General features: G+C 46.8%; 5 protein-coding genes across 17 annotated transcripts in view; 2 read left to right on the top strand and 3 right to left on the bottom strand.

Annotated features, from left to right (window-relative positions):
* Positions 1–32,810: 32,810 nt before the first annotated feature.
* On the bottom strand, positions 32,811–41,863 carry grb14 (growth factor receptor-bound protein 14). Of its 3 annotated transcripts, XM_060039182.1 has the most exons (13): positions 41,293–41,862; positions 39,517–39,673; positions 38,645–38,766; positions 38,452–38,526; positions 38,208–38,345; positions 37,540–37,650; positions 37,292–37,387; positions 37,065–37,127; positions 36,339–36,455; positions 35,960–36,029; positions 35,237–35,324; positions 33,190–33,283; positions 32,811–33,015 (listed from the first exon to the last, which is right to left on the bottom strand). In XM_060039182.1, exons 1-13 carry the CDS (start codon positions 41,353–41,355, stop codon positions 32,869–32,871), a joined length of 1,341 nt encoding a protein of 446 aa, XP_059895165.1. In that variant the 5' UTR covers positions 41,356–41,862; the 3' UTR covers positions 32,811–32,868. The 3 variants fall into 3 exon arrangements, with proteins under 3 accessions (XP_059895165.1, XP_059895166.1, XP_059895167.1); XM_060039183.1 differs by lacking the exon at positions 37,065–37,127 and having other exon boundaries at positions 41,293–41,863; XM_060039184.1 differs by lacking the exon at positions 33,190–33,283 and having other exon boundaries at positions 32,823–33,015; positions 41,293–41,863.
* Positions 41,864–42,509: 646 nt separating this feature from the next.
* cobll1b (cordon-bleu WH2 repeat protein-like 1b) lies at positions 42,510–64,518 on the bottom strand. Of its 6 annotated transcripts, none has more exons than XM_060039167.1 (14): positions 64,437–64,518; positions 63,647–63,737; positions 52,750–52,899; positions 50,408–50,615; positions 49,249–49,474; positions 49,096–49,140; positions 48,771–48,862; positions 48,371–48,601; positions 47,049–47,217; positions 46,427–46,504; positions 45,440–45,638; positions 45,110–45,339; positions 43,475–44,991; positions 42,510–43,077 (listed from the first exon to the last, which is right to left on the bottom strand). In XM_060039167.1, the coding sequence occupies exons 2-14, from the start codon at positions 63,709–63,711 to the stop codon at positions 43,054–43,056; spliced, it is 3,234 nt and encodes a 1,077-aa protein (XP_059895150.1). In that variant the 5' UTR covers positions 63,712–63,737; positions 64,437–64,518; the 3' UTR covers positions 42,510–43,053. The 6 variants fall into 6 exon arrangements, with proteins under 6 accessions (XP_059895150.1, XP_059895152.1, XP_059895151.1 ...); XM_060039169.1 differs by lacking the exon at positions 64,437–64,518 and adding an exon at positions 64,396–64,419; XM_060039168.1 differs by lacking the exon at positions 64,437–64,518 and adding an exon at positions 64,355–64,377.
* slc38a11 (solute carrier family 38 member 11) lies at positions 64,434–86,077 on the bottom strand. The gene is made up of 13 exons (XM_060039195.1): positions 85,936–86,077; positions 85,724–85,838; positions 84,423–84,497; positions 84,113–84,247; positions 83,644–83,709; positions 82,985–83,091; positions 79,756–79,835; positions 76,196–76,266; positions 73,256–73,417; positions 72,092–72,204; positions 70,728–70,859; positions 68,286–69,003; positions 64,434–64,509 (listed from the first exon to the last, which is right to left on the bottom strand). Exons 1-12 carry the CDS (start codon positions 85,945–85,947, stop codon positions 68,773–68,775), a joined length of 1,299 nt encoding a protein of 432 aa, XP_059895178.1. The 5' UTR covers positions 85,948–86,077; the 3' UTR covers positions 64,434–64,509; positions 68,286–68,772.
* A 651-nt stretch (positions 86,078–86,728) lies between these two features.
* On the top strand, positions 86,729–112,711 carry scn1laa (sodium channel, voltage-gated, type I-like, alpha). Of its 5 annotated transcripts, none has more exons than XM_060039162.1 (27): positions 86,729–87,120; positions 91,977–92,279; positions 92,998–93,118; positions 93,405–93,492; positions 93,574–93,702; positions 94,176–94,267; positions 94,634–94,840; positions 95,423–95,486; positions 95,651–95,792; positions 96,549–96,755; positions 97,187–97,447; positions 98,667–99,008; positions 99,235–99,367; positions 99,457–99,683; positions 99,775–99,948; positions 100,068–100,424; positions 100,597–101,025; positions 103,951–104,077; positions 104,585–104,739; positions 105,590–105,763; positions 106,540–106,662; positions 106,907–107,176; positions 108,541–108,594; positions 108,825–108,962; positions 109,068–109,172; positions 109,333–109,603; positions 109,683–112,711. In XM_060039162.1, the coding sequence occupies exons 2-27, from the start codon at positions 92,016–92,018 to the stop codon at positions 110,879–110,881; spliced, it is 5,853 nt and encodes a 1,950-aa protein (XP_059895145.1). In that variant the 5' UTR covers positions 86,729–87,120; positions 91,977–92,015; the 3' UTR covers positions 110,882–112,711. The 5 variants fall into 5 exon arrangements, with proteins under 5 accessions (XP_059895145.1, XP_059895142.1, XP_059895143.1 ...); XM_060039159.1 differs by having other exon boundaries at positions 86,730–87,194; XM_060039160.1 differs by lacking the exon at positions 94,176–94,267 and adding an exon at positions 93,887–93,978 and having other exon boundaries at positions 86,730–87,194.
* Positions 112,712–117,971: 5,260 nt separating this feature from the next.
* Positions 117,972–144,179, top strand: part of ttc21b (tetratricopeptide repeat domain 21B) — a 26,691-nt gene continuing 483 nt past the window's right edge. Inside the window, exons 1-28 of one of the 2 annotated variants that reach the window (XM_060039370.1) lie at positions 117,972–118,230; positions 118,519–118,639; positions 119,275–119,385; positions 119,502–119,668; positions 120,374–120,496; positions 120,811–120,968; positions 121,225–121,309; positions 121,380–121,478; positions 121,562–121,754; positions 125,014–125,111; positions 125,998–126,198; positions 126,392–126,521; positions 127,616–127,773; positions 128,956–129,174; positions 130,243–130,481; positions 131,427–131,499; positions 135,400–135,510; positions 135,879–136,017; positions 136,122–136,228; positions 137,579–137,767; positions 138,487–138,597; positions 139,330–139,411; positions 140,102–140,252; positions 140,411–140,572; positions 140,697–140,892; positions 142,346–142,567; positions 142,881–143,001; positions 143,878–143,945. In XM_060039370.1, the coding sequence (XP_059895353.1) occupies positions 118,207–118,230; positions 118,519–118,639; positions 119,275–119,385; positions 119,502–119,668; positions 120,374–120,496; positions 120,811–120,968; positions 121,225–121,309; positions 121,380–121,478; positions 121,562–121,754; positions 125,014–125,111; positions 125,998–126,198; positions 126,392–126,521; positions 127,616–127,773; positions 128,956–129,174; positions 130,243–130,481; positions 131,427–131,499; positions 135,400–135,510; positions 135,879–136,017; positions 136,122–136,228; positions 137,579–137,767; positions 138,487–138,597; positions 139,330–139,411; positions 140,102–140,252; positions 140,411–140,572; positions 140,697–140,892; positions 142,346–142,567; positions 142,881–143,001; positions 143,878–143,945 (3,858 nt within the window). In that variant the 5' untranslated portion in view covers positions 117,972–118,206. Of the gene's footprint in view, positions 118,231–118,518; positions 118,640–119,274; positions 119,386–119,501; positions 119,669–120,373; positions 120,497–120,810; positions 120,969–121,224; positions 121,310–121,379; positions 121,479–121,561; positions 121,755–125,013; positions 125,112–125,997; positions 126,199–126,391; positions 126,522–127,615; positions 127,774–128,955; positions 129,175–130,242; positions 130,482–131,426; positions 131,500–135,399; positions 135,511–135,878; positions 136,018–136,121; positions 136,229–137,578; positions 137,768–138,486; positions 138,598–139,329; positions 139,412–140,101; positions 140,253–140,410; positions 140,573–140,696; positions 140,893–142,342; positions 142,568–142,880; positions 143,002–143,877; positions 143,946–144,179 lie in introns of both variants that reach the window. The other variant, XM_060039369.1, reaches the window with a different exon arrangement.

Raw genomic sequence — 144,179 nt, 5'->3', positions numbered from 1 at the left:
ACCGTTCAAATGTTATCCCCCAAACCTGTTTTAGAGACCGCTAACTAAAATCCTTCCTGCGGTAGTTTTTTTGTAATAAATAGTTGTGTTTTTTGTCTCATGCCATAATAATATGACTATACAACAGATGAATTAGTACTTAAACCTGTGTTAAAGTGTGCGATGTCAGAGTTTTGAAGTTTAGAGGTAAAAAAGGTTTAAGTGTCAGTAGTCGCTGTCGGGACGATTGAAACACTTGTTTCAAACGCAACAGGAGTCATGTTATCCGGTTGACGTGGTAGTTTTTGTTTAAATAAATAAAAGGATGTTCAACTGTGTATCCTTAAACATGACTTAGGACAGGGTAATAAGTAAATTGAATGCAAATTTAGTCGTCCAAAAGAAGAAAGGTGAGTTTTAATCGAAATGTGCATCTTGACAATTACGCACGGGCCAAAAATATATTTTAACCTATTTATATTATGCGGAATTATGTGAAATTTTAGCAATGACGAATACACTACTATGTTGTCCGGTATATTGCATAAAAACAAGAGTAAGTTCAATAGTTTCTTTTTAAAATATGCTGTTTCATTCGTCCCGCATGTGTGTTTCAAACGTCCCGACTAGGCGGGGCGTTTGAAACAGATGTCAACTTACTTTCAAAGTTAAAAAACAGCTCGATCATCCAACATATGTATTAAATTACACTTGAAACTAAGATAACACACATGTGAGTTGTTGATCACATGTTGAAATTATTTGTATACGTAACGTCATCTTTGAAAAAGACGTTCAACTGAAAAGTGTTTCAATCGACCCGGCTCTCCCCTACTTAAAATTTTTAGTCAGTTAATCATTTACATATTTATGTTACACAATTATTACATATTTACATGTTTACATGTTTAACACAGTCAGGATATTCTGCTGAATCTGCCTCTCTGATTCCCTCATGTTTACCTCAGTCTAAATTCTAGCTTCTGATTGCTTAGTTCAGTCACGTGATGGGTCCGAACAAGGAAGTGTTTGAAAATAGATTAACGGCGATATTTTTTTTATCGCGCGATAAAAGTTTCGCGTTAACGCAGCCGTTAATGCCGATAACGGCCCACCACTTATATATATATATATATATTGTGCTTAAATCGTATGAATAAAAAAGATCATACCATGCAACAATGATACAGCTAGCGCCTGTTCCACAAGCACGGTGTGGAGCTTTAATGCTGCTGTTAGCATTGCGCCGTGCTAAAGGAACCAGACTAGAGCTTTAATACTGCTGTTAGCATAGCGCCGTGCTAAAGGAACAAGACTAGAGCTCTAATACTGCTGTTAGCATTGCGCCGTGCTAAAGGATCCAGACTAGAGCTTTAATACTGCTGTTAGAATAGCGCCGTGCTAAAGGAACCAGACTAGAGCTTTAATACTGCTGTTAGCATAGCGCTGTGCTAAAGGAACCAGACTAGAGCTTTAATTCTGCTGTTAGCTTAGCGCCGTGCTAAAGGAACCAGACTAGAGCTTTAATACTGCTGTTAGCATAGCGCCATCCTAAAGGAACCAGGCTAGAGCTTTAATACTGCTGTTAGCATAGCGACGTGCTAAAGGAACCAGACTAGAGCTTTTATACTGCTGTTAGCATAGCGCCATCCTAAAGGAACCAGGCTAGAGCTTTAATACTGCTGTTAGCATAGCGACGTGCTAAAGGAACCAGGCTAGAGCTTTAATACTGCTGTTAGCAGAGCTAAAGGAACCAGGGACAGCTTTAATACTGCTGTTAGCATAGCGCTGTGCTTAAAAAAACAGGCATGGTGTGCTCTCTGAAAGATCATGTTGAAGGTGAAATCTACCAAAACCGTCTTGCGTGGCAGAGTCCTGTGGACCGGAGTGCTGTGGACCGGAGGGCTGTGGACCGGGGTCCTGTGGACCGGAGTGCTGTGGACCGGAGTGCTGTGGACCGGAGTGCTGTGGACCGGGGTCCTGTGCATCAGGGTCCTGTGGACCGGAGTCCTGTTGACCGGAGTTCTGTGTATCAGAGTCCTGTGGACCGGAGTGCTGTGGACCGGGGTCCTGTGGACCGGAGTGCTGTGGACCGGAGTGCTGTGGACCGGAGTCCTGTGGACCGGAGTCCCCTGTGGACTCCCGGGTGGACCACTGAGCCCACTGAGCCGTTACATAGCCTCACGCATGCCCTAGAGACCGTGTTACTGCTTATTCACGCCATTACTGAAGTTCTCATGAGGACAAATACACAACTATCGTATTGTCCAAATACTGCATGTTTGTGGTGTCTGATTGAGTTTTCCATCGTGAGGCTGTAATGACTGTAGAAGGACTTCTCTCTTCTAAACACAGAGAAACATAATATTTATTTGGTGACACAAGAGGGCAAAAAGGCAATTTATACCGGGAGCTCCATATCGATTCCATTTACCAACAGATCCATTTTAATTAAATATTCAGAAGTGTGTGGAGGTGACAGCAGGCGCACACTGGTACTTTCTCCTCATTGTTTTTCCAAAACGCTACAATTCCCACAGCAATGCTTTTATAATGCTCCCATGTACTCTAGTATTTAACGTATTGAGGCAGCACCGGGTAATAATTTAAATCGTTTTGTAGTCAAAGGGTATTTTATATTTTTTCCTGGGTACGAACATTCGTGTATGAATTTTAATGGAGACACTTAAATGGTAATTATTCCACTCAGCCACAAACGTAACAACTGGAATTCAATCAGTGTCCCTGTATAATGATGGTCATTAGGAGACAGAAAATAATAATGACATCCTATCTGCATTAAACCTGCAGACACTCACACAATGATGGGGGGGCCATTATTGATCGCCATGGCGATGAGCAATTGTCACTTTTCAGCGCTGGCCATGAGTTTTAAATACAACAGTGTTTTCCCTCCAAACTATTTCAGCCTCTCACTGAAGTGTTCATTCAGTTGGCGGAGCGTCTCATTGTCTGAGATTCTAATCTGGATCCTTTGTTGTTCCTCAGCCGGTGGACGACGGACGGCAGAGCCGAAGGATAACGGTGAGGATCTACACCGCATATGCAATGCTGTAGTGGGAAGGTCTCCCAAACACACGTCCTCTACCTCACTGCTGCACTGAGGTGCTCACTAAGCACAGGAAACACCACTCAGAAGAACACTGTTAGTCGCTCTGGATCACAGCGTCGGCTCACTGAGTAAATAAGCAATCGATGCCCAAGGAGGAGATGTTTCTGAATTCTGCTGTCATACACAGACAGGGTTGCATCAGTATAATGCACACAGGTATACTGCTCTTTGCTATTTGGTTTAGTGTGTGTGTGTGTGTGTGTGTGTGTGTGTGTGTGTGTGTGTGTGTGTGTGTGTGTGTGTGTGTGTGTGTGTGTGTGTGTGTGTGTCTGTGTGTGCGTATGTGTGTCTGTGTGTGTGAATGTGTGTGTCTATGTGTGTGTATGTGTGTGTGTGTGTGTGTGTGTGTGTGTGTGTGTGTGTGTGTGTGTGTGTGTGTGTGTGTGTGTGTGTGTGTGTGTGTGTGTGTGTGTGAAATCCGACTTCGGTCAGTGAGTATTTTCTTATTTCTGACTCCAGCTGGGGACAGAATTGATGCCACTATGGGGGGAGTGTGTGTGTGTGTGTGTGTGTGTGTGTGTGTGTGTGTGTGTGTGTGTGTGTGTGTGTGTGTGTGTGTGTGTGTGTGTGTTTGTGTGTGTGTGTGTGTGTGTGCGGGTGTGTGGGGGGTGGTGTTAAGTTTATACAAGACTGAAGTATATATAACTTGGCAGACTAAATATCACACGGTTTTAAGAAGATTATACTGATATTTATTCTGCATATAATAAATATCTCAATGAACATGTCCTTTCTAGTGTCCCTCTGGAGCCTAAAGGACTCTTTGCATTTGGAGGTAGGTTTAGTTTGTGTCTTACGGCAGGAGCAGATATCTGGTGAATGGGGGAACGTCCACATATTGTACGACAGGCACAGCCCCTTGGGTGGGTTCCAAGATGGCTGCTTGGTAGAATAATTGAATAAGAAGTCCTATCAAATGAGGCATGATTTACAGGCCTTCTGCTGCCCACCAGCTCCATCTGTTTGATTCTCAGAGCTCTGACACGCTGACTTTTGAGAGGGAAACAGCAGTAATGTAATTGTGGAGCGAGTGATACAGCAGATGATCCAAGGACTGTTTGACCGCCTGGCTGAGGAAGAGTTGGGAGTGGCTGGGTCACACTCTCTCCAACAAAGTGGGACGACTACGTTTGCTCTGCAGTGTCCACAGTATAACCACCACCAACTACATCGTAGAAGAAGAAGAAGAAGAAGAAGAAGAAGAAGAAGAAGAAGAAGAAGAAGAAGAAGAAGAACAAGAAGAAATAGAAGAAGAAGAAGAAGAAGAAGAACAAGAATTTTTGCTTAGATTGAATGATTATAATAATATTAATAATAATAGTTATTATTTTTCTAAGAATAAGATAAGTAATAAGATTCATCATTATCTGAAACATCATTGAACATGATTTGCACATAAGCAGACCATCAGTCAACACAGAACGAGGAGCACAGTCTAATCATTCACAACAAGTGATTTCAATCAAGCAGCATGCGATCAGCGAACCTGGCGTTGGTGTCCCCCAGCGTGAGGAGGGGATGAAGAGCAGCCCCTCGGCCAGGGAGCCCCCAGACCCTCTGTTTACTCTCTCTGTTGACTCTCTCACACCAGATGAGCTCCACTCGCCCGCCGCTGAAATGGAATTTGTGGCAGACGACTCTGTTTCTATTCCCAAATAGAGTTCAGTCCTCCCAGAGAACGGGCGTGGATTGAGCTGAGAACTCGCTGTCTGTGATCCCCCCGGGAGCTGGGGCCTCAGCGCACCTCAGAGGGTCTGTTGACCACTCACACACACACGCACACACACACACACAAACGCACACACACACACGCACACACACACACACTCACACACACACACACACACGCACGCACGCACACACACACACATGCACACGCACACACGTACGCACGCACAGCCCTGGTTTCATTCCCTGTACTGGTGTTCTTGTTTTGGAGGCTGGGCTGAGGCTGGGCTGAGGCTGGGCTGAGGCTGGGCTGAGGCTGGGCTGAGGCTGAGGCTGGAGGCTGGAGGCTGGGCTGGAGGAGCCTCCTGCCTCATGCAGCTCGGAGTGTGAATAGTGTTTCAGATCATTGCTGGAAAGTAAAGATAAACGGACAAACTTGATATTCTATTTGGGCCCACATCGCATCCCGAAACAACGTGACGCACATTAGCGTGTTGTTGGGGACGACTGACACTTATTGCTGTGAACCATAGTGATGATAAATGATCGTTTTAGAGACTGGTTTACGGTAGAGCCATTATCAGGATATTGTAGAGGAGGCAAACAGCCATTAATATTCATTATAATTCAGACCACTGAACTGAATGCTGATATGCTCCTAATGTCTGTTTGATGTTTTAACGCATCAACAGAAAGATAATGTTGGTTGAAGTTTCATCTTAATGTCAAATTTAGTTTATTTTTGTTTAAATGTAATTTCTAGTATGGTGGATAGTAGGAAAACAGATTGATTCACTGGGAATGTAGAAAGAGGAATTCCTTATTTTAACTTCCTTGATCATAATATGCTCTCTGAGCTCTCTATGCTACAGCTAATGCTATAACTGCTATAAGCTACAGCTAAAGCTATAACTGCTATAAGCTACATCTAAAGCTAGAACTGCTATAGGCTACAGCTAAATCTAGAACTGCTATAAGCTACAGCTAAAGTTAGAACGGCTATAGGCTACAGCTAAATCTAGAACTGCTATAAGCTACATCTAAAGCTAGAACTGCTATAAGCTACAGCTAAAGCAATAACAGCTATAAGCTACAGCTAAAACTGCAACAGCCACATGCCAAAGCTAAGCTATAACAGCCATATGCTAAAGCTAAGCAGCTGTAAGAGCCATATGCTAAACCTGAGCTATAACAGCTATATGCTAAAGTTAACCTATAACAGCAACATACTAAAGCTAAGCTATAAAACCTATATGCTAAAGCTATGCTATAAAAGATACATGTTCAAGCTAAGCTATAACAGCTACATACCAAAACTGAGCTATAACAGCTATATGCTAAAGCTAAGCTATAACAGCTACATGCTCAAGCTAAGCTATAACAGCTACATGCTCAAGCTAAGCTATAACAGCTATATGCTAAAGCTAAGCTATAACAGCTACATGCTCAAGCTAAGCTATAACAGCTACATGCTCAAGCTAAGCTATAACAGCTACATGCTCAAGCTAAGCTATAACAGCTATATGCTAAAGCTATGCTATAACAGCCATATACTAAAGCTAAGCTTTAACAGCTATATGCTAAAGCTAAGCTATAACAGCCATATACTGAAGCTAAGCTAAGCGTGGTTCCTCCGGTCCACTGCTGCAGGGGCTCGTCTTCGGCTCCATCTCTGTTTGTGTCCGGTAATTGGAGGAATGCTGGAGTGAGACATTCCCCGGTCTGTGTGTGAATGAGGCGAGCTGAAGGAAAGGTCAGCGCCCCGACCGGCCCCCCTCCCTAAGGGCCTCCAGCAGAGGGCCCCGCAGAACACCACAAACAATTAAACAGGGAGCCTGTGAGGTGAGGAGCCGAAGAGCCGCTGGGAGCCGCTAAGAGCCGCCAGGCCGCGGCAGCCGCTGGGCCGCGGTGGCCGCTGGGCCGTGGCTGCTGCTGGTCGCTGTTCAGCAATGATCTGCTGAGCGATCGATGGACGCATCAGCTGCCATTACTGCCCCCTCCCTGGGGAGAGGAGCGCCCACACTCACACACACACACTCACACACACACACATACACACACACACACACACACACACACACACACACACACACACACACACACACACACACACACGCACACACACACACACACACCTGCAAAACACACACACATATACACGCGCACACACCTGCAAAACACAAAACACAAACACAGGCACACAAACACCTGCAACACACACGTACATACCAACATACACGTACATACCAACACACACGTACACACACACACAAACACCCACACACACACACACACATCACCCTCAACACACACACACACCCACACACACACCTGCAACACACACACACACACCTGCCAAACACACACACATATACACACGCACGCACCTGCAAAACACAAACACAAATACACACACACCTGCAACACACACGCACAAACACACAAGCACAGACAGCTGCAACACAAACACAGACACACAAACACCTGCAACACACACGTACATACCAACACACACGTACACACAAACACCCACACACACACACATCACCCTCAACACACACACACACACACACCTGCAACAAACACAGGCACACAAACACCTGCAACACACACGTACATACCAACATACACGTACATACCAACACACACGTACACACACACACAAACACCCACACACACACACACACATCACCCTCAACACACACACACACACCCACACACACACCTGCAACACACACACACACCTGCCAAACACACACACATATACACACGCACGCACCTGCAAAACACAAATACACACACACCTGCAACACACACGCACAAACACACAAGCACAAACAGCTGCAACACAAACACAGACACACAAACACCTGCAACACACACGTACATACCAACACACACGTACACACAAACACCCACACACACACACGCAGACATACACACATCACCCTCAACACACACACACACACACCTGCAACAAACACACACACACACACCTGCAACACACGCACACACACTCAATGTGTGTGTGTGTGTGTGTGTGTGTGTGCGTGTGTGTGTGTGTGTATGCTCAAACACGTCTTGTCACACTTCATTAGCCAGAACTCATCGACATGGACGAATAAAGCTTTCACGATTCAAACACTCACAAACTTACTCAAGTCCCAGATTCAGCTCCAACCACTTGCGGACGACACAGCTGTTGTGGGCCTCATCCAGGGTGACAATGAGCTGGCCTACAGGGACAAGGTGAAACATCTGGTGGACTGGGCAAAGTCAAACACCTGAACCTCAATGTAGAAAAGACAAAGGAGATCATTGTAGGCTTCTCCGCCTAGTCATACACCCCTCCACATCAATGACACTGCGTTGGCAGTCGTCAGCAGCACTAAGTTCCTGGGGGTGCAAATGAGCGACAAGCTAACCTGGTCCCTCAACACCACCTCCCTGGCGAAGAAGGCACAGCAACACCTGCACTTCCTGCACCGGATGAGGAGAGTCTCCCTCCCCCCTCCCATCCTGATCACCTTCTACAGAGGCGTTATCGAGAGTCTGCTGACCAACTGCATCGCCGTCTGGTTTGGGGCCTGCAAGGCCTCGGACCGGAAGTCTCTTTAGAGAGGGGTGAGGACAGCGGAGAGAATCATGGGGTCCCCGCTCCCCTCCATCCGGGACATTGGGCAGAAGCGCTGCCTGACCAGAGCCCATCTCCTCTGACTCCGCCCACCCTCACCACTGACTGCTTTCCATGCTGAACTCTGGCAGGAGGTTCCGCAGCATCCATAGTAGGACATCTAGGTTCAGTGACAGTTTATTCCCCCTGGCCATTAGACTGTTGAACACCCACGCCCCCGCCCCCCACACACACACCCACCCTCTTAGTATTTTAACCTTTTTTACTTCAAGCCATCTTTTTATATTCTCTGTCCAATCCACCGTGAGCCAAGGTAACGACATTTCGTTTAATATGTGCACTGGGGCACTTATTGTGTAGTATTATGGAACAATAGTGTAAGGAATGCCTTTATTTTGTAGTAACCGGATGGACGTTGGTACCGGGGGCGGGTTAGCTGGAGTCCCGTGGATGCACACTAGCCTACGACTGCTGTACAGAGTTGATAATAAAGACAGACTCCGATTGCGTCGTTGTACCAACCCTCATTATAATAATAACTCGACAATTGAATAACAATAAAGTAAGTCTAAGTCTTTGTCTGTATTTGTGTTTGTTTATACATATATATATATATATTTATATGCATGTATATATATATATATATATATATATATATGTACACACATGCATATTAAAAGATATACGTGACGGTTGAGGGGCGTTCAGCTGGGTGGTGCTGAAAACATCTGCAGGCTCTGTGAAGACACAGCAGAGGGTTGAGGGACTGACAGACATACAGCAGACAGACTGAAGACACAGCAGCAGACAGACTGACAGACATACAGCAGACAGACTGAAGACAGAGCAGACTGACAGACTGACAGCCTGAAGACACAGCAGCAGACAGACTGAAGACAGAGCAGACTGACGACACAGCAGCAAACTGACAGACTGAAGACACAGCAGACAGACTGAAGACACAGCAGACAGACTGACAGACTGAAGACACACAGCAGACAGACTGACAGACTGAAGACACACAGGAGACAGACTGAAGACACAGCAGACAGACTGAAGACACACAGCAGACAGACTGACAGACTGAAGACACACAGGAGACAGACTGAAGACACACAGGAGACAGACTGAAGACACAGCAGACAGACTGACAGACTGAAGACACACAGCAGACAGACTGACAGACTGAAGCTCTGTTGGCTGCTCTCCAGAACTGAGCCTGCGGAGTTCTGGACACACAGACCCTCGCTCAACACTTCCTAGAGGATAATCACAATGTTTGCACTCTGAGGATCATGTTTTACTGCTATTTTTTTTCTTGACGTTGAGGAAAAATAAATTAATTGGTTCCCTGGCCTATTGTGTCTAAACACTCTGAGCGCTTAGTGTTGTACTGCTCACTGTGCTCGAGCAGAGAGATTCCTTCCAGGTTTTATACTGTATGTACACACACACACACACACACACACACACACACACACACACACACACACACACACACACACACACATACACACACACACACACACACACACACACACACACGCACACACACACACACGCACACACACACACACACACACACACACACACACACACACACACACACACACACACACACACACACTTTATATATCCGTAATAATAGGCAAGATTAGATTCCCATCAGCCTATCGATTCCTACTGCAGCGTCAGTAGAGCGCTGCTCAGGGCCGCTGGCTGAGGAATGAAGGATGGAGAGGAGACCGGTCCTCATCCTCTCTTAGGATGGAGAGGAGAGAGGAGACCGTCCTCCGCCTCTCTGAGGATGGAGAGGAGAGAGACCGTCCTCCGCCTCTCTGAGGATGGAGAGGAGAGAGACCGTCCTCCGCCTCTCTGAGGATGGAGAGGAGAGAGACCGTCCTCCGCCTCTCTGAGGATGGAGAGGAGGGAGGAGACGTCCTCCGCCTCTCTGAGGATGGAGAGGAGAGAGGAGACCGTCCTCCGCCTCTCTGAGGATGGAGAGGAGAGAGACCGTCCTCAGCCTCTCTGAGGATGGAGAGGAGAGAGGAGACCGTCCTCGGCCTCTCTGAGGATGGAGAGGAGAGAGGAGACCGTCCTCCGCCTCTCTGAGGATGGAGAGGAGAGAGACCGTCCTCCGCCTCTCTGAGGATGGAGAGGAGAGAGACCGTCCTCGGCCTCTCTGAGGATGGAGAGAAGAGAGGAGACCGTCCTCGGCCTCTCTGAGGATGGAGAGGAGAGAGAGGTCCTCTCCAGTGAATAATATTTATTTACATATACTTATGTATAAACGGGTGTTTTCATTGGAAAACGAGACTTGACCTGTCCACATACTTTGACAATTAGCTGATGAGCTCGCTGTGAGTTAATAAGGTACGTTGTTAATCAGCAACACAGGAAGTCAGAGAAGAGGTGCTAGTCCGACGCTGAAGCATCCTTGCTCTGAGGATCTGATGAGTTACAAAACATGATGGCTTCGAGGGAGGGAAAACAGAGAGGAGAGAGAGATAGAGGGAGATGGAGAGGAGAGAGAGGGACAGAGAGGAGAGAGAGAGAGAGAGAGAGAGAGAGAGAGAGAGAGAGAGAGAGAGAGAGAGAGAGAGAGAGAGAGAGAGAGAGAGAGAGAGGGGGACAGAGAGGAGAGAGAGTAGAGAGAGAGAGAGAGAGAGAGAGAGAGAGGGGAGAGAGAGAGAGAGAGAGAGAGAGAGAGAGAGAGAGAGAGAGAGAGGGAGAGGAGAGAGGGGGACAGAGAGGAGAGAGAGAGAGAGAGAGAGAGAGAGAGAGAGGAGAGAGAGAGAGGAAGAGAGAGACAGAGAGACAGAGAGGAGAGAGGGACAGAGAGGAGAGAGAGGAGAGAGGGACAGAGAGGAGAGAGAGGAGAGAGGGACAGAGAGGGACAGAGAGGAGAGAGAGGAGAGAGGAGAGAGGGACAGAGAGGAGAGAGGAGAGAGAGGGACAGAGAGGAGAGAGAGGAGAGAGGAACAGAGGGGGACAGAGGGACAGAGAGGGACAGAGAGGAGAGAGAGGGACTCTACTGACAGCTGATAGAGACCTGCTCACAAAGTTACATTCAGCAATAACCCTCTGTAACACATGTTGAATCACATCACCACATATTTTCTCTAAAATAGTTTCCAAGGCAAGTGGAAGGACTTTCTTCACAGACAGATTGACCAATTTCTATGGAACGTCTAAAGCAGAGCCTTGAGAGCCTTTGTGTTCCTGAAGAATTAACTCATTCATCCTGGAGCCCTAGGCGGAGAGAGAGAGAGAGAGAGAGAGAGAGAGAGAGAGAGAGAGAGAGAGAGAGAGAGAGAGAGAGAGAGAGAGAGAGAGAGAGAGAGAGAGAGAGAGAGAATGTGACTGGCCTGTAACCAGCTCCCAGGTTATTCCAATAACAAGAGATCAGGTGTAGAGCGATGCTATTTAAAGAGACAGAACAGCTTTCTCATCAGAAGGTGTAGCTCTCCGTGGACAGAGAGGTGGAGGTGTTCTCTGTTGTCAGCCGTCACCGGCCCGGTCCTAATTGAGGTGGAGCCTCTTCTGCAGCTGTTGGTTGCTGGTGAGGTCATCAGGGCTCGTCGCCATGGAAACATGTCAGTCTGTTAATAGTGTGTTGTAGTGTAAAGTGTGCTGGTGTGTAGATGTGTACTTGTGTGATATTGTCTAGCAGTGTGTTGTTGTTGTTGTGTAGCAGTGTGTGGTTGTGTAACAGCGTGTAGATGTGTTGTTGTGTGTTATTGTCTAGCAGTGTGTTGTTGTTGTGTAGCAGTGTGTGGTTGTGTAGCAGTGTGTGGTTGTGTATCAGTGTGTGGTTGTGTCACAGTGTGTAGTTGTGTAGCAGTGTGTGGTTGTGTATCAGTGTGTGGTTGTGTCACAGTGTGTAGTTGTGTATCAGTGTGTGGTTGTGTAACAGTGTGTAGTTGTGTAGCAGTGTGTTCAGTGTGTAAAGAGACCGCGCCCCCCCCCCACCAGGGTTGTGAAATTCCTCTAAAGGTATTTAAGGTAATTAAGGGCAGATTAGCCGTTCCCGCTGTGGGCAGCTGGGGGGGAGGGGTTCATCCTGGCCGCCCGCCAGGTCTGAAGGTGACAGAATCCTCTGGGGGGGGTGAACGTGGGCCCCAACCGCCCCCACCCAGACCCCCAGTCTAACAGGTGGAGATACAGTCTGGTCTAACAGGTGGAGATACAGTCTAGTCTAACAGGTGGAGATACAGTCTAGTCTAACAGGTGGAGATACAGTCTAGTGTAACAGGTGGAGATACAGGACTAGTCTTACAGGTGGAGATACAGTCTAGTCTAACAGGTGGAGATACAGTCTGGTCTAACAGGTGGAGATACAGTCTAGTCCAACAGGTGGAGATACAGTCTAGTCTAACAGGTGGAGATACAGTCTGGTCTAACAGGTGGAGATACAGTCTAGTCTAACAGGTGGAGATACAGTCTAGGGTAACAGGTGGAGATACAGGACTAGTCTTACAGGTGGAGATACAGTCTAGTCTAACAGGTGGAGATACAGGACTAGTCTTACAGGTGGAGATACAGTCTAGTCTTACAGGTGGAGATACAGTCTAGTCTAACAGGTGGAGATACAGTCTAGTCTAACAGGTAGAGATACAGTCTAGTCTAACAGGTGGAGATACAGTCTAGTCTTACAGGTGGAGATACAGTCTAGTCTAACAGGTGGAGATACAGTCTAGTCTAACAGGAGCTGTCTGTCCATCCCTCTCCTGCTTATTTGTGGCAGCAGCGCGGGCAGCAGATGCTATCGTGTTAGCCCTGAGCAGCGCGGGCAGCAGATGCTATCGTGTTATCCCTGAGAAGCGCGGGCAGCAGATGCTATCGTGTTAGCCCTGAGCAGCGCGGGCAGCAGATGCTATCGTGTTAGCCCTGAGCAGCGCGGGCAGCATATGCTATCCTGTTAGCCCTGAACAGCGCGGGCAGCAGATGCTATCGTGTTAGCCCTGAGCAGCGCGGGCAGCAGATGCTATCGTGTTAGCCCTGAACAGCGCGGGCAGCAGATCCTATCGTGTTAGCCCTGAGCAGCGCGGGCAGCAGATGCGTGGGGTCGGGGGGGCAGGGGGATGTATACAGCCTCATCAGTAAAGAGCTGCCACCAGTCGGGGTCCAGGTGTGGAGAGGGAGGAAGAGGAGGGTGCGACCTGAGAGGGAGGAAGGAGGGAGACCTGAGAGGGAGGAAGGGGAGGGAGAGTCCTGAGAGGGAGGAAGGGGAGGGAGAGACCTGAGAGGGAGGGAGGGGAGGGAGAGACCTGAGAGGGAGGAAGGGGAGGGAGAGACCTGAGAGGGAGGAAGAGGAGGGAGAGACCTGAGAGGGAGGAAGAGGAGGGAGAGACCTGAGAGGGAGGCAGACAGAGAGAGGGAGATAGAGGGAAGGAGTATATATTAGTACATAGTACTATATACTAACATACTAACTAAAACATAGTAGATACTATATACTATAGTACATACTATAAACAATTTGCTTTATACTTAATCAATATTAATTGACAGCCCCTTACCTGTGATATTATAAAACATACCACAGCCTGAAGTGAGCTATGGTTTCTATAAAACCATGTATGACAATAAGAAAGTAACAGACTCCAATTGAAACTCGTTTATATGAATGGTTAAAAGTGTTCAGAGTAACCTCGGCTTTCCTGGCTGCCTGCACATTTTGCCAGGTGGTTTATATGCAACCTACACAGTAGCAGCCTACATATAATTTTTTTCAGCACAGGATAGTATTATATTAATTTAATTATTAAGCTTTTCATTCACATTATTTTTGCATACTGCCAATTTATAGTGCAACCTCTTAGAAACTGTCCAGCAGCAATTGGGTGACTTTGAAATGTGCTGGTAGGCTTGCAGTCTTTGTACGGTGGAGGTGTGTCGCTTGGCATGGAGAGGATGCTGCTTCACCTTCCTTTCTCTGGTCCTAGAGTTTCAGCTGCCATATGCTCTGGAGAGAGGCGGCCACTTGCGGCCACTTGCCTTTTTTTGTCAGGGGTTGGGAGTAAGGGTGGGTTAGAGTTAGGGTTAGGTTCAGGTAGGTTAGGGTAGGGTTAGGTTAGGGTATGGTTAGGGTAGGGTTCGGGTAGGGTAGGGTAGGGTTAGGGTAGGGTATGTTCAGGTAGAGGTATGGTAAGGGTAGGGTTAGGGTAGGGTAAGGGTAGGTTTAGGGTAGGGTAGAGTAAGGTTAGGGTTAGGGTAGGGTGAGGGTAGGGTGAGGGGGAGGGTTAGGGTGAGGGTAGAGTAGGGGTAGGTTAGGGTTATGGGAGGATAGGTTTAGGGTAGGCTAGGGTCGGTTAGGGGTAGGTTAGGGTGAGGGTAGTTTAGGTTCTGACTGTAAACCAGGACAGTGTTCAGTAGACTGTAAACCAGTAGAATGTAAACCAGGACAGCATTTAGTACACTGTTAACCACGACAGCTTCCAATAGACTGTTAACCAGGACAGCGTTCAGTAGACTGTAAACCAGGACAGTGTTCAGTAGACAGTAAATCAGTAGACTATAAACCAGCACTGTGTTCAGTAGACAGTAAACTAGTAGACTGTAAACCAGGACAGCGTTCAGTAGACTGTAAACCGGGACAGAGTCTTCACTAGACTATAAACCGGTAGAATGTAAACCAGGACAGCGTTCAGAAAACTGTAAACCAGGACAGCGTCCAGTAGACTGTAAACCAGGAAAGTGTTCAGTAGACAGTAAACCAGTAGACTATAAACCAGGACAGTGTTCAGTAGACAGTAAACTGGTAGACTGTAAACCAGGACAGCGTTCAGTAGACTGTAAACCGGGACAGAGTCTTCAGTAGACTATAAACCAGTAGACTTTAAACCAGGACAGCGTTCAGAAGACTGTAAACCAGGAAAATGTTCGGTAGACTGTAAACCAGGACAGTGTTCAGTAGACGGTAAACCAGTAGACTGTAAACAAGGACAGTGTTCAATAGACTGTTGACCACGACAACGTTCAGTAGACTGTAAACCAGGACAGGGTTCAGTAGAGTATAAACCAGGACAGTGTTCAGTAGACGGCAAACCAGGAGACTGTAAACCAGGACAGCGTTTAGTAGACTGTAAACCAGGACAGCTTTCAGTAGACTGTAAACCAGGACAGCGTTCAGTAGATTGTAAACCAGGACAGCGTTCAGTAGAGAGTAAACCAGTAGACTGTATACCAGGACAGCGTTCAGTAGACATTAATCCGGGACAGCGTTCACTAGACTATAAACCATTACACTGTAAACCAGGACAGCATTCAGAAGACTGTAAACCAGGACAGCGTTCAGTAGACTGTAAACCAGGACAGTCTTCAGTAGAGAGTAAACCAGTAGACTGTAAACCAGGACAGCATTCAGTAGACTATAAACCGGAACAGCGTTCACTAGACTGTAAACCAGTAGACTGTAAACTTGGACAGCGTTGTAAACCAGTTGACTGTAAACCAGGAAAGCTTTCAGTAAACTGTAAACCAGTAGACTGTAAACCAGGACAGCCATGACTATGAATTAGATGATGTGAAGATGGTTGGGGAGATAGAGAGGAAAACATTATATAAATCGTTTAACCCCGGGTTGATTGGATTTGCTTCATCATTTACAATGATTCATGTATGATTGATTTAAAATAAAATACAAATAAGACAATTAAAAGAGAAAGTAATTAAAAGTAAATGACAGCAGAAGAGCAAGAAACTGTCACATGCAAATGATGATAACCAAGCAGCGTGTGGACAGGTCTGGATCATTCCGGCTGAAATCCTGCTTTTGTGTCGTGATCACTTGATGTTCTCTGAGACTCATCAACAACAATCTAATGTTCTCATTGCGTCACAAGTTACCCACCCGGGAAGGCTGTCTGTGATCTATATGCCGGTCCCTGGGTGACCCTCCTGTCTCAGCGATTGGCTCTGAATGAACTGAACGTGACAGATTGTCACATGAGCAGGTTCGCCTTAAAACGCACAAAAGAAAGACCTTTGATTTAACGTTACAATGATGTGAATATAGTTTCTACTTTAGGGTTTCTTCTTTTCCTTTGGAATGTATAATTAAAAGTTATTTGAGTCGATGGTGTTAAAGAACATTAAGAGACAGCTGTTTGACGTTGTGGAGCATAAAAGACAGTAGAAGAAGTGGATGTCACCACTGAAGGAGCTCTGTGTGCTGGCTAATGAAGAGACGTAGCGACGAGGGTCAGGGGATTACCACCAAACACTCATTAAAGGGGCTAAGAATTCAAATATTGATTCATTAGTCTAACATTGATTTACAGTCACACTTTATCAAGTGCACAAGTTCTAATTACAGTGCCATTATGCCACGAACGGCCCGCTAGCTCTCCCTGTCTCCTAATGAAAATGAACATTTATCTAACTGCCGTTTAAATTTCTGACCTGTGAAGTTTTAATAGGGAGTGCAGCGCGCGTTGGCACTGGGCTGGCAGGAAGTCACGGTACATGTGGGTGAGTGTGGTTAAGTGGTCGTACGCACCGGGAGATGAACTAACTCAGCTGGTCAGGGTCACTCCATTCCAACAGAATTAAACGTTGACCTACAACGGTTAATTACCAGAGTGTTTCCCTATTAAAACAACACAAAAATATCATTAAGAATCGAGAAGGAATAGCCATCTGAGCGTTGATTTATGAGCCTGTAGTTATTGGGTTTGATAGTAAACTAATGAATAGTAAGTTAATGAATAGTTAGTTAATGAATAGTTAGTTATATCTATGTATTGACCCTGATATCTATGTATAGACCCTGATATCTATGTATTTACCCTCCCTGATATCAATGTATTGACCCTGATATCCATTAATTTACCCTGATATAGCCCTCACCATGCACTACCTCGTGCTTTTAATGTGATGCAGTTTCTTTATTTTTTATGTTTTAATGATGGCTTGTGTTTTTAATGTACAGTTTTTTTGTTCGAAGAGTTCGGCACATGCAAGCAAAGACGGATGTCTATCTTTTGCATACGAAAAATATAATTTTCTATTTTTATTTCTAGTTAATAAAGTGGTGTCAGGGATGCAGTGTATTTTAAAAGCCGTGGACTCAGAAAACGTTTCTCTCACACACCTGTGAGTGCAGTCAGGAATCCCAATTTGCATCATGAAATTGGAAGCATGTGGACGTGGAGCGGGGCACTAGGAAGTCTGGGCTCACTCTGACCTGGCGGAATATTCCCCCTCACCTTTATTCAACACCAATCCTGACTCATTTTAGTTAGTCAAACTCCATCTTTTGTTCAACTTGTTTTATCGTTGGTGCTCTAAACAGTCACTGAAATAGAAGATGAGGGAGGACATGACACTTCAGGATCAGCAGAATTCCTCATTTCAATATAACTTCAGAGCATTTTGTGCGAGGAGAAGAGCCTGCTTTTTGGAATCCAATCGACTCTTATTACTGATTGTGTGGGCGTTGTGTTAGAGCTGTGTTGCTTTAGTGTTGTGTTGTGTTATTGTTGTGTTGTTTTAGTGTTGTGTTCGTTTTGTGTTGGGTTGTATCTCCGTTGTTGATCTCCACAGGTCAATGAAGGAAATGTCTTGTCCTTAAGAGTATCAAGTATTTTTTGTAGCGTTAATATAAGGAAATATCTCAGCGCCGTTGTGAACTCCGTCTAAATTGTTGATCAAGATGAGCTGTTTAGATCCACTGGAGATGCACGCAACATGAAGCCTTCAGATGTTCTCCTGATAGTCTTCACTAATCCTCCATCCCACCGCCCTCCCACCTCATCCAAAGGGCTTTTACTCTCTTAACTCAGTCCGCCAATATTGCTCCAAGTTATTCTGCTAGGCACCTTTTACGCATAGAATCACTGATGTGGGTGTTAATATGAGGCATAATTACTAATGGAATGATATTATCATAAATAAAGGCTGGATCTGTGATGATAGCAATTATTTTCTTTGTTCTTGAAATACAGCTCATTATTTTATTATTATCTGTCCATAATATAAATGTATAAGAACATTAAAAAATCCTTCTCATTATATAAATAAAGTAAAGTGATGAGTGCCCCTGTATTAAATATTAGGAAACAAAAATAGCAATCAAGTAAGGCAGTAATCAATCAGTGAGCGATGAGAAGCGGTCTGGGTAACGGGACTCATGTCCAGCATGGCCAGCGGCCAAAGTCTATTTCTTGGCTGCATCAGAACGTACGGCCGGACTTTGTTTGCAGACTGTGTTTGGATTTCAAACGGAACCCTGGAGGGAACCCCTCTGCAGATGTGGGTTCTATCCTCTTCACTTGAGCACCTTGACTGACGAGGCAGACGTTGTCACGTTGTTGCGCAACACTACATCACCCCATTATCACACCCTCGTTCATGTGTGGTATATTGGCACAGTGTTTTGAACTACACAAACCCCTGTATTTGTATTACAGATGTTGTATGTGAACCCCATATTGTTACTCAATAAATATGTGTTGACAAATGATATCAACAAATATGCTTGGAAATAATATCTGTGACCTGGCTAAACAACAAGGATATGTTTTATTCGCACATAAAACATTAAGTTAATTTTCATACGATATAAATCCACATTCTTAATACTGCAAAAATAAACATGTGTTTCTGGACATCATCTCAAGGCTGGTAAACCCTTAACTAGTCTGGTTGGAGGATATGTAACCCTTAACAAGTCTGGTTGGAGGCTGAGTGGTGGGTAACTCTTAACTAGTCTTGCGGCTGAGGCTTTGTTACTCTTAACTAGTCTGGTTAGAGGATGTGTAAATCTTATCTAGTCTAGTTAGCGGCTGTGTAACTCTTAACTAGTCTGGTTGGAGGATGTGTTACTCTTAACTAGTCTGGTTAGAGGCTCTGTAACTCTTAACTAGTCTTGTTGGAGGCTGTCTGACTCTTAACTAGTCTGGTAAGTGGCTGTGTTACTCTCAAATAGTCTTGCGACTGAGGCTGTGTAAGTCTTAACTAGTCTGGCTGGAGGCTGCTTAACTCTTAGCTAGTCTGGTTGGAGGCTGTGTCACTCTTAACTAGTCTGGTTGGAGGCTGTGTGACTCTTAACTAGTCTGGTTGGAGGCTGTGTAAGTCATAACTAGTCAGACTGGAGGCTGTGTAACTCTTTACTAGTCTGGTTGGAGGCTGCTTAACTCTTAGCTAGTCTGGTTGGAGGCTGTGAAAGTCTTAACTAGTCTGGTTAGAGGCTGTGTAACTCTTAACTAGTCTGGTTGGAGGCTGTGTAACTCTTAACTAGTCTGGTTGGAGGCTGTGTAACTCTTAACTAGTCTGGTTGGAGGCTGTGTCACTCTTAACTAGTCTGGTTGGAGGCTGTGTAACTCTTAACTAGTCTTGCGGCTGAGTGTAACTCTTAACTAGTCTGGTTGGAGGCTGTGTAAGTCATAACTAGTCTGTTTGGAGGCTGTGTAACTCTTAACTAGTCTGGTTGGAGGCTGTGTCCCTCTTAACTATTCTGGTGGGAGGCTTTGTCGCTCTTTACTAGTCCGGTTGGAGGCTGCTTAACTCTTTACTAGTCTGGTTGGAGGCTGCTTTACTGTGTCTGTTTCTCAGCTGTGCCCCGGGGTCACACCGCTCCAGAGCCCCGGCCCGGGTGCAGAAGAGCTTCCTCTATATCAGAGATAATTAGGGCATTTGGATAAAGCAATCCCTCCCTAATATATGGATACATCTTCTTTCAGAGTGTATTCGGCCAGAAAGACAGACTCATTCAAATTTCATGACTATCCCTTAGTGGTCCCATTATTATGGATATTTTACACCATATGTCTATAATGGTGAATTAAAAAACCGGGTGAGAGAATGGTCAAGCCAGCACATCATTAAAACCCCAAATCCGAGTCTGGATGTGAGAGGAAAACACACGAGTCACGATGCCAAGGCAGCGATTTGGGAAGAAGGAAAAGGAAAAAAAAACATTGTGTATACATTTGTGTTGGCAACTTTGTTGGGCGGAGATGCGCGTCAGGTATAAAATATGAACTAACTATGTGATTATTAATTGGCCCCATTGTAATGTGAGCGCTGTGAGCTGACTGCCGGCCGGCGGGTCGCGACGAGGGGAGCGGATGGCTCAGCCAGTCACAGAGCGGCGCTCCGCGCACCGGCATACCAATGAGCGGGGTTAAAGAGGCGCTCCGCTCAGAGCCGCTCTGCTCCCGGTAGCTCCAAAGGGTCTCCACGGACTAATTTCCAGAAGCACGTCTTAATGTGAGCTTGTGTCAATCACCCGAACAGACAGCTACCTCCCCTGATACGGAGCCTACATCACAAACAGATACAATGGTGCTTGGAACAGACGGCCTACTGATTAGAAAACCACTTTAAGCAGACCGATGTGAATGAATGCTTTATATTTTGAATACATCCGAATTTACATTGATGGGGGGGAGGGGGGGGGATTGAGGTTCTGCTTCTGGAGAAACAGAACCGTCTAGACCAAACACATTCTATATCTCGGCTGAGGAACGAACATTCATTTAAAATAAGGCCTACATTTCCATGATATATAATGGTGTGTTCCCGATGCCTCGGACATCAGCCTTCCGAGTTGCACTTGTGACGTAATTTCCTGTCTCATAGCACCTATAGCGTTCCCGTTCGTCTTTGTGATTGTGTCATGTCATCGGCTAGTCATTGTTTAATGTTAGCTACATTAGCCTCTTTAGCCAACCAGCTCGAAAACAAACAACACAACTTTAAATTGCATTGCACAGCAAGACCATGCAATGCATCAATTGGTGACCGTAATAATGCAAGGCAATGTAATTAAGTGTGTACGAGTATTTGAAATCGATATTAAAATGACCGACGTGGTACTTTACGGGCGCAGCCATTTTTTGTTGCGTCAAAGCTGGGAGATTTCACCACTTGCAACTCAGGAGGCTGGTGTCCGAGGCATCTGGAACACACTAGATAACAAAAACATATCAAAAATTTCAGCTGACAGTATATCAAACCAGGTTTTGGAGAAGTTTTGGGCAAAAAATGGGATGAAAAGGGATGAAATATACCCCATTCTGCAGCTTCTCAGGATACCGACTGTCCGGGTTACACCACCACTAAATTGTTAGTTTACCCCAGAGTTTGAGGGACAAAGTCATTATTGCATGAGATGATCCCTCATTGCTCTCCATGAGCCTCTCTCACTGATGTAGGCCTACAACAGGCTGTAGGCCTAAAACATGGAGCACTGCTAATTCCGCTCTTTGATTAGCATACGATAGCACTGACCTCCACAACATCCAGGCGGCCCTCCACCACACAAACCACAGACTCAAAGTGACGAAACCTTGTTAGGATAAAGTAACAAGTACACATTTTCTGTTGTTTAATGTTTAGCTGCCAAGAGACAATAGGTCATCGCTTGCTAGCTGGCTAACAGCTCTACACAACCTTCTTTTAGTTCTGTATGGTAAACAGAAACAGCGCATCAGCGCACACTTGACTTAACTCCTGAGAACCCAAGTTAGGGCTCTGTCTGCCGAGGCAGAGCCCCTCACCGCAGGGGGTCTGGGGCCGGCCCCCGACTGGGCCTCCCGCCCGCCGGGCTCCAATCCGACATGACACACGACACCGAATATGATGAGAAAACTGTGGGGAGGCTTCCAGAAGATTGATTCTCCCTCACCTCGTTCTTTTCTAGGGAGTCTTTTATTGACTACAATGGTGCAGGGGTGGCGGAGATGGAGAGAGGAGGGAACCGTCGGTTTAATCCCCGGAGGCAGGAAGTGATCATGTCTTAGGAACCCAACCAGGAAATCACTCTGTGAGATCTCGGATATTAACAGAGAACAAGACTGGTCCAGACTCTCAGGTCTCCAGAGGACAGCCGTCCAATAGGAAGCCTTGTCTCAGGTCTCCAGAGGACAGCTGACCAATAGGAAGCCTAGTCTCAGGTCTCCAGAGGACAGCCGTCCAATAGGAGGGAATTTGTTTTCTACTTTTTTGCTTTCTCTGGTGATTGAGACTTAATACTAAAGGACTGATTATTTAATAAAGTACTGATTCTATACTAAAGGACTGATTATCGAAGTACTGATTGTATAATAAAATACTTATTATATAATAAAGTACTTATTATATAAGTACTGATTATATACTTAAGTACTGTTGGTACTGATAATATAAAGTAGAAACTGTATGCTGATTCTAGGGGCTGTTACAACAGGGTAAGGGGCTGTTACAACAGGGTAATGGGGGGTTTACACCTACCCGATAGTGGGCCCCGATGGCTTAATCAGCAGCTATCGTTATAACATCGGCAAATAGCGTGGTTGCATCGGGAAACACCGTTACTCTTCCCGGGAACATCGTTAGACAACGGGAAGAAACGGGAAGAAATGCTCAATGATCGGGCAACATCGGCAAAGAACGAACATGTTTGTTAATTTTGGGTCTATCGGGGTAGAATCGGTTACCAGGTGTTGCTATGGGCTAATCGGCTATAATCGGGAATAGAACGGGAGTATAACGTAAGACATCGCAAGTCGTTCCTGGGCACATCGGCTATATTCGTTAATCTTCCGCGCTTTATCGTGTTTTATCGTCTTTATATCGGCAACCTCAACACACGAAAGACCCTCGAGAACCCTCGACAAATAACGATTGTGAGTGACCAGATTGCGTTAAGGAAGACCCTCAATCTGCCACTTGGGTATAAATAGGGGGTGATGGATGGATGTCCTACTTTTATAATTACAGGGGTACTTCGCCCATTTAGAACCGGCGTTCTATTATTATAAAATCGCTATTGTAATATAAATAAATATATAAATAAATATCAGCCTAAACCAGTCTCCCCTTTGCCTTCTACCGAAATGACGTCAAATGACGCCAAACGCACTTCGGGTGTCTTCCCTGGCATAAATCGTTATGTTATCGTTATAACATCGGGTATGTGTAAATGCTACCCCGATAAATTGACCCGATCATACATTTTTAGCCCGATGTCACCCGAATCACCCCGACTTCCACATCGGTGGTCCATCGGCCATTAGCGGCCATTAGCGGGATGGTGTAAACGGGGCCTAAGGGGCTGTTACAACAGGGTAAGGGGCTGTTACAACAGGGTAAGGGGCTGTTACAACAGGGTAAGGGGCTGTTACAACAGGGTAAGGGGCTGTTACAGCGGGTGAAGTTTTTTTTCGTTTTCATTGGTGGATCTTTTTAATCCCTAGGAAATAATGGGGGTCAAGAGATACAAAGAGAAATTATGATGAAATTTATGCTGATGAAGCCTTAATCACAATGAACACTTAATCACAATGAACTCTAATCTCAAAGTAACCCTTAATCACAATGTCACCCTTAATCACAGTGAACCCTTAATCACAGTGTACCCCTTAATCACAGTGTACCCCTTAATCACAATGAACCCCTTGGTCACAAAATCCAGTACCCCTTAAACACATTTGTCCCCTTAATCTCAATGTTCGGAACCCCATAATCTCAATGTTCTGAACCCCTTCAGTTAGATGTGAGATGAGATGAAATAAAAGACCATTATTTAATGATTAAACAAAGGTATTTAGGATCCATCTTTATGAATGCTTTTGTCTTATCAGTTCAATATGTGATGGATAGCATTTCACTTATTACGTTTACATTAGAGCTGTCAAGCGATTAAAATATTTAATCGTGATTAATCGCATTAATGTCATAGTTAACTCACGATTAATCGCGATTAATCGCAAATTCTTTTTCTATGCTAAATATCCCTTGATTTTTTTGTCCCATAATTCTTCTCATTTTAATTCTCTTATCAACATGGTGAAGTGCATCGGCTTGTCTTGTGCAAATGATTTTTTATTGATAACAACATTGGCATATACTGATCAAAACAGGACGATACAAAAAAAGAGCCTATAGTGCAATTAAACGACTGCTTTGAACAAATGTCATTTGAACATAGCAGTCAGGCTACTGCAAAAAATTGTTTTTTTTTTTGTAAATAAAATATTTGCGTTAATCGCGCGATAATTTTTTTAACGCCGTTAAAATTGGTTTGCGTTAACGCCGTTAATAACGCGTTTAACTGACAGCTCTAGTTTACATATCTATTTGCTTTGTGTAATAGCTATTATACCACGTTAAAGGTTTTATAAAAAAATACAGCTCTCTCATTAAAACATTCAGACCTGTGGGGGCGCACACACACGGACACACACTGAGAAACACACACACACACACACACACTGAGACACACACACACACACACACACACACTGAGACAAACACACACACACTGAGACACACACACACACACTGAGACATACACTCACACACACTGGATACACAAGTACACACTGAGACACACACGCATAAACACTGAGACAAACACGGACACACACTGAGACACACGGACACACACTGAGACACACACACACACACACACACACACTGAGACACACACGGACACACACTAAGGCACACACACACACTGAGACACACACACACACTGAGACACACACACACACTGAGACACACACACACACTGAAACACACACACGCACACTGAGACACACGCTCACACTGAGACACACACACACACACTGAGACACACACACACTGAGACACACACACACACACACTGAGACACACGCGCACACACTGAGACACACACACACACACTGAGACACACACACACACACTGAGACACACACACACACACTGAGACACACGCACACACTGAGACACACACACACACTGAGACACACACACACACACTGAGACACACGCGCACACACTGAGACACACACACACACACTGAGACACACGCGCACACACTGAGACACACACACACACACTGAGACACACACACACACACACACTGAGACACACACACACTGAGACACACACAAACACACACACACACACTGAGACACACACACACACACTGAGACACACACACACACACTGAGAAACACGCGCACACACTCTCAAGCCGATGCGTCCAATTGGTGCTCTTCCATCATTCCTGCGATTCAAAACGTGACCACTTCTGCAAAACCATTCCACCCTAATATGTTGTGATCTGTTTGTTTAACACATATATCACTCTGTTCCCTCCTTCTCTCTCTCTCTCTCTCTCTCTCTCTCTCTCTCTCTCTCTCTCTCTCTCTCTCCCTCTCCCTCTCCCTCCCTCTCTCTCCCTCTCTCTCCCTCTCTCTCTCTCTCTCTCTCTCTCTCTCTCTCTCTCTCTCTCTCTCTCTCTCTCTCTCTCTCTCTCTCTCTCTCTCTCTTTCTCCTCTCTCTCTCTCTCTCTCTCTCTCTCTCTCTCTCTCTCTCTCTCCCTCTCCCTCTCCCTCCCTCTCTCTCTCTCTCTGGGAGCGTTTCCTTAGTGTGAGGGTCAAGGCCACGTTGCCCATATCCCATTTCTAAGAGTTCCGTGGAGCTGTATTGGGGGGCTGTTCTCCATCTGTTGTTGGCATATGGGGGTCAAAGTTGATTCTTTTGAAAACAGGATGATAGGAATATGGCCGAGCATTAAATGAAAGCCATTCACGAAGCCTCACACAGTCTGACCGAGGCGCGCGGCCGCTCAGTGGAGGAACTCTGAGTGCAAACGTTTCCACACACTGTTGTCCCTCTGAGCGGAGGGCCTCTGGGCGGCTGCATTGGACTTCGATTCAATTAACTTGCTGGATAATAAGGGGCAGAGACCGCAGCACGACACGCAAGAACCACGCTGGTGCGGCGCCGAAAGCCAACCCCTGGAGCACCGCTCGGTAAACACAGTACGCCCCCTCCTCTCTCTCCCACCGCTTGAGGGATCCAAAACAGAAAGAACGTTTGACAACCAAAAACAACCAAACGACCCAAAAAGTAGATTGAGATAAAGAAAGTGTTTCCAGATTTACAGCTGTTATCACTGCTGGAGGATGAGGTCTAAAGGGGATGAGTGAAGGTCCAGAGAAGATACGCTGTAGAACACGGACGGCCCTTCTGAACATCGTAACACAACAGAGTCTGTCAACGTGGGACAAGAGACTGGAGCAAGAGACTGGAGCAAGAGACTGGAGCAAGAGACTGGGACAAGAGACTGGAGCAAGAGACTGGAGCAAGAGACTGGAGCAAGAGACTAGAGCAAGAGACTGGGACAAGAGACTGGAGCAAGAGACTGGAGCAAGAGACTGGGGCAAGAGACTGGGACAAGAGACTGGGACAAGAGACTGGAGCAAGAGACTGGGACAAGAGACTGGAGCAAGAGACTGGGACAAGACTCTGGGGCAAGAGACTGGGACAAGAGACTGGAGCAAGAGACTGGGACAAGAGACTGGGAAAAGAGACTGGGACAAGAGACTGGAGCAAGAGACTGAGGCAAGAGACTGGAGCAAGAGACTGAGGCAAGAGACTGGGACAAGAGACTGGGGCAAGAGACTGGAGCAAGAGACTGGGACAAGAGACTGGAGCAAGAGACTGGGGCAAGAGACTGGAGCAAGAGACTGGGACAAGAGACTGGGGCCAGAGACTGGGACAAGAGACTGGGACAAGAGACTGGGACCAGACTCTGGGAAAAGGGACTGGGACAAAAGACTGGGGCAAGAGACTGGGACAAGAGACTGGGGCAAGAGACTGGGGCAAGAGACTAGGACAAGAGACTGGGGCAAGAGACTGGGGCAAGAGACTGGGGCAAGAGACTAGGACAAGACTCGGGGACAAGAGACTGGGAGAAAACAAGACTCTGGGAATTGTATCCCGCCATTTGCATTTTTCTGACTCATTCAATATTTGAGTCTCATAGATGCCTGGTCGGCCCATGCCGGCACTGCGGTTTTTCTAGTCTAGCTCTCCATGCTGCAGTCCTCCACCGGCTCCAATAGCTCTCTGCTTGTGGACTTTGTAGCAGGACCTCTCTTTGCTGAACACATCACTCATGTTCGGTTGAACGGTGTAACAGGACAGCAAGTGAGGTCATAACAATGTGCTCAAGGACAACAATGTCTGGAACATAAAGATGTGCTTCCCACCCCGAACTGTTCCATGGGTGTAGGCCTATAACATAACGACATAGGCCTACAACATGACCCCATAGGCCTACAACATGATCCCATTTTTGTACCGTCCTGTTTTGATCAGTATATGCCAATGTTGTTATCAATAAAAAAACATTTGCACAAGGCAAGCCGATGCACTTCTCCATGTTGATAAGAGCATTAAAATGAGAAAAAAATAAATTATGATTAATCGCGATTAATCGTGAGTTAACTATGCCATTAATGCGATTAATCGTGATTAAATATTTTAATCGCTTGACAGCCCTAATATATATATATATATATATATATATATTTATTGTGTCCAGTGATAAGCAACACGGAGTACAGAGTGAGACGTCCTGGTAAAGTTCAGAATGTCTCCGCCGTTACCTTCTTCCGGATGGAAGCTGATTGGTTGGAGGCCTTCTGCCCTCTAGTGGTGCTCCTCAGTGAAGTAAACCCTGAGTCAAGTCTTCACCGATGTCTTCATCTGTGAGATATTCAGCGGTTTGATCGACAAGAGCGCTGGTGCTAGTATCTCATGAAAAAAATGTTGGGGATGTATTTCACAAATGTATTAAAACAATATTAAACTATAAAACTATTTCACACTTTAAATGAAGAGTGGATTGATTCTGACTGTTCTCTAAGCCTGACTTGGTGGATAATGGGCTGTGCTTGTTCTAGGTTCAAATCAGGAGATGCTGAGATGAATCCCATCGGAAGAGGTCATTTGATCTAGAAGCAGTAGATGACCCGAGGCCAGAGAACGCTCTGGAAGGCAGAGCAACGAAAAACAGACTGGCATCGACACACACACACACACACACACACACACACACACACACACACACACACACACACACACACACACACACACACACACACACACACACAGACACTCACACTCACACATACACACACTGGTAAACAGACAGAAACACACACACTCACACACATACACCAACACAAACTGGTACACATTCATATACAGACGCTCACACACCAACACACAAAACACCCTCACACCCTCAGTCACACACACACACACACACACACACACACACACACACACACACACACACACACACACACACACACACACACACACACACACACACACACACACACACTTGTTCACAAACACACACAAACACACCAAACACTATCATGCACAAACAAATAAACAAAAAACACTCACATAAACCAACTTACACTGGCACAGACAAACCACCACGCATACACAAACACACAAACACACACACACACACACACACACACACACACACACACACACACACACACACACAAACCACCACGCATACACACACATTATTAGAAACCCATATACACACATGCTCTCATATACACGAAGACACAAACTGGTACACAACGCTCGCCTGCCAAACCTCCAGGAACACAACGCTGCAGGTTATTCATCGATCGACTATTCAAATCCCAGCGCATGCTAGTCTTCTCCCACTGCTCGCACTCCGCTGCTCAGTGAGCGGTGAGCAGCAGCACCTGTGGCAGAAGTCTTATTTAAATTATGTCAATATGAATCACGTTCCTCCATTCTGCACACAGTGCCCCTCATATAGAGGGTATGTATTTAATGTATTTATACACCGTATATATCATGTTCTATTCAGTGTTTCTGACTGAGGGCGAGATCAGCAGGTTTCCACAAGCCCAGAACCTCTCTACCTTCTCTGTAGGATTCAGCAGGCCAACGTCTCCACCGTAGAGACCTCTCCTGGAGCCAGCCCGCCACTGTTACCCACGGCTCTGATCCTCAGGTCCTCCCCTCAGCAGGCCAACGTCTCCACCGTAGAGACCTCTCCTGGAGCCAGCCGGCCGCTGTTATCCACGGCTCTGATCCTCAGATCCTCCCCTCTGTATCTGGAGGTCTGCCCCCCCGCTGCCCGTCTCCCAGAGAGAGGCCTCCTGCTGGCCATGGAGGGGACGGGAGACCGACCTCCTGAAAGACCGACATACAGGGAAAGAGGCTATATAGGGGCTATATAGGGGCTGGGCCTTTCACCTGGATAGAGGCTATATAGGGGCTGGGCCTTTCACCTGGATAGAGGCTATATAGGGGCTGGGCCTTTCACCTGGATGGAGGCTGTGTAGGGCTGGGCCTTTCACCTGGATAGAGGCTGTGTAGGGCTGGGCCTTTCACCTGGATAGAGGCTGTGTAGGGCTGGGCCTTTCACCTGGATAGAGGCTGTGTAGGGCTGGGCCTTTCACCTGGATAGAGGCTATATAGGGGCTGGGCCTTTCACCTGGATAGAGGCTGAGCCTTTCACCTGGATAGAGGCTGTGTAGGGCTGGGCCTTTCACCTGGATAGAGGCTGTGTAGGGCTGGGCCTTTCACCTGGATAGAGGCTGAGCCTTTCACATAATATCGGGCTTCACATAATATCAGGCCCGATATAAAATTGGCAATTACTAAGTGCATATAACTTTTTCATTATGTGATTTAATGGTAATTAAGTTGTTGAGGGTTTCATGACATCATCTTCTTAAATCAGTCATAAAAATAGTATTTGAGAAAACTGCCTCCATATTTCCATTAATTTAGATTCATCTCAGGGTTTGGTTACATGAAGACGAATGACGTATGAAAGGCCACTCCTTATTAGGAGACAAGACCACTCCTTATTAGGAGACTAGACCACTCCTTATTAGGAGACTAGACTAGACCACTCCTTATTAGGAGACTAGACCACTCCTTATTAGGAGACTAGACCACTCCTTATTAGGAGACTAGACCACTCCTTATTAGGAGACTAGACTAGACCACTCCTTATTAGGAGACAAGACCGCTCCTTATTAGGAGACTAGACCACTCCTTATTAGGAGACTAGACTAGACCACTCCTTATTAGGAGACTAGACCAGTCCTTATTAGGAGACTAGACTACTCCTTATTAGGAGACTAGACTAGACCACTCCTTATTAGTAGACTAGACCACTCCTTATTAGGAGACAAGACCACTCCTTATTAGGAGACTAGACCACTCCTTATTAGGAGACTAGGCCACTCCTTATTAGGAGACTAGACTAGACCACTCCTTATTAGGAGACTAGATCACTCCTTATTAGGAGACTAGACCACTCCTTATTAGGAGACTAGACCAGTCCTTATTAGGAGATTAGACTAGACCACTCCTTATTAGGAGACTAGACCACTCCTTATTAGGAGACTAGACTAGACCACTCCTTATTAGGAGACTAGACCACTCCTTATAAGGAGACTAGACCGCTCCTTATTAGGAGACTGGACCGCTCCTTATTAGGAGACTGGACCACTCCTTATTAGGAGACTAGACCACTCCTTATTAGGAGACTAGACCACTCCTTATTAGGAGACTAGACTAAACCACTCCTTATAAGGAGACCCAGGCACTGTGTGTGTGTAGTGGTCTAGAAGGCGGTTTGTGTGGTGGTGTGTGTGTAGTGGTGTGTGTAGTGGTCTAGGAGGTGTGTGTGTGTGGTGGTCCGGGAGGCGCTGATAGGAGCGGGGAGCCCTCTCCTCCCTGGGAGAAGCTCCGGTGTTCCTGGTGAATGACTGGAGGCCGTTCGGTCGGTCCAGGAGCCGCTGAATACATAAGAGGCTCCAGCTGCCCTCCCCCCCCCTGCAGCCTCACGCACATCAAGAAGAACACATCCAACACAACGTTTAGCACCAGACCTTGGATCCAGGGCTGCATTTAGGACCCTGCTCTGTGCACACACCCCCCTGGATGAGAGAGAGAGAGAGAGAGACAGAGAGAGAGAGAGAGAGAGAGAGAGAGAGAGAGAGAGAGAGAGAGAGAGAGAGAGAGAGAGAGAGAGAGAGGTGGGGGGGGGGGGGGGGGGGGGGGGGGCAAAGACACCTTAAGACAAAACATCTGCCATTTCCGAGAATCATGGTGAATAAATTGCATAATGAATCGTTTTCATAATCCATAATATAAATGGTCCTGAAGGGTCTCAGAGCTGGCGTTGGGTGAAACCTCCATCGCCCATTTAACTGCTGTGGAGTCATTTGAAACGACTGACGCAGTTCCGTCTCCAGTAGCTTTGTTACTCCCCCACATTATTAACCATAAGAGATTTAAAGGTGAATCAATCCAAATTAGCCATACAGGATGCAGTCATGCACTCACAGAGGTTTTCAAATGTTCACTCTATCTGTCATGTCGCCGACGTTTACCAATACAATTTATTGGAAACTCTTTGTTCATGAAGGAAGAAGGGTTAATGTGACATCTAGTGGTCAGAATTATGCTTACATTGGGATGAAAATCATTTTAACGTGATCTGAAAAGCTTGTAAGCTTTGTATTATCAAATGCAAACGTTTGAATTCAATAGATTCTCTATTAAGTAACCTTTAGATAAATTGTGTATTTTTAGACGTAGGCCCCGCACCAAGGCGAAGTAAAACAAGAAAAAGAAAATTGGCTTGCTGTCTGATGGAGCTACATCAATTTGATAATCCAAATAAAAACGCTTTTTCGCAAACATTTTTCCTACACCTCAGAAAATCATTTAAATTTTTGAATATTTATGCTTTTGTAAATTAGGCTTTTAAATAATCGAAAATATCAATCATTGAGTCTGTGTCCATAGCGCTCATGTCATTAATACAACAGATAAAAACAGAAAAAAACACTGATTTAATTTTCACATTGATTTCAGATCTTTTTAATGTATACCTTAAACACCTCTGATTTCAATTCTATACTCACAAATGTGTCCCCCAAATCAAGCTCACAGAGTCCAATGTGTTTAAAAATGTAAACAAACAGAAAAAGACTGAGATTATGTGCAAATAATTTCTTTGTCCATTAACTGCAGTTCTCAGGACATGCACAGTGACACAAAATAAACAAAAATACAGCATTTCTTCCTTGAGGATGAAAGTATTTAATTAATACCTGAACTCTAACAGATATGATATGATATATACATCAAAAAAAAAAAAAAAAAAATATATATATATATATATATATATATATATATATATATATCATAACGGTGATTAACCAACAAGGTTAAATCCACCTGCTTGATTGACAGCTGGTTTTGACAGAAGCCAATAATGAAGTCAACATACAAAAATATATCATATATTTTATGATATAATATATAATCTATAGATACTGTGATGTTATACAGGCTTATACAGCACATGATATAGATGCATAGATATTATATCTTCATATATGTTTTTATATATATATATATATATATATATATATATATATATATATATATGTAGATACTTTACTGTCATACAGGGTTATACTGTACATAATATATGTATATATATATATATAACTATATATATGTATATATATATATATATATATATATATAACTATATATATATATAGTTATATAGTTCTATAGTTCTATAGTTCTATAGTTCTATAGTTCTATAGAGATCAGGGGCTTGAGTGCCCAGGTCCTGGCGGTGTCACAGGGCGAGCCGGGCGCAGTGATGTCTCAGCTGGCTGGGCAGGACCCCGCGGTTCAGCCGGTGGAAGTCCACCAGCTGGACCAGGTCAGCGAAGCGCGTCTGGCCGTCGTCAAGACTGTAGAACATCTCCCCATCATTGTCCACCTAAAAACCATAGACACGCACGTTACTGGAGATTAATGTCAAAGCATTAAAGCTAATGCAGAGCATTAAAGCTCATGTAAAAGCATGAAAGCTACATTTACAAGTATTGAAGTCTAATATTAAAGTATTCACAGTAGATGTTATAGTATTAAAGCTACATGTAAAATAACCCACAGGTAGGATCTGGAAGTGTCTGATCCTCTGCAGGTGACACAGTGACAGGACAAACGTGTTGGGGTTGCTTTGGCTGTCCCTCAGCAGGAACAATCTGAGGACCGAATTCATTCAGAAACACATAAGTCCTCTGAAGTAGCCTGCCTGACATTGATTCTTGAATTCAAAAGTTGGCTAAATTACTTTCAATATTTTTTTCATTTATTGTATTTATTTCATAGAACAGCATTTTCCGCCCTCCATTTAATGCTTTGTTGGAAACATTAATACATTTCTAAAATGACGACAGTGACACCTAGAGGTCATTTGGCAAAATAAGTATTTTTGCTTAGAAATAAAACGTGGAAAGAAATACCAAGATACTGTTTTTCAACCTGATTAGATCTCTAGTCATTCTTTGATTCATTCATTTTTTTGGTTGTTTTATTCCTAACCCAGGTATATATTCTTTCTTTGAACTTTTGAAAAGGATAATTTTCCTCGAGTCTAATTATTAATTCATCCCAGTCCTTGGTGGAAAACAATCTACTCAGTGTGACTGAATAACAGCCTTAAAAAATATAAAATAAGATATTTATGATATAAAATGCAGCATAATCTAGATTTAGAAAATTACTGCTAGATGTTAGTTTTAAATTTGTATTTTCAATATATGCACGACATTGATAGCAGGGGTGGTCATTATCCTTTAATTTTTTTCCTTCAGCATGATGTGAGCTTGACATACTGTAGTGCTCACTCCTCCAACCGGATGTGAGCTCATCATACTGTAGTGTTAACACCTCCAGCAGGATGTGAGCTCATCATACTGTAGTGTTCACACCTCCAGCAGGATGTGAGCTCATTACACTGTAGTGTTCACACCTCCAGCAGTATGTGAGCTCATTACACTGTAGTGTTCACACCTCCAGCAGGATGTGAGGTCATTACACTGTAGTGTTCACACCTCCAGCAGGATTTGAGCTCATTACACTGTAGTGTTCACACCTCCAGCAGGATGTGAGCTCATTACACTGTAGTGTTCACACCTCCAGCAGGATGTGAGGTCATTACACTGTAGAGTTCACACCTCCAGCAGGATTTGAGCTCATTACACTGTAGAGTTCACGCCTCCAGCAGGATGTGAGCTCATTACACTGAAGTGTTAAACCCACCAGCAGGATGTGAGCTCATTACACTGTAGTGTTCACACCTCCAGCAGGATGTGAGCTCATTACACTGTAGTGTTCACACCTCCAGCAGGATGTGAGCTAGCCTCTGTTAGCCATCAGGCATTACAGTTCTGTCGTAGGTCTACTCACTGCATCAGTACTGGCATGCTCTTGTTCAGTGTAGCCTAATCCTAAACAAACACATCTTTCCACCATAGGTTTCTCTTAACATTTGCAATTCGCCTTTTGGAGCTAATAAAATCAGCTAGAGCTGCAGCTGTTTTCCCTCTGAAATCCTCTACGGCTAAAGGCGTTCAGCTTCTTAGGGGTCATCTTGCTAGTCTTCAGCTCGTTAGGGTCAGCTTGTTAGGGTCAGCTTGTTAGGCTTCAGCTCGTTAGGGTCAGCTCGTTAGGGTCAGCTCATTAGGGGGCAGCTCGTAAGGGGTCAGCTCGTTAGGGTCAGATCGTTAGGGTTCAGCTCGTTAGTGTCGGCTCGTTAGGGGTCAGCTCATCAGGGTCAGCTCGTTATGGGTCAGCTCGTTAGGGTCGGCTCGTTAAGATTAGCTTGTTAGACGTCAGTTCGTTAGGGTCAGCTCGTTAGGGTCGGCATGTGAGGGTCAGCTCGTTAGGCTTAAGCTCATTAGGGGTCAGCTCATTAGGGCTCAGTTCGTAAGGGTCAGCTCGTTAGGATCGGCTCGTTAGGGTTCAGTTTATTAGGGGTCAGTTCGTTAGGGTCAGTTCGTTAGGGTTCAGCTCATTAGTGTCAGCTTGTTAGGTGTCAGCTCGTTAGGATCGGCTCATTAGGGTCGGTTCGTTAGGGTCAGCATGTTAGGGGTCAGCTTGTTAGTGTCGGCTCGTTGTGGTTGGCTCGTTAGTGGTCTCTCCAGGGGGCTCACCCGTCCACCTGGCCCTGCTGGATGATCAGGCGCTGGGCCTCGTCCCGGGACAGCTGGCCATGGAACCATGGCTGGGTCTGGTGGAGAGCTGCAGCGACCAGGGACCCAGATCAGACAAGGAGGAGACAGGGAGGGAGACAGAGGGGGAGACAGACAGGGAGAGACAGACAGGGAGACAGACAGACAGACAGACAGACAGACAGACAGACAGACAGACAGACAAACAGGGAGTCAGAGGGAGATACAGACAGAGAGAGACAAACAGAGAGGGAGACAGAGGGAGAGGGAGACAGAGGGAGAGACAGACAGGGAGAGACAGACAGTCAGACAGACAGGGAGACAGAGGGAGAGACAGACAGGGAGACAGAGGGAGAGACAGACAGGGAGACAGAGGGAGAGACAGACAGAGAGGGAGACAGAGGGAGAGACAGACAGGGAGTGACAGACAGACAGACAGACAGGGAGAGACAGACAGACAGACAGGGAGACAGAGGGAGAGACAGACAGGGAGACAGACAGGGAGACAGAGGGAGAGACAGACAGGGAGACAGAGGGAGAGACAGACAGGGAGACAGGGAGACAGAGGGAGAGACAGACAGGGAGAGACAGACAGGGAGACAGGGAGACAGAGGGAGATACAGACAGACAGACAGACAGACAGACAGGGAGACAGAGAGACAGAGAGAGACAGATAGAGAGACAGAGAGAGGGAGGCTGGTTTACCCATGCTCATCATGGAGCCCTGGGAGGTGGACGGGCTGCCGTAGGAACTAAAGCGATGCCAGCTTTTCCTCTAAAGGAAGAACAACAAGATATAGAATAAAATAAACATAAATATCAAAATATGTATGCTAAAATTTACATAAATAATCAAAGATATATGATAAATTGTAAATATATACCAAAATATAAAGACATAACAAAATAAACATAATAAAATATACATAATAGAATAAATATAACAAGTTCTTCCGAAATGTTCACTAACATGAACAAGAGGTATCCACAAATACACTGTGAATACCTATATTCACTGAATAAATGATGAACAAATGATAACAATAATGTACGTATAGGCTCAAGGTTCTAATGAGTTACTGACCCTCCAGGATAGCCCCTCCTCCACTGCCACGCAGAGAGCCTCCGACGGGTTCTGGATGACGCGGCTCCTCTGCCCCGAGAAATCCATGGCGACCAGGGAACTCTCAGATATGCTCCTCTGAAGGCGGAACGATGCGTGCATACAGGGACACGGTTACAATGACTTCAGCTGGCGGAGCGCTTTGACCGAGGTTCTGCCGCCCCCTAGTGTCCAGATAACGTAAGGCCATTCCATTTCTAAATTATTCAGAATGCGGCCGTTCAGATGGGGGGAGGTCACTCCAGATCCAATGTACCATGACACCAACCTGACAACGCCATGACACCACCATTACACCAACCTGACACCAACCTGACACTACCATGAAACCACCATGACACCAACCTGACACCAACCTGACACCACCATGAAACCACCATGACACAAACCTGACACCAACCTGACACCAACCTGACACCAACCTGACACCGCCATGACACCAACCTGACACCAACCTGACACCAACCTGACACCACCTTGACACCACCATGACACCACCATGCCACCACCTTGACACCACCATGACACCACCTTGACACCACCATGATACCACCTTGACACCAACATGACACCACCATGATACCAACCTGACACCGCCATGACACCACCATGACACCACCTTGCTGCCCAGGGCCTCTCCTTCAGGCATGTGAAGAAGAGTTCCCATCGATGCCTCCTCTGACCTACCATAGGCGAGGCTTTCTGTTTCTGATGAGGTTGGAGGAAGTTCTGGTAGAGCTGCAACCCATACTGTAACACAGGCAACAACAAACACCATACATATGCTGTAGAAACACCAGAGAGACAGACAGACAGACAGACAGACAGACAGACAGACAGACAGACAGACAGACAGACAGACAGACAGACAGACAGACAGACAGACAGACAGACAGACAGACAGACAGACAGACCTTGAGGAGGCGCAGGGCTGTGATCCAGCAGGTCCTTGACTGCTGGTCGTCTGCACAGAGCATCTTCATGTTCCTGGAGGAGCCGGACTCTGACGCCTGGACCACACGTAGTCATGGAAACAAAGAGGGAGTTCCTTCTTCTAGAAGAGCCTGTTCTTAACATGCAGGCCTCACGGTCTCTGCAGTACCAAAGGCCGCAAAGTTGTTGAGAAATTATTAAAGCAGCAGCGACTTCAAAGTGAAGTTACCTTGAGACAGAAGCCGAAATCTGTGGGCGCCCCTTGGAGCTTCCTGGCTGACAGGAGGGAGTACACATCGCTGTCCCTGAACTCGGCCAGGACCTGGAGGTGTCTGGGCTCCTTGAGCAGGGGAGAAGAACACACCTTTATGATCTGATACTCATATCCCATCTCGAAATAGATCTGTTGCCTTTGATCTATAGTAGTATATATTTATGTCTATAAATAGTATAGTCGCTGGTAAAGCATAGTCAATAGTATAATATATTCAGTAGCATAGCATAGTTACTAGCATAGTATAGTCACTCGCACAGCATAGTCACTAGCATAGCATAGTTACTAGTAGCATAGTCACTAGCATAGCATAGTTACTACCATAGCATAGTCACTAGCACAGCATAGTCACTAGCATAGCATAGTTACTACCATATTATAGTCACTAGCACAGCATAGTCACTAGCATAGCATAGTTACTACCGTAGTATAGTTACTACCATAGCATAGTCACTAGCATAGCATAGTCAGTAGCATGGCATAGGTTCTACCATAGCATAGTCACTAGTACAGAATAGTCAGTAGCCTAGCATACTCACTAGCACAGTTTAGTAATAGCATAGCATAGTCACTATCACAGTCGTCACTAGGATAGGATTTCCTCTGCTTATGTATTCACCAACCTTAGAAGTTCCCTTATTAGAGAAATATAGTCCGGATCTTCTCAAGACAAAGTATAACCTCTTCCAGGTTTTCCTGGCCTGCTCTTTGGCATGGAGGTACCCATGGATCTCTGGACACATGCTGGAGTTCAGAAAGGTCTGCGTGGGTGGAGAGAGAACATCTCAAACCACCTGTAGGACCGGGAACTTAAACGCCAAAGAACAGAACCACATAAAACAACAGGAAGCGCATGAGAGGAAGGACCTGGATGAGCTGCGAAGGATCCATCAGCCCGTTGGTCTCATTGGAGACGGACACCATGTGGTCTGGGAAGAAGTCCTGGGGACGGAGCAGTGGTCACGCAGCATTAATTGACCCCGAAGCAGCTCAGATCCCGGGTCAAATACATTCAAGAAGACAGAGCAGGTGGAGGCACTGTGGGGCACGGCGGGCTCACCAGAGGAGTCCTGAAGAACTCGTACTTGGCGTAGTTCTTCCTGAAGCACAAGCGGCTCTCTGTGTCCATCCCCCAGCTCGACAGGACCTCCATGACCGCCTCGTGGTCCTCTATCGTCCTCTCTGACGGACGCAGGAGGAACCCTTAGTGGTTAGGCCTTCTCCTCTGCTGTGAGGCGTGTGGGGCAGTTGAGCTGGACCGTTCGGTTCCAGAGGTGGAACCAAAAGGTACCATGACTCTTTGTAGAAGTGAGACTAAGATGAAAAGAGTGAGGATGCCCATTTTTCTAAATCCCAACCGCATGCACTGTAACACACACTGTAACATGTTACCAAACATGCAATGTTACAAGTTACCATACACTGTAACATGTTACCAAACACAGTAAAATGTTACCATACGTGCTATGTTACATGTTACCATACACTGTAACATGTTACCAAACATGCACTGTAACATGTAACCATACACTGTAAAATGCTACCATACGTGCAATTTTACATGTTACCATACACTGTAATATGTTACTAAACATGCACTGTAACATGTTAGCATACACTGTAACATGTAACCATACACTATAACATGTTACCATACATGCAATGTCACATTTTACCATACACTGGAACATGTTACCATACACTGTAAACATATAAAACCAAGTGTATATATTATATAGACATATTGATCTAGACTGGGAAAGGTTTGGCTGTGATGGGACTAATTGGACAGAATGTAAATGGCACTAAAGATGCTGGGATGTTGGTTGTCCTGGCGATGCGATGCGTTCTCATGCCTCACCAGGGGAAACATGCCTAAAATGGGACCAGCGGCACATCACCAGCGCTGTGTGGTAGGCGACAGAACCTTACCCATGTCAAGATGTGGCAGGTGTTCAAACAGCGTCCAGCAGTGGTCGTCAATGCAGCAGTTCTTCATGATGAACATCTGGCAGATGTCCCGGGCGGACACGCCCCTTTCCACCTCCACCGCCCGGCTACTGTTGTCCTCGTTGAACACTTTGATCACCTGCAGCACCAAAAACACCTTCAGGTGGACTCATAGTTGCAACCAACACCTTCAGGTGGACTCATAGCACCACCAACACCTTCAGGTGGACTCATAGCACCACCAACCGCTTCAGGTGGACTCATAGCACCACCAACACCGTCAGGTGGACTCATAGCACCACCAACACCTTCGACCAGGTTATTACCCTAGCTACTGCAGTGGTTATTACCCTAGCTACTACCCTGGTTATTACCCTAGCTACTACCCTGTTTATTACCCTAGCTACTGCATTGGTTATTACCCTAGCTACTACCCTGGTTATTACCCTAGCTACTACCCTGTTTATTACCCTAGCTACTGCAGTGGTTATTACCTTAGCTACTACCCTGGTTATTACCCTAGCTACTGCAGTGGTTATTACCCTAGCTACTACCCTGGTTATTACCCTAGCTACTACCCTGTTTATTACCCTAGCTACTGCATTGGTTATTACCCTAGCTACTACCCTGGTTATTACCCTAGCTACTACCCTGTTTATTACCCTAGCTACTGCAGTGGTTATTACCTTAGCTACTACCCTGGTTATTACCCTAGCTACTGCATTGGTTATTACCCTAGCTACTACCCTGGTTATTACCCTAGCTACTGCAGTGGTTATTACCCTAGCTACTACCCTGGTTATTACCCTAGCTACTACCCTGTTTATTACCCTAGCTACTACCCTGTTTATTACCCTAGCTACTGCATTGGTTATTACCCTAGCTACTACCCTGGTTATTACCCTAGCTACTGCATTGGTTATTACCCTAGCTACTACCCTGGTTATTACCCTAGCTACTGCATTGGTTATTACCCTAGCTACTACCCTGGTTATTACCCTAGCTACTGCAGTGGTTATTACCAGGTGTCTCTACTCACCACTAGAGTAGGGGGCTAACCCCGGGGTCTGTACCCCTCACCACTAGAGTAGGGGGCTAACCCCGGTGTCTGTACCCCTCATCACTAGAGTAGGGGGCTAACCCCGGTGTCCGTACCCCTCACCACTAGACTAGGGGGCTAACCCCGGTGTCTGTACCCCTCATCACTAGAGTAGGGGGCTAACCCCGGTGTCTGTACCCCTCATCACTAGAGTAGGGGGCTAACCCCGGTGTCTGTACCCCTCACCACTAGAGTAGGGGGCTAACCCCGGTGTCTGTACCCCTCATCACTAGAGTAGGGGGCTAACCCCGGTGTCTGTACCCCTCACCACTAGAGTAGGGGGCTAACCCGGAAAAATCCTTATTTTTGGCACCACCATTTTGACCCATTACCAGTTAACAAAAATCCACATTTGACGAGGACTCGAATAACCACGACTCAAAAGACAATAACGTCCAGAGTGCTGTACCTGATTTATTCCCCTTATTGATAAGGTATCGTCATACCCGCTGTACCTTATTGATACCCTTATTGATAAGGTATCGTCATACCCGCTGTACCTTATTGATACCCTTATTGATAAGGTATCGTCATACCCGCTGTACCTTATTGATAAGGTATCCTCATACACTCTGTACCTTATTGATACCCTTATTGATAAGATACCCTCATACCCTCTGTACCTTATTGATACCCTTATTGATAAGATACCCTCATACCCGCTTCTGAAGACTGAGAGGAGTGATGGCTGGTAGGGTGACTCTTCTGGCTCCGAAATTCATCCTTTTCCTCTGGATAAAGCGTCAATGTAAGGACCAAGATCCATAGATGATGTTGATAAGGAGTATCCGAGGAGATCAGGCTACCGCGTACTGGACAGGCTATCCCCCATGACGTTGGGGTGGACAGAAACCCTGGAGTAACTTCCAGACAGTGGTGGTGTGAGAAACGACACACAACCAGTTTCCCCCAGAAAACAAACTCCTCCTACGTCCTTGAAAAGGTTCAAACTTTTTTCCTGTTCTCTACCTTGGAAAGACACTTCTCATAAACAAGATAACAGGAGTTCTCATGGTGAAAGCTTACCAACGAGGTCAGAAAGAGCAGGCCTCTCCACCAAGGGCACCTCTCAGGCGCTGAGCACCTTCATTGGCTGCAGGTGACTGGAGACACCAGGCCTGCAGCACACGCCTCAACACCATCCAACGGCATGACGTCTGTCTGTCCATCTCCTCCACCACAGCCCCTCCCGTCGGCTCCACCCGTCGGCTCCACCCGCAGTGCGGACAACCCAGGGAGGTGCAGTGGGAGGTGTAGTGGGAGGCAGTGGGAGGTGTAGTGGGAGGCAGTGGGAGATGTAGTGGGTGTGGTGTAGTGTTTTAAGCAGTTGGACAGGTGTTGTATCGGTCACTTTAGAAGGTCCTTATCAAAGAATCACATTCCTGCTAGCCGGCCTTGAGTCCTTTGTGCAGAGCCTCTGCTGAAGGAGGCTTCAGGCTGCAGCGTTGCTCTGGGCTGTGTGCTGCCTCTCACTCTGTTCGTCTGCAGACTCACAGAACTGCTTCCTCCCACACAGAACCACTTCCTCCCATCTGAGACGTGACCTCCAACCCATGCAGTCGTTCACACGTCCTGCTTGTGTTTCAGCATCTTCTGTCCTCTCTCTCCTACCCCTACCCTTACCCCTAACCCTAACCCTAACCCTAACCCTAACCCTAACCCTGACCCTAACCCTGCTTGTGTTTCAGTATTTCCTGTCCTCTCTCTCCTATCCTTATTAAGAGACATAAAGCTGTGCAACATTCTGAGACAAGCTTTTGAAATGAGTGCTTGAGGTAAAATGATGTGTTGAGGGAAGAGTGGTTGAGCCAATAGGGAAACTCTGTTTGGTAGCAGACCGTTATCATTGCCAAAGTAACTTCCAAGAAGATAACAATGTTTTTCACGTAATCTTTATTAATGTCAACCCTTCTCTATAGAATCAGAGTCAGATTTTACATATCAGTATGTTTGCACATAGCTTAACCAAGAACCATCCTTTTTATATTAAAATACATATTTGAAGTGATCACTGAGGAAAATAAAACAGTTTAGTACCATAACCCAGGCTGGCTACAACATCTCCAGCTTAATTAGTCATTATCATCAGTACTGCGGTCGCTTGACCCTTCAAATCAACATCTAAGGACACTAAATAAAAGAATAAAGTTATTTTTAAATTATGTTTTTTTCCAAATAGAATAATATTCTCAGATAATGTTGTGCAAAGAAAAAAAAAAAACAGCAGTGAATAATAAATGTGCCTTCCTTTCATTTGTATAATAATAATGTATAGTTATTCAGAATGTATAACCATTCGGTTATTCATAATGTATAACCAAACAGTTATTTAAAATCATAATATATAACCAGTTATTCATAATGTCTAACCATACAGTTATTGCTAAGGGGGTCAGGAAGAGGTCGAGGAAGGCGTGTTTTCAGGGCCTGCTGGGCGACTCCACCTGACAGGTAAAGTAGAGAAGAACTCATTAAGACAGACAGACAGACAGACAGACAGACAGACAGACAGACACAGACAGACAGACAGACAGACAGACAGACAGACAGACAGACAGACAGACAGACAGACAGACAGACAGACAGACAGACAGACAGACACAGACAGACAGACAGACAGACAGACAGACAGACAGACAGACAGACAGACAGACAGGCAGACAGACAGACAGACAGACAGACAGACGGAGAGACGGACAAACGGACAGACAGACAGACAGACAGACAGACAGACAGACAGACAGACAGACAGACAGACAGACAGACAGACTAGGTTATAATGCGATACGTTGAAGGTAACTCTAATGACACTGAGAGACAGGCCTCCCGACCCACGCTCACCTGGCTGCTGGTCAGGTCCGGGGAGAACGGCGGCAAGGTCGGGGAGGCCGGAGAGGCTGACGCCTGGGAGGCTGAGGCTGAAGAGGCTGAGGCCTTGGACAGCGACTGGGTCCTCCTCACGGCGGAGGACACGGCCTGGGCGAAGCGGGACGGGGTGGAGGGGGTGTAGGGGCGGGGCGCCGTGAAGCTCCTCAGCTTGTCCAGGCTCAGCCCCGCGGTGGGCCCCCGCGACGCCCAGCCGCCCTGCCGGGGGGCCCCAGGGCCCCCCACGCCCCGGCCACCCGCAGCAGGGCCCTCAACAGCAGGGCCCCCCACACTCTCTGGGCCCTGCATGCCGGAGGGGGGGGCAGGAGGAGGGGCCTCGGCGGGGCGGGCCCCTGGGAGGGAGCTGAGCCTCCTCACCGCCGCAGAGCTGAGGGCGGGGGCGGTGCCGAGCGGGGGCCGGCGGAAGGACCCGGGCTTGGGTTTGGTCAGGGGCGGAACCTTCGCCTGCTTGACTGCACTGTGATTGGTCGGGGAGGCGTCCCCAGTGGTGGTCTGCTGAGGCAGAGGAGGGGGGCTGACAGCAGCGGTGCTGCCGGGGTCTCCTGCTGCCGCTCCAGGGGTCAGGAGACCGTCCTGCTCCTCCGGCGGGGGAGGCAGCCCCCCCTGTGCGTCTGGGTGGAGGGCCCCGGGTGGAGGCAGCCCCCCCTGTGCGTCTGGGTGGAGGGCCCCGGGTGGAGGCAGCCCCCCCTGTGCGTCTGGGTCGAGGGCCTCGTTAGGAGGCAGCCCCCCCTGTGCGTCTGGGTCGAGGGCCCCGGGTGGAGGAGGCGGCGGTTGCAGCGTCAGCTCCACCTCAAAGAACCGGAGCTTCTCCAGAGACTTCTGGGGCACGATGGTGTAGGTGGTCATGCCCACCTTGGGGATGTAGTCCCTCGTCAGTTCGTTGGAGGGTTTAGGCTTCACCTCAGCGTCAGGGGCCCGGCCAGACGGGAGCCCCCACTCCGAGGGGCCGCGGGGGGGGGCGGGGTCCGGGAGGGGGCGCTCCTCAACGGCCTCGCCTCTCCGTGACCCCGGCGATCCAGCAGGAACAGGCAGGGGAGGGGCTGCTGCCTCTCTTGGTGGAGCAGGAACAGGAAGGGGAGGGGCTGCTGCCTCTCTTGGTGGAGCAGGAACAGGAAGGGGAGGGGCTGTTGCCTCTCTTTGTGGAGCAGGAACAGGAAGGGGAGGGGCTGCTGCCTCTCTTGGTGGAGCAGGAATAGGAAGGGGAGGGGCTGCTGCCTCTCTTGGTGGAGCAGGAACAGGAAGGGGAGGGGCTGCTGCCTCTCTTGGTGGAGCAGGAACAGGAAGGGGAGGGGCTGTTGCCTCTCCTGTCTCCACTCCATGAGGGTGGGGTGAAGGTGGGGTTTGGGGCGGTGGTGGAGGTGGGGTTTGGGGCGGTGGTGGAGGTGGGGTTAGGGGCGGGGCTGGGGCGGGGCCCACGCTGCGTCTATGGCTTTCTAAAGGTTCCTCCGTCAGCACCTCGACCGGACCTCTCTCTGCAAGAGAACAAACAGACTAAGGACAAGCCAGCTGGGATCCCATTGGCTCCAAAACAGGAAGTCTATAAAATATTGATGATAACGAAGTCTGTATGAATATTAAAGAGTATCCTACCAGCAGGACCTTCCATCAAGACGGGGACCAGCCTGGCGTCCACTTCAACTACAGCGTCCCTCTCTGGCCGGGGGTCCACTACAGCGTCCCTCTCTGGCCGGGGGTCCACTACAGCGTCCCTCTCTGGCCTGGGGTCCACTACAGCGTCCCTCTCTGGCCGGGGGTCCACTACAGCGTCCCTCTCTGGCCGGGGGTCCACTACAGCGTCCCTCACTGTGTTCTGTGTTGACCTGTCAAACACACACAGCGTTAAGCATGTTTCGGATGTATTGGTACGCATAGCATTGCTCAGTAGCTTAGGAAGGAGGGAAGGTAACTAAGGGTTCGTACTTGCCATATGTGGACAGATCACCTGGCTGATCTCCACTGGTCCCGGCCGGCGTGGGGGCAGGCCCCTGGGGGCCCCCCGGGGGCGGGGCCACCGTGGAGAGGTCTGCTGACGGACAGGGCCCGCTCTGGTCCCTCGGCTGGGGGTCACAGAGGGGCGGGGCCTCCTCCTGCTCACTGATCCCCTCCAGGGTGCCGTTGCCTGGGGAGTCAGAGTACGTCCCTTCATAAACCCAATTCTTAAGAGCTTGTTTTCACCCACTTTCTTGCTTGGAGTTTAGTTCAGATACAAACAAAATCAAAGCAGAAATCTGGTCCTCTGCCTGAGTGTCTCTGTGACCCCTGAACGGGCTGCCCAGCGAGGCTGAGACCTCTTGGGCTCGCTGTGGTGACTCACAAAGTTCAGGGCTCAGCAGATGCTAAATCTCAGAGGATTATTCTGAAAAAAACATCAGAACGAACCTCAGAAACACCTCCCACCATCAATCTTTGACGAGAAGGTTGTGAGGCAGACATCCAATCAGAACGCAGCATGAGTTCGGTAGCTATCTGCGAATTATGGATGAACTGCCTTCAAATGTCCTATCTGATGTGATCCGAAACCCTTTGAGTTTTCAGTTGCCATACGTACGTTGGGCACCAGAGGGCGCCAGAGGCCACCGTTTAGGGCTTTGTAAATTGTTAGTTAGTCTTAGTTTTGTTATTTCCCGGTACGTGATTGGAGAATAACTACCGGGACGTAGAGGAGGAGGGAGGGGGGAGGAGGAAGAGGAGAAGCAGGAAGGAACGCATCGAGGTGGAAAGGAGGAAGGAATGATGAGAAGGATGAGGAAGTGGGTGAGGAGGAGTGGAGAAGGAGCAGGAAGAAGAGGAGGAGGAAGAGGAGGCGAGGTGGAGGAGCAGGAAGAAGAGGAGGAGGTTGGGGAGGAAGAGGAGGCAAGGAGGAGGAGAGGAGGAGGAAGAGAGGGGGAGTAGAAGGAGAACACTTGCTTGAGGAGTGTAGGATGAAACCTTGAGACGGAAAAAGGCAGAAGAAAACAGCAGATCTTCTAGCTCCTTCCACTGAGTCTGCAAACAGAAGCTGCTTCATTAATCATCTCTAACTAGCATTCGTCATGCATCATTTTCAACCTGTAAATCAGGACATGCCCTCTGATGTCGTCATGGCTCCCACTCCTGGTCTAGGAACACCTGGTCGTTTTTGGGTCTCGCTGGGAACCAAATTCTCCTGTTCCGAACCTATTCTATTTATTCTATTTTTGGTCTACTGCCTTGAACTCCAAATGAGGCATGTGAACCTGAGCTGAACCCGATCGATGTTGGTGAAAAAGGGAAAGGGCTCCAGATTGACGACAATGTGTTCTGCAGAATTAGGAGCTATGTGTTGGAATGACCACTAGATGGAGGTACAGTGCAATGTAAACATAAAGCTGAACCCTGAAAGGGGGGTGAAACTCAAATCTCTGTCTGCAGCCTCTCTTGTGTTGACTTTGAGGTCAAAGTGCAGATGTCTGAACAAGCAGATTATCAAGCAGTTGATGAAAGCATTCAAAATCAAACATTGAATGCAGAGGGAGTTCTGCACATCCTCACACATCAAGACCAGACCCACCTTGGGCACGGTCCTGGGACGAGGCCGGGTCCTGGGGAGAGGGCGGGTCCTGGGGAGAGGCCGGGTCCTGGGGAGAGGCCGGGTCCTGGACCCCCAATAGGGAGGAGGGCGGCGGTGGGGCCTTGCGTTTGATGCTCTTTGAGTCTGTAGACCCACGCCGCAAACCGGTCTGAGAGACAGAGACACCAGCTTTAGACCGGTCTGAGACAGAGACACCAGCTTCAGACCGGTCTGAGACAGAGACACCAGCTTCAGACCGGTCTGAGACAGAGACACCAGCTTTAGACCGGTCTGAGACAGAGACACCAGCTTTAGACCGGTCTGAGAGACAGAGACACCAGCTTTAGACCGGTCTGAGACAGAGACACCAGCTTTAGACCGGTCTGAGACAGAGACACCAGCTTCAGACCGGTCTCTGAGACAGAGACACCAGCTTTAGACCGGTCTGAGACAGAGACACCAGCTTGAGACCGGTCTGAGACAGAGACACCAGCTTTAGACCGGTCTGAGACAGAGACACCAGCTTTAGACCGGTCTGAGACAGAGACACCAGCTTTAGACCGGTCTGAGACAGAGACACCAGCTTTAGACCGGTCTCTGAGACAGAGACACCAGCTTTAGACCGGTCTGAGACAGAGACACCAGCTTTAGACCGGTCTGAGACAGAGACACCAGCTTCAGACCGGTCTCTGAGACAGAGACACCAGCTTTAGACCGGTCTGAGACAGAGACACCAGCTTTAGACCAGTCTCTGAGACAGAGACACCAGCTTTAGACCAGTCTCTGAGACAGAGACACCAGCTTTAGACCAGTCTCTGAGACAGAGACACCAGCTTTAGACCGGTCTGAGACAGAGACACCAGCTTTAGACCGGTCTGAGACAGAGACACCAGCTTTAGACCGGTCTGAGACAGAGACACCAGCTTCAGACCGGTCTCTGAGACAGAGACACCAGCTTTAGACCGGTCTGAGACAGAGACACCAGCTTGAGACCGGTCTGAGACAGAGACACCAGCTTTAGACCGGTCTGAGACAGAGACACCAGCTTTAGACCGGTCTGAGACAGAGACACCAGCTTTAGACCGGTCTCTGAGACAGAGACACCAGCTTTAGACCGGTCTGAGACAGAGACACCAGCTTTAGACCAGTCTCTGAGACAGAGACACCAGCTTTAGACCGGTCTGAGACAGAGACACCAGCTTGAGACCGGTCTGAGACAGAGACACCAGCTTTAGACCGGTCTGAGACAGAGACACCAGCTTTAGACCGGCCTGAGACAGAGACACCAGCCTTAGTCCTCCCCCCTGAGGCCCCCCCCTCACCTGGTCCTGGTCCGGGGAGCCGGGCTGGGCGCTGATTGGCCGCGGGCCGCGGGGCGGGGCGGGGCGGCTCTGGGGCGTGGCCCCGGGAGGCTGGGGGGCGCGCCTCTTCTTTGATGCCTCCAGGGACAGCTGGCGGTCGAGGGGAGAAGGGTGCATGCTGGGTAACGCCATGCTGAGAGGTCGCGGCTTGCTGACCAGGACTGGGGACGCCGGGGCGCTGGCCGTCGTTGGCTATCAAGTGCAAACATCCGACAGCCAATCAGGTCAGGATAAGAGCGGGCCAGAATAAACAAACGGCTGCTGCCTGGACCAATAGCCGACCCAGAGACAGCTCCTCCCCATGCAGGGTCTGTGGTCCTGGATGTCTACATGACTCTTAGGTGGAGTTACAGAACATTACCTGCTCTGATCTCTTCTTGCTTCTTCTGAACATGCTGAAGCCTTTGTTTTCCTTTTCCTGCTGGTTCTTATCTTTACCAAGTCTCAGCATCACTGGAAAATCACAATGATGGTGTTACAATGGAACATTACACTCACACACACACACACACACACACACACACACACACACACACACACACACACACACGCACACACACACACACACACACACACACACACACACACACACACACACACACACACACACACACACACGCACACACACACACACACACACACACACACACACACACACACACACACACACCTCATATTGCATCTACCTGACTGTGAGGGGGAGGCGGGGCACACAGGTGAATCAAGGTCATCTGAGGAACCAATCAAACGCAAGTTAGTGGGTAAAGTGATGTTGTGTCCACATGGCGGCGCTGTACAGAATATGATGATGAATACATGCATGGTCACACAGCAGCCACCTTTAGTGTCCCTGGCGTAGACGTCTCTGATGGCGTAGTCGTTGAGGGAGCTGGATAGGTCCAGGGGCCCGCGGGCGTCCGCATCGCGCAGCAGGATCGTCGTCTCCCTCTCAAACTCACATTTTTCACAGATGGCCGGGAGGAGTTCTGCCAGAGGAACGCGAGGGTTCACCCGCAGGATCGTCTTCTGGCTCCTCTTGTAGTTTATCACCATCCGAACCGTTTGCTGAAAATGCAGTTCATTAAGGAGCAGGTAGAGGGAGCAGCTACAGTTCATTAAGGAGCAGGTAGAGGGAGCAGCTACAGTTCATTAAGGAGCAGGTAGAGGGAGCAGCTACAGTTCATTAAGGAGCAGGTAGAGGGAGCAGCTACAGTTCATTAAGAAGCAGGTAGAGTTCATTAAGGAGCAGCTACAGTTCATTAAGGAGCAGGTAGAGGGAGCAGCTACAGTTCATTAAGAAGCAGGTAGAGTTCATTAAGGAGCAGGTAGAGGGAGCAGCTACAGTTCATTAAGGAGCAGCTACAGTTCATTAAGGAGCAGGTAGAGGGAGCAGCTACAGTTCATTAAGAAGCAGGTAGAGTTCATTAAGGAGCAGCTACAGTTCATTAAGGAGCAGGTAGAGTTCATTAAGGAGCAGGTAGAGTTCATTAAGGAGCAGCTACAGTTCATTAAGGAGCAGGTAGAGGGAGCAGCTACAGTTCATTAAGGAGCAGGTAGAGTTCATTGAGGAGCAGGTAGAGTTCATTAAGGAGCAGCTACAGTTCATTAAGGAGCAGCTACAGTTCATTAAGGAGCAGCTACAGTTCATTAAGGAGCAGCTACAGTTCATTTAGGAGCAGGTACAGTTCATTAAGGAGCCGGTAGAGTTCATTGAGGAGCAGGTAGAGTTCATTGAGGAGCAGGTAGAGTTCATTGAGGAGCAGGTAGAGTTCATTAAGGAGCAGCTACAGTTCATTAAGGAGCAGGTGGACTGCGGACACAGGGGATTGAACCCAGTGCCTTTGAGCCAGGGCTGGCCCCCCCTGCCCCCCCCCCCCCCTGTCCCCCCCCCCCTCCCTGTCCCCCCCCCCCCCTGCCCCTGGCTGCCCCCCTGGCGCCCCCCCTGCCCCCGTGCGCCCTCTATCCAGCTCCCCCCTCAGGGGAGAGCCGGGTCTGTACCTCTGGCATCGGGGGTCCGGCGGTTGTGTTCTTGTCCTCGTCTCCTTTGGCTCTCAGCAGAACCCGCTGGGCGCCCAGCGCTCCGATGCGGGCGTTGGGCTTGAACTTGACGTGCTTCCTGTTAGCGGTGACCAGCTCCAGGGTGTGGCTGGAGGGGCTGAGGTGGTACTGAGCACACAGCATGACCAGGAGGTCCATGAGGGGTTTGCTGAAAGACACACAGGAAACACATAGAAGACCCTGAGGCAGACGGGACGGCAGGAAATGATGGAGCAGCAGGCTAACAATACATGCTAGCAGTTCAATTGGACCAAGATACTTAAATGTTAAAAACATGCTAGTAGTAATAAAGGAGCTCCATACTTTAATAACGTTAATAACACATGCTCGGCTTCATAAAGGACTGTGTTACTTTAACATTAATAACATATTAGCAGTAATAAGGGATCGGTTTACTATAAGGTTAAAACCGAAAGAGTCCCCAGTGTTGACGGTGCTCTGGTACCTTTGGTACAAACACGCAGAAGAAGGGGAAAAAATGAAGCTAGGAATTTGATGCCTGATCCTTCTATATTGAATCACACAGTGGTTTGTCACAAGGCCAAAGGGCTTTCAGATATCGCCAAGGGAAAGGTTAAAGAACTGTGAGCATAGGGAGTGGGAGGGATAAGGGGTATCTTAAGTAAAGTTTGCCGGCGTCTAAGGCGAAGGTAAGCCTGTAAGGGCAGTGGTTGAAGGACAGAGAGACCTTGTGTCATGAAGCCGTATCCACATTGTGATTTATTGACACATGCTGCTCCCATTAGGAGTCCTCACTGGAAACCCCAGACAGCAGCTTCTCTGCTACTGCTTCCCAAAAGCAGAACAGAAACTCCAAATTCAGCCGTTCTCCAGGCGAGACGCTGGCAGCGGCCTGCCCTGAATGTGTGATTTCTCCGTTCCACCGGAGTAGCTGTAGAGACACCAAGCTGCAAACACACCCAACGCTGGCTGGTGCTTTCTACAGCAACCCTACTGCCAGACAGCATGACTCACTGCTGCACCCAAATCACTGTGCTGCTCCACCTAAATCACTGTGCTGCTCCAACTTACTCCACCCACTGTACTCCACCCAAATCAATGTGCTGCTCCACCTAACTCCACTCACTGTGCTCCTCCACCTAAATCCAGCCGCTGTGCTGCTCCACCCAAATCACTGTGCTGCTCCAACTAACTCCACCCACTGTGCTACTCCACCCAAATCACTATGCTGCTCCACCCAACTCCAGCCGCTGTGCTGCTCCACCCAAATCACTGTGCTGCTCCAACTAACTCCACCCACTGTGCTACTCCACCCAAATCACTATGCTGCTCCACCCAACTCCACTCACTCTGCTGCTCCACCTAACTCCTCAAACTCTGCTGCTCCACCTAACTCACGGTGCTGCTCCACCTAACTCCACCCACTGTGCTGCTCCACCTAACTCATCAAACTCTGCTGCTCCACCTAACTCATCAAACTCTGCTGCTCCACCTAACTCACTGTGCTGCTCCACCTAACTCAACCCACTGTGCTGCTCCACCCAAATCACTGTGCTGCTCCACTTAACTCATCAAACTCTGCTGCTCCACCCAGATCACTGTGCTGCTCCACCCAAATCACTGTTCAGCTCCACCTAACTCCACTCACTCTCCTGCTCCACCTAACTCATCAAACTCTGCTGCTCCACCTAACTCACTGTGCTGCTCCACCTAACTCCACCCACTGTGCTGCTCCACCTAACTCCACCCCCTGTGCTGCTCCACCCAAATCACTGTGGTGCTTCACCTAACTCATCAAACTCTGCTGCTCCACCTTAATGACTTTGCTGCTCCACCTAGCTCATCAAACTCTGCTGCTCCACCCATGATCCAGAGTTACCAGTATGGACCCCTGTTCCCATTCACACCACCCAAAGTTACCAGTATGGACCCCTGTTCCCATTCACACCACCCAGAGTTACCAGTATGGACCCCTGTTCCCATCCACACCACCCGTACAGGAAACCCTCTGGAACTCTTCAGGTTCCGACTGCAGTGAGGGTCTTAAAGGCCCTGAATGTCCCGACTCATCAATATGACGTGTTTATCTACAACATGGGGGTCCCCTGGGGGGCCGACGCTCCCGGAGAACCTGGGCCCCCAGGGCAGGAGGCGAACCCCCAAGGGCAGGAGGAGAACCCCCCAGGGCAGGAGGCGAACCCCCAAGGGCAGGAGGAGAACCCGGGGCCCCCAGGGCAGGAGGAGAACCCGGGGCCCCCAGGGCAGGAGGAGAACCCCCCAGGGCAGGAGGAGAACCCGGGCCCCCCAGGTCAGGGACTCACCTGCCGTGCACGCTGGTGGTCTTTTCCGCCCCTCCCGGTAGGACCACCACCAGGGCCAGCTCGTCCTGCTCCATGGGCCCCCCCCCGGGGTAGCGGGGATACGGGTCGCTCCGTTGGGGGGGAGGGGGCGCTTTGCTCTTGGTCGACGCCCTGTTGGGGGTGAAAGGAGAAGTGAATGAGGGGATGAGATGAGGTCATGAGGACGAGGAGCTCCTCCACGGGTCAGGAGTTGAAGACGCTCCTCTTCCACAGTACCTCCTCCCTCTGACTGATGGGCTGGGAGTGACTACAGCCAACGGAGCTGTTGGCTGGCCCACATATCAACCACCACCATCATCCTCTTCTGTTAGTAAAGAATGAACATCTAAGACGTTTTGGCCTCGGACTAACTGTTAACTAACTTACTACTACTACTAACTACCACAAGAAGAGTCTCTGTTCCGAGGCCAGACGATGTCAGAGCTGAGGTTGTGCCGGCGGTGTGAAGCAACATGAAAGAGTCAAGGCCAATTTAAAACCAGGTCACAAGACACCCAGAGACACAGTCATCTGGTCTCTGCAGGGCTGGAGCCACAGCCTCTCACAGCACTGCTCTCTTCAAGCTAGGGGCGACACACACAGGCTGTTTGCAGACTTAACAACAGTGCTGAGTGTCTTCTAGACGTAATAGTCGTAATTAGGGTTAGGGTTAGGGGTGAGGTTCGGGTTAGGGTTAGGGTTAGGGGTGAGGTTAGGGTTAGGGGAGAGGTTAGGGTTAGTGGTAAGGTTGATGCCTTAACGCTCGTTTGAGCGCAGGAGGGCTTGTTTGTTTTTATATTTGATGCTAATACTATATCACACAGGGTTAGGGTTAACCCTAACCCTAACCCTAACCCTTTGTTTTTATATTTGATACTAATACTATATCACACACACACATTCCATCTGAAGGTAAACCAAGGAACAGACCCCAGGTCCATGATGGTGGATGGGGTGGACCTAAGTGGGTGAGGGGGCCTGGGTGAAGGTGGGGTCTCCCAGTGGGCTACCAGACCCCCATGTGTCCGTGGGTGGTCAGGACCACTCCACTGGGGGAGGGGAGGGTCCTCAGCGTGAGGAATCCCAGCAATGCCCCCCCCCCCTCACTAAGCTATGGCTGCTTAAGATTACGAGTCTCTCCAAGATTCTTTTATGATTGATTTATTATATTAAGAGAGAAGAGTTTGGGCTTCAGCTTTAATAAAAACAAAACAATGCAATAATATTACAAAAAAGGTTGGATTTGTGTACAGTCGGGTGTGCATTGTGTGTGTGTGTGTGTGTGTGTGTGTGTGTGTGTGTGTGTGTGTGTGTGTGTGTGTGTGTGTGTGTGTGTGTGTGTGTGTGTGTGTGTGTGTGTGTGTGTGTGTGTGTGTGTGTGTGTGTGGCTCACAGGCAACAAGGGTGTGTGCTGTCGTTTAAAGGCCACGATCTTCTGAAACACCCACTCCCCACCACACAGCAACACCCTCTATGCTGTCACTGCAGACCTTCCCACCAGCAATAGAAGAGATGAATCAAAATGCTTTGTACCATACACACACACACACACACACACACACACACACACACACACACACACACACACACACACACACACACACACACACACACACACACACACACACACACACAGGGCAGTACATATTCTACATATTCTAACACTAAGCCTAAACTCCACATACTGAATTACAATTAACCCTTAACTAAACCAACTGAACCAACCCTAACCCTTAACTACACAAACTGAATTTCAAACACGAAGTCCGCTCACATACACACACATCATGTGTATCCGACAGGGAAAGCATATTTGCAGAATGCGTGAATGTCAACGTCATTGTGTTCTTCATGAGCCTGGTTGAACAGGATGTCTGGCCGACAGGAAAGTCACATGATGTATAAACAGCGCTGACACAGCGACCGTGGTCTCTGTGGCCCAGAGTGGCGTCTGATAAAGTGTGAGCAGACGGCATCAGGTGGAGCTAAAACTCCATCAAGGGTACAAGGTCTGACGGACGTTAGGAAGAACATGTAGACACATATTAACGTCCACAGTAGACTGACTGTACTACTTTACTGATTATTCCCATATGAATTAATTTATCGCCCCACCACCGATAAATAAATATCTATTGACATTTGTTAATGTTTAGTTGTTGCTTGTGATACCTAAATGCAGCTCTACACTGTGAATTCTGTCTTCAGCTTATAATGTTGCATCATTCTGTTGGCGCTGACTAGCTGCTGAAAGATGCTAGCCAGTTTATTTTTACAAGCTAATATTAGAATCATTAGGGAAACATGCGATGGGAAGACTCATCATGCCTCGAGCTCAAACCCATCATGTTTACATTCTCCACTGAGCCAAAGCCTGCTCTATGTGCTGTCATTAGGCCGGCATGTACGCAGACAGAAGACGGACCGGACTGTCTTTTTGGTTGTTTGGTTGGTTTAGATTCCTGCCGTCCCGCCGGTGTTCCCAGGAACCCAGGGCGTGTTTCTGAATGTTGGTGCAAGTTGCAGCTTGACCGGCTGAGCCTTCAGTCAACGGAGGGCTAGAGCTGTCTCCCCTGGAGGAGGGAGGCAACGCCTCCCAAAACAAGAATCTCCCAGGAGCACCGACGCGTTTCACAATACAGCGCCATGCAGGGAACAACCCAGTGGTTCTTTGACGGGTCAGGAACCGAGTTGCGATTCAGTTGGAGAACCTGACAATGCATACAACACTCCAAACCCTCTGGCAAATCCCTCAGTCTAGCAGGCACGCCGAAGTAGTCTTCTGGCTCCGGAGATGAAACAGTTTAAGACTAGTTTAAGACCAGATCGTGTGTAGAGCGGTAAGTGTCCCTCTATAGCGCGACTAACACAAACCTTAACAACAGGAACAATATGAGTCATGTGCAAAGTCCTGAAAAAAACTGATGCTTGAAGGTTGCCTCAACACCTTAAAACGTGAAAGCTTGTAAAATACCAGTCTGTGTTTCCATAAGGCTCCAGAATGATAATGATAATGAATTCAAGTCTGGAGGAGAGACAGATGTGAACGATAGTAAATTTGACTCTATGGTTTGAATCTTCAGGCAGATTCTCTGAATACCTTTGCACTTATGTCAGAGAAGGAAAGAGGGAGGGCTGGGAGAAGAATTAACAATTCTCCATGCTATACATCACACTTTCCAGTCCCACCTCCAACATATTAAAATGGGCTGGGTATGGTCATTGAAGCCGAACTCTGAGGAAATATATTGGTTTATGATTTTGCAGTGTTACAATATTTCCATAAAATCTAACAAAATAGACAGGAACAAACAACTAACGACAAAAAGGAACTAATTGGAAAGGATTCGAGTGAAACCTTAACTTCCATTGCACACTGTTCCCACTGGAAGTTTTAGGTGAACACTGGGAAGCGGGACCAGGTATAGTAAACGGGAGAGGCAGAGCAGGAGGCACGCTGAACAGGTCCAGGCAGGTTCTCCCGGACCGGGTAGAACCTTCTCTTTGTTGGTTAGAACGAAGTCCATGCCGTTCAGAGTGCATGTGGCTGCTGTAGCATGTCTGGAGCAGCTGGTGTAGCATTTAGCTCCCTGGGGGGTGGGGGGGGGGGGGGGGGGGGGGGGCACAAGAGGCCTCTAGTGCCACATGTGCAGAACAGGCCAATAGCAACCTTCTGGTCCTAGACAACCCCACCCATCTAGTCAGAAGCACCACCCTCCTCTAGTCACCACCACCCTCCTCTAGTCACCACCACCCTCCTCTAGTCACCACCACCCTCCTCTAGTCACCACCACCCCCTCTAGCCACCACCACCCTCCTCTAGTCACCACCACCCTCCTCTAGTCACCACCACCCTCCTCTAGTCACCACCACCCTCCTCTAGTCACCACCACCCCCTTTAGTCACCACCACCCCCTCTAGTCACCACCACCCCCTTTAGTCACCACCACCCCCTCTAGTCACCACCACCCCCTCTAGTCACCACCACCCCCTCTAGTCACCACCACCCCCTCTAGCCACCACCACCCTCCTCTAGTCACCACCACCCCCTCTAGCCACCACCACTCTCCTCTAGTCACCACCACCCTCCTCTAGTCACCACCACCCCCTCTGGTCACCACCACCCACCTCTGGTCACCACCACCCCCTCTGGTCACCACCACCCTCCTCTGGTCACCACCACCCCCTCTAGTCACCACCACCCCCTCTAGTCACCACCACCCTCCTCTGGTCACCACCACCCCCTCTGGTCACCACCACCCTCCTCTAGTCACCACCACCCCCTCTAGTCACCACCACCCTTCTCTAGTCACCACCACCCCCTCTAGTCACCACCACCCCCTCTAGTCACCACCACCCTCCTCCAGTCACCACCACCCTCCTCTAGTCACCACCCCCTCTAGTCACCACCCCCTCTAGTCACCACCCCCCCCTCTAGTCACCACCCCCCCCTCTAGTCACCACCCCCTCTAGTCACCACCACCCTCCTCTAGTCACCACCACCCTCCTCTAGTCACCACCCCCTCTAGTCACCACCACCCTCCTCTAGTCACCACCACCCTCCTCTAGTCACCACCCCCTCTAGTCACCACCCCCCCCCCTCTAGTCACCACCCTCATATGTGTGCTGACTTTGTACGTTGTTCTTTTCTCTGAGAGCTGCGGGTCAGGGACTGTACATCACTCTGTTTCCTAACAGAGAGTCGTACCTTAATGAGGTCCATGAGCGTTCTGAGACACTTTCAACAACATTGTCTGTGGCTACGTCTCTTGATGTGGTTATACACCTGACATTCCCATCATGCAAAATGGATGAGGTTCCCATGGGAGCGATGCAGATATTATGGGCTACATTCTATTTGTTTTATATTTTTTATCTGTTGTGGGAGGGAGCACAGGGGGGGGGGGGGGGGGGGGGGGGAGTACACGTATATTATGGCCTCAATCATTTAAAATATGATGGGGTGAATAAACTTTAAGGCTATTTGTTGGTGTGTGGGAACAACTGAAGGGGAAGGAGGAGGAGGGAGGGAGGAGGGAGGGAGGAGGGAGGGCGGAGGGAGGGCGGAGGGACGGAGGAGGGAGGGAGGAGGGACGGAGGAGGGTGGAAGGAGTGAGGGAGGGAGCGAGGAGGGAGGGAGAAGGGAGGGCGGAGTGAGGGAGGGAGGAGGGAGGGACGGAAGAGGGAGGAGGGAGGGAGGAGGAAGGAGGGAGGATGGAGGAGGAGAGGAGGAACGTAATCCCTGAGGAGAGACTAAACACAGTGCAGGGCCACAGCTGCTCAGTGATGAGAAGATCACAGTAAACACACTGGTCTCTGGAAAGACCTACACCGGAGAGACCAGAGAGACACCAGAGAGACACCAGAGAGAGTGACCAGAGAGACACCAGAGAGAGAGACCAGAGAGAGACAAGAGAGAGAGAGACAAGAGAGAGACCAGAGAGACACCAGAGAGAGAGACCAGAGAGACCCCAGAGAGACACCAGAGAGAGAGACCAGAGAGACACCAGAGAGAGACCAGAGAGACCCCAGAGAGATCAGAGAGACCAGAGAGACCCCAGAGAGATCAGAGAGACACTAGATAGAGAGACCAGAGAGAGATCAGAGAGACACCAGATAGAGAGACCAGAGAGACACCAGAGAGAGAGACCAGAGAGACATCAGAGAGAGAGACCAGAGAGAGAGACTAGAGGGACACCAGAGAGACACCAGAGAGACCAGAGAGAAACCAAAGAGAGAGACCAGAGATACACCAGAGAGACACCAGAGAGACACCAGAGAGAGAGACCAGAGGGACACCAAAGAGAGAGAGAGAGAGAGAGAGAGAGAGAGAGAGAGAGAGAGAGAGAGAGAGAGAGAGAGAGAGAGAGAGAGAGAGAGAGAGAGAGAGAGAATACTGACCCTGAGAATCCCCCTCCCCCACTTCCTTCATCACCATCCACAAAACAAACTTTTTCCCACAACGTCTGCCGCGGCAACACAAAGGTACGAGGGGATACGACTAGCACTATACTAGTTAGTACTAGCACCATACTAGTTAGTACTAGCACTATACTAGTTAGTACTAGCACTATACTAGTTAGTACTGGCACTATACTAGTTAGTACTAGCACTATGCTAGTTAGTACTAGCACTATACTAGCACTATACTAGTCAGTAATAGCACTATACTAGTGAGTACTAGCACTATACTGGTCAGTACTAGCACTATACTAGTTAGTACTAACACTATACTAGTGAGTACTAGCACTATACTAGTTAGTACTAGCACTATACTAGTGAGTACTATCACTACACTAGTGAGTACTAGCACTATACTAGTTAGTACTAGCACTATACTAGTGAGTACTAGCACTATACTAGTGAGTACTAGCATTATACTAGTCGGTACTAGCACTATACTAGTTGGTACTAGCACTATACTAGTGAGTACTAGCACTATACTAGTTGGTACTAGCACTATACTAGTGAGTACTAGCACTATACTAGTTAGTACTAGCACTATACTAGTGAGTACTAGCACTATACTAGTGAGTACTAGCACTAAACTAGTTAGTACTAGCACTATACTAGTGAGTACTAGCACTATACTAGTGAGAACTAGCACTATACTGGTCAATACTAACACTATACTAGTGAGAACTAGCACTATACTAGTTGGTACTGGCACTATACTAGTGAGTACTAGCACTATACTAGTGAGTACTAGCACTATACTAGTGAGTACTAGCACTATACTAGTGAGAACTAGCACTATACGAGTTGGTACTGGCACTATACTAGTGAGAACTAGTGTTAATGCTACAACCCCAACATGATGCTAAAGCGGTTAGCTGCAGCATCAGGTGGCTATCCCCCAGACGGGGAACCCAGCAGCAGCTGAACACAGAGTTCAACCTCCGACTGCTCTATGAGTTAGTCTGAGTTGGTCTGAGTTAGTCTGAGTTGGTCTGAGTTAGTCTGAGAGTTAGAGTGAGTTAGTCTGAGTTAGTCTGAGAGTTAGAGTGAGTTAGTCTGAGTTGGTCTGAGTGAGTCTGAGTAGGTCTGAGTTAGTCTGAGAGTTAGTCTGAGTGAGTCTGAGTTGGTTTGAGTTAGTCTGAGAGTTAGTCTGATTTAGTCTGAGAGTTAGTGTGAGTTAGTCTGAGAGTTAGTCTGATTTAGTCTATGAGTTAGTCTGAGTTGGTCCGAGTTAGTCTGAGAGTTGGTCTGATTTAGTCTGAGAGTAAGTGTGAGTTAGTCTGAGTTAGTCTGCGAGTTAGTCTAAATTAGTCTGAGTGGTAGTCTGAGTTAGTCTGGGGACAGATGATTGTTTGGACTTGTAGATGGGACATTGCGACCACAGTGACATCACCACGGACACGAAGAGGGCCTGATTCCTACCAGACTAACATTTAGGCAGACAGGCCAGAGAAGACAGCGGTCGAGGTTCTCCCCTCCAGTCATAATTGCAGCTCTGACACTGGGTCCATTGTCTCCCAGCGAGGCATTTATCAGAGAGAGGCATGCTTCATCCCCTCTGGCCGGTCACATGAAGAGAGCAGGCTCCAAGGGGAGCCCCCGACAGTAGCCCCTCATTATGAGGCTCCAGGACCCAGTAGCCCCCCATGATGAGGCTCCAGGACCCAGTAGCCCCCCATGATGAGGCTCCAGGACCCAGTAGCCCCCCATGATGAGGCTCCAAGACCCATGAGCCCCCCATTATGAGGCTCCAGGACCCAGTAGCCCCCCATGATGAGGCTCCAGGACCCAGTAGCCCCCCATGATGAGGCTCCAGGACCCAGTAGCCCCCCATGATGAGGCTCCAGGACCCAGTAGCCCCCCATGATGAGGCTCCAGGACCCATGAGCCCCCCATTATGAGGCTCCAGGACCCAGTAGCCCCCCATGATGAGGCTCCAGGACCCATGAGCCCCCCATTATGAGGCTCCAGGACCTAGTAGCCCCCCATTATGAGGCTCCAGGACCCATGAGCCCCCCATGATGAGGCTCCAGGACCCAGTAGCCCCCCATGATGAGGCTCCAGGACCCATGAGCCCCTCATTATGAGGCTCCAGGACCCATGAGCCCCTCATTATGAGGCTCCAGGACCCAGTAGCCCCCCATGATGAGGGTCCAGGACCAGTCCCCCTCATAAGAGGAGTAGCCCCATGTTCAGGGTCCTGGTCCTCCTCCTGAGAGAGGCCTTGCAAGAAGGATGGGAAGGAGCGTTGCACTTTAAGAAGGCCCAATCTGTGAATGCACTGCAGGGTCTACTGAAGCACTGCAGGGTCTACTGAAGCACTGCAGGGTCTACTGAAGCACTGCAGGGTCTACTGAAGCACTGCAGGGTCTACTGAAGCACTGCAGGGTCTACTGAAGCACTGCAGGGTCTACTGAAGCACTGCAGGGTCTACTGAAGCACTGCAGGGTCTACTGATGCACTGCAGAAAATGATTGATAGACGACTGGTCCAAATGTCTCTACCGTGCTTCATAATAGCTGTATTTGGACTACTGGTAGTACTAGTAGTAGTATCTATGTTTTAGTGTATGAACCACAGTAAAATGTCTTAAAATATTGCACTTTAAAGGAAAGAATCCAATCCCAGCCATGAGTGACTAGCACAAGCAGAATGTAAGTGTAGCAGATACCGTCTGACCAGAGGACAAACTTTGATAACAGAGGTTGAACAAATCAAGTCGTTAGCTTTGTGTTGTTCCCACTCCGCACATCAATCTGTCAATGTGATTCCTGATAAGCACAAGTTGCTATTGAGAACATACAATGAGCAAATTCATCTGAAACGCAATCAGAATGCAGTGAGGCCGGAGGTGGGAGGACTCCAGCTGCTATGTGCTGGAAGGAGAGGAGAGTGGACAAAGGCAGGCCAAACCCGTCCTACCTCTTCTGCCACAAGTGCACAAGGGCAAGGGATTCTGGGGAAAAGTGAATAATAAATCACAGAATAGGTCGATAAACCAAATTGTGTAAAAAGATATGTTTCAATGTTTCCCTAATAACTATAAATTATTGCTTGTAATTGCCAGAAGTGACCAGCAGTAGGCGCTCATGGGGTTTCCGGTCAGTGAGTTGGCTTCCACTGGATGGCTCGCTCCTCGCCCGCCATCACATTGTTTCAATGTGTGGCAGAAGAAAGTCCCGCCCTTCGGCAGGGACCTGGGAGCCTACGAGGACACTGCTAGAGGTCTTCAGAAAGGCTTGCTTGTTCTGCCACTGTTTACAGTTATCATTGCTGGTTATGGGAGGGAATGCAATAGGAATGGTCCTTCAGTATGAAGTTTGGTCCATGGCTCACGCCGTAGTTTCATGGCTGTGTGTCATTTGAGCAGCTGAAAACAGGGTTTGGAAGAGGCTGTTGGATCCACAATAGCATCAGCATGAGATCAGGACTCGAGGTGTGTCCATTCCTCATGACTGGTTTCACAACCTTTTGGAATTCAAAACTGGAATAGGTACGGAAGGGGAGAGAGAATCGGTTTGAAACATGTGCTGCATCAGAATCACAACTGAGGAGGAACTTTTTGAGGACGTTTTTTCCCCTCTGCTGTGACGGAGGAACAGAAGAGCCTTTCTGTGGGCCGCAGAATAACAAACACAGCGTTGGTGGCGGGTCACATGACACAGAAGCCGGCCTCAGAGGCAGCGGCTTAATCCACAAGAAGCCACACATGACGGAGATCCTCCTACTGCACCACCTGAAGCTCTTATGGGTGGTGCTGGGGTTCTGCACCACCTGAAGGTCTTATGGGTGGTGCTGGGGTACTGCACCACCTGAAGGTCTTATGGGTGGTGCTGGGGTACTGCACCACCTGAAGGTCTTATGGGTGGTGCTGGGGTTCTGCACCACCTGAAGGTCTTATGGGTGGTGCAGTCTTATGGGTGGTGCAGTCTTATGGGTGGTGCTGGGATTCTCCACATCATATTCAGATCTGATCCGTATCTTGGGAGCAGGTGAACTTGAGGGCTGGACTTATTATACAACCTCAGACATCACGTCTCCAAAGAGGTGCTAGTTTGCACAAATGGAAATCTACGCAGGGCTTCACGGCATGGGCATGTGCGTCTGTTTGCATCTCAAGTTGAATGGAGCTGTCTCACTGTCACCCTGTCTCACCACTCTGCCACCTTGCTCCTCTGACTGCACTAAAGGAGCATCCTGAAGTAAACCCTTATGGAAACTATCAAAGCCGCGAAGGGCTTAACACACTGACATCACCTTCCCATTATGTGACATCATCCAAACCTCCACCTTTAGGTGACATCATCTCCACCTTCAGGTGACATCATACAAACCTCCACCTTTAGGTTACTTCATCTCCACAATGATGGAACACTCCAACACCGTGTCAGATGCTGCACAGAGTCATCAACTGATCCCATATCCCAGGGACTGTACCATGATAAATCAATACCTAACAAAGTATATACTACACTACTACACACCATGCCATCATTTTGGCAGAAGCCTGAGAGAGAGAGAGAGAGAGAGAGAGAGAGAGAGAGAGAGAGAGAGAGAGAGAGAGAGAGAGAGAGAGAGAGAGAGAGAGAGAGAGAGAGAGAGAGAGAGAGAGAGAGAGAGAGAGAGAGAGAGAGATTGCAGGATGCTAAATAGTTTACTCTCCAAGTTTCCCATGGCCTCTACATAGGGTCTCTATGAGACTTAGAGCAGGAAATGAGTCTAAAGGTCGAAGCTTCAACTGGGACTTGACATTCGGTTCGAGTCAGAAAGAGCTGCAACATGTTGGGCACTATTTGTATTTTAATGTGTTACATATGAGGTATAGGCCTTTGTGTAATTATTATTTAGACTTCTCAATCCCGAACGACCTTCTGTGTGATAAACCCCCAGACTCCGTAAGACCAACAGGCAACAGCCGTACCTCAGTCCGGAGCCCCGTCGGCCGGAGGAGCTCGGCGGTCCCTGCTCCTCCATGAAGACGTTCATCGTCGAGTCTCCAAACTGATCGGACACTATGAAAGGAATCAGTCACATAATAAGTCGATGTGCTCACGGGACGTTTTAAAGTTGCATGAGGTCATTTCTCTGGACTATCTTCATGTAGTTCCCTGCTGTCTAATGGCTCTTATAGGGAATCAGTTCTTTCTACAACGCCCTTATGCAGAATAAAAGGTGTCCGTAGCAAACATTTTCTGAACAATACTTAAATGTTCCGTACCTTCCTGGGTTCCCGTCTATGTCCTCAGGTTGTTCTCCTCTGTTCTCAGTAGCCGGAGCATTATCCCATCTCCCGTAGACTGGGTCTCCCTTTACACAGCCGTCTCTCCCCTTACAACGCGCGGTCTCCCTTTATACAGCTCAGTCTCTCTCCTCACCACTGCCGGTTCTCCCTTTATACAGACCAGTTTTTTCCCCGCCCTCACCACCACCACTGGGTCTCCCTTTATACAGCCCAGCCTCTCTCCTCACCACTGCCGGGTCTCCCTTTATACAGCCCAGTCTCTCTCCTCACAACTTTCTGTCGGAACACCAACGCGCCTTAAGTCCGTAATGTTGCAGCCGAGACTCGGTGGGCCGTCTATGGTCCACTTCCCCTTTCGGTGTCCCGGCTGTCTATGGTCCAGCTCACCTCCCCTCTTGGTGTCCCGGGCTGTCTATGGTCCAGCTCACCTCCCCTCTCGGTGTCCCGGGCCGTCTATGGTCCAGCTCACCTCCTTCTTGGTGTCCCGGGCCGTCTGTGGTCCAGCTCAACTCCCCTCTTGGTCTCTTTGGGCGGCGTATTATCTCAGTCTCTGAGAAGTTGACTCAGTAACGACGTGACACACCCATGTAGGCCTACTGTTTAATTAACGCAAACATACAAATCATTTTAATAAGGATTTGCTTCACTTTATTTGCCAACAGCGGCACCGTGTGGTAGATTAGGAAATCTCTTAATCAGGCGATACATAATAGCAACGCACAATGTTAGTGTATGTAGATCAAGGGTCAGCAACCTTTTCTACATGCAGTGCCAGTGACATTTTCTCGTTAATGAGTGTGCCTTAAAGGAACCCAGTGCAACTTTCGAGGCTTAAAAATAAACATTAAATTTCTAGTCTTTTTTACACGTAGTAAGTTTCAATAACTCCATACCATTACATACCGACATTTAAGCAGCAAAGATGAGACGTCGTTGTGTGGTGAGAACTGATACAAAATCGATAACAACAACAATGCCGCCATTTTCTTTATTTTTTGTAACCTACAATAAATAAAGCAGGCTTCCAGTCAATGGAAAAATGGCTTCTCCCCACCAGCGATTGTTGTGGTTTACGATTTTCTATCAGTTCTCACCACACAACGACGTCTCATCTTTGCTCCTTGAATGTCGATATGTAATGGTATGGAGTTATTGAAACTTACTACGTGTAAAAAAGACTAGAAATTGAATGTTTATTTTTCATTGAATGTTTACATAAAGTTGCACTGGGTGCCTTTAAGCAACAATCTATTAAATATTAAGCTGAATTATGACACAGGCACACAGCGACCAAAAACATTTCCAGAAGTGCTGGAATTGTATAATTTCCATATAGTCCACAATCATGCATCAACATTTTAAATGTTTTTTTTTTTGTTATATTTGCTACATTGGCTTATACATTATAATAACATATGTCCGATCTTAAAACACCACTTTCAGAAACTCATTCAAAAATATATTTGCACTGTGAGAAATGTAAAAAACAAGAATTTATGAGAATGTTGGATGCATCCACATCAATATCTTTAAGACATGTACAGCTTTGCAAAACCATGTGAAGGCGATGCATACAGGCCACTTGCAGCAATATTTGGGCATAACGAAATGCCCAAAACAGAATAAAGTGCAAAAAAATCAGTAGTAATAATTATGCTGCTGTATTCTTCAGTTACAATTTTTAATAATAATAATAAAATAGAAAATATATACACATATCATTTTTTTGAAAGTGTTCCAATGATTATGCTGCCACTTGCCAGTGGTGGCACGCGTGCCTAGGGTTGCAGAACCCTGGTGTAGATCATTTGGTGAAATGATTATGCAGTTTGTTCATTATGAGCCACCAGAGCCACCCTCTTGCCTCATCCAATCAGAATGCCCGGTGGCCTAGTTCATTTTTACCTCTTGTATGTATCGGGGTTCAGTCATCGAATGCTTGGATTAAATACAGTCGTTTACAGTGGCGGTTCTACGTCCAGTTACGCCCCAGGCCAGACTTCCTCCAAGCGGGGGGGGGGGGGTTATCATGACCCTACGGACTTCAGTGGGGATTCATTCCGTCTGTGCCGGCACCTTCTCAACGAGCATGTGCGCCTGCAGCCAGAGGTGGCGCCAAAATACCAATTCCCCACACAGTGTTATGTACTTCATTGAAAACCGCTTCGCAACGCGTTTTTATTTTCTGCTCGTGGCTCCCCCCATGTGATTTGGCGCTCCCCACAAATATGGCGACCCGGGCGGCTGCCTGGTTCAACAGTGCCTAAAACCGCCACTGGTCGTTTATACTCCGTGTGATCCTTGACTCATACCAACCCATACAAACTCTCTATGTCAGAAGCGATTACGGACTTCTCGCCAGTTTTTTTTTTCTCTTCTTTTTTCACTCTTCGTTGAACAACCTGTTGCAATTAACCGTGCTAATAGCTATCACCAGTTCACAACGTTATTTTCCTTTCCCCGCCATGATGCCGTTGGATTTCGCAGACCAGACCCTCTCGTTTTTGATGAAAATATCACAGAGAATTGGCGTATTTTTAAGCGGGAGTATGATATTTGTATTGCTCCCACACACTCAGACAAGACAGCAAAGACCCAGGCTTATATCCTTTTCAACATTGCTGGTCCAGAAGCCATCGAACGATGGCGGTCTTTTGCCTACTCTGCTGAAGTGCGCGCGCCAGGAGATGATGGAGGGATCATTACTGCAGCTGAATCTAGAGAGGACCCTGAATGTTTGAAGGAAAAGTTGAACACGACGCAAACTTGATAAAATTGCTTGAAGAGGCACGGTAGGTCAATCTCGGGGTAAACCCAGACAAGTGTAAATTTTGCCTGGCCCAAGTAGCTAACGCAGGCCACATCTTCACAAGCAACGGCCTTAAAGCGGACCCGCCTAAAACTTTGGCGATCAATGACATGCCAGTCCCCACGGATCTGACCTCACAACAACGCTTCCTGGGTATGGTCAACTACCTTAGCAAGTACATCCCAAATTTCAGCATTGCAGTGCCCCTTAGGCAACTCACCCGCAAAGAGACAGCATGGTGCTGGTTTCAACAGTATCAAGAAGCTTTCAAGCGCCTCAAATCATGCCCGTCTAGCCCACCAGTACTGGCATGTTACAATGTCAAGGACCCAGTTACACTGACTTGTGACGCGTCATGTTATGGACCAGGAGCAGCATCTTTACAGAACGGTAAACCAGTAGCCTTCGCGTCGCGTGCTCTCACAGACACTGAGACGCGATACGCTCAAATAGAATAGAAGCTTCTAGCGGTTGTGTTTGCCTCCACAACATTCAGAGACTATGTTTACGGAAAGCCCAAATCGTAGAAACCGACGTCCAGCCCTAAGTGACCAGCAGGCCTAAAGATCCATCTTTTTAGAAAAGCCTTGGGCTAAACTGCTATTTTAAATGATTATTTTTTCTCTGTTATTTTTCTTTTTAGTCTAGTTGGTCTATTATGTTGTATTTATCATTTAATGTGCATTGTAGCACTTTGAGGTCATTGAGTTTATGTAAAGTGTGTTATAAATAAAATGTATTATTACTATTATTATCATGAAAAAGCCCATTCATGCCGCTCCTGCCCGTCTCCAGAGAATGTTACTTTGCCTGCAAAGTTAGGGCATCCACCTGATCTACAAGAAGGGCAAGTTCATGTACCTGGCAGACACCCTCTCCAGAGCTCCCAGCTCACAAGCACCGCACAGCTCTGTGGAAAAACTGCTGGAGCCTACCATGAGGTAGCTCAAACTGCTGGAGCCTACCATGAGGTAGCTCAAACTGCTCGAGCCTACCATGAGGTAGTTCAAACTGCTGGAGCCTACCATGAGGTAGCTCAAACTGCTGGAGCCTACCATGAGGTAGCTCAAGCTGCTGGAGCCTACCACGAGGTAGCTCACACTGCTGGAGCCTACCACGAGGTAGCTCACACTGCTGGAGCCTACCATGAGGTAGCTCCAGCAAGTCACCGCCCAACTTCAAAACAAAAGGCTCACCCTGAAGTGCTGCTATGACAAGACGAGTCACCCACTGCAGCCGCTTGCAGAGGGACAGTGGTCCGCATGCAGGCAGCCTAAGGCTACGGAACGGTGGAGGAGACGAGTAAGGAGCCACGGTCCTACATAGTTCAAGCAGATGGGAAGACCTATAGGAGAAATGGCCGTCACTCCCTGTCGCCATCACCGCAGCTCCTTGATGACCCAGACCTTGAGGGCACCAGCCCCCCGACAGTGGACAGTTCTCCCCCACCACACACTGTGCAACCACAACACCCATCCTCTCCCCAGCCCAAGTCTACAGCGCACTGACTCACCCATTGAGAATCCAGACACACAATACACCGCACAATCAGGTTGCATCTGCAGAAAGTCCCAAATACCATCAAATCCAAGCTATCCAGCGTGATTAATATTGTGACATTTGATGTACTTAAAACTTATTTTACGCTGCTCAAGACTGAAAGGAAGTGATGTAGATCATTTGGTTAAATGATTATGCAGTTGGTTCATTATGAGCCACCGGACTGTGTTACCTCATCCAATCAGAATGCCCGGTGGCCTAGTTCATTTAGCCTCTTGTCTGTATCGTGGTTCGGCTATCGAATGCTTGGATTGAATGTTGTTTGCACTCTGTGTGATCCTTGACTCATACCAACCCATACAAACTCTCTGCAGTATGAGTACAAATATTTATTACAATGACAACATCACAAGGTTCCTTCAAACGGCGATATTAGGCCCCGCCCCCTAGCCAGGCGGCGCGGTGCTGGGGGCGTTGCAGTAGGAGGCCCCGCCCCCTAGCCGGGCGGCGCGGTTCTGGAGGCGTTGCAGTACGAGGGCTCGTCCCCGTGGGTGCAGCTGTGGGAGAACAGGCCGCTGAGCACCAGGCCGCTGAGCACCAGGACGCCCCCGGCCAGCAGCAGCAAGCTGGGCAGCAGCTTCTCCGAGTGGAACCAGCGGCCCGGAGACAGCTTCAGGAAACACGCCGACGGCAGGATGAAGATCAGCGGGATGGCACTGAGGACCCCCTGCAAATACACTCCCATATGGTACACATATATACATATATATATACACACATTATATATACATACATATATACATATAGATACACACATATATACACATTACACACATATACAAACATATATACACACGTATATACACACACCTACATACACATATATATACACACAACACATATATACACATCTATATATATATACACACACATAGATATATATACACATATATACACACATATATCTACATATACTGTATCTATGCACATATATACCTATATATATGCACATATATACACATATATAAACATTTATATATATGTATATATATACACATATATACACACATACAGTATATATACACATATATATACCATACATATTAAATGATACATGAATACACATATAAATGTATTTACGATAAAGTATACACATATATATATTTATACACAATATAGTATACATATTAGGGCCCGACCGATTCATCGGCCTGCCGATTTAATCGGCCGATTATAGCCTTTTTGAAAATAATCTGCCAAAAAGACGCCGATTACAACAGATTTTTGATTTTTTTTAGCAATGTTATTGCGCTTAGTATCCTGCAGATTGCGCTCCTACTCGCCTTGCTAACAAACAACTTTAGCTGGAGTAAAAAAGAGGAGATTGAATTTTACCGTACAACATGAAAGCATGCTCGCTCAGGCAGCTGCGTGCTCACCTCACCAATGTACACAAGACGCGTTGTTTGAGCATGTTGTGCCTGTTTTTCTTTAGGTCCAAGGCCATGTTGATTTGTTATACTGTAGACTCTAACAGTGAGACCATACTGCTCAGCACGCACGTGTTAGTCACTGCTCACGAGCGCAGCACATTGGGAGTTAGTTATTTATTTTACATTTTACATTAAACTCATTTTTGACTGTAAATGTATTCTAAAACACTCAAAGGTTCTGCATTCAATTCACATATTCGTCAAAAGTGTTTAAAGTATATTTGAGGTATCAAAAACTACGTTTTATAGCCTTTTTTTTTTTTTTTTTTAATCGGCCGATTAAATCGTAATCGTAATTTTTCTCTGAAAATAATCGGCATCGGCACTCAAAAATCAATATCGGTCGGGCCCTAATACATATTAAACATACACTTATATGCACATATATACGATATAGTATATACGATACAGTAAACATATACTTCACATTCATAGACAGTAAGTGTGTGTGTGTGTGTGTGTGTGTGTGTGTGTGTGTGTGTGTGTGTGTGTGTGTGTGTGCGTGTGTGTGTCTGTGTGGTTATGTTGAGCTCCATCACCCGGCCCAGGCAGTGTGTGTGTGTGTGTGTGTGTGTGTGTGTGTGTGTGGTTACGTTGAGCTCCATCACCCGGCCCAGGCAGTGTGTGTGTGTGTGTGTGTGTGTGTGTGTGTGTGTGTGTGTGTGTGTGTGTGTGTGTGTGTGTGGTTACGTTGAGCTCCATCCTCAGGCCCAGGCAGTGTGTGTGTGTGTGTGTGTGTGTGTGTGTGTGTGTGTGTGTGTGTGTGTGTGTGTGTGTGTGTGTGTGTGTGTGTGTGTGTGTGTGTGTGTGTGCGCGTGTGCGTGTGTGTGTGTGTGGTTATGTTGAGCTCCATCACCCGGCCCAGGCAGTGTGTGTGTGTGTGTGTGTGTGTGTGTGTGTGTGTGTGTGTGTGTGTGTGTGTGTGTGTGTGTGTGTGTGTGTGTGTGTGTGTGGTTACGTTGAGCTCCATCACCCGGCCCAGGCAGTCGTAGAGCAGTGACAGGGTGCAGCTGGAGGCCACCAGCAGCAGGGTGAGAGCCACGTGCTCCAGGGAGGACAACTCTCGCTGGTAGAACACGTTGGACAGCACCTCAACAACACAGCACCATGAGTATATGTAGAATATAAGGGATGATGTGTACATAAGTACATATCGGTTAATCTATATATATCGGTTTAATGTGAACATGAGAAATCCTAATGGTCTAACCCGGCCCACGTCTGTAGTGTTGCTGACTTATTGCACAAACTATTGGGTGTGCATGAACATGTATAGATCTACAGCGGGTCATGTGACCTGCAGCTGGTCATGTGACCCAAATGCCTCGTCATCTAATTAGTGACGCGCATGAATGGATGAACGAGATTCCCACTGTTATTTTATTTGCTTTTAGTTTTCTTGGTTGTTATTTAGAAAAACTTCCTGTAAATATTTTTTTCTGAGATTTACGTCATGTGACCAACAGCTGGGCTGTTTCCCAAAGTGAAGGAAGCGACCGCTGACAAGCACTGTTCCAATGTTGAACAATGAGCAATGTTGAGAACACTCGGAAATTCGTGCCCTTTCGCGTCCTTTATTTTTGAGAATTCCGAGATTTTTCAAGGATGCATTAATGGATCTTCAACAAGCCAAAATAACCACAGTCCTTGGCGTTCACACCCTACGCATGGTATTTACATATTGCGTCTGGAAAGCAATAGTCCTACATATTGCTTTACACAATTGACGTTTTTGAACGTTTTCAGAAATATTTTGTGCCGTAGGCCTATTGCTTTTTATAGATTAATCATGTAAATGAAAAAAAATTAACCTGTGCGATTTTTTTCAAACGTTTTTGCAACGTAATGATAGGCTATATATTGCATAGATTGATTTGTTTTAATATGTAGGTAACCACATAAGTAGCTGGTGTTTAAACAAACTACTGTCACCAATAACAATTTCAACAATTAAAATATTAAAATATTTACCACTGGAGCAGTATTAAAAAGTGGAAGCGGAAGCGCTTCCACACTAGCAAGTCGTTCCAAACTCTGAACGCTACAAACTCTAGCTAGCCCTCGTCATGTAATCTACAGCTGGTCATGTGACCCTCCTGATCTACAGCTGGTCATGTGACCCTCCTGATCTACAGCTGGACATGTGACCTCCTGATCTACAGCTGGTAATTTTACCCTCCTGATCTACAGCTGGTCATGTGACCCTCCTGATCTACAGCTGGTCATGTGACCCTCCTGATCTACAGCTGGTCAAGTGACCCTCCTGATCTACAGCTGGACATGTGACCCTCCTGATCTACAGCTGGTCATGTGACCCCTCACCTCTCGTGTGACGAAGCACTCCAGAGGGAAGGTGGTCATGATGCTGAGGCCAAAGCAGAAGCGGCCAAAGGTCACGAGGTCATCCTCTCTGCAGTAGTTCTCAAAGATATCCCCTGAAGAGAGACCCATCCAAAAATGGGAAATGTATGCATAAAAATAACAATAATGATATCATGTAATAATTAAAATAATACGCTATATTTATAAAGTGCCATTTAAAATGTGCATGGCAAAGTAATTTTCATGATAACAACTGACAGTTATACAGTCACATGTAGTTCTATATATATTATATTTATGCAGATAGTAAAGCAATAACATGCAGTTATATATATGTATGCATAGTTGCAGTACATGTATATAAATATATAACATGTTTGATATAGTAAAACAGTAACATGTATTTATATATATATATATATATATATATATATATATATATATATATATATATATATATATATATATATATATATATATATATATATATATGTGTGTGTGTATATATATAAGTATTCATATAGTAAAACAGTAACATGTAGTAATATGTGTAATATATGTATTCAAATAATATTAGCGGTCTAATAAGTGGGATTATGTCATAACAAAACAAACCCTTCAGGATGAAGATGTATATATATATATATGTGTGTGTTTTATATGCATACAAATATATATATGTGTATACAAAAATGATATTTGCAATGATATATGTATATATATATATATAAATATATATATATATATACATCTGAAGGATGTGTAGCTACCTTTGTTTGTGTCATCTGAAGGTTGTGTACCTTGTGTGTGTCATCTGAAGGTTGTGTACCAGTGTGTGTCCGGTGAAGTTGTGTGTCCGGTGAAGGTTGTGTACCTTGTGTGTGTCCGGTGAAGGTTGTGTACCTTGTGTGTGTCCGGTGAAGGTTGTGTACCTTGTGTGTGTGTCCGGTGAAGGTTGTGTACCTTGTGTGTGTCCGGTGAAGGTTGTGTACCTTGTGTGTGTCCGGTGAAGGTTGTGTACCTTGTGTGTTTCCGGTGAAGGTTGTGTACCTTGTGTGTGTCCGGTGAAGGTTGTGTACCTTGTGTGTGTCCGGTGAAGGTTGTGTACCTTGTGTGTGTCCGGTGAAGGTTGTGTACCTTGTGTGTCCGGTGAAGGTTGTGTACCTTGTGTGTGTCCGGTGAAGGTTGTGTAGCCGGCCACAGCGAAGGCGGCGCTGGCCGCGGCGGCGGTCCCCACGGAGACGTGGGTGACCCTGAGCCAGGCGCTCAGCGTGGGGCGCTGCAGGGAGTGGTACATCAGGAAGCTGTTGTGGTGGCAGATGAAGGCTGAGACACACGCACTGTTAGCATGGGGCTAACGCTACCATCAATGCTATGTCTTCAGTATAACCCCTACCTGCTCCTTAATGACCTGTCTCTGTACTGTCTAACCCCTACCTGCTCCTTAATGACCTGTCTGTACTGTCTAACCCCTACCTGCTCCTTAATGACCTGTCTCTGTACTGTCTAACCCCTACCTGCTCCTTAATGACCTGTCTGTACTGTCTAACCCCTACCTGCTCCTTAGTGACCGTCTCTGTACTGTCCAACCCCTACCTGCTCCTTAATGACCTGTCTGTACTGTCTAACCCCTAACAGCTCCTTGGTGACCTGTCTGTACTGTGTAACCCCTACCTGCTCTTTAATGACCTGTCTCTGTACTGTGTAACCCCTACCTGCTCCTTAATGACCTGTCTCTGTACTGTGTAACCCCTACCAGCTCCTTGGTGACCTGTCTGTACTGTGTAACCCCTAACAGCTCCTTGGTGACCTGTCTGTACTGTGTAAACCCTACCAGCTCCTTGGTGACCTGTCTGTACTGTGTAACCCCTTTCTGCATTCATTACATGTTGTATCCACTGGATAAGGGCCTACTCCACTACTCTCTACTCACTAATATTACTATTTCTCTCTACTACTCTCTATTCTCTACTACTCTCTCGTCACTAATACTACTACTACTACTCTCTACTCAGTCCTACTACTACTCTCTACTCTCTGCTAATCTGAATTCCTCGTTAGTCATGAGTCAAACATGTGCTGCTCAGACAGTGCTTTGGTTCCTAGTCGTCTGAAGTACAACAGGAAAGGCTGAGAGTGGTTCCTAAGTGCTCGGAGAGCGCCCCTGCTCAGCCTGGAACACTGAAGTGTTCAGGGAGAGAGCAGGGAGCTGAGAACATCATGTGGACTCACTATCCCTCAAACACTGATACCAATCATAACAACAGGAAGCAATTCAGGAAGCACAACTTCCATTATATAACTTATTAGCAGGGACGGCTGGTATAAATGGGCTAACAGGGCTAAGCCCTCCCTACCTTTTACAGTAAAAATGAAAAAATATTATTAAAAACCTTAGAACATATTGTTTAAAAATTTGGTAGAACCTAAAGCAGCAACAGCAACAAAAAGTGTCAGAAAAACCCAGGATATATGACATATCTTCGGTTTTTTCCTGTGAATGGGCTAAATGTATTCAGCCCAAGCGGAGTAGCGTAAGCTTCCATTCAATTTTGATTGACAGGTATCGTGACACGCCCCCTTCATATGCTTCCCATTTGGGCTAAAGTCATTCAGCCCAAGCACAGTAGCGTAAGCGGCCATTTTATTGTGATTGACAGGTGTCGTGAGACGCCCCCATTTGGGCTAATTTCATTTAGCCCAAGCGCAGTAGCGTAAGCTTCCATTGTCGTTTGATTGACAGGTGCCCTGACACGCCCCCTTCATATGCTTCCCATTTGGGCTAAATTAGTTTAGCCCAAAGGCTGACCTAGCACAGTAGCTACAGTACAGTGACCTTCGACCAATCACAGCACAGTAGCGCAAGTGCAGTATCGGGGGCGTTGGCATGAAAATGAACAAAGTGGATTATTTACTTTCTAATCGATTTTCTTTAATGTCTTTGGAGGAAAAATTGGAAGTGAAGAGATTGGGGAAACATCAACCAAACGATGTACAGATTTACTGTCAGGAGTGCAGTCAGAATATGTCCGGTAATAGTGCATTTGTAAGCGGGTCAACAACGTTTCGTATCGAAACATTAAAAAAAGCTGTCTAAATTAACCCAACATGACGTGACAAATGTGTAGAGAAAGTGGCCCCTCTCCCAGCTGCATTTCAGCGACATGCAGTAACAATAAGGTTCTCTAAGGAATCGGAAATGATCTTATTTAATGTTGCATACAACATTGCCAAAGAGGAGTTGCCATTCACCAAATTTAAATCCGAAATTATTCTCATGAAGAAAAATGGATTAAACGTCAACCCGACGTATAGCAATGAGATGGCATGAGCACAATTCATTGCAGTAATAGGCGACACCTTAAAGCAAAAGACAGCTGCGGACGTCGGAAACGCCACATAGGCCTACATGTCCTTCATGATTGACGGTGACACAGACGTCTCTACCAAAGAGTGTGTGATCGTCTACAGTGGCATTTTGTGCAAAGGGAGACCGGTCAACATTTTAATTGTGTAATACTTTATAAGCACAAAAAAAGTTTTATTTTGCTTAATGGTTTAGTTCGAAATGTTCAATTTCAGCTCAGTGAAGCACTTTAAACACCATATTTTTATTTTTATTTATAATTGTGCTTCAAATAAAGACACGCCTTTCTCTACACCTTATTCTTGTTTAAAAATCATTCACATTATATGAAAGTTATGAACAGAGATATAAAGGTGACCTCATGGCGTCTGGAGCCCTGTGAAGTATTGATAAATGTAATGCATTCGTTAGCCCACCGACCCAAAATCACTACCAGCCGTCACTGCTTATTAGCATCTCATTATATTAGTGCTATCGTGGCTAATAACTAATAACATATTATTACATTAGTGCTATCTTGACTAATAACTAATCTAATCTAATTAGTGCTATCTTTAGTAATAACTAATAACATCTTATTACATTAGAACTATCTTTAGTAATAACTAATAACATCTTATTACATTAGTACCATCTTTAGTAATAACTAATAACATCTTATTACATTAGTACTATCTTTAGTTATAACGAATGATAACTTATGACATAACTATCATCAATAATAACTCGCAACTTACCGAAGGACAAGACGCCAACGGCCTGAATGGCATTCAACTTAGCAAACACCCAAGCATCTTCTGTAGGGGGTCTAGAGAGAGAGAGAGACACAGAGAGAGAGAGCGAGAGAGCGAGAGAGCGAGAGCGAGAGAGAGACAGACAGACAGACAGACAGACAGACAGACAGACAGACAGACAGACAGACAGACAGACAGACAGACAGACAGACAGAGAGAGAGAGAGAGAGAGAGAGAGAGAGAGAGACAAAGAGAGTGACAGAGAGAGAGACAAAGAGAGTGACAGAGAGAGAGAGAGAGAGAGAGAGAGAGAGAGAGAGAGAGAGAGAGAGAGAGAGAGAGAGAAAGAGAGTGACAGAGAGAGAGAGTGACAGAGAGAGAGAGAGTCAGAGAGCTCAGTGCACGCTACATGTTCCTGAACCAGAACTAAACTACTGGACCATCAAACACAAGACACCATGGAACACAAAGCTTTCACTATTTCATCCTGGAATATACAAGGCCTGAGGTCGACTGCCTTCGGTCTGATAAGCAGAAATCTAGACTTCATCAAGGAAATCCGTCATCCTCCCAGAGACCTGGTGTAGAGGAGATGGACCCACTGGCTGCCCTCTAAACTACAGAGAGCTGGTGGTACCATCCACCAAACTACCAGGGGTGAAACAAGGAAGAGAATCGGGAGGTATTTTAATTTGGTACAAATCCAAACTCACCAACTCTGTTAAATTAATCAAAACAGGGCAATTCTACATCTGGTTAGAGATAGACAAGGGACTTACCGCATCAGCAGAAAACATCCTCCTGTTTGCAACATATATCCCACCACTAGAGTCCCCATACTACAACAAGGAGAGCTCCTCTGTACTAGAGGAGGAGATCAACCACTTCCAGGCCCAGGTCATATTCTAATGTGTGGTGACCTCAACGCCAGGACGGGACAGGGGCCTGACACCATCAGCACACTGGGAGATAAACACCTACCAGGAGACGGGACCATCGCCTCCCCAAAGTGTCCTGCCAGACGTAACTACGACAAAACTACAAACAAACATGGACTACAACTATTCCAGCTGTGCCGCACCCAGGGACTGTACATCGTCAACGGTAGATCCCGCGGAGACCCCTATGGAAGATACACCTACCGCTCATATCTCGGCAGTAGTACTGTAGATTATTTGATCACAGACCTTAGCCCTGGGTCTCTCAGAGCTTTCACAGTCAGCCCCTTAACACCACCATCAGACCACAGCACAATCACAGCCTACCTACAGAGACCAACACCTAACCAAGAGGCCCTAAAACCAAACAAACTACACACTATTAACAAATGCCATAGATGGAAGGAGATATCTGTCTCCATTATTATGAGACCTTAAAACAATACAGAAACACAATAAGAAAAAAAAGGGACAAACATGCTAGGAACCAGCAAAACCAAATTGAGGAATCCATAGACTCAAACCATTTCTGGGAAAATTGGAACAAAATTAACATTCTAAAAGGTTATCATAACATATTAAAGGTTATCAGAGCCCACTAGACTCTCCAATCACATTAAAAGAACTACAGGACAAGAAAAGTTATTTCAAACGAAAAAAGGCATGTGGTGTTGATGGTATTATAAACGAAATGATTAAATATACAGATCTCAAATTCCAATTGGCAATTCTAAAACAGCTTAACACTGTCCTTAGCTCCGGGATCTTCCCCAATATTTGGAACCAAGGACTGATTCGCCCAATCAACAAAAGTGGAGATAAATTTGACCCTAATAACTACAGAGGGGTCTGTGTCAACAGCAACCTCGGTACTATTCTATTTATGATTATAAATAGCAGACTCCTTAACTTCCTGACTGACAATAATGCCATAAGCAAAAGCCAGATCGGCTTCTTACCAAATTATCGTACAACAGACCATATATTCACATTAAGCACCCTAATTGACCACCAAATAAACCAAAAACAAAAGCAAACTATTCTCCAGTTTTGTAGACTTTGAAAAAGCCTTTGACTCAATTTGGCATGATGGTCTGTTGTTTAAATTAATAGAAAGTGGTGTTGGAGGAAAAACTTACGACATCATAAAGTCCATGTACACAAACAACAAATGTGCAGTTAAGATAGGAAAGGGACACACAGACTTCTTCCAACAAAGCCGGGGTGTGAGACAGGGATGCAGCTTGAGTCCAACCCTGTTCAACATATACATTAACCAACTAGCAAGGACATTAGAACAGTCTGCAGCCCCCGGCATAACACTGATAGACACCGAAATCAAATGTCTGCTGTTTACAGATGACCTGGTGCTGCTGTCCCCAACCAAAGAAGGCCTACAGCAGCACCTAGATCTTCTGCACAGCTTCTCTCAAACCTGGGCCCTAACTGTGAACCTTAGTAAAACCAAAATAATGATATTTGAAAAAAGACCCAGACACTCCAGATGCTCACAAACTGCCATACCTGTTGGGAGAAATACAACAATGTGCGAACGCAGCAGCAAGATTTGTCACCTGTTGTGATGAGAGGAGGATCTCAAACTCCCCATAGACTCATCCCCCTGGACTCACTCTGCACACAATAATAGCAAAGGCCGTTCAGCAAAGTCAAAACTTTTCTCGGTGGTGGAACGAGCTCCCTGCCGTTCTCAGGACCGCAGAGTCGCTCACTATCTTCCGAAAAAGACTGAAGACTCACCTGTTCAGAGTCCACCTCGACTCTGCATAGCCACCCTCCCCCTTCTGGCCACCATTGTACACTGTATTGTATTGTGTTGTATTGTATTATAGTACTTAACTGTGTAGCAACTGCAGTAGCTGCAATCATTGCTGTAACACTGGGAATTGGTTAGCCTAGCGATTGTTGTACTTCCACTTGGTTCTATGAACATCCTTTCTGTACCGACAGCGATATATTGTTACAATTTTATGACAAATGTACTTATTGTAAGTCGCTTTGGATAAAAGCGTCTGCTAAATGCCCTAAATGTAACTGGAGAGAGAGAGAGAGAGAGAGAGAGAGAGAGAGACAGTGACTGTGACAGAGACAGAGACAGACAGAGAGAGAGACAGTGACTGTGCCAGAGACAGAGACAGACAGAGAGAGAGAGAGACAGTGACTGTGACAGAGACAGACAGAGAGACGGAGACAGTGATTGTGACAGAGACAGAGACAGACAGAGAGAGAGAGACAGTGACTGTGACAGAGACAGAGACAGACAGAGAGAGAGAGAGACAGTGACTGTGACAGAGACAGACAGAGAGACAGAGAGAGAGAGAGAGAGAGAGGGAGAGAGAGAGAGAGAGACAGTGACTGTGACAGAGACAGACAGAGAGACAGAGAGAGAGAGAGAGAGAGAGAGAGAGAGAGAGAGAGACAGTGACTGTGCCAGAGACAGAGACAGACAGAGAGAGAGAGACAGTGATTGTGACAGAGACAGACAGAGAGAGAGACAGTGACTGTGCCAGAGACAGAGACGGTACTAGTCAACATAGCGGCCCACTAAAGGCCTCCTCGAGGTTCCTCTGCAGGGTTTTGTGCGTTCAGAGAGACGGGTGTCAGTACATCAGAGGGCCCAGGGTGGCGGCCCGCACCGCCACTACCAGCAGAATGGCCAGGGTCAGCACCATGGAGAGGAGGGACACCTGCACACACACACACACACACACACACACACACACACACACACACACACACACACACACACACACACACACACACACACACACACACACACACACACACACACACACACACACACGGATCACGGCTCCAATCCCAGAGAACCAAACAGACGGAGGTCTGACTCCAAACCAACCCTCTGGTGGAACCCGCCCACTCAGGTTGTGGACACATCTACACACAAGATATCGATACATTATGCATACTGATCATTTAGAAATATGTTTATATATTCATATGTAAATTATTGGTAGATTATATAGATTGATATTTTATAGATGTTTATATGTGATGTATATGTTTTTATTTATATACTAAGATATTGATGTATTATACATATTTATATTTACATAAAAGTTTTGGGGATGACCTACCATCTCAGATATAAAATATAATATTCATTATTATTCTACTTCATTTAAGAATGCTCGATTCTGATTGGCTGGGAGGGGTGCATTAATCCGGCATATTGCCCGCTGACTTGTCGGTTCTACTTGCTGCTGACTGAGCACAGTAGATCAATACGCCGCTTGTATCGTTTTCTATCACATACATTTCAAACATGAGGTCCATTGTAGCAATAAACCTTGTTTAAAAAAGTTAAACAAGTTTTAAAAGCATGTTTGATCGATCGTCATTAAAGCTGATACAAATGTAGCAACTACATTATTAAACTAGTGATCAAATGCAGCCTTGTGTGGTTGCTATAGAAACGAGTTACCTACAGCTGAGCTAACGTTATTCACCGTAGTTCTCATGGGAACTACTTTTGGAGGGAGATGAACTTAAACAGAGTATACATTTAATAAGCATGCAATACGAATAAGAAAAAAGCTAATTATTTAAGTATTTGAATTGTTTTATTATGTTGGCCGGCGAGAAGTAGAATAAACGGAATAGGCTCGTGGAAGGTAAGCCGTCCACGAGCCGGGCATATCAAACTGTTTATTGCCCTGCCTTGAGGTGATTATTCCTTACATCATTTGGGCTGTTAAAATTTGCTGATATCTTTTATTCTTTTTTTTTTTACTGTGATTTTGAAACGTTTTTCCCAGAGAATGTCAACATTCGAATCAGAATTCATTTTAGTTTTTCGTTCCAATTACTTTCCATTCTATTACACCTGCAGTAAGCGATGGACCGATATCAATCCCAGATCCGTGTCAAGATCACTTGGTCTAGTTTTAGCTTCTTAATTCCATTTGATATGAATGATAATCTGTCATTCCATTTGATAATCTCATTTAACCCACCATTAATCTAACGTGATTAATGGTGAGTTAACTCACTAATATTATGCAATTAATCGCGATTAAAAATGTACATCGTTTGACAGCCCTACATAATATATATATATATATATATATATATATATATATATATATATATATATATATATATATATATATATATATATATATATATATATATATATATATATATATATATTAGGTAGACCTACCTTCTCAGTTATATAAGATATTATGTTATAATATTAATATAACAGTTCTATAAGATTGGTATGTTATAATATCAATGTGAAAGTTATGGTATAATATTTATATAACAGTTATGTTATAATATTCATATCAAAGTTCTGTTATGATATTCATGTTCACATAAGTTATTTTACGATATTCATATTAATATAACAGTTATGTTAATATAAGTTGTGTTATAGTATTCATAACAGTTATGTTATAATGTCTACTTAACAGTTATGTTATGATATTCATATTAATATAAGTTATGTTATGATATTAATATAGCAGTTATGTTATAGTATTCATATAACAGTTATGATATTCATATGAATATAACAGTTGTGTTTTAGTGTTCATATAACAGTTATGTTATGATATTCATTTAACAGTTATGCTATAATATTCATATTAATATAACATTTATGTTATAGTATTAATATAACAGTTATGAGATTCATATTAATAAAACAGTTTTGTAATGATATTCACATTAATATAACAGTTATGTTATAGCATTAAAATAACAATTATGTTATGATATTCATAAATATAACAGTTATATTATGATATTAATTTAACCGTTATGTTAGGATGTTCATATTAATATAAAAGTTATGTTATAATATGAATATAACAGTTATGTTATAGTATTCATATAACAGTTATGTTATAATATACATATAACAGTTATGCAATGATATTCATATTAATATAAGTTATGTTATAATATTAATATTCATATGACAGTTATTTTATGATATTCATATTGATATAGCAGTTATGTTATAATATAATATAACAGTCATGTTATCGTATTCATATAACAGTTATGTTATGGTATTCATATGAATATAACATTTATGTTAATAGTATTAATATAACAGTTATGATATGATATTCACATTGATATAACAGTTATGTTATAGTATTTATATAACAGTTATGATATTCATATTCATATAACAGTTATGTTATAGTATTCATATAACAGTAATGTTGTAGTATTCATATAACAGTAATGTTATAGAATTTATATAACAGTTATGTTATGATTTTCATATGAATATAACAGATATATTATGGTATTAATATAACAGTTATGTTATGATATTCATATTAATATAACAGTTACATTATGATATTAATATAACAGCTATGTTATGATATTCATATAAAGGTTATATTATGATATTAATATAACAGTTATGTTATGATACTCAGATTAATATAAGTTATCTTATGATATTCATATTAATATAACAGATATAACCGTTATGTTATGATATTAATTATAACAGTTATGTTATGATATTAATGTAAACGTTATGTTATGATATTCATATTAATGTAACCGTTATGTTATGATATTCATATTAATGTAACCGTTATGTTATGATATTAACATAAACGTTATGTTATGATATTAATGTAACAGTTATGTTATGATATCAATGTAACTGTTATGTTATGATATTCATATTAATGTTACCGTTATGTTATGATATTAACATAACCGTTATGTTATGATATTAATATAACCGTTATGTTATGATATCAATGTAACTGTTATGTTATGATATTCATATTAATGTAACCGTTATGTTATGATATGCATGTTAATAACACACCTTCCCGAGCTGTCCGATGTGGCGAGGCAGGGAGAGGGGGAGGGTCACCAGGACGGTTGCCATGGAGATCACGACGCTGCGTTCTGCCAGCATGTGGTCCGGACCGACTAACCCCGGGGAACAGGAGGTCAGAGGTCAGGGTTTAGTCTCAGGGGTCGGAGGTCAGGGAGAGAGGCTCAAGGGGTCAGGGATAAGAGGGGTCAGGGGTCAGAGGTCAGAGAGAGAGGGTCAGAGGTCAGGGAGAGAGGCACAGGGGGGTCAGGAAGGGAGGGTCAGGGGGGTCAAAGGTCAGGGATAGAGGCTCAGGGGGGTCAGAGGTCAGGGATAGAGTCTCAGGGGGGTCAAAGGTCAGGGATAGAGGCTCATAGGGGTCAGAGGTCAGGGATAGAGGCTCAGGGGGGTCAGAGGTCAGGAATAGAGGCTCAGGGGGGTCAGAGGTCAGGAATAGAGGCTCAGGGGGGTCAGAGGTCAGGAATAGAGGCTCAGGGGCGTCAGAGGTCAGGGACAGAGGCTCAGGGGGGTCAGAGGTCAGGGATAGAGGCTCAGGGGGGTCAGAGGTCAGGGATAGAGGCTCAGGGGGGTCAGAGGTCAGGGATAGGGGGTGTTATCATCCTTACTCATTTAGGTTTCTACGCGTCTATCCCCCTCCCCCACCTCACCTCCAGGGATCCTCTGGAACACTTTGGTCAGCGTGTCACCCACCGTCATGTTGTAGCTCACCATCGCTAGGGGCAACCAACAGCATACTGTAAGAGCTAAGGTACGCAACAGGAAGTAGCACTCTCTGCACTGGTTAAGGTTAGGGCTAGGCTAGTTTAGGCTTTAGTAATACAATGAAAAAGATATATGTTACAAATAAATGGGTGAAGAAATGGTAACATGTTGAAAGACTTACTTATGAATGGGTGAATTAAGGGTTGAAGCATGGTGAACGACTTATGAATGGATGAAGGAAGGGTAACATGCTGAATGCTTAAATATGAATGGGTTAATGAGGAGTAACATGGAAAATGACTTATGAACAGGAGAAGGAAGAGTGACATGGTGAATCCTTACTTATGAAGTGGCGAAGGTGACATTGTGAATCCGTACCTATGAAGGGGTGAAGGTGAGATGGTGAATCCTTACCTATGAAGGGGTAGAGGAACTGCAGCAGGGATACCAGAAGGAACCCGGGGCGGCCGAAGGCGCTGCGGACCAGCGCCTGGTAGCTGCTGGTGGCCGACATGTTGCCCCCCTTTATCAGGAGGATGATGGAGTAGTCTGCTGGGAGGCACACGCGTTACACAAACACACACACACACACACACACACACACACACAGACACACACACACATACAGACACACACACACACACACACACACACACACACACACACACACACACACACACACACATACACACACACACACACACACACACGCGGCTGTACCCACCTGTGATGACAGCAACACCCACCAGCAGCAGCAGGCCCAGCGGCAGACCAGCCTGGTTCATGGCATAGGGCAGACCTGGAACACAACAGACCTGGGACACTACAAACCTGGAACACTACAGACCTGGGACACTACAGACCTGGAACACAACAGACCTGGGACACTACAGACCTGGAACACAACAGATCTGGAACACAAAAAACCTGGAACACTACAGACCTCGAACACTAAAGACCTGGAACACTACAAACCTGGAACACTGAAGTCCTGGAACACTACAAACTTGGAACACTGAAGACTTGGAACAGACCTGGAACACTACAGACCTGGAACACAACAGACCTGGAACACTACAGACCTGGAACACTACAGACCTGGAACACTACAAACCTGGAACACAACAGACCTGGAACACTACAAACCTGGAACACAACAGACTTGGAACACAACAGACCTGGAACACTACAGACCTGGAACACTACAAACCTGGAACACAACAGACCTGGAACACAACAGACCTGGAACACTACAGACCTGGAACACTACAGACCTGGAACCCAACAGACCTGGAACACAACAGATCTGGAACACTACAGACCTGGAACACATCAGACCTGGAACACAACAGACCTGGAACACTGAAAAACCTGAGCCTCATGGAGACACACTGTCTGTAATAACACAACAGTGTTGGCATTTATGTCAATATACGTATAACTTCCAATAACCCAGTGAATCTTTCATTTGAGTTTTGGGGGAGTGTGTGTGTGTGTGTGTGTGTGTGTGTGTGTGTGTGTGTGTGTGTGTGTGTGTGTGTGTGTGTGTGTGTGTGTGTGTGTGTGTGTGTGTGTGTGTGTGTGCGTGTGTGTGTGTGTCTGAGGGTGTGTGTGTGTGTGTGTGTGTGTGTGTGTGTGTGTGTGTGTGTGTGTGTCTGAGTGTGTGTGTGTGTGTGGGGGGGGGGGGGGGGGGGGGGAGTCATATGACGGGAGGCTAAACTGCCCCAGGGGGGAAGGGGATTAAAGTTTCTGTTAATTCAAAACAAAAGTACGCTAAGAACCGCCGCTTCTCAGCGCCCTGTGCATGAATCGAGGTCAGAACAGAACATAGCCTTCTTTATGTATCGCAGACCAGCTGTCTGCAGGCCAAGGAAAATACCTAATTTTGTACAATACTTTGTCTTGGAAACGAATACGCTTTGTATCAGAGTTGATTATTAACTTTCTGTGACGTGCCTACACATACATTTCATGACAACTGTTGATGTCATGAAATAATTGATTATAACGTTTGTTCTGACTTACCGATGATTCCCGAGCCTATGATGGAGTTAATGAAGTTAAAGGACACCGAGACGAGGGAAGCTCTGCCTCCTCCGAGCTCAGCGCAGACCAGAGTCCTCCCGTCGCCATGGCCCGGCTGAGAGGGAGAGCAGTTCATTCCTGATCTGATCGTTATATTGAAACATTATCAAGCTCAATCCGTTCACCAACGACATGTAAGACAAGCGGCCTACCTGTTGATCCATTGGTATCTCCTCGACTTCAGACCAGGACCCCTTCTGGTTCAGACCGGGAACCCCGCTGACAGCAGAGACAGTTTACAGAAGACCACACGATGTCAATCCAACCAAGGATGTCTACTAAGGATTCAGCCTCTTTAACACACACCCTCAACACCGCCCCCTCTAGGCTGTACATGGTTATAAACTAGATCCTATTAATGCTAATTCAATGCAATTAACAGTTAGAGAAACGAGCTACCAGCCCACGTGGTGAGTACCGTGGGGATATATTACAATAAACACAATATTGAGGCATGAGTTTAATATAATGGGGTCTGAGTTCAATATAATTTTGGTATGATGTCCGGATTTAAAATGATGAGGTTTGAATTGAATAGCAAGCAGTATGAATATAATGAGGTATGTGTTTAATATAACTAGGGTTAGCGTTTGATATGATGAGGTTAGAGTGTGATATAAGGAGGTCATCATATCCAGACCAACAATATGGAAAAATATCTGCAATGTAGTGTGCGGCAACCAGAGGCCGCCAGGTGGCTGACAGAATGGCTAACGGACAACGCATAGAAACTTTATTCTATAGAAACACCTATTGTAGCTCTGCTCCATCAGACGCTATGAGGAGTGTGTGCGGAGGCATGTTTTCATAAAGAGCCTGAAACGAGGTGGAGCAGTCCACTACGTTGGCGTCATCCAGACTCTGTCTTATCAGACATGTCGACCCACACACTCGAGATATTTCAGATCCACTTTCCAACACCAGTCCTAGAGGCCCCGTCCACCACTCAGTAGGAAACACAAACAGAACGGTTCAGCTCCTCGTCCAACTAGTGTCAGACCCGCTGTCCTCCTTTCCTGTCTGTCTGTCCTCTCTGTCGTCCTCTCTGTCCACCTGCCGTCCTCCTCTCCTGTCTGTCTGTCCTCCTGTCTGTCTGTCCTCGTCCCTGTCCTCCTTCCTATCCTCAACTCTGTCCTCCTCTCCTGTCTGTCTGTCTGTCCTCCTGTCTGTCTGTCATCCCGTCTTTCCTCGTTTTTGGAGCCCACCATACGCGCGCTCTCTGGGGCCCTCGGACATCCGGAAGCAGAGCGCGCGGCGCGCCCCGGAGCGCGTCAGTAGGAGGTCGGTCGGTGACACCGGGCGGTTGTACCGAGAGGTTGTACAGGAGAAACGAACAGGTTTGACGAGATCGGCTTTTTTCTTTACTTGGTCAAAGTTCCTGCGCACGGGACCTGAGGATGGAATAGAGCCGGTAGGACCAGTTTACTGTAAATCTTTAGGGTTATTATCATCCAATGATGGTGGCGGACAACTTCCAGACCATTACATAACATCTGCGCTGTGCTTTGGGTTTGGTTGAACTCGTCAGTAAGGGTCCTTTCCTTAGGCACCACTTAGGCTGCTACTATTCTCCGTTACTGATCCGAGAGCAATATATGATTGTTTATCTTTCTTCCGATTGATGAACTTACTGTAGTACAGTAAGAGTCGCTTTGGATAAAAGCGACTCCTAAATGTAAATGTAATGCAAATGTGCTGTGACGCCGCATATGAAACAAGGTCGGGTTTTTTAAATTGTTCTATGGGTAACCTGAACGTAGACCCGGTCTAGGATCAGCCTAAAGTAGCATCATCTACTGCTGGTGGTCCTCATTGAGGAGACGTTTGATTGGTTTAGAGGTCTGACGGTAATTGGCCCCCGTCTCGCTCCGCCGCCCGGGGTTTCGCCAACGCCCTGCACGCGGACCCAGGACGGCTCGGCCCAGATGAGACCAGTCCTGTGTGGACCCTCTAGTCCGGACTGTAGCATTCCCTGTTAGAGTCTCTTTGGTCCGGGTCCTGTAGAGTCTCCCTGGTCCGGTTAGAGTCTCCCTGGTCCTGTAGAGTCTCCCTGGTCCTGTTAGAGTCTCCCTGGTCCGGTTAGAGTCTCCCTGGTCCTGTTAGTCTCCCTGGTCCTGTAGAGTCTCCCTGGTCCGGTTAGAGTCTCCCTGGTCCTGTTAGTCTCCCTGGTCCTGCTAGTCTCCCTGGTCCTGTTATAGTCTCCCTGGTCCTGTAGAGTCTCTCTGGTCCTGTTAGTCTCCCTGGTCCTGTTAGTCTCCCTGGTCCTGTAGAGTCTCTCTGGTCCTGTTAGTCTCCCTGGTCCTGTTAGTCTCCCTGGTCCTGTTAGTCTCCCTGGTCCTATTAGTCTCCCTGGTCCTGTAGAGTCTCTCTGGTCCTGTAGAGTCTCTCTGGTCCTGTAGAGTCTCTCTGGTCCTGTTAGTCTCCCTGGTCCTGTAGAGTCTCTCTGGTCCTGTTAGTCTCCCTGGTCCTGTAGAGTCTCTCTGGTCCTGTTAGTCTCCCTGGTCCGGTTAGAGTCTCCCTGGTCCGGTTAGAGTCTCCCTGGTCCGGTTAGAGTCTCCCTGGTCCTGTTAGTCTCCCTGGTCCTGTTAGTCTCCCTGGTCCTGTAGAGTCTCTCTGGTCCTGTTAGTCTCCCTGGTCCTGTAGAGTCTCTCTGGTCCTGTTAGTCTCCCTGGTCCGGTTAGAGTCTCCCTGGTCCGGTTAGAGTCTCCCTGGTCCGGTTAGAGTCTCCCTGGTCCGGTTAGAGTCTCTCTGGTCCGGTTAGAGTCTCTCTGGTCCTGTAGAGTCTCTCTGGTCCTGTTAGTCTCCCTGGTCCTGTAGAGTCTCTCTGGTCCTGTTGAGTCTCTCTGGTCCTGTAGAGTCTCTCTGGTCCTGTTAGTCTCCCTGGTCCTGTTATTCTCCCTGGTCCTTTAGTCTCTCTGGTCCTGTTAGTCTCCCTATGCTACGATGGTCGACTCACCACAGAGATGTGTTTTTTATATCAATTCAATTGACACTCATGCATGGAGATATTTAAATGCCATCAGTATTTTGCAGCTTTAAATGGCGATCACTATAACCTATTCCTTACAGTGCTGTTTCTGGACACGGCCTCTACAGTTGGTTCTGTTGGCCTAGTCCACCATAGGGACTAAAGGCTTAGTTATGGTTCCACGTCTACGCAACGCAAGGGGGTTACGGACCCGTTACGTCCTTGCGGACCCTCCTGGCGTCCAACGCAAGGGCCTGACGTGAGCCTCCAAAAAAATGTATCCTTGCGTCGTGGCGACGCAGCAGCAGGGGCTGTGATTGGTCCGCTCACTAAATCCCGACGCAGAACCGAAACAGGTTCACGACCGCGTCCAAGCGTTTGCGTGGTCCTTTGCGTTGCGTCAACGTGGAACCATAACGGAGCCTTTAGTGGCCGTTGCCCACACATGAGACATCTCCATATTGTTCTGTTGTGTTGAGGTGGTCAGAGGTCCGGGTGGCCGTCTGCACGCCGTCACCCTGTCCCACTGCCCCCGATGAAGTGAGAGCTAGAGAGCCAAGATTGCACATTCAAATGAGGAAATGAGTCTATTTTGGGTTATCGATAAGAAGTTCATGGTCTTGACGTGTGACAGATAAACTGAAGTGTATTATATTTGAAGTTGGAGGGTCATATCTAGAACATAAAGGTACATCCTAGCGGCTGTCAAACAGCTCACGGTAAAATGCTATAGGTTGTCTACTTGATTGACTGCAGTACCTTTTAGGAGCTAGCTTTTTAACAGTTATTGTAACGGACTATTTTGGAAATCAATACATTGATGCCATATTACGTTTTATTGTTGTTGTTTGCTGTTTAACATTCATCATAATAGTGGAATTCTGTGAATAGGAAGGACACGGCCGCCTGCTGTCCTGACATCCTAAATGAACAACAAGAAGACACAAAGCAGAGTTCATCTCAGCCTCTCCCAGTCCGCGCTCATTATTCTACATCATTTAGCCATTAGCACCATTCATTAGCCTCCCGGCAGTGAGTGCCTCTTATGTGGTCTCTCTACAGGCAGGAAACAACTCAACGCTCCAGGCAACACCCATATTCTCCACATCCTGTCACTCAGGGAGACACAAGCTGTTCAGATGCAAAACACAACAATAATCATATAGATGCCATTAACATTTTATTACCAGATGGTGCTTCGCTTCATAAGTGGATGATGGATGTTCACAAAATGAATGCCACACGTTGGACATACATTAGTTATTAGCGTGTCTGGTTCTATGAGGAGCAGTCCTCACCACCATCCACCCCTGCCAACGTACATCTCAGAAAACTAGAAAACCCAACTTGAGTAAGCTCATTAAAATATCTTTACAATAAAACACAACTCAGTTAACATCTGTTAAACCATACAGTTGTTAGAAAATAGCAATAAAATAATATTTCAACTACAATAAAGCATCCATCATTGAAAAGTCAATGATGAAAAGTACATTTTAGTGCTTACCACTGTAGTGCTAACCACTTCAGTGCTAACCACTGTAATGCTAACCACTGTAGTGCTAACCAATGTAGCGCTAACCACTGTAATGCTAACCACTGTAGCGCTAACCGCTGTAATGTTAACAACTGTAGTGCTAACCACTGTAGTGCTAACCACTGTAGCGCTAACCACTGTAATGCTAACCACTGTAGCGCTAACCACTTCGGGGCTAACTACTATGGTGCTAACCACTGTAGTGCTAACCACTGTAATGCTAACCAGTGTAGTGCTAACCACTGTAGTGCCAACCACTGTAATGCTAACCAGTGTAGTGCTAACCACTGTAGTGCTAACCACTGTAGCGCTAACCACTTCAGTGCTAACTACTATGGTGCTAACCAGTGTAGTGCTAACCACTGTGGTGCTAACCACTTTGGTGCTAACCACTGTAGTGCTAACCACTGTAGTGCTAACCACTGTAGCGCTAACCACTTCAGTGCTAACTACTATGGTGCTAACCAGTGTAGTGCTAACCACTGTGGTGCTAACCACTTTGGTGCTAACCACTGTAGTGCTAACCACTGTAGTGCTAACCAGTGTAGTGCTAACCAGTGTAGTGCTAACCACTGTAGTGCTAACCCCTGTAATGCTAACCAGTGTAGTGCTAACCACTGTAATGCTAACCAGTGTAGTGCTAACCAGTTTAGTGCTATCCACTGTAGTGCTGACCACTGTGGTGCTAACCAGTGTGGTGCTAACCACTGCAGTGCTAATCAGTGCAGTGCTGACCAGTGTAATGCTAACCACTGTTGTGCTGACCACTGTAATGCTAACCACTGTAGTGCTAACCAGTGCAGTGCTAATCAGTGCAGTGCTGACCAGTGCAGTGCTGACCAATGCAGTGCTGACCACTGTTGTGCTGACCAGTGTAGTGCTGCTAACCACTGTCGTGCTAACCACTGTAATGCTAACCAGTGTAATGCTAACCAGTGTAGTGCTAACCACTGTAATGCTAACCAGTGTAGTGCTAACCACTGTAGTGCTAAACAGTACACTGTACTGTACTGTACTGTACTGTATTGTATTGTAATCTACTGTATTGCAATGTACACTACACCATAACTTACTGTAATGTACAAAGTACTGTATTGTCATGTGTTGTACACTGTACTGTATATTGTAATGAGCTGTACACTGTACTGTATTGTTATGTAGGCCTACTGCAATATACTGTATTGTTATGTACTGTACACTGTACGGTACACTGTACCGTACTGTCATGTACATTGTACTGTACACTGTACTATACTGTATTGCATTCTATTCTATTGTATTGTGTTGAAATGTACTGTACTACACTGTAGTCGGTCAGTCTTGCAGTCATCAAACCCAAGTCCAACAGTGCATGCATTGTTGAGCATTTCTGATTGATTTGTTGTCCTTACAGGGAACAATATGGAAGTATTCTGTTACATCACTGCACTCAAATCACTCCAATCAGGTGTTGGCTATGAGTGGTGTGGACAGTTGTGTGTGGAAAACGTTCTGCATATTTAATGTAGCATTACTCTGTCCGATCGGAGGAGCTCGGCACGTCTTTATCAAAGACATATCATCTGTCCTGGAGTTCCTGCCGGTCAGTCTGAGACTGGGAGGGGGGTAAGGCTGAGGTCTTAAAGGAGATAACCCTGAACCGACAGACCTTGAGCCCTGAAACCCGGACATGTTCTCTGTTCCCGCAGTGAGGACCATGCCGCTGGCCCGCTCTGGGTGAGGAGAAGATGGAGGAGCTGCTCGTGCCTCCGGGACCGGACAGTTTCCGTGCGTTCCGCTCCGAGTCTCTTCAAGCCATCGAGCGGCGGATCGCCGAAGTGAGCAAGAAGAAGCCGAAGGGCGAGAAGAGGCGGCGAGTGGAGGAGGATGGGCCCAAACCCAGCAGTGACCTGGAGGCGGACAGCAGCCTGCCCATCATCTACGGGGACATCCCCAAAGGCTTGGTGTCCACGCCCCTGGAGGACATGGACCCCTACTACCGCAACAAGAAGGTCTCTGAGGCTCCTATGATGCTGGCCTGAGGGGTCCCAGGCACTGAGGGGTCCCAGTCACTGAGGGGTCCCAGGCACTAGAGGGGTCCCATTGACTGGGGGGGCCCAGTCACTAGAGGGGTCTCAGTCACTGAGGGGTCCCAGTCACTGAGGGGTCCCCGTCACTAGAGGGGTCCCAGTGACTGAGGGGTCCCAGTGACTGAGGGGTCCCAGTCACTGAGGGTTCCCAGACACTGAGGGGGACCCCTCAGTGCCTGGGACCCCTCAGTCACTGGGACCCCTCAGTGCCTGGGAACCCTCAGTCACTGAGGGGTCCCAGGCACTGAGGGGTCTCAGTGACTGAGGGGTCCCAGGCACTGAGGGATCTCAGTGACTGAGGGGTCCCAGTCACTGAGACCTCATGTTTCAGGATGATCCCATTGGGCGCTCCTCTGTTCAGTCATCGTATTAGACAAAGGGTTGTGATGGTCTGAAGGTGAGGGGGGCCGGATGTGTCTAATGTCTGGAGGTTTATGTTCTTATATCTGAGACCTGGGAGGAGCACAGTCTCTTATGTGTGACACCTTTTCCATGAATACAATTCCTACATAAAATGCATGAGGGTTGAGAAATAGCTTGGCTGGACCTGATTGGATCATAGGTCTCTGACCTATGTTCTCTACTCATCTCTCTCTCTCTTGTTGTCTTCCTGGTTTACCCTCTCTCGCCCATCCCCCAGACCTTCATAGTGTTGAACCGAGGGAAGGTGATCTTCCGTTTCAATGCTACGTCCGCCCTCTACCTGCTGAGCCCCTTCAACCTGCTCCGGAGGATATCCATCAAGATCCTGGTCCACTCATATCCTTTACCAACGACATCACATCCTCTATTATCAATGTCTTCAAATACTGAGAGCTGCCCTGAACCCTGAACTCTGACCCCTGACAGCTACGCTTCACACCAACCACACGGTCCAATCCATCCATGTCTTATCTTCTGGAAATCATAATAATAATAATGATGATAAATCATCAAAGTATTACGATCAGGTGCATTGTCCACTTCAACATCGGAGTGAATGGACAAGGCTGGTGATGTGTCTCATGGTTTATAAGGGTTTGGTTTCCTTGACGACCGACTCCACATTGTTTACCAGGTTGATCATGTTGACCATCATCACAAACTGTGGCTTCATGACCCAGAACAAGCCCTCTGACTGGGCCAAGTACATGGAGTAAGTTCTGAGGAGGTCATTGTGGTGGTCATGATCCCAGTAGGAGAAGGAGGTCTTAGTGTATTGTGTTCTCCTAAACAGGTACACATTTACTGGCATCTATACGTTTGAATCCCTGGTGAAGATCTTCGCTCGAGGCTTCTGTGTCGGGGAGTTCACCTTCCTCAGGGACCCCTGGAACTGGCTGGACTTCAGCGTGATCACCATGGCGTGAGTGCTCGGCTCCGAGGCTCTTCCTGTTTCCACACGTGGCTCCCCCACTCTTAGAATTGTCAGTTGGTTCTTAAACAACCAATTATACATTTTGTATTCATCTCATTTTTCATTGCACTACTGCATCACACTCATTTCGTGTAGTGCTGTGGTCCCTTATTAATTATGAGTTTCCCTGCAGGTATGTTACTGAGTTTGTAAACCTAGGCAGTGTGTCAGCTCTTCGCACATTCAGAGTGCTGAGAACTTTAAAAACTATTTCAGTTATCCCAGGTAAGCAGGTGTAGCGTCCTAGCACTAGCACGTGTAGCCTCTTGGTAGCACTAGCATCTTAGTACTTAGCCCCACCCCCCACGTGATGCGCCCCCCCCCCCCCCCCCCCCCCCTCCCCGCCTCCATAGCTCCTGTAACTGTTTGTTGCCTTGCTGTTTGTACCGTGTGTGACACCTAACACCCCTCACTTATTACAGATATGTCACAGCTTTTGTGGAACTGGGCAACTTATCAGCCCTCAGAACATTCAGAGTGCTCCGAGCTCTCAAAACTATCTCAGTCATCCCAGGTGAGAATCCTCCTGGCCCTGTCTATCAGACTAGCAGCTTCAGTCCACCCAAGCACTACACTTAAGACGGAGCGAGGAAACATCCTTTCCTTGTTTAAACCCCCCCAAGAACCGGCGGGGCCGTTCTTTAGACACTGTGTGGCCGTCTTGTGTCCGCTTCCTCCTGCCTTCTGTTTTTTGGTTTGTTGGTCCCATTGTGTGTTTTTGTTGGTCCTGGTGTGGTTGTGGTGGTTCCTGTGAGTTAATGCACAAGACATGTTTGGGGTCCCCCCCCCCCCCCACTAGATGCATGCCTGCTGCTGCATGCTCTTCCTCTGTGGTTTGTTGTCAGCTGTCCTCTGAACTCTGATCCCTTGTATCGGTCAGGGCTGAAGACCATCGTGGGCGCCCTGCTGCAGTCGGTGAAGAAGCTGTCAGACGTCATGATCCTCACGGTCTTCTGCCTGAGTGTGTTCGCCCTCATAGGGTTACAGCTCTTCATGGGACACTTGAAACAGAAGTGCATATTGATACCGGACAACGCCACCGTCCAAAGCGAGACCTTTAACTGGACCGAGTACCATCTGAACGAATGTGAGCACCTCTTTTGAAACATTTCAGCTTTGAGGAATCAGTTCGCAAATCAGCATTGCAACATTTTCAGTTCCCACTGAAACACATAATGTTACCCAGTGGAACCCAGCAAGATACCCAGTGGAACACAGCACAATACCCAGTGGAACACAGCACAATACCCAGTGAAACACAGCACAATACCCAGTGAAACACAGCACAATACCCAGTGGAACACAGCACAATACCCAGTGAAACACAGCACAATACCCAGTGGAACACAGCACAATACCCAGTGGAACACAGCACAATACCCAGTGAAACACAGCACGATACCCAGTGAAACACAGCACGATACCCAGTGAAACACAGCACGATACCCAGTGAAACACAGCACGATACCCAGTGAAACACAGCACGATACCCATTGAAACACAGCACGATACCCAGTGAAACACAGCACGATACCCAGTGAAACACGTTTTGTTACCCAGTGAAACACACCATGATACCCAGGGAAACAGACCATGATACCCAGTGAAACACAGTTTGTTACCCAGTATACCACAGTATTTTAACTGACTTTCATTGATGTCCCCAAAGCGCATTATTACTTCCTCCCCGACGCTAAGGACCCTCTTCTCTGTGGAAACGGCTCGTCGGTCGGGTACGTTACAGCTCACACTACATATATATTTATATCTATATGCAGTATATATGAATACTGGCAGTCTGTTGGTTTGGTGTTTGTACCCTTCCAAGCTGTCCATTGCATGAATATATGATGGCTTGGGAGAGTGTGAATGACTCCCAGGTCTCTTCTTGTTCTAGGCATTGCCCCGAAGGCTTTGTGTGCATCCGATTCGGCAGGAACCCAAACTATGGCTACACCAGCTTTGACTCCTTCGCCTGGGCCTTCCTGTCTCTGTTCAGACTAATGACTCAGGACTACTGGGAGCTGCTCTACCAGCAGGTGGGCTCCACACCCACGAGCCAGGACAGTACTATTACTATTCTACAGAAGGGTTCAAGCTGCTTCTGGAACATGGATAAGGATTCAAATAGATGAACTCAACTTTATCACTTCAAAGTTATTTAAAAGAGACCTTTGCTCATCTATTGCCTGTTAAGCATTTTCTTCTGACCTCTCTCTATGGAAATGGTCACCTGACGCCAGGCAGGTGGTTTTACGCCTGCTGCTTCTGTAGATATAAGTAAAGGTAGAGTTCCCTATGCACGGGACGGACTGAAAGAGAAAAGGACTGTATACCTACTCTCCACAATACTACGTGTTCAAACAGGCCTCCACACAAAATGCAGGTGCAGGCGAAGGGATGAGCTGTGGTTAGGCGAAGCAAACAGAAGATGAATGCTTTCTCCAAACTCTATAGCCTCAGATGCAGAGGAGCTTGGTGTTTAAAGCAAACAGTTCATAAAGCTCTAACTTGATTGTATGGATTCTATTGATCCACTTTCTAAAGCCCTGCTCTTGTTTCCACCTTTCTCTGGCAGTAATAGACAAACTAGCCCAGGCCTATATTTTAAATTTATGTATGAATCGTACTGATATGCATATGTATTTTGTATACACAGATACCTAATAAATTGGCAAGTTACCAATACAGAGGGATTTACAAACACAATCTATACCGTTTTAGTACACAAGCTAACCAGTTACTATTACGAACCCTTCAAATCCCTCCTTTAAAGAGTTTCTCATGCTTCCTAGACACTCCGGACAGCTGGGAAACCCTACATGATCTTTTTTGTCCTGGTCATATTCCTGGGCTCCTTCTACCTCATCAACCTGATCCTGGCTGTGGTAGCCATGGCCTACGATGAGCAAAACCAGGCCACCATCCAAGAGGCTCTGGAGAAAGAGGAGAAGTACCAGGCTATGCTAGAACAGATAAGAAAGAAGGAAGAAGATGCTCAGGTAACCCACGTCACCAAGATCCATCCTGTATCAATGTGACCTTATCACACACTTCTCAGCCGTGTTCCGTCTCCAGCCATGTTCCATGTTCCATGTTCCATGTTCCATGCTGCGGCCGTGGAAGACAGTCATGCTTTAGAAATGTGTTTTGAGGATTAACCTCTGTGTTCTTCTTCTTTTTCTTCTTCTTCTTCTTCTTCTTCTTCTTCTTCTTCTTCTTCTTCTTCTTCTTCTTCTTCTTCTTCTTCTTCTTCTTCTTCTTCTTCTACTTCAATGTTCTTCCCTGGTTGTTATTGCTCTGGATCATTCTTTGTTTCTTTAACCTCCTTGTTTTATTCTGCTTAGTACTTCTTGGCTCCTTACTATGTCCTACCTTTCTAATACCTCTTCTTTCTTCTCCTCATGCTCTGCTTGTGGCTCCTGGTCTCCAGACAGCAGCGGGGGGTGGTACGGGGGAGACGGGTGAGGCAGGGGACAGAGGGGGAGTCACGGAGAGCTCCTCCAACGCCTCTAAACTCAGCTCCAAAAGTGCCAAGGAGAGACGCAACAGACGCAAGAAGAGGAAGGAAGACGACGGTAGAGAAACGCTACCCAGATCAGCGTCTGAAGACAGTATGAAGAAGATCCGCTTCCAGCTATCCAAGGATCCCGACCTTCACATCTCCGACTTGAACTGCTCATCTGCCCCTCAGGTTCGGTACCATTCTTAACGTATTCATTCTTCAGCACAGCAGGGTAACGGCCAGCTGTGGGCTTTAGTCATTAAGGCTGTGATAGAGAAATACCTTCAGGGACTTGGTGGTGGGAATGCCATCTAGGACGTTATCTCAGACCTAATCCATGCCTCTGGGACACCAAATGGTCCAACACAATGTTTGGTTTGCTATTCTGGAACTAATGCCCTGTCCACACTAACCCGGATTTCTACAAACGCATCAATATTTATCCGTTTAGCCCCCTCTGTCCACATTAAAACGGCGAATTCCGACACTGAAAATTATGCTTTTCCAAAATGATCGCTGAGGTGGATGAATGTCAAAACGCTGGGTTCGCGTTCTAGTGTGTTCAGGGTAGACGAAGGCTTTCAGATACGATGGCGTACGGTTGCCAGGAAAAAAACGCAAAGACGCCAGTTGAAATCGTACTTGGGGCGGCGTTTCTAAAAAAAACACCAACTCCCCTTTTGTCCCCTTTGGTTTGAGACATATATTTGCTTGTGAGTGAAATGATTAGCCAGCTGATCAACTGCAACTATCAGCTGATCAACTGCAAATATCAGCTGATCGCTCGCCTGTTATCGAAACAGAGAGGCGTGGCGGGAGACGCGTAACCATAACAACAACGGTTTATCAAAATCATTTCAGTGTGGAACGTGGATACAAAACATTCGGTAAACGATAGGAAAACGATAGTGTGGACGGAGATCGTTTTCATTGCGAATGTGCATTTTTATATCTACCTGGGTTAGTGTGGACAGGGCCTAAAACTGATCAAAACAATGGCATGTACTCTATGACCTTGTTGAATTTCACGGTTTTCCATATCGTCTGTATTATTGTATTTATGGCTATTGTCATTATCATCATCTTCATCTTCATCTTCGTCACGGTATTTTTTTTTTACTTTAGCTTTTGTGGTCCTTTTTCATCAGCTCACATGACCTCACATGATTTTTCATCATAATGATGACCTTCATCATCATTACATGTGCTGTCCATCACCAACTCCCCCGTGAATTTTTTTCTGCATACAAAGCTCCATGCTCTTCCTCTCACCCTGTCATCACAACCCTCTTGGTCATCATCATCATCATCATCACCAGCCATCTTGTCAGAAGACCAACCCGCCGTGGCTCCTCTTGTCCGTCTGTCCTCCCCATGCAGCCGTACTCAGGGTGTTTCTTTCTTCCAGTCCTTCCCGGGCTCCCGGGGCAGTAGGGCCAGCCTTTTCAGTGTCAGGAGCCCCGCCCCGGACCTCGTCTCCCAGAATGAGTTTGCGGACGACGAGAACAGCATTTTCGACGACAACTGTAGTTGGAAGGGCTCCCTGTTCAGCCCCCCGGCCGGCGAGAGGCAGGGCAGCGCTGGCAGTCAGAGGAGCTTCTTCTCCCACGGTCTGTTCCCCCGTGCTGGGATGAAGCACAGCTCAGTAGACCGCAGCGGGGGGGTGTCCCTGGTGGGCTCTCTGCCCTCCACCCCCCTGGGCCGCCTGCTGCCTGAGTTGAGGCTAGATATGTTCAGGACCGAGGCCAACGTAAGGACCCGTGGTTCCCTGTAGTCAGCTGTGGCCGTGTGCTGTGATTATTATTTATTTTTCCCTTGATTTCCTTGGATTTTAAAGATCGTTAAAATATACGATGGGTGACCACGTTTAATTTGAGTTTGCTTTGTTGCTGTTCAAAAGCTCACATGTGCAGCTGATGCCTTTCATTCATCCTTGTTGCAGATGTAACAATATAAATATTTTTGTCTAAATCTAGGGTGACACAATGGAAACAGAATACAGGACAGGAAGACTGAATTCATACCCAGAGTCTGTGGACTACATGGAAGGCCCAAAGGCCAGACAGCGAGCCCTCAGTGTGGCTAGTGTTCTGACCAACACCATGGACGGTAGGTGTTAAACTCACCTCAAGCACCCAGCCTGATTAAGCAGTGAAATTAACCCCTCCAGTGATATTGACTTGGTCTTCTTTCTGAAGAAGAGTCAAGGCAGTTGGCACGCTGGTACCAGTTTGCACAAACCTACCTAATCTGGGAATGTTGTCCCGCTTGGATAAAGATGAAGACAATAGTCAGGCTGGTGGTCATGGACCCCTTTGTAGACTTGGGGATCACCATATGTATCGTACTGAACACACTGTTCATGGCCATCGAACATCACCCCATGAGCAAGGGCTTCTCAGATATGCTCTCTGTAGGGAACCAGGTGAGTCCAGTTCCTCCAGACCATAAAACGTATTACTACTCATCACCACAATCAAGTGAATTGAACACTTATTATTTGTCTTTGATTGCAGGTGTTTACTGGGATTTTCACAGCTGAAATGGTGGTGAAGATCATAGCCTTGGACCCCTACTATTATTTCCAGCAGAGCTGGAATATTTTTGACAGCGTCATTGTCAGTTTGAGCTTGATGGAGCTCGGATTGGCCCAGCTTCCTGGAATGTCTGTTCTTAGGTCATTCCGATTGGTAAGAGCAACGATAGATATTTATCTCATCATATAGTAGTAGTAGTTATATTGTTTCAAATTCAATAAAAAACATCCATGGTATGACCATCAATAATTCTGCCTAATTGTTTTCCACAGCTGAGGGTATTCAAGCTGGCAAAGTCCTGGCCTACCCTCAACATGCTGATCAAAATCATTGGCAACTCCGTGGGGGCCTTGGGCAACCTCACACTGGTGTTAGCCATCATCGTCTTCATCTTCGCTGTGGTGGGCATGCAGCTCTTTGGAAAGAACTACTTGGACTGCGTGTGCAAGATCAACAAAGACTGTAAGCTGCCCCGCTGGCACATGAACGACTTCTTCCACTCGTTCCTCATCGTGTTCCGCGTGCTATGCGGCGAGTGGATCGAGACCATGTGGGACTGCATGGAGGTGGCGGGCCAGCGCATGTGCCTGGTGGTCTTCATGATGGTCATGGTGATAGGTAACCTGGTGGTACGTTCTTCATCCTCTCGTCTCTCCGGTCTGACGTTTGACCTGCCTGCGTGTACGTGGTGTACGTGGTGCATGCAGCGTAGCCTGTGGCCATGGCTTTAGGGTATGTCTTCATCATGATTGAGTGCAGTCCAAGTGGCTGAGATGATCCTGGTCCTTGTCCTCCTGCCAGGTGCTGAACCTCTTCCTGGCTCTGCTGCTGAGCTCCTTCAGCGCAGACAATCTGGCGGGAAACGACGAGGACAGCGAGATGAACAACCTGCAGGTAGCCATCGGACGGATCCAGAACGGGGTCGCTTGCACCAAGTCCTTCCTGCGCCGCACCTTCTGCCGAATGTCCCTCCACAAGAAACGGAAGAAGAAGATGATGGGAGTGGACGGGCTCCCCAACATCAAGGACTTCCCCAACAGCAACGGGGACATCACCGGGGTGGATAAGAACGGAGACAAATACATCGTCAACAGCATGAGCGAAGGCTCCTTCATCCACAACCCCGCCCTCACCGTGGTGGTACCCATCGCTGTGGCCGAGTCCGACTTCGAACACCTGTACACGGACGACATTAGCAGTGATTCCTTTGAGTTGGAAGACGACAAAGCGGTAAGGAGTTCTATACAAACAAGTATTAAAATACTGATCCTTTTTTTATTGGCTGGGACTTTGCCACAGTGATTATTGATCATGGTTGTACAGTACTTGGACCTGTGTAGTTTCACACATCCTTCCTTCTTTATTCATGTTTTGGGGATCTGGTGCTGGTTGCTTCAGAATAGTCGTAACGTCTGAAGCACTTAGCCCCCTTGATCCAATAAGGTCATGTGATCGCAGTCCTTCCCTGGAGAGCCCACAGACGGCGTCCTGTTAATGGCCTCCGGCTCAGATCACATTACTAATCCTTCAGGTCTGAGTGCTGCGGCATCCATCTTTCTGAGGTTTGTGTGCGTGTGCGTGTGTGTGTGTGCGTGTATGTGTTTGTGTGTGGCTGTGGTGTGTGTTTGTGGGTGTTTGTGTTGGTGGGTTCTGTGTGACACACAGTTCATAGTATTTGCCTACGTCAGGTGCGCGTTCATTTAGCTGAAACTTTCCTACAACATCTATGTAGTCAAAGAGATTCTGATTTTCGATATTCCATTTAATGCTGATTATTCATGAATTACATAACACAGAGTAAGAACCCATTACTGTATATCACACCAGCATAGATCTACCCCACTAACATAGATCCACCCCATATTCATAATCCTGTTATAAATATTGTTTGGCGGTGAAAACAAAGCGCCCAGAAGCCTTTAGCGTAGCGCAGAAAGCCCAGAAGCCATTAGCGTGTACTGTGCAATGGCGAGTGCAATGGCGTGGCTCCCAGGGGAGCCACGCCCAGGAGGAGAACAACAACCAGGAGAGATGTTGGAACGGATGGTTCTGATGGGTTCTGGAGGGTCCTGGAGGGTCCTGGAGGGTTCTGAAGGGTCCTGGAGGGTCCTGGAGGGTCCTGGAGGGTTCTGGGGGGTTCTAGAGGGTCCTGAGAGGGTCCTGGAGGGTTCTGGAGGGTCCTGGAGGCTCCTGGAGGGTCCTGGAGGGTCCTGGAGGGGCCTACACTTAATAGTGTAGTTATTGATATCATATCCATATAATTCTATATGAGATTAAGATTGGCCAAATGGGTCATATACAATGTAAATAAATGTTCAATTATATTTCAATTGTATTTAATTGTACACATTTATAAATGCATAAAGATAGAGAGCCAGAGATAGAGCAAGATATACTGTATGAATATAAATATACAGTATATAAATCATCTTTATAAGCCAATGTCTTTGTTTGCGTTGGATTTTCTTCTTCACGGTTCCGGACGAGGATTCGTAACCAGGCAACCGTTATAGTTCCCTAGATCATGAGCCCAGCTAATGTGGGTTTTCAACCCCAACCCCACCCCCACCTTCCCCCTGTCTGCTGTAAGACTCATGTCACATGTTTCTTAAAAAAGTGACACCTTAGTCAGTATTATCACATTAATCATAGAGGTTAATTTATTAAGACTTATGTAGGAAATACACGAGTGTAAGTTTGTTGGTGTCTCTCACCATTGAGAGTGGATCGTTGGTTCAGTGACCAGAGCGTACATAATAGTAACTATACTACTCACTACTAATACTAAGTAGAGACAGAAGTACACACAGTAACCGGATGTAATACTGGGTAGAGACAGAAGTACACACCTGATGTAATACCAGGTATGTCATATCAGGTACGTAATACCCGGTATTTAATACCAGGTAACATACTCAGTAATAGTAGGCAAGTTAGCAATATACTTTTAAAATTCTCCAGCAAATTAGGAGCTAGTGAAGGGGTGCAAGAATTGGAGCAATGTGTTCACACCTTTAAGTTTGCCTGGCAGCAGAATTCTTCACTATTAAAAGCCTATGTATGGACTTTGGGTGAGGCAAGTGAAGAGACTGTAATAGTCCAGGCGTGAGGAGATGAAGGAATGTATGATGGCTCTGTGTCTGTTGATGATAAAAGGTTTCATTTTGGAAATATTCCTTTATTGATAAAAACAAGATAATGCTAGGTGTGTAATACCATGTATGTAATACCAGGTGTGTAATACCAGGTGTGTTATACCTGGTGTGTAATACCTGGTGTGTAATACCAGGTGTGTAATGCTCAGTTTGTAATACCAGGTGTGTATTACTAAGTGTGTAATACCAGGTGTGTAATACTCAGTATGTAATAGCAGGTGTGTAATACTCAGTATGTATTAGATGGTATGTAATACTCAGTATGTAACACCAGGTGTGTAATACCAGGTATGTAGTGCTAGGTGTGTAGTACCAGTTGTGTATTACCAGGTGTGTGTTACCAGGTGTGTTTTTCCAGGTGTGTAATACCAGTTGTGTTTTACCAGGTGTGTATTACCAGGTGTGTAATACCAGTTGTGTATTACCAGGTGTGTTTTACCAGGTGTGTATTACCAGGTGTGTAATACCAGGTGTGTTTTATCAGGTGTGTATTACCAGGTGTGTTTACCAGGTGTGTTTTACCAGGTGTGTTTTACCAGGTGTGTGTTACCAGGTGTGTAACACCAGGTGTGTATTACCAGGTGTGTAATAACAGGTGTGTTTTACCAGGTGTGTGTTACCAGGTGTGTGTTACCAGGTGTGTTTACCAGGTGTGTAGCACCAGGTGTGTTTTACCAGGTGTGTGTTACCAGGTGTGTTTACCAGGTGTGTTTTACCAGGTGTGTTTTACCAGGTGTGTTTTACCAGGTGTGTTTTACCAGGTGTGTAATACCAGGTGTGTAACACCAGGTGTGTTTTACCAGGTGTGTTTTACTAGGTGTGTAACACCAGGTGTGTATTACCAGGTGTGTAATACCAGGTGTCTTTTACCAGGTGTGTTTACCAGGTGTGTTTTACCAGGTGTGTAATACCAGTTCTGTATTACCAGGTGTGTGTTACCAGGTGTTTATTACCAGGTGTGTAACACCAGTACAGTACAGCAATGGTTCCTCTGTTCCAGGCCTCAGACGAGGAGGAGCAGAGCTCGTCGGAGGGCAGCACGGTGGACCTTGGGGGCCCGAGGGACGGGGCCGGCTCCCTGGAGCTGGAGTTTGAGGAGGAGGAGCCCGAGGCCTGCTTCACGGAGGGTGAGCGCTCCTCACCACGCCTCAGGCTGTACGGTACACCGAGAACCACCAAAGGACACTCTGGGGCGGCACTACTGCCAACGATATGAGGCCGGTAGAACGCTACCTCCCCCGTGTGGGGGGGGGGGCAGGCCTCAGCGGGTTTTCCCAGTACAGCGTGTGTTCTCCCAGTACAGCGTGTGTTCTCCTCCCAGTACAGCGTGTGTTCTCCCAGTACAGCGTGTGTTCTCCCAGTACAGTGTGTGTTCTCCTCCCAGTACAGCGTGTGTTCTCCTCCCAGTACAGCGTGTGTTCTCCCAGTACAGCGTGTGTTCTCCCAGTACAGCGTGTGTTCTCCTCCCAGTACAGCGTGGTTCTCCCTGTACAGCGTGTGTTCTCCCAGTACAGCGTGTGTTCTCCCAGTACAGCGTGTGTTCTCCTCCGAGTACAGCGTGTGTTCTCCCAGTACAGCGTGTGTTCTCCCAGTACAGCGTGTGTTCTCCCAGTACAGCGTGTGTTTCCTCCCAGGGTGCATCAGGAGGTTCCCTTGCTGCCAGGTGGCAGCGGAGTCCGGGCTCTGGAGGATGTGGTGGACGCTGAGGAAGACCTGCTTCCGCATCGTGGAGCACAACTGGTTTGAGAGCTTCATCATCTTCATGATCCTGCTGAGCAGCGGGGCGCTGGTATGTCCTCTCCTGACTGAGGCTCGGATCAGCAACACTCATAGGCACACGCAGGTCCTCTGTCGGACATGGAGGTCAAACCATGTTCCACTTCCATTGAGCGGTCTTCTCCCTGCTCCATACGTAGGGTTTATTAATGAGGCTGACACACTAGTACCACTATACACAAGATAAGCATCAAAACCTTTATTGCAACAGGTACATCACTAGGACCAATCAAAACCTTTATTACAACAGGTACATCACTACGACCAATCAAAACCTTTATTTCAACAGGTACATCACTAGGACCAATCAAAACCTTTATAACAACAGGTACATCACTACGACCAATCAAAACCTTTATAACAACAGGTACATCACTACGGCCAATCAAAACCTTTATAACAACAGGAACATGACTAGGACCAATCAAAACCTTTATAACAACAGGTACATCACTACGACCAATCAAAACCTTTATAACAACAGGTACATCACTACGGCCAATCAAAACCTTTATAACAACAGGAACATGACTAGGACCAATCAAAACCTTTATAACAACAGGTACATCACTAGGACCAATCAAAACCTTTATTACAACAGGTACATCACTATGGCCAATCAAAATCTTTATAACAACAGGTACATCAGTAAGACCAATTTAAAACCTTTGTTACAACAGGTACATTATTAGATTAGAGGTACATCCCAGTTGTAAGTTGTTAAAAAGGTGAGTGACACAGCCTCTCAATTCATTTGAATCCCTTTAGATGGAAATATTAGTTCTGTTACCATATATTAAGATATTATGTGAAGAGATTTTGCATTTATAATTGTGTTTTAATCTATTTTATCCTGCGTCCAGGCCTTTGAAGATGCCTACATTGAGCAGAAAAAAACAATCAAGGTTGTGCTGGAGTTTGCAGATAAAATCTTCACCTACATCTTCATCTTGGAGATGTTGTTGAAGTGGGTGGCGTACGGCTTCGCTAAATACTTCACCAACGCCTGGTGCTGGCTGGACTTCCTCATCGTGGACGTAAGTTAGCACCATGGTCTTACAGGACAATGAATGAAGGCTTCCAAGAACATAGTGAATAGCGCTCATTATCTTGTCTTGTCTTCAAAATATACACTCTTTTAATGATTCAGTGTTCTTTGGAGACCTTATTATGCCTATTATTATTATACTCAAATTATATAAAAACTATTTTTATAGTTTTCAGGGTTAGGGTTGGTTTACAAAGTGAAAGGATTAGGGTTGGTTTACAAAGTGAAAGGATTAGGGTTGGTTTACAAAGTGAAAGGATTAGGGTTGGTTTACAAAGTGAAAGGATTAGGGTTGGTTTACAAAGTGAAAGGATTAGGGTTGGTTTACAAAGTGAAAGGATTAGGGTTGGTTTACAAAGTGAAAGGGTTAGGGTTGGTTTACAAAGTGAAAGGGTTAGGGTTGGTTTACAAAGTGAAAGGGTTAGGGTTGGTTTATACTGGGAGGGGGCCAGCAGGCATTCTGGGCATACTGGTTCTCCTGGTTCCTCCTGGTTCCTCAATGTTCCTCCTGGTTCCTCAATGTTCCTCCTGGTTCCTCATGGTTCCTCCCGGTTCCTCACGGTTCCTCTGGTTCCTCAGGGTTCCTCACGGTTCCTCCTGGTTCCTCACGGTTCCTCTGGTTCCTCAGGGTTCCTCACAGTTCCTCCCGGTTCCTCACGGTTCCTCCTGGTTCCTCACGGTTCCTCTGGTTCCTCACGGTTCCTCTGGTTCCTCACGGTTCCTCTGGTTCCTCACGGCTCCTCACGGTTCCTCTGGTTCCTCCAGGTCTCTCTGGTCAGCCTGGCAGCCAACGCCATGGGGGCCTCTGACATCGCTGCCATCAAGTCCCTGCGGACGCTGAGGGCCCTTAGGCCCCTGAGGGCCCTGTCGCGCTTCGAGGGCATGAGGGTGAGACACCTGGATCACACACCCACACGCGCACACACACTCACACACGCACACACACACACCGTCAGTATAGACCATCAACATGTTGTGTGTTTATGCATGTGTGTGTGCGTGCGCGGGTGCGTGCGTACGTGTGTGTTTGCTTGTGTGTGTGTGTGTGTGTGTGTGTGTGTGCGTGTGTGTGTGTGTGTGTGTGTGTGTGTTTGCTTGGGTGTGTGTGTGTGTGTGCGTGTGCGTGTGGCAGGTGGTGGTGAACGCCCTGCTGGGGGCCATCCCCTCCATCTTCAACGTACTGCTGGTGTGTCTGATCTTCTGGCTGATCTTCAGCATCATGGGCGTCAACATGTTCGCTGGGAGGTTCGGCCTCTGCACCAACGCCAGCAGCGGCCTCCCCTTCCCCATCGACCAGGTCAACAACCAGTCGCAGTGCATCAACTGCCCCAACGCCGTCTGGACATACGCTAAGATCAACTTTGACCACGTGGGAGCCGGCTACCTGGCTCTGCTGCAAGTGGTGAGGAGATATCTATACATCTAGATCTAGATATCTATAACTAGATATCTATGCATCTAGATCTAGATATCTATAACTAAATATCTATGCATCTAGATCTAGATATCTATAACTAGATATCTATGCATCTAGATCTAGATATCTATAACTAGATATCTATACATCTAGATCTAGATATCTATACATCTAGATCTATATATCTATAACTAGATATCTATGCATCTAGACCTAGATATCTATAACTAGATATCTATGCATCTAGATCTAGATATCTATAACTAGATATCTATACATCTAGATCTAGATATCTATAACTAGATATCTATGAATCTAGATCTAGATATCTATAACTAGATATCTATACATGTAGATCTAGATATCTATACATGTTGATCTATATATCTATACATGTAGATCTAGATATCTATAACTAGATATCTATACATCTAAATCTAGATATCTATACATCTAGATCTAGATATCTATACATCGATATCTATATATATCGATACATCTATAACTAGATATCTATACATCTAGATCAATATATCTATACATGTTGATCTATATATCTATACATCTATATCTAGATATCTATACATCTAGATCTAGATATCTATAGCAAGATATCTATACATCTAGATCTAGATATCTATCTATATATCTATACATCTGTAACTAGATATCTATACATCTAGATCTAGATATCTATACATCTAGATCTATATATCTATACATCTAGATCTATATATCTATACATCTATAACTAGATATCTATAAATCTATAACTAGATATCTATACATCTATAACTAGATATCTATACATCTAGATCTATGTATCTATACATCTAGATCTATGTATCTATACATCTAGATCTATGTATCTATACATCTAGATCTATGTATCTATACATCTAGATCTATGTATCTATACATCTATACATCTATCGCATGGCATAGCCTACTGCAGTGTTCATTCATGCTGCTGTGTATAGCCTACTGGTGTGTACGCTTATGTTGCAGTTCCGACCTTCCATGGTACGTCAAAATAGCAACACCAACTGCACTATCCGATAGTTCACTTAGACCAGGTATTTGTCGGTCAGTTGCACAACTGCTTCATCGATCTGTAAGATAGCACCATGTATCACGATGCATGCGTAGATGTAGAAAGACAATTGCGCTGGCTGCAAGATAGGGCCCTATATGCATATATGTAACATATGTATGTATAAAGACCTATATATATAGGTATGTTTATCTACACACATATATCCAGATATGTATAAGAGTTCATGTGTTGTGGGTGACTTGACGGGCCGCTGATCTTGGCTGTGATGGCCGCGTGGCCTTGTGCCCTACAGGCGACCTTCAAAGGCTGGATGGACATCATGTATGCGGCGGTGGACTCCCGCGGGGTAAACCCTCAGCCTTCCTCCACTTCTCCACTTACATTCAAATACCTTTACTTCAATGGCCTTCATTTACTTAGAACAACCTTATTTCTATGTTTCTCTTTAACGTGACATAGATCAATTTAATAAATATGTTGTTAATGTCTAAAAAATAACAAATAAATTGTATAAATATAAGAATGGACAATGTGAAGCAATCTTAAATGGTATTTGTTCCTGCTCGGTACTCATAGCCAGATGAGCAACCCGTTTACGAGATCAACCTGAAGATGTATCTTTTCTTCGTGATCTTCATCATATTCGGAGCGTTCTTCACACTCAACCTTTTCATCGGCGTCATCATTGACAATTTCAATCAGCAAAAGAAAAAGATAAGTATCTGTCATTTTAAATCAAATCTAAGATTTGATTTCAAACCATTGTCACATCTTTATTTTTGAGAGGTATTAAATGTTCTTTCTATTTTCAATTTTTACTTTGGGGGTCAGGACATCTTCATGACGGAGGAGCAGAAGAAATACTACAACGCCATGAAGAAGCTGGGCTCCAAGAAGCCCCAGAAGCCCATCCCAAGGCCAACGGTACGCAGACGCAGAGTCTCCTGGGTCCCGGAGGCGGCTCGTACTGATACTGCAGACGGCCGTTGGATGTTTTGTACCTCACGCACAAGGAGGCGGCTCGTACTGATACTGCAGACGGCCGTCGTGTAACTGTCTCTTATCTCTTATGCTTGTCTTTCAGAACAAGCTCCAAGGATTAGTCTTTGACTTGACGACCAAGCAAGCCTTTGACATTCTGATCATGGTGCTGATCTGCCTGAACATGATCACCATGATGGTGGAGACAGAAGATCAAAGCCAACAGAAGATCGCCGTCCTCCACTGGATCAACGTGTTCTTCATCTTCATCTTCGCGGCCGAGTGCGTGCTGAAGATGCTGGCACTTCGCCACCACTACTTCACCGTGGGCTGGAACGTCTTCGACTTCATCGTGGTCGCCCTGTCCATCGTTGGTAAGTGGTGCTCTAATCAATTTGTGTTTCATTTATATCATACGTCTTATTTCGTGTAATTGTCTTTATTTTCCAATAGGCATGTTCCTGTCAAAAATTATCGAGGACTATTTTGTTTCACCGACTTTGTTCCGAGTCATTCGATTGGCTCGGATTGGCCGCATCCTCCGCCTCATCAAAGGCGCCAAGGGGATCCGCACGCTGCTGTTCGCTCTGATGATGTCACTTCCAGCTCTGTTCAACATCGGCCTCCTCCTCTTCCTCGTCATGTTCATCTACGCCATCTTCGGCATGTCCAACTTCGCCTACGTCAAGAAGGAGAAGGGCATCGACGACATGTTCAACTTCGAGACGTTCGGCAACAGCATGATCTGCCTGTTCCAGATCACCACGTCGGCGGGCTGGGACAGCCTCCTGGCGCCGCTGCTCAACAAGGTGCCCGACTGCGACCGGCAGAAGGAGCACCCGGGCAGCGCCCAGACGGGCGACTGCGGGAACACCTTTGTGGCCATCACCTTCTTCGTCAGCTACATCATCATCTGCTTCCTCATCGTGATCAACATGTACATCGCCGTCATCCTGGAGAACTTCGGCGTGGCAACGGAGGAGAGCACCGAGCCGCTGAGCGAGGACGACTTCGAGGTGTTCTACGAGGTGTGGGAGCGCTTCGACCCGCAGGCCACCCAGTTCATGGAGTACAACAAGCTGTCGGACTTCGCCGACTCCCTGGACCCCCCGCTGCGCATCGCCAAGCCCAACAAGATCCAGCTGATCTCCATGGACATGCCCATGGTCAGCAGCGAGCGCATCCACTGCCTGGACATCCTGTTCGCCTTCACCAAGCGCGTGCTGGGCGAGGGCGGGGAGATGGACATGTTGAGAGGGCAGATGGAGGAACGCTTCATGGCCTCCAACCCCTCCAAGATGTCCTACGAACCAATCACGTCCACCCTTCGTCGCAAACAGGAAGAGATGTCAGCCGTGGTGATTCAGAGAGCATACCGGCAGCACTTGGAGAGCCAGACTCCCCTCAACACTCCCCCCTACCCCCTCGACCGCGGGGACCATGAGGAAACCGCCGTCATGGACAAGGAGAGAATTAGCACAGATTACAAATGCAATGACGATTGCGTGATGGATAAAAATGACACAAAGCCCTCGGCTATCTCACCGATCTCACATAACAGCTCGACAGTGGAGCTGGACAAAGACAAATATGAAAAAGACAAAAGTGAAAAGGAGGTTGTGGGGAAGGATGTGGAGGCGCAGGGAAAGTAAATCATTTGTGTGATGACCTATTGTTTACATCCTCCGTAGGTGATGAGTGATCCACTGGACTTCCTTTTCGAGTAAAGATCTGGACGCCAAACGGCGTCTTGTAACCCAACTCACGGTCCAGAATCAGTTCTGAGTTAAGAGCAGTTCAGCTCCTGATTATAACTGCAGGCCGTGCCCATATTGGGGCATTTTTTTAAATTTGATTCCATATTCAAATATTGTGCTGCAATTCAGTGTCTGGAATTGTTTTAATATCGGTTGGATTACTGAGTTGAAAAAATATTTCATTTGAAATTGTCCGGATCATTTGGTTTGTTTTGGGTTTTTTATTAAATGTGATCAATGCTTCCTTGGAGGAAGATCTTGCTTCATACAGTAAATGTTTAAGTCTTGTTGATATACATCCAGTTTTAATGATTTAAGTATTCCAAATATTGGTCAAATCCAGAGGACAGGAAATATACACTTGCATGAACACTCTTCCATGATTATGCTTAGGTTTAGGATCAACATGGTTATTCCAAGATTCATAAGCCATCATATATCTGTCATGCTTAGATTTAAAAGCATGTTTCTCCATCATGTAAAAAAGTTAAAACTGTAATCTAATTGTCTTTTTTCTTTTTTTTTCATCAAAATAATTGCACATTATTTTCTATGAATGTCCTTATATGGTAACTGCTGGAACATTGGGCTACTTTTGTGTTATGCCCTGAGCTCTTTCTATTTATCAAAGCGTTTAATGTCATTAAGTGGTAGCTGCTGGTACATTGGGCTGATATTGTGTTAGGACCTGAGATATTTGGATTGATCAAAGCTGCGTCTGTAATCGGTCACAGAAGACCGTATCTCTACACTGAGATTGAACCCTCCGAAGTACGGTTTAAATATCTATGCACCTTTTCCAATGAGACACTTCAGGTTTTTTCTCTTTTTTATTTAATGCTTCAACACTTTGGACACATTTTGAAGTAGGATATTCATGTATCAGTAAAATGTATGCATTGCTTATTGTGTGTGGTATGAAATGCATATAATTAATAATCTGTTGTGTTACTGACATACAAGGACGTCATACTGATGTAACTGAGCTCCAAGTGGGCCTGAGTGTAATATACCCATGCCAATATTGATACCGTTATATGAATGAAACATGTTCAGTGGACATATCCTTGCGTTGAATAGCTGACTACTGTGTTACTTCATATTGCAATGATGTCTAAAGCATAGAAGCTAGCAAGAGCCCCAAACAAACATAACAACAAATACAAGAACAACAAGGGTTTTTGGGGCGATTGGACTCTGAATGTGTTTCTAAATAACACGTACGCTTGAGGGCGGATCTTTATCATACCCCACCCCCCCCCCCCCCCCCAGACCTCAAGGGGCAGCATCACACATCATACCCCCCCCCCCCCCCCCACACACACACACACACACACACACACACACACACACACGCACACACACACATCTCTACTTCCTACTTTTGTTTACACTCACTATGAAGGAGTTTCCTCTATATTTTTATAGTGGTTCATACGTGAAATCATCCTGTTGCATGATATCGTCCTGTTTATGTAACGTGCTAATTCCACATTTGATTCACGTGTCAAAACGTTGCATAGGATTATAGTTAATTACACATTACATTTGAAAGTTTTCATTCCATTGAATTTAGGGTTATTGCTTGCCATATATCCGGTAAACGCATGCAAAATATTGCTACTATAATAATAATTTAATAATAATATAATATATAATAATATATATAATCTATCACTGAAAAGCCGAAATAATAAAGATGACATGTACCTAAACTAACTTTAAGATATTCATTATGGATTCATGAATATTGTCTATATTTGAATACATTCTGGCTTCATGCCATTCTACTCCAACTTTTGTTTTGACGATAACTATTGTCATTGTTGGTTGTAATATTGGTTACGTTTTGTAGTGCTAAGATTAGTTTATTCATACATTTCAGATGACATTTTTCATAAGAAGCGAGAGCGAGGTAAAACATATGGTTATGATGATTTATTATATAAAATAATGTAATCATCAATAATGTTATAATTTAGCCCATTTCCACTGGTAAATGCTTCAGGGATGACAAAGGGTTCAGTTAATACAGGGATCAATGAATTATTCGATGGTATATATTTTAAACGCTGGAGGATTGGCAACAGGTATCATCCTAGGAAATCTAGTGCAAAACGCTAAAGGATAGCTAACATTATAAGGTAGTGCATAACATCATAGGATAACTAACATTAGAGGATAGTCAACATTATTGGATAGCTAGTGTATAACAGAATAGGATATCTAGTGTATAACATTATAGGATAGCTAGTGTATAACATTATAGGATATAGTGTATAACAGAATAGGATAGCTAGTGTATAACATTATAGGATAGCTAGTGTATAACATTATAGGATATAGTGTATAACATTATAGGATAGCTAGTGTATAACATTATAGGATATAGTGTATAACATTATAGGATATAGTGTATAACATTGTAGGATAGCTAGTGTATAACATTATAGGATATCTAGTGTATAACATTATAGGATATCTAGTGTATAACATTATAGGATATAGTGTATAACATTATAGGATAGCTAGTGTATAACATTATAGGATAGCTAGTGTATAACATTATAGGATAGCTAGTGTATAACAGAATAGGATAGCTAGTGTATAACATTATAGGATAGCTAGTGTATAACATTATAGGATATAGTGTATAACATTATAGGATAGCTAGTGTATAACAGAATAGGATAGCTAGTGTATAACATTATAGGATAGCTAGTGTATAACATTATAGGATATAGTGTATAACATTATAGGATAGCTAGTGTATAACATTATAGGATATAGTGTATAACATTATAGGATATAGTGTATAACATTGTAGGATAGCTAGTGTATAACATTATAGGATATCTAGTGTATAACATTATAGGATATCTAGTGTATAACATTATAGGATATAGTGTATAACATTATAGGATAGCTAGTGTATAACATTATAGGATAGCTAGTGTATAACATTATAGGATAGCTAGTGTATAACAGAATAGGATAGCTAGTGTATAACATTATAGGATAGCTAGTGTATAACATTATAGGATATAGTGTATAACATTATAGGATAGCTAGTGTATAACAGAATAGGATAGCTAGTGTATAACATTATAGGATAGCTAGTGTATAACATTATAGGATAGCTAGTGTATAACATTATAGGATATAGTGTATAACATTATAGGATAGCTAGTATATAACAGAATAGGATATCTAGTGTATAACATTATAGGATATAGTGTATATAACATTATAGGATATAGTGTATATAACATTATAGGATATAGTGTATAACATTATAGGATATAGTGTATAACATTATAGGATATAGTGTATAACATTATAGGATAGCTAGTGTATAACATTATAGGATATAGTGTATATAACATTATAGGATAGCTAGTGTATAACATTATAGGATATAGTGTATAACATTATAGGATAGCTAGTGTATAACATTATAGGATATAGTGTATATAACATTATAGGATAGCTAGTGTATAACAGTATAGGATAGCTAGTGTATAACATTATAGGATAGCTAGTGTTTAACATTATAGGATAGCTAGTGTATAACATTATAGGATATAGTGTATAACATTATAGGATAGCTAGTGTATAACATTATAGGATATAGTGTATAACATTATAGGATAGCTAGTGTATAACATTATAGGATATAGTGTATATAACATTATAGGATAGCTAGTGTATAACAGTATAGGATAGCTAGTGTATAACATTATAGGATAGCTAGTGTTTAACATTATAGGATAGCTAGTGTATAACATTATAGGATATAGTGTATAACATCATAGGATAGCTAGTGTATAACATTATAGGATATAGTGTATAACATTATAGGATATAGTGTATAACATTATAGGATAGCTAGTGTATAACATTATAGGATATCTAGTGTATAACATTATAGGATATCTAGTGTATAACATTATAGGATATAGTGTGTGACATTATAGAACCGCTAACATTATAGGATAACTTACATTATAGGATAGTGTATAACATTATATAATCGATAAACATATCATAACTTAAGTTATAGGATAGGTAGTGTATGATTATCATACACACACAAGACACAAATGTGTTTGGGTCCAGATGATACCTGGTTGGCATTTCAACGCCACAGTTGAAAAATACTCCAACTATCAGCGTCTTAAGAGGATCCATTTACTTTTAATTATCCATCACAGGCCAAACGTCCAGCCAAGACCATCACCGCCTCGTCCTCTTCATCACTGAGGAAGAGGAGGAGGAGCCTCAGGAGTAGTAACATGTTAAATGTAACATATAACATACATGTTGTAACATCTAACACGAACACGTGGAACGTACTGGAGCACACACACATCAGATGAACCTGAGGAAGCTTTACATCTCCACCCATAACAGCTCCTCCACCCAAAACAGCTCCCCCACCCATAACAGCTCCTCCACCCATAACAGCTCCTCCACCCATAACAGCTCCTCCACCCATACCAGCTCCTCCACCCATAACAGCTCCTCCACCCATAACAGCTCCTCCACCCATAACAGCTCCTCCACCCATAACAGCTCCTCCACCCATAACAACTCCTCCACCCATAACAGCTCCCACACCCAAAACAGCTCCTCCACCCAAAACAGCTCCTCAGACCATAACAGCTCCTCCACCCATAACAGCTCCTCCACCCATAACAGGTCCCCCACCCAAAACAGCTCCCCCACCCAAAACAGCTCCTCCACCCATAACAGAGCCATGTTGTGAACCAGTGAATATCATGTAGAGCCATGTTGTGACCCAGTTCTGGGGGGTGCTGGTGGGCCCTCACTAGTGGAGGGTCCACCAGTCCAGCCCTGTGTTCCCTGAGGCCTCCGGTCGGCCCACTAATAGCGTGCCAGTGTTTCTGAGTGCTGCAGCAGCACAGGGCCACAGCAGCTCCTCTGTGGACGCTTCATCGTGCTCCAGGGTGAGGGTGAGGGTGAGGGTGAGGGTGAGGGTTAGGGTTAGGGTTAGGGTTAGGGCCCACAGCAGCTCCTCTGTGGACACTGCTCCAGGATTAGTCAAACCAAATCAAACGCTGGCTCATTTCCAATCATTAGAAAATGTTGTTGATTCGAATAATGAGGTCATAATTCTTTATTGAGCTGAAAGACTGCCGCCCACCCCTACTGGTCAAAACATGTGTGTGTGTGTGTGTGTGTGTGTGTGTGTGTGTGTGTGTGTGTGTGTGTGTGTGTGTGTGTGTGTGTGTGTGTGTGTGTGTGTGTGTGCGTGTATGTGTGAATGATTGCATGTGTGTGTGTGTGTGTGTGTGTAAGTGTGTGTGTGTGTGTGTGTGTGCGTACATTGTTGTGTGTGTGTGTTCGTGTATGTCTCTGTGTGTGTGCGTTGGTGTGTGTGTGTGTGTGTTAGTGTATTTGAGTGTGTGCGTTGGTGTGTGTGTTAGTTTATGTGTGGGCGTGTGTTGGTGTGGGGGTGTGTCTGTGTTATTGTATGTGTGTGTGTGTGTGTGTGTTGGTGTGCGTGTGCGTTAGTTGATGGTGTGTGTGTGTGTGTGTGTGTGTGTGTGTGTGTGTGTGTGTGTGTGTGTGTGTGTGTTGGTGTGGGTGTGTTAGTGTGTGTGTGCGTTGGTGTGTGTGTGTGTGCGTATTAGTGTGTGTGTGTGTGTGTGTCTTGTGTGCGTGTGCACCGGGCTGTGTGATGCTGCTGCTTCGTGCTCAGAGCAGACGGCGGCCATCGAGGCGGTCGGGGTATCGATCCTGCGGCCTGGGCTAGTTACTCTGATCAGCCAATCAAGGGAGAGCCAGTGGGACCAGTAGATCAATGGTCCTACTGGTCCCATTGATCTACTCGTCCTACTGGTCCCATTGATCTACTGGTCCTACTGGTCCCACTAGTCCCATTGATCTACTGGTCCTACTGGTCCCATTGGTCTACTGGTCCTACTGGTCCTACTGGTTTCACAGGTCCCACTTGTCCTACTGGTTCCACTAGTCCTACTGGTCCCACTGTTTCCACTAGTCCTACTGGTTCCACTAGTCCCACTGGTCCCACTGGTCCCACTGGTCCCACTGGTCCTACTGGTCCCACTAGTCCTACTGGTCCCACTGGTCCCACTGGGCCTGCTAACCCCCCAGGCCCCCCTCCTTCCTCAAACCAAGGAGAGGATCAGTGCAGTGTGCAGCATTAACAGGTTAACAGGTTAGCACTGGTTGAGTGGTTAACCCTAACCCTAACCGGTTCCATCCAGACTAGAACTGAACTCAGTGAAACGACGACCAGCAGGCGATGGTGATGTCCACCCTGCCTCAGCCCTCCCATCATGGCCCCCCCATCATGGGCCCCCTCCCCCGGAACTCCACTGGCTCCCTGTAGTCGCTCACATCCGGTTCAAGATGATGGTACTGGCCTACAAGGTGGTCAATGCCTACCTACCTGTTTGTTTGTTTTTGTTTTTTAAAAGTGCTTAACAAATACATTGACATTACATTACATTTACATTACCTCCAAGCGTTGGTCAGACTGCACCCCCCAGCGCTCGACTGAACTACCTCAGCCGGACGTCTGGTATCGATCATCACAGCCTCTTCTCTGTTTGGCACCGCAGCGGTGGAACGAGCTCCCTGCCGACGGCAGGTCTGCAGAGTCGCTCACCAGCTCACGCAAAAGACTCAAGACGCACCTTTCTAGAGGTCATCTAGACTGTGCATAGCCTCCCCCCTTACCCCTCACTGCCCCTTCTCCCTTACTCTCCTAAAAAACTTGAATTATACTAAAAGCTCAACGTTTATTATTATTGTTATTTTTATTGTTTATTTATCATTGTTATATTATTCATATATTCTTTATCATTATAAATGTTGTTATTCCTCTCCTTATTAATGATATATTATTATGATCATTATTATTATTATTTATTTATTTACGTTTTAGTTTACCAGTTCAGCGGAAGCGCCACTTCGTGAAGGGGCGCCCCCTGCCGATAGACTGCGGACAGAACAAGATGGCGGCCGTGTTGTTACCCATGGTTGTTACTAGGTTACCGAAGACGCTCGAGACTTTAACCTGAAGCCAGTTTAGCATTAGCTGTTCAGGAGTCACATCAGCGTTCTCCAACTCTGTATCACTTCTAACACCGGATAACCTCTTACATTGACTCTAACATAACTATTATAACTATAACTGATCAGTATTTACCGTTCCGCTGAGCGGAGCCATGGAGGAGGAAGACACCGCCTTGGTGAGTGTTGTTAACTAAAGATAAAGAGTGGAGAGAGGGTAAAGATAAAGTGGGTTAATGTGTGGCATTGCTACAGCAGCCAAAGCAACGCAGTTTATGCTCGGATAGTCTGATATCAGTATCAGACTATTATCTGATAGTATTGATCCGCTATCGGGCGGACGTCTCTGGTCTGCTGCTTCCTATCGGATCATTGTCCTTATGACCCATTACCCTCTACATGTTATAAACGTTTTATGCATGTTACGTTATATATGTTATGCATGTTTCATACTCTTGATCCTCTAGGCTCTGATCCTCTACTACTGCTATGAGAAGTTCTACAGCCACGCCGTGGCGGCGGCAGCGTCGAGCAGCCAAAGCCCTCCGGTGTTCCGCTTCCTCCGGGCCTTCGGGACTCTGATGCAGGGTAAGACATCAGGACAGAGGTCTGTGTGTGAGGGACAGACATCAGGACAGAGGTCTGTGTGTGAGGGATAGACATCAGGACAGAGGTCTGTGTGTGAGGGACAGACATCAGGACAGAGGTCTGTGTGTGAGGGATAGACATCAGGACAGAGGTCTGTGTGTGAGGGACAGACATCAGGACAGAGGTCTGTGTGTCAGGGACAGACATCAGGACAGAGGTCTGTGTGTGAGGGACAGAGATCAGGACAGAGGTCTGTGTGTGAGGGACAGACATCAGGACAGAGGTCTGTGTGTGTGAGGGACAGACATCAGGACAGAGGTCTGTGTGTGAGGGACAGACATCAGGACAGAGGTCTGTGTGTGAGGGACAGACATCAGGACAGAGGTCTGTGTGTGAGGGATAGACATCAGGACAGAGGTCTGTGTGTGAGGGACATATCAGGACAGAGGTCTGTGTGTGAGGGACAGACATCAGGACAGAGGTCTGTGTGTGAGGGACAGACATCAGGACAGAGGTCTGTGTGTCAGGGACAGACATCAGGACAGAGGTCTGTGTGTCAGGGACAGACATCAGGACAGAGGTCTGTGTGTGAGGTGTACTACTGCTATGTTTCCCACCCTGTGTCGGGTGCTCAGATCAGATCCCAGAGGCTGTGGCAGAGCTGGAGCTGATCAGAGACAGTCAGGACGTGTCCCTGTGCACCTTGATGGCTCTTGTCTACGCTGAGAGAAAGAAGGCACATCCAGGTAAACAAATCTCCCCCTATTTGATTGATGGGTGCCACGGTGACCCGGGGATTCCCGCTGTAACCCGGGTCAGACCCCTCCTTCAGAGCCTGATGTTGTGTGCGTCCCTGGGCCAGACCGGGACGTGGTCCAAGAGCTGGACTCCAGGGTGAAGGAGCAGCGTAAGAGCGCGGGCCCCAGCGAGCTCTACCACGCCGGGCTGTTCCTCTGGCTGCTGGGGAGGAATGACAAGGCCCGCGAATACGTGGAGAGGATGCTCAAAGTATCCAACGGCTCCAGAGAGGTGAGCCTGGGGTTAGCTCCACCGCAGAGGTTAGCCTGGTGTTAGCCTGGTGTTAGCCTGGTGTTAGCCTGGGGTTAGCTCCACCAGAGAGGTTAGCCTGGTGTTAGCCTGGGGTTAGCCTGGGGTTAGCTCCACCAGAGAGGTTAGCCTGGGGTTAGCTCCACCGGAGAGGTTAGCCTGGGGCTAGCTCCACCAGAGAGGTTAGCCTGGGGTTAGCTCCACCGGAGAGGTTAGCCTGGTGTTAGCTCTACCATGGAGGTTAGCCTGGGGTTAGCTCCACCAGAGAGGTTAGCCTGGGGTTAGCTCCACCAGAGAGGTTAGCCTGGTGTTAGCTACACCAGAGAGGGGAGCCTGGGGTTAGCTACACCAGAGAGGTTAGCCTGGGGTTAGCTCTACCAGAGAAGTTAGCCTGGTGTTAGCCTGGTGTTAGCTCCACCAGAGAGGTTAGCCTGGGGTTAGCTCCACCGGAGAGTTTAGCCTGGGGTTAGCTCCACCAGAGAGGTTAGCCTGGTGTTAGCCTGGTGTTAGCCTAGTGTTAGCCTGGGGTTAGCTCCAGCAGAGAGGCCAGGGTTCCACGCCCAGCCCCCAGGACCCGGCTTCAGTCCCTCTCCCTGACTCGCTCCCTGATGACCCGGACTGATCTGACCTGTGGGTCAAAGTGTTGATGGGTGGAGAGTGGCTGTTGACCTGAGGACATGTGTGCAGGGGTTGATCCTGAAGGCCTGGATAGACCTGACGTCTGGGAAGGAGGCGTACGCCAAGAAGTCTGCCAAGTACTTTGACGAGGGGCTGAAGGAGAAGGCCGATGTCTTCGCTCTGATGGGAAAGGTGAGCTGGTCAGAAACAGAGGAGGGCGATGAAGATCACATTCTCTTTTCCAAATGTTGGTAAGAGCGTTCATATTTAGTCGTTTTGCGTGCGTCATTAGTAACCATCTCATGAAGTGAGTGGAGCACCAGTCCACTGAGTGTGCCCACTCTGACCAGTACTACCAGTGCTACCAGTACTACCAGTACTCCCAGTACTCCCAGTACTCCCAGTACCTCCAGTACGACTCTGTTCCTCAGGCCCAGTACTCCCAGTACCTCCAGTACGACTCTGTTCCTCAGGCCCAGTACTCCCAGTACGACTCTGTTCCTCAGGCCCAGTACTTCCAGTACAGACAGAACTACTCCGGTTCCCTTGAGGTCATCAGCCAGGTGATCGCCGGGGCTCCCGGGTTCCTCCCGGCAGCCATCAAGAAGATGAAGCTTCTGCTGAGCCTACAGGACTGGGAACAAACCATCGATGCAGCGCACAGGTCCCCCCCCCCCCACACACACACACACACACACACACACACACACACACACACACACACACACACACACACACACACACACACACACACACACACACAGGTGTGTTGCAGGTTTAATGCTGTTTGATTTGAGCTTCTGAACGGATGAGTTCCCCTAAGTAGTGTGGGCCACTACATTATCTCTGAGAGCCTCCCGTATTGAGTTGTGTATGGGAGGAGGGCGGCTGCATGGCCTGGTAAACGCATCGCCTTTCAGTCTCTTGCAGAAGGACGTGAATAACCTGGAGGCGCTCAGGATGCTGGCTCTGCACTCCTTATGCAGAGATGGGGACATCAACGAGGTCAGCGCTCCTAGCTGTAGGCTGACCCTGAGCGCTCCTCTGGGGACATGAGTAACACCTGTCTCCTCAGACGGCCAGGCGTCTGTCCAGCCTCCTCACCGGTCTGGACCTCCTGGAGCCCAACAACCCCCAGATGTCCTACCGGATGTCTCTGGCCTTCAGCCGCACTGTGAGCCCCCCCCCCCCCCCCACACCCTGTACATCACAGCGGGTCAGATGGATGCACTGATGTTGTGGTTCCCTGGTCCTCAGTGCGGGCGCAGCGACAAGGTGCTGCAGCTGACGGGCCGGATGGTGGAGAGGGCCTTCTCCCGGGCCCCCAGGGACTGTGAGGTGGCCACGGAGATGGGCTACCTCCTGGTGCTCAGGGGCCATCTCAAGGAGGCCCTGCGGTGGTACAGGACAGCCATGAGCCTGGACGAGACCAGCGTCCCTGCACTCACCGGTACTCCAACATAGCTCTATCTGTATAGTACATACATCTATCTATAGTACACTCCTCTATCTGTATAGTACACTCCTCTATCTGTATAGTACCCTCCTCTATCTGTATAGTACACTCCTCTATCTGTATAGTACACTCCTCTATCTGTATAGTACACTCCTCTATCTGTATAGTACACTCCTCTATCTGTATAGTACACTCCTCTATCTGTATAGTACCCTCCTCTATCTGTATAGTACACTCCTCTATCTGTATAGTACACTCCTCTATCTGTATAGTACACTCCTCTATCTGTATAGTACACTCCTCTATCTGTATAGTACACTCCTCTATCTGTATGGTACACTCCTCTATCTGTATAGTACACTCCTCTATCTGTATGGTACACTCCTCTATCTGTATAGTACCCTCCTCTATCTGTATGGTACACTCCTCTATCTGTATAGTACCCTCCTCTATCTGTATAGTGCATACATCTATCTGTATAGTACATACATCTATACATCTATCCATTATCTATCTATATCATATATCTATCTATATAACTTCATAGTAGTCCACGTGGTAGGCCAGGAGAGGCCTACTGCTAGAGATAGAGATCAGAACCCAGATGGGTAAAGGTATGAGGGGCCGTCTGGGACAGAATTCATACTTGGTCTTACACACACTATTATACTCTCTCACATACACTATTATACTCTCTCACATACACTACTACTCTCTCTCACATACACTACTATACTCTCTTACATACACTACTATACTCTCTTGCATACACTACTATACTCTCTTACATACACTACTATACTCTCTTGCATACACTACTATACTCTCTTACATACACTACTATTCTCCCTCACATACACTACTATACTCTCTCACATACACGACTATACACTCTCATACTTACATGTAAAAGGAGTTTAATAGTTTGAATGAAACGGAAGTGAGTTTGAATGAAACGGAAGTGAGTTTGAATGAAACGGAAGTGAGTTTGAAATGTTCATAAGAGTCCGCAGAAATCGAATATCAATATTATTTTAATGTAATTACATTGTGTATATGCACAAGCCATCTTATACAAAGCAGCCGAAAAATAGAAAACCGAAATGATACTATGTTTTTTTTTTAGAAAACTGCGATTCAGGGTTTGAATTCTGCTATTGTCGTCTGATTCATTGAATCCGCTGTGTTTGCCAGGGTCACAGGGTCTTCCGACTCTGGGGAAGAGCCTGCTAGTTTACGCACACCCCTTGCGCATTTGTTTTCTCAACCACACGTGAGACGTTGTTTGACATGCTGGATATCGTCAGAAAGGTATTTTCATTGGCTATTAGGATATCTAAGGCCCGTCCCCGACCCTTGCTGTCTGCTGGTGTAGCTGTCAATCAAAGTATGCACGCACCGTTTTGATAGTGATCGCCTCATTGGCTTGTAAGGCTTGTAAACAAGGAAGTATTGGTCTTACAGACATGTGGGAGGGCTCTATGTCACCGTGAGACCCTGGCAAACACAGCGGATTCAATGAATCAGATGACAATAGCAGAATTCAAACCCTGAATCGCAGTTTTCTAAAAAAAAACATAGTAGCATTTCGGTTTTCTATTTTTCGGCTGCTTTGTATAAGATGGCTTGTGCATATACACAATGTAATTACACTAAAATAATATTGATATTAGATTTCTGCGGACTCTTATGAACATTTCAAACTCACTTCCGTTTCATTCAAACTCACTTCCATTTCATTCAAACTCTCCCGTTTCATTCAAACTCACTTCCGTTTCATTCAAACTCTCTTACACATACTACTATACTCTCTTACATGCACTACTATACTCTCTTACATACACTACTATACTCTCTTACATACACTACTATACTCTCTTACATACACTACTATACCCTCTTACACATACTACTATACCCTCTTACATACACTACTATACTCTCTCACATACATGACTATACACTCTCATACTTACATGTAAAAGGAGTTTAATAGTGTGTGTGTATGAGTATAGTGGTGTATATGCGAGATTATAATAGTGTGTGCAAGACCAAGTATGAATTCTGTCCCAGGCGGCCCCTCATATAAAGATGTTGAAGCGTTTCACTACATCAGAGAATCTCTTTACCACGGACCAGCGGCTGGTTGACTTTTATATTTTTTCATGATGATAAATGGTTTTGAAATGCTGACATTTCTACACTGTTCTAGATTCACACAAGCACCAAAGACATCGCAAAGACATCCATGAACTAAATAAAACCATAGGTTGAGAACGTAAAGCAATGTTCCACGCGGTATGAACGAGTAGGCCTGTACACAGACACCAAACTAGTCGTCACAATGTGCTGCTGACCTCCGCGACCACAACCGGGCATACTAGTTAACGGACAGTAAGACGACTACCACAAATAAAGGTGAGCACACACAGAATGGGTAACAACGGCAACAACCGGGAACGTAATCACGGACGCACAACTAAAACCCGGATCATTCCACAAACTACATTACAATGCTACCGCTCAGAACAAAGTAGGTTTACCCAATGGAAACGTTCACCAGTGGAACGCTTAGGGTTAGGGTATCCAACGTTCACCAGTGGAACGCTTAGGGTTAGGGTATCTAACGTTCACCAGTGGAACGCTTAGGGTTAGGGTTAGGGTTAGGGTTAGGGTTAGGGTTAGGGTACCTAACGTTCACCAGTGAAACGCTTAGTGTTAGGGTTAGGGTACCTTCCGTTCACCAGTGAAACGCTTAAGGCAGCAGCCCTCAGGGGAGATGAGTGCTTGAAGGCTGAAGCAGTCTCTTCTGGCCTGGGTCACTTTGATCGGACTCTGTTGCACTTTGAGGGATCAGTGGGCACCGGTTAAACCAACCATCCCCACACACTGCACTCCCTCATTCACTGTCAACAGCTAGCCCATCATTACAGCTAATCAGAGCCCTTAACATGGTGGGGTTCTCTGTACCCCTCTGTCTCATGGTGGGGTTCTCTGTACCCCTCTGTCTCATGGTGGGGTTCTGTGTACCCCTCTGTCTCATGGTGGGGTTCTGTGTACCCCTCTGTCTCATGGTGGGGTTCTGTGTACCCCTCTGTCTCATGGTGTGGTTCTGTGTACCCCTCTGTCTCATGGTGTGGTTCTGTGTACCCCTCTGTCTCATGGTGTGGTTCTGTGTACCCCTCTGTCTCATGGTGGGGTTCTGTGTACCCCTCTGTCTCATGGTGGGGTTCTGTGTACCCCTCTGTCTCAGGGATGATCCGATGCCAGCTCATGGAAGGACAGCTGGAAGAGGCCGAGCTGCAGCTAGAGTTTCTCACGGAGGTTCAACAGTCCATCGGGAAATCTGGGGTATGGAGGGTCTACGGTCTGGGGGGTCTGGGGGGTCTAGAGGGTCTGGAGGGTCTGGGGGGGTCTAGAGGGTCTGGGGGGGTCTAGAGGGTCTCGGGGGGTCTAGAGGGTCTGGGGGGTCTAGAGGGTCTGGGGGGTCTTGGGGGGTCTAGAGGGTCTGGGGGGTCTAGAATCACAGAATCTAAATATAAAGACTGTCAACCCACTACCCTCACTACCCTCACTACCCTCACTACCCTCCCTCACTACCCTCACTACCCTCCCTCACTACCCTCCCTCACTACCCTCAATACCCTCCCTCACTACCCTCACTACCCTCCCTCACTACCCTCACTACCCTCCCTCACTACCCTCCCTCACTACCCTCAATACCCTCCCTCACTACCCTCACTACCCTCCCTCACTACCCTCACTACTCTCCCTCACTACCCTCACTACCCTCCCTCACTACCCTCCCTCACTACCCTCACTACCCTCCCTCACTACCCTCCCTCACTACCCTCACTACCCTCACTACCCTCCCTCACTACCCTCACTACCCTCCCTCACTACCCTCCCTCACTACCCTCCCTCACTACCCTCACTACCCTCCCTCACTACCCTCCCTCACTACCCTCACTACCCTCCCTCACTACCCTCCCTCACTACCCTCACTACCCTCCCTCACTACCCTCCCTCACTACTCTCCCTCACTACCCTCCCTCACTACCCTCACTACCCTCACTACCCTCACTACCCTGGTCCCTCACTACCCTCCCTCACTACCCTCCCTCACTACCCTCCCTCCCTCACTACCCTCCCTCACTACCCTCCCTCACTACCCTCCCTCACTACTCTCCCTCACTACCCTCCCTCACTACCCTCCCTCTGCCCCCCCCACCCCCAGGAGCTGCTGTACCTGCGGGCCTTGCTGGCGGTGAGGAGGCGCAGACCCCAGGAGGAGGTGGCGGGCCTGCTGAACGACGCGGTGGACACCCACTTCACCGCGCTGCAGGGGCTGCCGCTGGGCGTGGACTACCTGGAGAAACTCAACCCCGACTTCCTGCTGGACGTCGTCCAGGAGTACCTGGCCCTGTGCCCTACCCAGGTGTGTATGAAGCCCCACCCAGGTGTGTGTGAAGCCCCACCCAGGTGTGTGTGTGTGGATTAAACTGAGTTTGTGTGTGTGTGTGTGTGTGTGTGTGTGTGTGTGTGTGTGTGTGTGTGTGTGTGTGTGTGTGTGTGTGTGTGTGTGTGTGTGTGTGTGTGTGTGTGTGTGTGTGTGTGTGTGTGTTTTCCAGCCCCCGGTCCAGGGCCAGGCTCCGTCGGCCCGCCTGCTCCACTGCTCCTCCGTGCTGGACACGGTGGTCCAGATAGTCCCTGGTCTCCTTCAGGGCCTCTTCCTGCTGGCCAGAGTCCGCTTCCTCTCTGGTGAGATCCAGACTAATGTTATACTGACCCTCTAGAACCAGACTGTACTGACCCTCTAGAACCAGACTGTACTGACCCTCTAGAACCAGACTGTACTGACCCTCTAGAACCAGACTGTACTGACCCTCTAGAACCAGACTGTACTGACCCTCTAGAACCAGACTGTACTGACCCTCTAGAACCAGACTGTACTGACCCTCTAGAACCAGACTGTACTGACCCTTTAGAACCAGACTGTACTGACCCTCTATAACCAGACTGTACTGACCCTCTAGAACCAGACTGTACTGACCCTCTAGAACCAGACTGTACTGACCCTCTAGAACCAGACTGTACTGACCCTCTAGAACCAGACTGTACTGACCCTCTAGAACCAGACTGTACTGACCCTCTAGAACCAGACTGTACTGACCCTCTAGAACCAGACTGTACTGACCCTCTAGAACCAGACCAAACCAAACCTGTTCTCTGTTCTTACCTAGCTTATGAACTGGTTTCTAGGTGTGTCTCAGTAACCATTAGGTCTTGTGAACTGGTTTCTAGGTGTGTGACCAGTAGGTGCTGTGAACTGGTTTCACAGCACCTATAATATAGATCTATATAGTTATAATATAGATCTATATAGTTATTATTATTATTATTATTATTAATAATAATAATAATAATGGATTGAATTCATAAAGCGCTTTTCTAGACACTCAAAGACGCTTTACAATGAAGGGGGGACCTCACAAACCACCACCAGTATGTAGCACCCACTTGGGTGATGCACGGCAGCCAATCGGCGCCAGAACGCTCACCACACACCAGCATGAGGTGGAGAGTGAGGGGATGAATGAGTCAGCCAATTACACAGGAGGATGATTAGGGGGCCAGATTGAATGAGCCTGATTGGGCCTGACTGTGAACTGGTTACCAGGTGTGTGACCAGTAGGTGCTGTGAACTGGTTTCTAGGTGTGTGACCAGTAGGTGCTGTGAACTGGTTACCAGGTGTGTGACCAGTAGGTGCTGTGAACTGGTGACCAGGTGTGTGACCAGTAGGTGCTGTGAACTGGTGACCAGGTGTGTGACCAGTAGGTGCTGTGTTCTCCAGGGGACATGGAGTTGGCCCAGAGGAGTCTCCAGCGCTGCCTGGAGCAGCAGCCGTCCCATGCAGACGCCCACCTCCTCATGGCCCAGATCCACCTGCTGCAGGGGGACGCCAGCCTGGGCGTCCAGTCGCTGGAGCTCTGTCTCAGCCACAACTTTGAGGTCTGGACCCTTCCCCCATCGACCCATAACCAGTAACCAGTGACCCCTAACCAGTAATCAGTGACCCGTCCCACAGTGACCCGTAACCAGTAACCAGCAGCCAGTGACCCGTCCCACAGTGACCCGTGACCAGTAACCAGCAGCCAGTGACCCGTCCCACAGTGACCCGTGACCAGTAACCAGCAGCCAGTGACCTGTCCCACAGTGACCCGTGACCAGTAACCAGTGACCCCTCACCAGTGACCCGTCACCAGTAGCCAGTGACCCGTCCCACAGTGACCCGTGACCAGTAACCAGCAGCCAGTGACCCGTCCCACAGTGACCCGTGACCAGTAACCAGTGACCCCTCACCAGTGACCCGTCACCAGTAGCCAGTGACCCGTCCCACAGTGACCCGTCGCAGAGTGACCAGACGAGTGACGAGTGACCCGTCCCACAGTCACTAGTAACCATTGACCAGTGACCCGTCCCACAGTCACTAGCAACCAGTGACCAGTGACCCGTCCCACAGTCACTAGCAACCAGTGACCAGTGACCCGTCCCACAGTCACTAGCAACCAGTGACCAGTGACCCGTCCCACAGTCACTAGCAACCAGTGACCAGTGACCCGTCCCACAGTCACTAGCAACCAGTGACCCGTCCCACAGTCACTAGCAACCAGTGACCAGTGACCCGTCCCACAGTCACTAGCAACCAGTGACCCGTCCCACAGTCACTAGTAACCAGTGACCCGTCACACAGTGACCAGTGACCAGACCAGTGACCAGTGACCCGTCCCACAGTCACCAGATCAGTAACCAGTGACCCGTCGCACAGTAACCAGTAACCAGTGACCCGTCACACAGTGACCAGTGAGAAGTAACCCGTCACACAGTGACCAGTGACCCATCCCACAGTGATCAGTTACCAGTGACACTAGACATACCAGACCTAGACTAGTCCTCCTGGTCCCCCTGGTCCTGTTCCTGGTCCTGTTCCTGGTCCTGTCCCCCTGGTCCTGTTCCTTGTCCTCCTGGTCCCCCTGGTCCTGTTCCTGGTCCTGTCCCACTGGTCCTGTTCCTTGTCCTTCTGGTCCTGGTCCCCCTGTTCCTGGTCTTGGTCCTGGTCCTTCTGGTCCTGGTCCCCCTGTTCCTGGTCCCCTGTTCCTCGTCCCCTGTTCCTCACGGTCGTCCCGCCCCCAGGTGCGGGAGCGGCCCCTGTACCACCTGATCCGGGCCCAGGCCCAGCAGCAGGCGGGGGAGCTGCAGGGGGCGGTCCAGACGCTGCAGAAGGCCCTCAGCCTGCCGGGGGTCCGCAGGGCTGGCTCCTCCTCCGGGGGCGGGCGGCCGGACCTCAGCCCCTCCGACGCCGTCTCCATATTCCTGGAGCTCGCCCAGGCCCTCTGGCACAACGGAGAACAGGTCGAGACCCTTACTACCGTGTTGACCACCTAACTGACCCTCACTACCCTGTTGACCACCTAACTGACCCTTACTACCCTGTTGACTGCCTAACTAACCCTCACTACCCTGTTGACCGCCTAACTAACCCTCACTACCCTGTTGACCGCCTAACTAACCCTCACTACCCTGTTGACCGCCTAACTAACCCTCACTACCCTGTTGACCACCTAACTAACCCTCACTACCCTGTTGACCGCCTAACTAACCCTCACTACCCTGTTGACCGCCTAACTAACCCTCACTACCCTGTTGACTGCCTAACTAACCCTTACTACCCTGTTGACTGCCTAACTAACCCTCACTACCCTGTTGACTGCCTAACTAACCCTCACTACCCTGTTGACTGCCTAACTAACCCTCACTACCCTGTTGACCGCCTAACTAACCCTCACTACCCTGTTGACCGCCTAACTAACCCTCACTACCCTGTTGACCGCCTAACTAACCCTCACTACCCTGTTGACTGCCTAACTAACCCTTACTACCCTGTTGACTGCCTAACTAACCCTCACTACCCTGTTGACTGCCTAACTAACCCTCACTACCTATATCACATGAGAGGAAGTGCTGTCGTACTGAATATGGGCAGGGCTGTGATTGGGTGGTAGGAACGAGGCCGAGGGTAACCCCAGCCGTCAGGTGGTTAGGTCTCAGTTAGGGTTGACGATGTGTTCAGATGAAGCATCCAGGCTTCTTTCCTTCTCTTTATCCTCTGCTGACGAACATTCGTAATTCAACTCAAATTGTATGTCTGGAAACATGTTCATCTTTGCGGTGCAAAGTTTGTTGCAATCTAAGCTCCATAAATACCGTTAATAACATTACGGGTTATGAGAACAGCAGTAAAGCGGAGTGATGCCTGTATAGTTAGAGTATAGTGCTGTTCTACTCTATATCAGCACTCCTGGAATGCCTCTCGTCCAATCAGATGACCTGGTCAGAACTAACTGTTGAAGGTGCTGCAGGAGTTCTATTATTAATATGTTCTTAAATTAATCCAATCCATGAACCCATGAATGTGTTCAGCATGAGGCGGCCAAGGTGATGCAGGACGCCATCAACGAGTTCTCGGGGACGGCGGAGGGCCCGCGCCTCGCCGTGGCCAACGCCGACCTGGCGCTGCGGAGGGGCGACGCCGAGCTCGCACTGAGCATGCTCAGAACGCTGGGCCCCGACACGCCCTGCTACGTCCAGGCCAAGGAGAAGATGGCCGACATCTACCTGAACCACCGCAAGGAGAAGCGCCTGTACTGCGGCTGCTACAGGTGAGCATCACAGTGGAGGTGGTGTAGAGAGGCTGAGGGTGTAGCGTCACAGTGGAGGTGGTGTAGAGGTTGTAGCGTCACAGTGGAGGTGGTGTAGAGGTTGTAGCGTCACAGTGGAGGTGGTGTAGAGAGGCTGAGGGTGTAGCGTCACAGTGGAGGTGGTGTAGAGAGGTAGCGTCACAGTGGAGGTGGTGTAGAGAGGCTGAGGGTGTAGCGTCACAGTGGAGGTGGTGTAGAGGGTGTAGTGTCACAGTGGAGGTGGTGTAGAGGGTGTAGCGTCAGAGATCTATATAGATAGATCTATATAGATCTATCTATATAGATTGATCTATCTATCTATATAGATTGATCGACCTATATAGATATATATTATAGATCTATCTAGATTGATCTATCGATATAGATTTATCTATATAGATAGATCTATATAGATCTATAGATCCTCCAGGTAGATATATCTAGATAGATATCTATATAGATAGTTCTATCTAGATAGATATCTATATATCTATATAAATCTATCTGTATAGATCTATCTAGATAGATCTATCTATATCGATCTCTATATAGATCTCTATATAGTTATCTATATATATATATATATCTCTATAGCTAGATCTATCTTTATAGATATATCTATATAGATAGATCTATCTTTATAGATATATCTATCTATATAGATATCTATATAGATCTATCTGTATAGATCTATCTATATAGATCCTTCTATATTGATCTCTATATAGATATCTATGTCGATACATCTATCTATATAGATCTATCTATATAGATATAGATATCTATACATACTGTATATATATATATATATATATATGATATCTATCTATATAGATAGACAGATAGATATCTATCCGTCTATAATGTGTCTATTTCAAAGTGCCAACACCAAAAGCGTTCCTGTGATGTTAACGTTGGTTTCTACAGAGAAATGGTGGAGAAGATGCCAAGCTCTCACACCTTCCTGCTGCTGGGAGACGCATACATGAACATCCAAGAGGTACGTCGCTGCAGGTTGGATGTGCCACGGATTAATAGTGTATAGGATGGATGTATAGTGTGTAGGATGGATGGATGGATGGATGTATAGTGTATAGGATGGATGTATAGGATGGTGTATAGTGCATAGGATGGATGTATAGGATGGTGTATAGTGTATAGGATGGATGTATAGTGTATAGGATGGATGTATAGTGTATAGGATGGATGTATAGTGTATAGGATGGATGTATAGGATGGTGTATAGTGTGTAGGATGGATGTATAGTGTATAGGATGGATGTATAGTGTATAGGATGGATGTATAGTGTATAGGATGGATGTATAGTGTATAGGATGGATGTATAGGATGGTGTATAGTGCATAGGATGGATGTATAGTGTATAGGATGGATGTATAGTGTATAGGATGGATGTATAGGATGGTGTATAGTGTGTAGGATGGATGTATAGTGTATAGGATGGATGTATAGTGTGTAGGATGGATGTATAGGATGGTGTATAGTGCATAGGATGGATGTATAGTGTGTAGGATGGATGTACAGTGTGTAGGATGGATGTGTAGGATGGATGTATAGTGTGTAGGATGGATGTGTAGGATGGATGTATAGTGTGTAGGATGGATGTATAGTGTGTAGGATGGATGTGTAGGATGGATGTATAGTGTGTAGGATGGATGTACAGTGTGTAGGATGGATGTGTAGGATGGATGTATAGTGTGTAAGATGGATGTGTAGGATGGATGTGTAGTGTGTAGGATGGATGTACAGTGTGTAGGATGGATGTATAGTGTGTAGGATGGATGTGTAGGATGGATGTATAGTGTGTAGGATGGATGTACAGTAGGGCTGTCACTTTTTCCAAAAATGAAATTCGAACGAATTTCGAATGTCCATAATTAATTCCCCCCCCATAGAACTATTAAAAAAAAAAAAAAACACGACAACGTCTGTTGTCGTGTTTCTTTTTATTTCTTGTGGAAATCACGTATACCTACTGAATTCATAACAGCACAGGAAAAACACATCTTTGATAACACATTTGTAAACACAACAAGAGGAAGCTCCGACACACAAGTGCGGCTGTCTTTTACGCATTAACAATAACTGCTCGGAGCGCGATATGCGGAGCGCATGTCGTCCATGGCACACACAGCCTATATAAACGAACAATCTGTGAGGCCGACCTCCAACACGGCATGCTGCTCTTTTGTACTTGTAAAGAAAATTACAAGTAGTCTCGCAGCTCTCCGTTACCGCTGCAGCTGCAGCCGCTACAGGCTGCCCATCGCGCCCAGCGCAGCAGCGGACTTTTCTCCCTGTCGTGTGCGATCAGTGTCGGTCTCCGTTTCAATGAGCTCGTGTGAGAGGCTTTCAGTCACGAGATGTTTCTGTGCAGGGGAAAGGTGGACTAACCGGGAGAAGCGGGGATCCAGGAGGGCCGCTTTATTGAGGAAAAGCCACTCGCCGCTCTCTTCTTTATAGCGCATTTTTACAGTTCGAATGGAGAATTACACTTCGAATTCGAACTTTTCACCCCACCTTCGAACGAATATTCGAACTTCGAATAAAAAGTGACAGCCCTAATGTACAGTGTGTAGGATGGATGTATAGTGTGTAGGATGGATGTGTAGGATGGATGTATAGTGTGTAGGATGGATGTATAGTGTGTAGGATGGATGTGTAGGATGGATGTATAGTGTGTAGGATGGATGTACAGTGTGTAGGATGGATGTGTAGTGTGTAGGATGGATGTATAGTGTGTAGGATGGATGTGTAGGATGGATGTACAGTGTGTAGGATGGATGTGTAGTGTGTAGGATGGATGTATAGTGTGTAGGATGGATGTGTAGGATGGATGTATAGTGTGTAGGATGGATGTACAGTGTGTAGGATGGATGTGTAGGATGGATGTATAGTGTGTAGGATGGATGTATAGTGTGTAGGATGGATGTACAGTGTGTAGGATGGATGTATAGTGTGTAGGATGGATGTACAGTGTGTAGGATGGATGTACAGTGTGTAGGATGGATGTATAGTGTGTAGTAGGGCTGTAACGATACGCGTATCAAACCGAAAATCGCGATACTCGAAGCCACGAACCTGTCTCGCGGTGTGAGAAGGCAGAAGCGCGATATGCCCTTTCTAACTCTTCGGTCAAATTGTCCGATTGAAATTTGCTAATAATTTGTCTAAATAATAGTCTGCTGACAGCGCCCCCTCCTATCGATGCCGTAAATATGTGACGAGATGCCCTCTCTGTGATCACAGCTCTCCGTGGCTACGGAGGATTGCATTTCTCCACAGCCGTCGAAGAACGACATTTATCCAGAGTGGGCCACGCGCGAAAAAAATTGCCTGTGTGATCCTGTCTCTATTGTTTTGTGTGATTTGACTGGCAGTTTGTCTGCTTATAGGTCGGAATGAAGCGGCCACCGATTATTGACAGGATGGGTACTTTATTCTACCGGACTCGTTCGCTTCTTCACTAGACACACGCGCTACCGCTCGCTCTCCTCGCTCGTCCACTCACTCGCTGACGTCACTCACACACGCTTACGCACCCTGCCATTCTCCCGCACACACATATGCTACTCGTAACACTATGCCTCGTTATTGCGACGTTCATGTTTTTCCTCATCTATTGAAAGTTAGGCTATTAAACATGTTGCATTCTATACGGCCTGATTATGTCATTATTTAAGCTACATAGCCTAATAAGAAGGAAAGGAAATGAGTCCTTAGCCCAAGTGAAGGAGTTCAAGTACCTCGGGGTCTGTTTCGCGAGTGAGGGTACTATGGAACGTGAGATTGGCCGGAGAATCGGAGCAGCGGGGGCGGTATTGCGTTCGCTTTACCGCACCGTTGTAACGAAAAGAGAGCTGAGCCGCAAGGCAAAGCTCTCGATCTACCGGTCGATCTTCGTTCCTATCCTCACCTATGGTCATGAGGGCTGGGTGATGACCGAAAGGACGAGATCGCGGGTACAAGCGGCCGAGATGAGTTTTCTCAGAAGGGTGGTTGGCGTCTCCCTTAGGGATAGGGTGAGAAGCTCAGCCATCCGTGAGGAACTCGGATTAGAGCCGCTGCTCCTTTACTTAGAAAGGAGTCAGCTGAGGTGGTTCGGGCATCTGGTAAGGATGCCCACTGGGCGCCTTCCTTGGGAGGTGTTTCAGGCACGTCCAGTGGGGAGAAGACCTCGGGGAAGACCCAGGACTAGGTGGAGAGATTATATCTCAACACTGGCCTGGGAACGCCTCGGGATCCCCCCGTCAGAGTTGGTCAATGTGGCCCGGGAAAGGGAAGTCTGGGGCCCCCTGCTTGAGCTGCTCCCCCCGCGACCCGACCCCGGATAAGCGGAAGAAAATGAGATGAGATGAGCCTAATAAGAAGCGCTAATAAGGATATTTGAATGAACCAACCAAACAGTTAAAGGGGCCCTATTATGCCTACCAGCATAAAGCATCCTCCAACTGCAATCTTTGGTTATTTCTTCATTAATTTAGCTATACTTTAATAGTATTCTTTCGGTTCAAATCTGTTCAGTGTTCCAAATTATTTGTTATTAAATGTTACATTAAGATAATTGGTATTTAAGTGTTGTTTAAATAAAATGCTTTTTAAATTTAAAAGAATCGTGGGATGTATCGAACCGTGGGTCAAAAATCGTGATACAAACCGAATCGTGAATTTGTGTATCGTTACAGCCCTAGTGTGTAGGATGGATGTATAGTGTGTAGGATGGATGTGTAGGATGGATGGTTGCTGGCTGCTGGGTTGATCCCGGGGTCACGGTGTCCGGTCCTGTGTCCTGTCTCCTGGGTCCTTGTTCCCTGGTTCACGTGTCTTGTGTCCTTGTGTCCTGGGTCCTGGGTCCTTGTTCCTTGTGTCCTGCGGTCCATAGCCAGACAAGGCCATCCAGGTGTACGAACAAGCTCTGCAGAAGAACCCCAACGACGGAGCTCTGGCCAGGAAGATCGGGAAGGCCCTCATCAAGACACACAACTACACCAAGGTGACACACACACACACACACACACACAGACACACACACAGACACACACACAGACACACTCACAGACACACTCACAGACACACTCACAGACACACTCACAGACGCACGCACGCACACACGCACGCAGGCAGGCAGGCAGGCAGACAGACACACAGACACACACAGACACACACACAGACACACACACAGACACACACAGACGGACAGACACACACAGACAGACAGACACACACAGACAGACACACACAGACACACACAGACACACAGAGACAGACAGACACACACAGACACACAGAGACAGACAGACAGACACACACAGACACACACAGACCCCCCCCCCCCCCCTGCTGACGCTGGGCGTGGTCCAGGCCATCAGTTACTACGAGGCAGTGCTGCAGGGCGAGCAGCAGAGCTTCCTACGCTACGACCTGGCCGAGCTGCTGCTGAAGATGAAGCAATACGAGCGCTGTGAGGGGGCGCTGCAGGCAGCCCTGGCCCATGAGCCAGGTACTGCCCACCACACCTTCCAGATGATGATAACGGTTCAGAAGGAGAACGTTGCTGTCCAAGCTGTTGCATTACCCCGTCCCGTCGTCCCTGTCCCCGTCCAGCTGCAGACCTCCCAGCGCTCACCAGTGACTGCAGGGCTCTGGTGCTGCTGGCCAAGGTCCAAAGCAGAACCAACAAGAGCCAGGAGGCCCTACTCTCCCTGCAGCGAGTACGTCCATTCAGCTCACTGGTCCCCCAGTATGACATTGGTCCACCAGCATGACACTGGTCCACCAGCATGACACTGGTCCACCAGCATGACACTGGTCCACCAGCATGACACTGGTCCACCAGCATGACACTGGTCCACCAGTATGACACTGGTCCACCAGTAGCATGTCACTGGTCCACCAGTAGCATGTCACTGGTCCACCAGTATGACACTGGTCCACCAGTAGCATGTCACTGGTCCACCAGTATGACACTGGTCCACCAGGAGCATGACACTGGTCCACCAGTTTGACACTAGTCCACCAGGAGCATGACACTGGTCCACCAGGAGCATGACACTGGTCCACCAGTATGTCACTGGTCCACCAGTATGTCACTGGTCCACCAGTATGTCACTGGTCTACCAGGAGCATGACACTGGTCCACCAGTATGACATTGGTCCACCAGTATGACACTGGTACACCAGAATGTCACTGGTCCACCAGTATGATACTGGTCCACCAGTATGACACTGGTCCCCCAGTATGTCCCTGTTATTATAGCTCCATAAAGGTCTTGATATAAGTATATGACTATGATGTATATTATATATAATGAGGAGTTATGTACCTTTTACTAGACTGTGCACTGCTTTCAGGCTCTAACCCAAATTCAATTTTCTGTCAATCACAAACTGGGGTTGACTTTATTTAATACCCTGCTTACTCCAGAAAGACTGAGGGACAAATCCTTGAATATTATCGTTGTTAGTTTCAGGTTTATTTTTCTAATCTGCTGAAAAAAAAAAAAAAATATATATATATATAGTAGTTACTCCTACTACTACATAGGTCATTTTGTGTGTGTGTGTGTGTGTGTGTGTGTGTGGCTCCAGCTGGTGTATTTGTAAACACAGAACACACCCTTGTTCATGGGTTGAGTAGATGTGACGTCACATCTATCACATCCACACGTTGGATGTGATAGTTAACATTAGGACGCTGGTTGGCGCCCCTGACCGCTGTGTGCCCTCAGGGTCAGGGTCAGGGTGAGGGTCAGGGTCAGGGTCAGGGTGAGGGTCAGGGTCAGGGTGAGGGTCAGGGTCAGGGTGAGGGTGAGGGTCAGGGTCAGGGTTAGGGTCAGGGTGAGGGTCAGGGTCAGGGTGAGGGTCAGGGTCAGGGTTAGGGTCAGGGTGAGGGTCAGGGTGAGGGTCAGGGTCAGGGTCAGGGTTAGGGTCAGGGTCAGGGTCAGGGTTAGGGTCAGGGTCAGGGTTAGGGTTAGGGTCAGGGTCAGGGCTAGGGACAGGGTTATGCTGGTGTTAGCTTAGGACGCTTGTTGGTGGCGCCCCTGACCGCTGTGTGCCCTCAGGCCCGGGATGTGCAGGCCAAGGTGCTGAAGCAGGTCCAGATGGAGCAGCCGGACGCCGTGGCCACGCAGAAGCAGCTCGCTGCTGACATCTGCTCCGAGATCGCCCGACACTACGCCAGCCAGCGCGGCTACGAGAGAGCCGTCAAGTTCTACAAAGAAGCTCTGGTGTATTGTGAGAGCGATCGCAAGGTCAGTGCACCCTGATCAACGGGCGGCCGTTGGTATGTATTCAGTGTGTACTCACTGCACTCACTGTGCACTGACTGTACTCAGTGTGTACTCACTGCACTCACTGGGTGCTCACTGTGTACTCACTGCACTCAGTGTGTATTCAGTGTGTACGAACTGCACTCAGTGGGTTTTCAATGTGTACTCAGTGTGGACTAACTGCACTCAGTGGGTATTCAATGTGTACTCACTGCACTCAGTTTGTACTCAGTGGGTACTCTCTGTGTACTCAGTGTGTACACAGTGTCTTCACTGCACTGACTGGGTACTCACTGTGTACTAACTGCACTCAGTGTGTACTCACTGCACTCAATGGGTATTCAATGTGTACTCACTGTGTACTCTGTGTGTACTAACTGCACTCAGTGGGTATTCAATGTGTACTCACTGTGTACTCAGTGTGTACTAACTGCACTCAGTGGGTATTCAATGTGTACTCAGTGTGTACTCAATGTGTACTCACTGCACTCACTGCACTCTGTGTACTAGCTGTACTCAGTGTGTACTCCCTGTACTCAGTGTGTACTAACTGCACTCAGTGGGTATTCAATGTGTACTCAGTGTGTACTCACTGCACTCAGTGTGTAATCAGTGGGTACTCACTCTGTACTCAGTGTGTACTAGCTGTACTCAGTGTGCAGTCTGTGGTTATTAAGGCTCCTGTTATTGTGTGTCTCTAGGTGATGCTGGAGCTCTCTCGCCTGTACCTGACTCTCGACGACCTGGACGCCTGCCAGCACCAATGTGGCGCCATTCTGAAGAACGACCAATTAAACGAAGACGCAACGCTGGTGGGTCTGGCTGGCCCCTCCCCTTTATATACTGCTAATATCACCCTACTAATATCACCTCCCCCTTATATACTGCTAATATCACCCTACTAATATCACCTCCCCCTTATATACTGCTAATATCACCCTACTAATATCACCTCCCCCTTATATACTGCTAATATCACCTTACTAATATCACCTCCCCCTTATATACTGCTAATATCACCTTACTAGTATCACCTCCCAATGGAGTATACTATTAATATAATATAGTGATGTATTATTATTGGAATATACTATTAATATAATATAATGATGTATCAATTATTATTGTAATATACTATTGATATAATATAGTGATGCCTTATCATTGTAATATACTATTAATATGATATAATGATGTATTATTATTGTAATATACTATTAATATGATATAGTGATGCATTATTATTGTAATATACTATTAATGTGATATAATGATGTATTATTATTGTAATATACTATTAATATAATATAGTGATTTATTATTATTGTAATATACTATTAATATAATATTGTGATGTATTATTATTGTAATATACTATTAATATGATATAATGATGTATCATTATTGTAATATACTATTAATATAATATAGTGATGTATTATTATTGTTATATACTATTAATATGATATAGTGATGTATTATTATTGTAATATACTATTTAAATGATATAATGATGTATCATTATTGTGCCTTGATGTTTCCAGATGATGGCCGACCTGATGTTCCGGAAGCAGGACTACGAACAAGCAGTGCTCCACTTCCAGCAACTCCTGGAGCGCAGCCCAGGTGAGTCTAGCACTCAAAACAGAGACCTGTCCACCAGGTGAGTCTAGCACTCATCACAGAGACCTGTCCACCAGGTGAGTCGAGCACTCATCACAGAGACCTGTCCACCAGGTGAGTCGAGCACTCATCACAGAGACCTGTCCACCAGGTGAGTCGAGCACTCATCACAGAGACCTGTCCACCAGGTGAGTCTAGCACTCATCACAGAGACCTGTCCACCAGGTGAGTCGAGCACTCATCACAGAGACCTGTCCACCAGGTGAGTCGAGCACTCATCACAGAGACCTGTCCACCAGGTGAGTCTAGCACTCATCACAGAGACCTGTCCACCAGGTGAGTCGAGCACTCATCACAGAGACCTGTCCACCAGGTGAGTCGAGCACTCATCACAGAGACCTGTCCACCAGGTGAGTCTAGCACTCATCACAGAGACCTGTCCACCAGGTGAGTCTAGCACTCATCACAGAGACCTGTCCACCAGGTGAGTCCAGCACTCATCACAGAGACCTGTCCACCAGGTGAGTCTAGCACTCATCACAGAGACCTGTCCACCAGGTGAGTCGAGCACTCATCACAGAGACCTGTCCACCAGGTGAGTCTAGCACTCATCACAGAGACCTGTCCACCAGCTGAGTCTTTAACACACAACTACCTGACCCTGTCCTGTGTGTTCCCGTGTGTTCCTGTCAGACAACTACCTGACCCTGTCCCGTCTGATCGACCTTCTGCGGAGGGCTGGAAAGCTGGAGCAGGTCCCTCGCTTCCTGGACATGGCGGAGAAACATTCCTCCAGGGCCAAGTTTGATCCCGGCTTCAACTACTGCAGGGGGCTGTACCTGTGGTCAGTGTCGTTACTCAGGAAGGTTACTTATACAATATAAACAGTCATTAAGGAGCATGTAGGGTTTTAGACATCTCTCTAAACGTGGGGTTTGAACACACAACCTTTGTGCTTGGAGGGGAACCCCTCTTACCACGAGACCCCCTACTGTACCTCAGGTACACCGGAGAGCCCAACGATGGCCTGAGGCACTTCAACAAGGCCCGCAAGGACAGCGACTGGGGCCAGAACGCCGTGTACAACATGATCGAGATCTGCCTGAACCCGGACAACGACACCATCGGGGGAGAAGTCTTTGAGAACCTCGATGGTGACATGGGGTAGGCCCCGCCTACATCCAGCAGACACTCGTCCGGCCTTCTCTGATATTCTACTTGCATCATGTCCAACAATATCCGGTCGTTTACTGCTTCTATGTCTTATTGCCTCCTCGTCACCGCGCAGGAACTCCACAGAGAAGCAGGAGTCGGAGCAGCTGGCCGTGCGGACGGCGGAGAAGCTCCTGAAGGAGCTGAAGCCCCAGACGCCTGGAGGTCACGTCCAGCTCCGCATCCTGGAGAGCTACTGCCTCCTGGCCACCAAGCAGAAGAGCAACGTGGAGAAGGCCCTCAACGTCTTCACCGAGGTGGCGAACACCGAGGTAACGTCCACACGCCAACAGCCTGCCGCAAACACGCTTCAGCAAGTCAGGTGTAGGGATGGGGATCGAAACCTGGTTCGATCAAGGACCCGGTTCCACTTTTTTCAAAACCCGAAAATCGTTAACGTTTTGGCTTATCGATACCACTATCGAGTCCCGTCGTTCATTTATTATCTTTTTTGTCCCGTAGGTCCTATGACGAAATGTTGTGTCCCTCGAGTCGCGTCACGGCATTTAAATCAAATCAATCCAATCACTGCAGCGGGTCCACCAAAGTTTTTGAATGGAATTGTAAGCAAACAGGTATTACAAGTAAAGTAAGTGAAGTCTGGCAGTTAACTTTGCTCGCGAGGAGGGCTATGGGGGGGACACAACCTCAATGGCCAATCAATCACATTATCATTTTTCCTCAAATAAAGACCAAATGCAGTACCTTCGACTGTCTCCGAGTTGAAAAGACTCTGTCTCCTCCTTCACCTGTCGCACCACAGACGGGCCCGTCTTAATCATCCACTCAAACTACGAGCGGTAATCGCACACACAGACGTTGTCGCTAGTCCCGTCAGTTAAAAATAGTAATCCAATTGTGAAATCGGTGTTGTAATCGGTAGCATACAAGCTAGTTATCTTAAAAAGTAAATAAAGTTTCAGATGTGTTGCGTGATGATGGGTTCGGTTATCATGATGCGTTCATAAAGAAACGGTAAATTGAGTTTTTGGTGAGAAACATGAGTAATACTGTATTACTCATGTTTCTGTATTACTAATACAGTTGTATAGTGCTCTAATCATTTTTGTTTATATAACTAAAACCACTGATGTCAATATTTATTAAGAATTACATATTTAATTATAAATGCAATTATTTAATTCCTAAATATTTTCCTCATCACTAAAAACGCTTCGTATTTCCACCAATAAATAGAAAAGTATCGATAATGTCTCGGATGACTAAGGAGTATCGGAAATGGTATCGATATCAATAAGTATTAATGATCCCCATCCCTAGTCAGGTGTTTACGTCACGTGACCTGAGACCGCAGCATCACGTGACCTGAGACAGCAGCATCACGTGACCTGAGACAGCAGCGTCACGTGACCTGAGACAGCAGCGTCACGTGACCTGAGACAGCAGCGTCACGTGACCTGAGACAGCAGCGTCACGTGACCTGAGACAGCAGCGTCACGTGACCAGAGAGCATCACCCTGGTGCTCTCTGGTCTCTCCGTGGTCTCTCTGTGGTCTCTCTCTTGTCTCACCCTGGTCTCTCTCTTGTCTCTCCCTGGTCTCTCCCTGGTCTCTCTCTGGTCTCTCTCTGGTCTCTCTCTGGTCTCTCTCTGGTTTCTCCCTGGTCTCTCCCTGGTCTCTCCCTGGTCTCTCCCTGGTCTCTCTCTGGTCTCTCTCTGGTCTCTCTCTGGTCTCACCCTGGTCTCTCTCTGGTCTCCCCCAGAAGGACCACGTCCCGGCCCTGCTGGCCATGGCGACGGCCTTCATGATCCTGAAGCAGCCGCCGCGCGCCCGCAACCAGCTGAAGCGCATTGCCAAGATGAGCTGGAGCGTCCTGGACGCCGACGAGTTCGAGAAGAGCTGGCTGCTGCTGGCCGACATTTACATCCACTCAGGGAAGTATGACATGGCCGGAGAGCTGCTGAAGAGGTGCCTCCGTCACAACAAGGTGGAGGCAAAGCACCACCCTACTGTCTGTAGACATAGAGATATATGTCACATCTTGGTCTACTATACAATGTTGCTCTACTGTAACATGTTGGTCTACTATAACATGTTGATCTACTGTAACATGTTGGTCTACTGTAACATGTTGATCTACTGTAACATGTTGGTCTACTATAACATGTTGATCTACTGTAACATGTTGGTCTACTATAACATGTTGTTCTACTGTAACATGTTGGTCTACTATAACATGTTGTTCTACTGTAACATGTTGTTCTACTGTAACATGTTGTTATACTGTAACATGTCCCCAGTCGTGCTGTAAGGCCTATGAGTACCTGGGCTTTATCCTGGAGAAGGAGCAGGCATTCCGGGATGCAGCGCTGAACTATGAACTGGCCTGGAAGTACGGGAACCAGAGTAACCCCACCATCGGTACGTTATGAACACATGAACCCCACCATCGGTACGTTATGAACACATGAACCCCACCATCGGTACGTTATGAACACATGTTAACACCAGAGTAACCCCACCATCGGTATGTTATGAACACATGAACCCCACCAGAGTAACCCCACCATCAATACTTTATGAACACATGAACCCCACCATCGGTACATTATGAACACATGAACCCCACCAGAGTAACCCCAACATCGGTATGTTATGAACACATGAACAACACCAGAGTAACCCCACCATCAATACTTTATGAACACATGAACCCCACCATCGGTACGTTATGAACACATGAACCCCACCAGAGTAACCCCACCATCGGTACGTTATGAACACATGTAAACGCCAGAGTAACCCCACCATCGGTACTTTCTGAACACATGAACCCCACCATCGGTACGCTATGACCACATGAACAAGACCAGAGTAACCCAACCATCGGTACGTTATGAACTCATGAACCCCACCATCGGTACGTTATGACCACATGAACAACAGCATTGGTTCGTAATGAACACATGAACCATCCAAAACCAGAGTAACCCCACCATCAATACTTTATGAACACATGAACCCCACCATCGGTACGTTATGAACACATGTTAAAACCAGAGTAACCCCACCATCGGTACGTTATGAACACATGTAAACACCAGAGTAACCCCACCCTCGGTACTTTATGAACACATGAACCCAACCACCGGTACGTTATGACCACATGAACCACACCAGAGTTACCCAGCCATCGGTACACTAGGAACACATGAACAAGACCAGAGTAACCCAACCACGTGATAACATGTATGTTACAGGAAACATGTTAATGACGTGATAACATGTCTGTTTCAGGATACAAGCTGGCTTTCAACTACCTGAAAGCTAAGAGACATGTCGACGCTATCGATGTTTGCCACAAGGTGAACATCAACACTTCTTCATATTCTGTCTTCAAGGCGCTGTGTGTAGAGTGGAGCGGCGTTCAGCAGCGCTGAAGTCGTTCCTCTAGAGCGGCGTTCCTCTAGAGCGGCGTTCCTCTAGAGCGGCGTTCCTCTAGAGCGGCGTCCCTCTAGAGCGGCGTCCCTCTAGAGCGGCGTCCCTCTAGAGCGGCGTTCCTCTAGAGCGGCGTTCCTCTAGCGCTTCCTCCGTCTTTA

This window comes from Gadus macrocephalus, chromosome 20 (genome assembly GCF_031168955.1).
Source record: "Gadus macrocephalus chromosome 20, ASM3116895v1".
Taxonomy (NCBI): domain Eukaryota; kingdom Metazoa; phylum Chordata; class Actinopteri; order Gadiformes; family Gadidae; genus Gadus; species Gadus macrocephalus.
The sequence above is the reverse complement of the archived record's forward strand: the minus strand, read 5'-3'. Positions and strand labels throughout refer to the sequence as shown.

What these genes read in the sequence shown, in the direction of transcription:
- cobll1b (XM_060039165.1), bottom strand. An exon ending in CCGGACCCCCGATGCCAGAG is followed by an intron (nt 49,475 to 50,407) that starts GTACAGACCCGG and finishes CTGCATTTTCAG; the next exon opens with CAAACGGTTCGGATGGTGAT. An exon ending in GTCCCAGGACCGTGCCCAAG is followed by an intron (nt 46,505 to 47,048) that starts GTGGGTCTGGTC and finishes TTCTGTTTGCAG; the next exon opens with ACTCAGTGGAAGGAGCTAGA.
- scn1laa (XM_060039162.1), top strand. Translation starts at nt 92,016, where the DNA reads ATGGAGGAGCTGCTCGTGCCTCCGGGACCGGACAGTTTCCGTGCGTTC. An exon ending in CCTACTACCGCAACAAGAAG is followed by an intron (nt 92,280 to 92,997) that starts GTCTCTGAGGCT and finishes CCCATCCCCCAG; the next exon opens with ACCTTCATAGTGTTGAACCG. An exon ending in AGAAGGAAGAAGATGCTCAG is followed by an intron (nt 96,756 to 97,186) that starts GTAACCCACGTC and finishes CCTGGTCTCCAG; the next exon opens with ACAGCAGCGGGGGGTGGTAC.
- slc38a11 (XM_060039195.1), bottom strand. An exon ending in CATAGGCTCGGGAATCATCG is followed by an intron (nt 84,498 to 85,723) that starts GTAAGTCAGAAC and finishes GTTGTGTTCCAG; the next exon opens with GTCTGCCCTATGCCATGAAC. An exon ending in GTTCCAGAGGATCCCTGGAG is followed by an intron (nt 83,092 to 83,643) that starts GTGAGGTGGGGG and finishes CCCCGGGGTTAG; the next exon opens with TCGGTCCGGACCACATGCTG.
- grb14 (XM_060039182.1), bottom strand. Translation starts at nt 41,355, where the DNA reads ATGAATTTCGGAGCCAGAAGAGTCACCCTACCAGCCATCACTCCTCTC. An exon ending in ATCCTTCGCAGCTCATCCAG is followed by an intron (nt 38,346 to 38,451) that starts GTCCTTCCTCTC and finishes CCACCCACGCAG; the next exon opens with ACCTTTCTGAACTCCAGCAT. An exon ending in AGGAGGGGCTATCCTGGAGG is followed by an intron (nt 36,030 to 36,338) that starts GTCAGTAACTCA and finishes TTCTTCCTTTAG; the next exon opens with AGGAAAAGCTGGCATCGCTT.